Source organism: Vigna unguiculata, chromosome 1 (genome assembly GCF_004118075.2).
Source record: "Vigna unguiculata cultivar IT97K-499-35 chromosome 1, ASM411807v1, whole genome shotgun sequence".
Taxonomy (NCBI): Eukaryota; Viridiplantae; Streptophyta; class Magnoliopsida; order Fabales; family Fabaceae; genus Vigna; species Vigna unguiculata.
The window spans coordinates 37816100-37923463 of record NC_040279.1 but is presented as its reverse complement, the minus strand read 5'-3'; the positions used below and the strand labels follow the sequence as shown (position 1 = coordinate 37923463).

Here is a 107364-nt window from a genome sequence, read left to right as displayed (position 1 = left end):
CAATTAACGCAGAAGGAAGAACAGCTTCAGAAGCTGCTGATTTTATTGTCGATGCTTTCTCAAATCTCAAGCTTTCTGGCCATCCAGCTGAGAAGCCAGGAATCACTCAGGCGGTGTCAGACGGAGACAAAATAACAAAAAAGTTAGAAATGGAAGCTGTGTGAGTTTGAAAATGAAAATTATGGTTGTTGTGCTTTATTTCTGGTAAAATGACTTTTTTATATATGCATGGATGATAACTATATCCATTTCAGGTGTACAGTTATTGTTAAGGATAAGTCTCCAATGATTTGTATTTTTAAATACAAGTAATTTGTCGCAATTAACTTCATTTTTCTTAACAAATATATGCTTTAAAATTTCACATGCAAGGTAAAGTATTATTGGTATGACCAAAACCTGACATGTAGAGTTTGCTGCTTGGAGTTATGATACCAACGACTTGGAATGCTAGCGTTTCGTGTAAACCACATGTTACACTTTTTGAAGACCAAGCTTGATTTCTCTTCATTGACGCTTGTCAATGAATGGCATGGGTTTGCTCTTCCTACTAGGCTTGATTTCTCTTTAAAATTTGTCTATCATTTTTTCTTTTTGGATGGATAATTATTTATTTGAGTATATTAATTGATGGTAGGAGATGAATTAGTCTACTTTCTTGTTCTCAGCCAATCTCGCTACATGTCAAAACTTGATGCTCATTTATTAGATAGTGATGAATTAATTAATGGAACTAACAGTATGTTTTAAGGCCTCAAATATTAATTAATGGTCAGTTCATTAGTGGTTGGTGTTGTTCTTTTTCAGTGTATAATAATGACAATGAGAATAAAATCTACGTAATCATGCACGGTATCTAATCTCACTCTTAGGCCAATCCATGTGTATTATCCGTTCTAGTGGAGGGGTATTTTAGGATACAAAGCATGCTTGTAACTCATTCCAAATCATCAATGTGTGAGATGTAACAATTTTTAGTTTTGAGTGAAACTAGTTCATTTAGGATTCAAAATTGAAAAACAATCATATTCATGATGGTTCCTACAAATACCGTAACAAAAGTGTTTGCGTTATCATTTATCTATTGATCTTCTACCAACAGTAAGATTATGCTTATCGTTACCTCACTTTTCAATGACAATACAAACATAAGTTGTGTATTTATTTATTTTTTATTCAGTCAAACAACCATTTAGTGATAATAATTTTTAAGGGACCTGAGATTAGAATTTTTGTTTGTTCCAAATTTGATATATTTTTATTCTTAGATTTTAAAAATGAATAGTTATAGTCATTTTAAATTAATGACGTTATTTTTTTTAATGGATAAACAATATTTTAAACTGATATTTGAGCTAAAATTTGTCAAAAGATTTAAACAACTCAAACATCATTGTGAGACTTATTTGACATGTCAAAAAATTTAAAACACTTAGATTAGAAAGACTGTAATTTATTCCTTTTTAAAGTTTGAGGACCAAACTTTATCAAAATTTAAGACAATAACAAATTTCAATTTTATGTCCAAATTTTAACCCTAATTTTTATTTAGAGAGTCAAATTCTAAAATCACAATCCTATATGAAAGTTTTCTTAACTTGTTAGAAAATTACCCTATCCTTTAAAAATAAATGAAATTAACATCAAAATTACCCCATCTTTAATATTTGCTCTTAGACAAAGACACACCATTGAATTGACAAACCAAACAAAGTCCTTCACGTATAACTTACTCTATGCATTTATATATTTTGAATATGAGTGTTCTCTACATTTTATGCTCGTCAATGGGAGCAAATTGTAGAAGCAATGCTTTGTATCTAGACAGAAACAAATCAATAATTCTTTGTATCTAAACTAAAATAATTTCGTAATTATCTGTATCTACACCTGTACTTTGTTTTCTAACATATCCCCTAGCTATTGGTTGATGTGAAAAATGAATATCTATATCAAACACACAAGTTTTGATGATTAACTTTTTATTCCTCAAAAACTTAATAAAGAATTTTAGTTTAATGACTCAATAACTTATGAACTCAAGTTTCATAAATCATGCCATGGTTAGCATGCCATAATAAGCCTTATGAATAAGAAAAAACTAGCATGAACATGCTACATAAGTACATATATTATGTAAAATGTTTAATTACTATTTTGGTTTCTTTTTTTTTTAAATGTCAAGTTGATGTTTTAGTTTTTTTTTAGTTTCGATTTGGTATTGACTTTTGAAAAATTGATGCAATTTTGTTCTTTTCGTTAAATTTCTTGAAGTGGATCAAAGATTTTTCATCAAAATTGACACTAAGATTATGTTAATTACACCAATAAAGCAAACCATATTTATGAACAACTTCAATCTTGATCAAAAATCATTGATTTGTTGCAAGAAATTTAACATAAAGGCCAAATTGCATAAATTTTACAAAAATCAGAATCAAATTGAGAATAAAAAAATTGAAATACTAACTTAACAATTTTGGACAAAAGCAGAGATTAAAATAGTAATTAACCAATACTAAAAAATATAAAGTCTTAGTTCAGTTATATCTAACTCTGAACAACGAATAAATTAGTTATTCACTATCATGAGAAACATCAAAACTCAAAACTAAATGAAGAATGTGTTAGGAGAAACTTTTAAAAAATAAAGTTGTGTAATCACATGTTACCATTAGTGCTTTTTCTAAACACGTCTAAAATATTTAAAAATACATAAAGAAATTTGTTGAGGGAAATAAATTAACCCAAGTGTATTGTGAGTTTTTAAGACTCTTTATAAACTTTGAAATACATAATTTTTTCCAACCTCAAATTCTTAGGAATAAATTAAGACAACTTAGAGCACACTACCTTTTAATATTGCTCTTCTTAATTTTTCAAGAAAGTTCTTCAAGTGATTTTGTATCATTTTTTGCCCTTTCATATATGCAAATGTGGTGTTCTCACCCATAAGTTTTATGGCTATTCAACACCACCCCATCTTTCTTTGACCTCTTCAACAAAATATTTAGCAAGTCAATTGTGAGGGTTTCTCAATATAGATGTCAAGAAATTCAATATCAATGAGTCCGGAATAAATTCATATAAAAGTGAAATAGATCATCACTTTTAATCCAAAACATAAAACCTTAAAATAATATATTTATAGACTTTTTTACTTATATACTAATTATTTTACTCATTGCAAGACTTTAACTTGTCTTAAATTCCTAACATCAACATATCTTAGATTCTTTATTCTTTAGAGTTTTATGAAAAAACGTGAATTTCATTAAACTAACAATTCAAAAATTGTGGAAAAACTAATTCTAGTTACCCTAACACAAGACAACTGCATTTTTGAAGATTTTTTGTTTAAAGGAAAATAAAAATTAATGTAACGGAAACATTTGTTAGTTCTCTTCCTTCAGATTTGCATCTCCAATTTCATTGAACCTTCCCTGCTCAAGGGTCATATTCAAAGATAATAAAGATCAACAAAATTATATATCTTTTTTTGATTCTTTATCTCCTTGATTTTTTGCCATTAAATAGGAAATATCAAGAAAAAAATACATACCTTCTGTAACTAAAGCAAAACAAAATTATTTTCGTCACATCTATTTATTATTTTTTTAAACAATTTGATTTTTAAATAATTAACGTGTTAGTTATACTTGATAGTCATAACAAATAACTCTTTATTTAAAAAAGAATAAAAGTAATGAACGACACAGATAATAAAAAAAAAGTTAAAAATTTTACGGAAGAACGAAACGATTTTTTTTCTTAAGAACAAAATGTAAAAATGTATTGGAGAAAAAAAAAATTATAACAAAACATACTACTATCGACAGTTGTTGAATGGAAAATGTCAATATATGCTGAAGATCAGCAAAACATTCATTGAAAACTAAAATGAAAAAAATATATATATATCAAAGAACATATGAACATTTAGATTTAAGTCAGGAACCCTTTGAATCAATTCCATGCAGTATTCATACATAACCTAAACAGCTAATTTATGTTTGTGTTATCTGATGTAGTCTTATAACGAAGTCAGCAATTATTAAACATCGTGCCTTTTAATGTTGATTGTTTGGACATTGTTTCATTCACTCATTTCGCTGTATTTCAAAATTACTTAAAACATAATACTCCAAATTATCAAATTATGAAAAAAAAAAGTTGTCAAAATTTAATAGTCAATATATCATTATACATTTTAAAACTTGAATTTAAATAAAATTTGCTTTAGAAATACCATTTCATACAACACTCGCACAAATATAAAATTTGTTGATATTTCATTCACATAGATCAAATTGATATAAAACATATGTTTATAAAATAATAAATTATGAATTGTGTAGAATTTAATATAAATATGAATTATACACAAGTAAATATTTTATCTCATAGAAAGCACATACTAAAATACTAGTCGAACTAGTTGGAGAAACACTTAAAAAAGGATGTTTGATTTACCATTATAATTAATTTTTAACACGTTTTAACATAAAATTAATTGCTTGAGTTTAAAAGGAAAACATCAATTTTATAAAAATGAATTTTGTCAGAATTTTTTGTTATCACTATCTAAATGATCACACTCTGGATTATTAGTGTATGGATGGATAATTTTCAAAGATACACATAGGAGCAATAGTACGAAGTACAAGGGTGAAAGCAGGCATGGAAGTGTGAAATGTCAGATTGTGCAACTGATATTCTATGATAAGAAAAATGTACGGTGTCTTTTTGAAAACGGTAATCGAAACTGTACACTAGCCTCCGATCAACTTCTCTAATCTAATTTCTTAATTTCATCACTCTCTCTGTACATTTACCTCTACTTTTGTGGAAAAATGAAAGGAGTACTGATGGCGTGGGGATGACAGGACACTGGATTCTGCACTTGATTTGCTGCATTTTCCAGAGGGTCCACGTTGGTGGGGAGTGAGACCTGAAGAGATTTAGGTGCGGTGGTGGCAGCCAAGTGTGGTGGTTGTGTGGGAGAATTTCCGATGATGGGGAAGAAAGGTGCGTGAGGCATTGCCATCGTTGGTATTTGGTTGGGGAAACCATACATGTGATGAAGTCTGGTGTCTGTGATAGCAGAAAGTGGTGGAACCGGAAGCTGCGGTGGCCGGAATCCCATTCCAGCTCCCACCAACTGTGGTAAATGTGTTCCGTTCATGTGAGACGCTGCCGCAGCAGGTAGCATCATAAGTGGCCATAATCCACTTCCCATTGACATTATCTGCATCATTTCACATAGCTTTAGACTTTCCTTCAAATTCTTATATCTGTAAATCAAGTCCAAGTCTCCCATATAACACCATTTCTACAACATACCTGTAACTGAAGCTTTAGAGTCTTCAGATAGTCTATGGCATCGTCAAGCATTGATGCTTTGTCTACCTACAGAGATTTACAAGACAAAAGTTAGAGAAAACAAGGTCCAGAAGTTCTTGCTTATAAAGCTTAGCACACTTTATGAGAAAGTTAAAACCTATATTATTAATTGTTTAGTCTGAGATCACCTTGTCTCTATCATATCCCAGTATAATTATCTGTTATATATGTAGTTAGATTTCTTAATTTATAAAAAATACTTAATGGTAGATCTATACATCATATAGAAATTAATGATTATGAACTATGTACTGTAATTTCTTGATGTAATGCACTCGTACTCACTCAGACAGACGTACCTTATTGCAATTGGGTATGAGCTCTTTCAATGTACGCATCTTCTTGTTGATTTTTTCTCTACGCTTCTGCAAAAATATCCACAGGTGTCAGATACATGGAATTAATTTTTAGATATACAAGCTCTTGATCTGTTATTTTTTTCTGAATATATATATTATTGTATTTCATGGGATCTACTTTACCATGTTCTAAACGTTTTCCTCACCTTTTCAGATAAGTTATGAACCTCAGCGTTTCTGCTTCTCTTGACTCTGTTACCCTCCCTATCTTGCTTTACCATATTTTCAGGCTCTTCGTCATTCTGCATCAAACAAATATTCATCCATGTCCCATGAGATCGATGGTAACTAACACGAAGGGCTAAAGAAGGTAAAAGCATAGCCTAGGGTTCCACTTACATCACTTAAATATGTTGAGTCGTCGGTGTCCTCATTTTTCCTGATACCAACGTTTGGGTCGTTGGAGGCTCCAAGAGAGCACACAGAAGAAGCTAGGAACGGTTCTTTACAGAGAGTGTTACTATTGTTATAAGCTTTTTCCTTGGCTCTAAGTGCTTCTGCGCCTGAGGTTTGGTCATAACGTAGTTGACCTTGGTGTCTGTGAATTTCAAGAGCAATAGCTTCAGAGTGCTCATCAAGGGGTGGGGGTGGTTTTGCACTTCTTTCAACGGTTAAGGATGTTTGCTTTCGAAACCCTTGTGATTCCTTAGTTGATTTCTCAACCTTACGCGCTTCAACCCCCTCCACTCTCGCTGGAGATGAATGATTTTTTGTCTGCTGAGTTGTACTGCTTCCATGACAAGTACTGGGTTTGAGAAACACTGCAGGTATTGAAAAATTGGAGAAGTTCACTTTAGCTGTTCTTTGATCAAACCCCATGTTCCGTGTGTTTGGTGGTGGTGGTGTCTGGGTTGAATCTGTTCTTTGTTTCTTGAGAGGAGATTGTAAGAGACCGTGTCCTGGGGCAACGGTCTTAGAGTCCTTTGCTGGTCTTAATAAGTTTTCAAATTCCTCGTTGAGCTTGCAGGAGTTCTTGTTTTGGGTGGAATGACACGAATCCTGGGCATTGCTTTGATACGAAGAGCTCATGTCAGATTCCTTTAGAGGGGAAAAGTGATCTTCAAGTGAGTATAAAGGGTTCAATCTTGTTCTTTTTATGCTGACATCTTGGTATACTCTTTCCTCGTTAGTCTTTCGTGATCTATTTGATGAACCTCCTCGTACAACAACCTCGCCATTTTCCCACACCAGCTCAAGGAAATCATTGTCATAACTGAAACAAAATCACTCACTTTCATTAAAACTAAACGATCGAGGAAGAGATAGGAGCCATATCAGATTAATTAATTAAGACTTACATGGAGTAGGAGGTTCTTGTCATAGCCGAGCGAGTGGAGTCAGGCATCTCCTGAATCATTCGATTGAATGAAAATAACGAGGCTAAACAATTGAGATTGTGAAGGATTGCAGTGGTTTGTTGTAGGGTGCAAAATGTTGGGGTGTGAGGGAATGAATGAATGAATGAATGTATGGCTCTACTGAGAGGAATTGGTAATAAATAGTACGTACTACTGAATGTGGTATTCATTGGAATGGCATAGAAGTCATTTCCCAATTTAATTCCTAGTACTCAGCGAAATAAAAATAAAAAAATGGGTGGATTCTCTCACAGGTGACCACAGATTTCATGCAGTTCTGTTTTGTCATCTTACGAAACTGGTTAGGTATCAAACAAGCGAAGTGGACCAGCATCATATCCTCCTTTCCTAACTCTCCACATTTTTATTCCACAATTTCGGTAATGATATGCGATATATCAAACAAATTACTTGTTTGTATTTCTCCCTGAAAAAGACACACCATGTTCCCAAATCAAAACCAGATATTTAAATAAACATACATTATTTCTCTCTTCATATTATTTGTTTTGTTTCTTTTTCAAACAAACTGAATCACGCATGCACAGACAAGTTATCTTGAATATATTCTTGACCGATGAAACCAGATGTTCCTTTTTTTTGCTTTTTGCTTCTTGTCTCCTTTTCTTTCTACTGCAGTGATAGATGAGGATATTTGAAGATTTTACTGAAGAGGTTAAAGAATGTTTAAGGTTATAATTATTATATATTAGTTGATAATGAAGCAAAAAGATGAAAGAGTATTAAGGATAAGATGCAGAGGTGTGGATTTGATTCAGTGAAAAAAAAAAGGAGAGAGATTGTAGATGATAATAAGAAGAAAAGGAATCTAAGGTTGTGGTGGGGTGTGTAGGGATGGTTGGAGGAGTCTCCACCATGAGGAAGAAAGTGGAGGGACCAGTGGGTTCACACACACACACAGGCACACCCTCCCTCATGTATCATGTCTCATCTTTCGATCTTAGGTAGAGAAAATCTGCGAGTGGGTCTCCCACTTTCACGTGAAACTCACATTACATTCACGTGCCACCGTGTACTCTTGTCGGTACTTTTCGCCTTCATCAATATTAATACTTGGAATTTTAAGATACACTCACAAAATTTAGCCACCACACCACACAACCCCACAGTTCCCGACACAACACTCTACGGACGTGAGGATAACACAGCACACATGTCCTCGGACATATCATATTTCCACGCCACGCTTCTCCATTTTTTTCTTCAAATTATTGCTCACCTTCAACACAATCAAAATATAAAATCAAATTTTAATGTATTCGATAAATACTGTGTAAACATCACTCTGGTTTCCACTTTTCATTAATTTATAATTTCACTTACCCATGATTGCAACATGGCCTCCCTAATGAACTAAATTCAAGAATTTAATATATAAAATCTCATATAACGACCATTATTTCTATCATTGTCTGCGGCTGTCCAATTTTTGTCAGGGAACTTTATTTAGTTTAAATTAAACTCATTTTTGACAAAAAAAAAAGTTATAAAATATTTGTCACGCTTAATCTTTATTACATCATGTAACTTTTGCTTATGGATATATTATGTCGTGTATATATAGGATATTTCGAAAGATATTCTTCTCTTATATAGTCTCGATGTAAAAAAAAAAAAAAAATCCTGTACTTGTGAATATTTATAGATTTTAACGAGTAAAAAGTGAATATTGTAGATAGATATCCACAGGTAACAAATACGAGTATTTTTTATACTCACATATTAACATAACGGATACAGATATTATAATATTCATATCCGTGAATACTCATACTCGCTATCTAATTTAAATAATAAATAAATGACTAAAACATTAACATATCAATCTTGAATGAGTTATTTTTTGTCAATTGGTTTTAGAAAATCTCAATTTCTTTGCAAATTGTCATTCGACATTATTCAAATGGGTTATTTGCACTTTGTTTGAAATTTATGAATGTTATGCATTGCATTTTGTTTGAATTTATGGTTTAAATATATTGTTAAATTTTAAAATTTTCTTTTATAAATATCTAAAAGTACCCGTGAATATCTGTGAATATTAAAAAAAAATATGCAAGTATCTACAGGGATATGGATATGAGTACAAGACGAATATTTACCCAACTGGTAGGGTACGAGGGAGCTACTTTAAAGAGTTGAATACAATCTTATTCAGAAAAAAGTACAATTGTTTCTGAATTTGAATCTTCCAGAGACAAAAAAAAAATCAAAGAAGAACGTGGAATAAGACAGGGATGGAGGACGCCACAATCTACCAAATTGATAAGTTAAGTGAATATTCATCACAAAAATATTAATCTTTGATAAGAATCTGAGGCCTAAACCAAGAACAAATATAATCATCTTCTTAATGAAATAAAATTCAATATATGACTTATGATTGAGAGTGTCTACATTAGTTTTTAGTACCTCTATATATAGCCACATAAGTTAAAGAAAACCTAAAAACTCTAAAAGAAAGCAAAAAAAATCCAAAAACATAAAAACATAAACTAGTTTCTAGAAGAAAGCTCAAAGCCCAAAAACGTAGAAACATAAATTAATTTTTCTAAAAATTATTTTTCAAATGTGTTCATGATCTTCATGTTCTTTAAGTTTCCCTCTTCATGACACATTAGAAGTTTCAAGAAGATATGTTTTGATCTTCGACTTTGTCAAATATCCTTTGAATTACAAATATTCTTTCTCAAGTGTTCTTATATATGTTTAAAAGATAGTCATCTATCATACCTTTATTCTTGAAGAGAATCTGTCTTCAAATTTGTACCACTTGAAGTTTAGGATTATCAAATACCTCATATAAGAGACATTACCACTCTCAAATGAGGGTATATCTACAAAAAACAATATAATCCTCAAGTCTTATATGTGTATTAGATAATGATAATAATAATAATAATAAATGTTGTAAAGGATATGTAATATTTATTTTGTGAACTGTACTATTTATAATAGTTGTGTAGATTTTTACCTAGTTGGGCTTAGGTTGTTCAAGTGATTACTTGTTTTAAACTTTTTAAAGTTTCTTTAATCTTACTTGCTCTTGCTCTATTATGCTTGATCGTTATTAGTTCTAGCGAAAATGTTAAATCTTTATTAGTCCTGTCCAAGATGGTTTCACGTTATATTTTTTGAAGATATTTTTGGTTATATACAGTGCAATGTAAAGTCAGGATTTGTTTGTAAATGTAAAACTTAGTTAAAGTATACACTCATAACTTTTTTTATACAGTTTAAATTTAATTAATTAAGCATTTTGAAATTTGTTATACTTAATGCTACTATCAAATTTCATATAATTTAAATTTTTATAACCATGCTATTTATTAATGAAAATTAAAATCTTTAAAATATCGTATTATCCGTTGAAATAAGTGATATGATAAACTTCTAAACAATTTCGAAATTGTGTTAAAAATTTGTATGCATTACCTAAATTATAACAGTGTAAATTTTAATAGTTGTGTTGATTAAATTTCTATTTTATAAACATTTATAAAAATATAATTTGATTAAGTTTTACACATACATAACAATATCTAATTAAAAAAAAGTTAGAATCAAATCAAAGAAATGAAAAAAAAAAGGGTAAACATGTAAACAGTGCAAACAGTCTAAATCCCAAGCCTACGTTTAATGTATATAATTAATTAATTGCTTTAGTTTGATATTATTTCTTACATTTTAGCAGTTACATTTAGAACTGATATTTTTATAGAAAACCGAACACATAATGTTATTAAGCGACAAATAGAAAAATAATGGAAATAATGAAGTAGTTGCTAAGGTAAGAATGTACATAGAATAAGAGAAAATATAAATATGTGGAAATTTCAATTATAAATTTCAGTTTATTGGTTGTCCATTTATTATCTCACTTTCCTTTAAGTTAATTCGAACATTAAAATGTCCTTGTTCAGGAAATCTTATCAGACACATTAAAATTTCTTACTCCTACATGATTGGTTTCTTTTTAATTAGCATTAACTAATATATATTTTTATTTTTATTTTTCAAGTAACCTTACTAATAAGTTATAAACAACATTACTGCTAAGTCATTATTGATTTTTGAAATTAAAATCCTGCCCTTCTCAAAACTGCTAATGGCAAAATTAATAGTCGCACTTTTTTTTTTCTTGGGGCAATGGTGGTAACATATTGGAAATTGAAATCGACACCGGCTCATTTTTCATATAAATGTGAGCAACTATTCTACAAATTTTGAAATCACATTTGTTTAGAAATTTTAGGGTTATGGCATTTTGAAAAAAAAGTACTGAATATAATATTGATTGTGGACAATTGTATATCATCTTTTTTCGTTTGTCATAAAATCATTATTAATATTTATGATAAAATAATTCTAATATTTTAGATTAAAATAATAAATTATTTATTTTGTCCATCTCATATTTTAAAATCTTCTATCACTATATAACAACGGTTATTGGATAAACAATAAATACATTAAAAAATTCGTATTCTTTTATCCATAATCAACTTCTACCTACTTCATAGGACTCTTAATTATATCTTAAAAATTTTAAATCATTATTTTGTTATGCACAATTATTAAGGAAGACAAGCATACGATGTAATTACATTTATGCAAATATATTTAACTTGTACAGCTTGGTTGTTTTTATTTAAATTATAAATTATACATAAAATATAAAAAAAATATATACATGTATTTTGATCAAATAAATATATAAAAATAAGATAAAATAATATTAAAAATACGAAGACACAACACAATTGTGTTTACATATGATTTAGCTTTACGATTGAATCGTTAATTTTTCTTAACACTTCTCTCTATTAATACTTTTTCATCAAAAAGATAAATAGAAAATCTGAGGTGCATTATTTAATGTACTTTATGGTAAACAAAATCCAACAGACCTTTTTCTTAGATTTTGGTGACCTACTCTGTTGATATGAGCCTGGAAATATTATCGGTGGGTGTTGATTATCTTTGTGATTATTCTGTAGCATTTATCCAACCCAGTGAGGCTAAACTTCAAATCTGTTTCTGTTGTTTCTAAATTTTTGGGCCCAATGATACCCTTGTCAACTAACATTCAAGCAAGCCCATAATTTCTTTATGTGACCATCAACACCTATTCACATTCTTTATTTATTTCTGTACATCCTCTTATATTTCAATGCAGCTAAAGAAATATATAAATAAAATGACAATTAAGCATAAACTTAATATGGTTCTTGTCATTTTTACCGGTCCACAATCTTTATAGTAGAATGACCTTAATATTTCATAAAACATACGTTTGTTGGATATGGTTATCAAATCACTCTTTGACAACCATCCTCAAACGGATATTTATCATAAAACTAATTTATAAGATAAAGTTTATACTCAATTATATATTTAAAATTATTTTATCTATAATCAATGTGATATTTTTAATACACATTTTTCATATTGGAATATAATGAAATTAGACATTAATAGATTGTTTGATCATAGATAAAACAATAAATCAAACAAACATAAATTTGCTAATATATACTCTAATTCATGATTATAATCTTATATTAAAAAGTAGACGACTTTACACATAATTCAACTCTATAAAATTAACTTGTAAAACAAAATTTATATTTATTTATATATTATAAAATTGTCTATGGTCGTAGACTTCACATGTTTATTTAAATAAAATTACGTGAAATTTAACATAAGATGCCAAAACGTTTAACTCGGTCTGATCAACAAAATCGAACCAAAGAAGCTTCCATCATGAAAATACTATATATAATGATGAAATACCATATTTGAAAGAATATGGTGGTCCAAAGTTGTTCCAAGCAGCTGAGTGGTGAAGATGATAAATGGTTTTGTTCACCACAAGAGATAAAAAATTTGACTCCTTACCCAATTAGTAATAATGTTTAGTTTAGATATAGAAAGAGAGGTAGAGGGAATCAAGTGGGATGGGACAACCTCAATAGAAAGCAAATATTGGTACTAAATCTGTTAATTGGTTAGGTTTCTATAAGTAGAAGTGGAGAATGTAAAAGAGTTAGTTTAAGGTGGAAGAAACTTCTATCATTCTTTTTCTTCTTCACTTTGGGGTCCATTAGTATGGAGTAGGAGGAAGATATTTAATAAAAAAAAATCATCTTTTCTTTGTGTTAGAATCTATATTATTCTAAACCAGTATCTAGGTTTGATGAAGTAGTTATCAAAGTTGAGATAGGATTCCATAATTGGTTGCCCCACCACCAGTTTGATGAGATACATATTGTTCCAATAATCAAACCCAAGAATGTGTTATTTTTCACACATTCTACACTTTTCAACTTTATGGTGTTAAATGTTTCTGGAAGTTTCCCTTCCCATCATATCTCAAATTATACATTCCTCATCTCTCATCAAATGTTCTAAGGGACTTTAAGTATATTAACTTCACAAAAAATGCAGAATGACTTCTACTTTTGATAATATGTTTATTGAGTGAGACTAGTAAGCTATTAATTACTTTGTCAATTTTATTTACTGGATATCTCACATACTTTAGATAAATAATCAATTTATAGTAAATAAATAAAATCATCTTTATCTTATTAGTTACTTTTATATAGAGATATGTTAAATTTAAATTTACTTTCTAATATAGTATCACAGTTTATTTTAACGTTAGACCTATCATGTTATTTATCACTTAGTCATATTAAATCATTTATTAATATAAATTAGATTTAACTAAGCTCACTTCTTAATAGTATTCTCAATTAATCGATTAGAAAATGTTTTTTCATATCAAATGCCTCACTTTACAAATTATTTTCAAGGATGATTTAGTTGTTGAAAATTTATATTTGTAATGAAAAAGAGATTGAAAACTAAAATAATAAATGTAAAGTAAGTGTAAAAATTTATTAGGTGTGAAATGGAATAATTTAACATCACGAAATAATACCATCATCTAAAGTTTGTGTTTCAATCCATAATATATATATATATATATATATATATATATATATATATATATATATGTGTGTGTGTGTGTGTGTTTTTTTTCTTATTCCGGACTAGACAAACGACACAATCCACTTAATGGGTCATCTTTGTTGAAGACATTAAGCCCAAAATATGAAGTCTCGATTCAAACCAACCCCCAAACACTACATGGGTAATATAAAGGTGTTTGGAGGAAAGTTATCCTATCAAACGAAGGTACCACAACTTTCAAGTAGTTTTGAGTTTCATATAAATATATATATGTTACATTTGTTACACATGCCAGGTTTTCATTAATTTATATAATCGGAATGTTATAAGTATTTAAAATAAATTTTTAATATTTAAAATACTATTTTTTTCAATAAAAAAATTGAGATATAAATAAGACTCTACACTAAAATGTAATTTTTTTTCTATTCATCTATATAATAAACTAATAACTAATTCATTGTGACTTATAAAAGTGTTAAATTAGTTTTATTTAATAACACTATAACTTATATTTTAATTCTAACAACTAAAAATTAAGTGGTTACATTTAATAATAATAAAAAAATTAAATAAAAATTCTTCCACTAAAAAACATATCTACTTATATAGAAACCAAATAGTTTTATTTTATTAATCATTTTATAATAAATTAAGGGAATAATTTTTTTCATAAATTAATACATTCCAAAAACTTTGATTATACGAACACTATTACAAAAAAATATTTTTCTTTTACGTCTAATATTTTTTTTCTTTTTACATCGATTAATAATCTAAACGTCTATAATGTATTTACATTAAAAATATTATTTACAAAAAGATATCACACTTTTTTTAACGTTTGATATTTTATAATAAATCATAACATAAATTGACCTATTTTTTATCATTGAAATAAAGAATGAAACATGTGATTAAAAAATAAATTGATGAATTCTTCCAAATTATGCAGTTTAGTGACAAACCTAGTCAACTAATACATTTATATGATTTTAACAAATATAAAAAAATATAAACTTAAATATGATTTTGGTTTCTAAAATGTATTTAACTTTTTTTCATCTAATAAAGTGTTTGTCCGTGAAAGTAGTTTTTGTTTTCTGATTTTTCATCTAATTTTTGACCTTTTAATTGATCCTTATTAAATTGTTTTAAGAATTTTCTTTTATATATTTTCTAAAATAGGGTTTCACATAGTTTTGTGAAGTCAAATAAAAAAGGTTCACAAATTTATTAAGAATAAAAAATAAAAATATTTTAGAAATTAAAGAAAAAGAAAAAAAATCCAATTATATATAATATTTTTCGTTAATTTTCTTCATAGCGTTTTATCTAAGCATGAAACTATTGTGTATCTCCTATAAAATATAAATGATTCGAAAGAAAAAAATCTTTCTCACTCATTTGAAGATTGAAGAAGTAAAATCAGTAATCATACATCAACATCAGAATATGGACAGATATAACGATTTACTATAACTGCATCAATTTCTTTTTCATTTCATAGTACACTTCCTTCAGGATGGAAAGACAGGAAAGGTGGACACATGAATTCTATGCCAAAGTAACAAATATTAAACTTTTTACTACACAAAGAAAATGCAAAATAGCATATAAGTGCCCCGTTACTATTAAATGATTATAAACATAAAAAAACTACAAAATTAAGAGTTCAAAATCATTGAATTTTGGAAACTTTGTCCGACAAATTATTTCAATCAAATTGTTAAGAATTAAAAAAAAAAATGTCAAACATATGACCTGACAAAAAGTAATTAAAATGTCAAAAATATAATCTAAAAATATGCATCGATCCTTATACAGAATTCAATTTGTATAGATTAAAGGGTGATTAAAAAAAAAAAGAGTGGTATAATAGAAGAAGAACTTGACGATGTGGTGGATAGTATAGTAAGACATTTACTAAGGCTATTGAAGAAAAGGGGAATGTAGGTTACACTCTGCTTTTTTGTTTTTCTAAGGTGGAAAGCAAATACAGTGTTGGAGACCAAATAACAAATTGATGGCTAATGAAAGCAACCTTAAGAGTTATGGTTGGGGTGGCGGGGGACATTTTACCTTTTCCTCCTCATTCCTTTTACTTGTGTTAAACCTATTAATGTATTAAAGATTCTGAATAATACATTTTTTCTGTTGTTTGAATATTTATTAGCTAGCATTGGCCGTTTCTTTAGATCCAAGCATACAAGGCGTTGTTCCCTCTTTAACTTTTGGTTCTTAATTGCTGTTCCCTCTTTATGTCTATGAAGAAACATGAAAAACTATGAAGGAACATGTGAGAGGGAAAAGAGAAAACTACGTTGGACACGTGGGGGTGAGGTGTTGAACGGAGAAGAAACGAAGAATAATATGATACAGTAGGTGGTTTGGTTGTTTTGTGTGGAATGGGTTAAACAAAAGAAAAATAAGTTGATTTTGTGTCCCCGAGACCGGAGCGCGCATTATGATTTGAAGGTTTTAAAAAGTGATTAGGAGATTCACACTTGTCACAATGTTCCACAATTCTGATTCTTTTTTGTTAGGGTTTGCTCCCTCCCATTGATAACATCTTTTTTCCCCAATGTCACTGTGCTCCCTCCCCTCTTCATTGCTTCCTTCCTTCATTTTATACTCATGTCTACCATTTCAGAATCCTGCCACAGATACATTGTCTTAAGAACACAATAAATATCAACAAAGAAACAAAAACAAAAGTTTCATTTCTGAATATAAACCTTGCTTAGAACACCAATTTTAAGTGTTTGTAACCATTATTAAATTATTATTTTTTTATTGGCAAAGTTCAAATCGAAAGTGTTTCTTAACAGCTCTGGGTCTAGTTCATTTAGACTGACATAATACTAGAACATAAATTTAAGTATAGAAGCAAATGCTTCTATATTTTGCTTTTGAAAATTTTCAGAGATAAAAGACTACTTTACTATTTTATATATCATGTCTTGTATTAGTTAAGAAAATAAAAAAATAAAACTAATCAAAATAAATCATTAAGGAATGAGATTTGTTAGATTGATACATGTACGTGAGAGAAGAGTATGTTTGTATAAAGATTATTTTTAATTTGGAAGAATGAAATGGAGATGTATGATGTGAAGATGAATGACCTTAATAAATTTGATTAGACATAAAAGTATGAGAGAAGAAAAGCAATTTTATTTATATCTAGCTTGGATGAGTTTCTTTATAAGCTCATTCTGGAAAAATTAAAAAAAAAAAAATCAGATTAGTCTTTTTATAAATTAACATTATTTTTAACATATTTTTAATTGATATTTATGTTTACATTGATTAATAGATACTTTCAAATTCAAAGGTACTTACTATAAATGTATATGTCTATTCTGTATATTTTATAAATTATAACATAAGTTGATTAATTTAGCTAATAACATCAGAATTTATTATTTATTGAAATAATTGCACCAAAAAAAGTTTACCGTTGTAATAAAATGTTGTATTTATCTACTGCAAATTAAAATTTATTAGAAAGAAAATTAAGAATAAAATAAATAATATTTTATTACAAGCTGAAAGCATTATTCAATTTAAATATTTTTTTAAAACTAAAACTATTAGACAGAAAGAGTATTTTGTATTACGTTCAATAGTATGATTAAATTATAAGTACCCATCATATCACTCTTATATAATTATTAAATAATTATGTCAATATATATATTTTTTCAATTTTCATAAAGAATTTACCTCTTTAATTTCATCTTGTACATTGTTTACTGGCTATAAAATATTGTGAATTAAAACAAATATTATAATATAAAATAATTAGTAGAATGGATAATTTAAAGAGTTATGGAAATTTAGAAAAGAGATATACACTATAGAGTGGGGAAGTTAACAGTTAATTATTATAATATTGGTGTAAATAATTGTTATCGCATAAATAATAGGTTTGAAGGAGAGAGAAAGGTTAAATATGTTGAATTATTAGAAAGATGGTACAAGTTTTTTGCATGAAAGAAAATGATAGTATCAGTAAGGTTGTTTGTTGTGTAGTTGAATGGTTGAAAAGGAAAAGAGAGGAAGGTTGTCTGGTAGTAAGTTAGGGGTAATAAATGCGCACAACTTCTCTTCATAAGTATGTTGTGGTGTGGTTGATGATTTTTCTGCTGTTCACAGAACCTTTCAAGGAACCTACATCAATATGTTTCTGAACACACAGCAGTTTATGTAGCATCACCACTTCCAATGCCTTTATATATTTTGTCTCTCCAATCAAGGTCACTCATGCGCAACACGATGATTATATCCATTGAACATTGATTATTGGATATTACATGTATGTACAAGGTTTCAGATATCGATGTTCTCTTGTCCACCCCATCAATTCAATTCTCTGCACCACACCCCATCTTCCTTCATTCCCTCCCTTCCACAACACTAATTTAAATCATTAATTTTATTTTTAACCTTCTCATTAATACTTTTAAATTGTTAAGAACATCAATATCTCTCTGTAAAAGTTTGTATTGTACTACTAATTGAGGTTATGAGGAGGGTTGAAACAAATTATACAGTGAAAAATTGAATGGAATAAACACACGTCAGTGAGTGGAAGATGCCAAGTTGGAGTTTTGTTATTGACACGTGTAGCTGTCGGCTACCACGACAACATTTGAGGTCTAGCAAGCAATTACATAGAAAAAAGAAAAAGTGGGGTGCGAAGTGGCTCTGCTGCAGAGGAAGTCTTGATTCTACGAATAGGACCATCATCTCTTTCTTCGTTTATTTAAGCCCTTAAGGTGGCGGCTTGGTGAGTCATCATCATCACCCTTTTGCTACTTCCTCAATACCACAATGGGAAAGCACTCTAGTTCTTCTTCCTCCTCCATCAGCAGCAGCAGCAACCACCACCACCTTCTCATTTCCACTGCATCATCTCTCACACAAGAGCTTCCCACCGATCTCAGCCTTGGACTCAGCATTTCCGCCGCTCATCGTGGTGGCTCTTCTCTTTCAAGGTTTGTGTTACGCTACTACTTATCACGAAACTTTCATCAGTTGAAGACTGATTATATCATGTGTGTTGTTGATTTGATGATGTAGGGGGCATTGGCGACAACCACAGCACCCTCTGGTGAACATTTCACAAGGTGCTGAAGTGAATGATTGCAACGACCATAGCAGCTTCTTTGTGAAGGTCTACATGGAAGGCATTCCAATAGGAAGGAAACTCAATATACTTGCTCATGGAGGCTATTATGAGTTAGTGAGGACTCTTGAACACATGTTCGACACTACCATTCTTTGTGAGTCTGCTGCCCTTTATCAATTCAATTTCTTTTATTTTTAGTTCATAATCTGTTATGAAAATGTCCCTCTTTAATTCTTAGTTTACAAGAATGTGTTGAAAAGAGTGTATGAAATAACAGTGGAATATTGTTAACAGGGGAACAGAGATGAATGGAGTGCAACCTGAGAGATGCCATGTACTAACATACGAAGATGAAGAAGGGGATTTGGTGATGGTTGGAGATGTTCCTTGGGAGTAAGTTGATTGATTCCTTATTGTCTCTGAGAAATCATTATGTGTTCCATTCTGTGTATTGATGTGCTTGTTGTTTCGATGGTGTAGGATGTTCTTATCCACAGTGAAGAGATTGAAGATAACAAGGGTAGACACATTTGGGTGTTAAATGTGCAGACACCAGCGGAGATTCCAATTTTGTCCTCAAGAGTGAGACTCTACTGTGGTGGCTGATCAGAAAAACTTTAGAAAATCTTACTTTACTTAGCTAAGCATGCACAGATAGATGTATATGCATAGCTCACTCTGCTCTTTCTTGGAAGATAATGGAAAAGAATAGTGTTGTACATTCCAATCCCTTCTGGACTAGTACTTTTGTTTCCTTTCTACAACTCAACTTCTAATTCACCATTACCATTTTCCCTTTACCTACTTCATTTTCCCTCAATTTTCTTTATTTTCTTTCAAGACAGACGCCAAATGAAAGAAAAATAATAAATATTATTAATATGATGGGTAAATGAAACTATGCTCTACGACAGAGTCTTTCTGGTTTTTGCCTGCAAATAGAGTAATGTTACATTGCGGGCAAAGCAGTACAAGTAATTTGAGATTACAAATGCATTGAACACTTACTATTATCAAGGGTAGGAAAAATTTCCTTTATTCCCTTAAATACACTGCATGCGCCTCAATTTTGAAGACCTAACTTTCAAATCACATTTATTTCAAATCACATTTATGTGCGTATTACCTAAGTTCGTATTCCAAACATATAAATAGATAGAAGAATTGATTGAAATAGTAGGATACCAATTCAATGCGTAACATGTCAATTCTTTAGATAGTTGAGCAATAAAAGTCATGTAAGGTATGTCAATTTATTAATCAAAAATTGGAAAAGGGAACACACACAAATTTGGCCTATTCCATATAAATGTTATATTTGATATCCTAACAATTTAAGATTTATGGAGATGCTCTAATGTTGATTCTAGTGTATTTAACCAAGTCAAAAGAGGTTAGCATTGGCTACTTGCTATTTAATATTCCGTCTTTTCCTATATAATAGTCATTTAAGGCTTTTTGTTTACCATTTTTTTTTTACTTATAATATGATTTTAAATAAGTTATCATTATAAAATAAAACCGATAAAAAAAAGAAGATAAAAAAGAAAGAAAGATGAAGAAGAAAACATAAGAAAGAATTAAGACTAATTTCTACGTGTATTATTGCTAATAATAAAATATATTTATAGATATAAAATGAAACTCAAAAAAAGACAAATTAAAAAATTAATAAAAATATTTAAATCTCATTAAGACATGAGAAATAATCAATCAGCAAATCAATAGAAATCAATTTATTCCTACCAGCTACCTATTATATATTTTTCCATTTTTCCCTTCTCATTTGATATTAAAAAGATTTTGAATATATAGTAAAAAGAAAATAAAGGTATAACTAAATACTACCTTATAATTTTTAAAATAAAATTTAAAAGGAACAATTTTTTATTCAAAAAGTGTAAAACCATCAAGCATATAAAACAATGTTATTTAGCAAGCACGTGACTCCTTTTCCTTTTCCCAGACCATGAGACAATCGTCTTCTTTGATTTGAGCGAAAAGCTTTAAAATAAAACTAGATATGGTTAATGAAATTCAATAATAACTTATAAAATGCTTTAATTACAACAATCTTATTGTTTCATTTGTATATTAACTAACCTGATTTAGTTAATCATAATAGAAGAGTAATAAGCTGATAATGGACGATAATAATTGACTTCTAAACATCCTTTCAGAATGGCCAATTCCTCAATGGTGGTGTCTTTATATAAAAGTCAGGAATTCTTCTATTTACTAATTATTTTAGTTAGGAGATAAGTCATGAAAGTCACTTATTAATATTATGAGAATCTATACGGGCACAACCCACTCACTCACCCAGAAATTTTAAAATGAGAAGACTAGATGTACATAAAATTTGTAAATTAAAAACTATAGGATAATAAAAGTAAAATAAAAAAAAAATACACATAAGTTCAAATAATCAATTTAAGACATAAGGTGGCAAAATAAATTAAGAAAATGACATCTTCACTTCCAATTCCTTATTTTATCACAGTTTCTTTGTTTTGTTACTTCATTATTGATATTTATTTTTTGTACTCTCTCTCCCTCTTGTACATATTAAAATTTCCTCCGGCGACGAACATAAAACTTAGTTTGTCAACTTGTGATAGAGCGCATTAGTAAAATCCCATGAAGGAGGTAGTGGTAGATGCTTTCTTTGAACACATTATTAAATTCTTGCAAGAGAAACAAATCAATGGAAAAGAAAAAGATAAAATAATTAAGAGTTATTAGAAGGGTTCCTGATATGCACAATCCAAGTTAGGTCCAGTGTCGACGTTGAAGAGCTTTGTATATCTCTGGAAAAACCCAATCCGATCATTGACTCTTGCATCACCGGGAATCCCACATTCAAGTGCACCGTTGATTATGTTAGTGACCAAACCATAACCACATGTTCGATTCGCCGCTATGTCAGCTTCCGTAGGCACGTATTTCCCAACCATGACGTCGTGGCAAGAGGGTTTTGGCTTTTGCTCTGTCATCCAAAACCAGAGACCAGTTTTGAAGGCTATCACGGAATTGTTCGCCACAATCTCCGGATTCCTCAACCCGTCAAATCCCAACGCCTTCCCTGCTGGTCCATAGTTGTAGTTCCTGCACATAACCCTACTTGTTAACAAACTCTACTTCAAGAAAACATTAATAAATGAAGCAAGAAAGTTGTAAACAAAATGATACCAAGAAAGTTGAATGGGTCCTCTTCCCTTGTAACTTTTTCCAGGGAAGCATGGCCATTGGGTGTTGGTAGAATCACAGTAATTACTCTGAGGACTAATTTCTTCCTTGAAACACAAACCCCAAGCGAAAGGGCCATCGGGTGCAGTGGCCCACCCACCAGTGGTTTCATGGGAAATCTGAGCGAGAAACGCTGCAATCTCACGCTTGCGCGTGGCTAAACAACCGGTGCTACCAAATGCAGGGAAGGATTTTGATGCAAGAATGAAGGAGTCGTAGGTGTAGAAGTCTTTCGCAGGGCATGCAGTGTCATCTTTGTGTAGGAAAAAGGAGTCAAAAAATGTTTTTGTGATGAGAGAAGAGATGGGTATTTTGGGCTTCAACCATGCTTCGGCTCCAAAAGGTGCAGAGAAGAGAAGACCAAAAGAGAAAAATAATATGGGAAAGAATGAAGATGTCATTTGGTCACAGTGTGGTTGTTTAGTGTTGCTCACAGATACACTTTGTTGAAATGTGGCAGCAAGGAGCAAGGCTTTTTATAGATGTGAAGAGGGACTAATTTCCCTGATATAGGTGCTATTTGTCTTAAATTAATTTGGAATATGTTTAGACAAACTTTTCTATGAAACAAAATAAAACTATACGAACTTTTCAAAGTTTTTAAATTTAATTTATATATAAGTAAAGTAATATGATCATTAAAGTAAGAAGGGATGCTTAAGAGAGAGATAACTCTACTGTTATAGTTTATGAAATATTATTCCTTCCTTCTTAAAGCATCAATAAAATCTTATTAAAAGTTACGTACAACAATTTGCTTCTAACATGCAACCATTTTCAAATGTTAATTTAATTTAATTTTTTTAAATTTTGTTCTTGCATAGAAGATGGAAAAGGTCAACTCTACTGGGTGGCCTGAGGTTATTTTAATGGAATTCCTTGTACTCCACTTTTAGTGGTACAGGCCTCCTTAAGTTTTTTTTTTTTCAAGTTCAATGGATTGACTAAGATATCCACGAAGTTTCTGAATTATTTGAAAACTTTCTAAATTTTTTTGTAATTAGGTTTTGTAAATGTCAAAAATCTCTAGCACTCGTGACCGCTTAAAACTGTAAACAAATTATCACTAATGATGATTTTATTAAAAATTCCAGGATCTCATTTTTTACAAAAAATCTTATGATCTAAGAGTCAAGTAAAACAATTAAGTTTAGATAATAATTGAAAAGGTTAAGTATCATTTTGTGACCTATTTTGTTTAATTGGGTATATTATATAGATCCGCCTTATTTAACCTTTTATTTCTATACAATTTACCTTAAATTAGGTCATAAATAAGACAGCTTAATTCACTAAAATACCTAAAAATCATTCTTGTTTATTTGTTAATTAAGTGACCCACCAGTTATGTATTTATTTTAGTGTATTATGATATCATATTAATTGATATTACTATGTTTGGATATATATATATATATATATATATATGCAGTTTACAGAACAAAAAATGCATATTTAGGACTGTTTGTGCTTTAAAAGATTTTATTTTATGGAGGATATAATTTGATGTTATGGAATCGATAGGACAATCCTAAATGCACTTAGTATATGATATTATTTTCAGCAAATAACTATGTTTTGATGCTTTAATTAAAATTATTATTTTTATTCAAAATAAAAAATATAATAAGTATATTGGATTAAAATTTTATATTTAGTTTTTTTCAATTCTATGATTTAATCATTGTTATGTTTTTAAGAAATAAGTTGTATAATTAACGATAATAGGTATATATAGAGAAAAGGTGAAAAATATAGTGAAAAGGTGATTATTTGAAAAGATAGAGAGAGAGTTGAATAATTGTGGGCAGTTAAGGGAGCACTTGTTAAGGTGGAAATGGAGTGTTGACATAATAAGCCATTCAAAACGTGGATTTGGATATTAATATTGGCCTGCAGGCTTTTGGCCACAGTTGCCAAAAAATAAATAAATAAAATGATAAAAAATTCTGTAGTTAATTTATTTTGCATAAAAAAGAGGTGAATAAGACAGAAAGTAGAGACAAGAGAAGAGGATATGCAGGTTTGTTTAAGCAAATAGGTGTGGTTGGTTGGTTCTGTATTTTTGCACCAACTTCATTTTCTATGAAATGATGAAAAGAAGAGTTATGAGAAAGGGTTTTTTGGGTAATGACTCAGTGCCCTTCCCACCAAATGAAGAACGGTTGACTTTCACTCTATCACTCATCACAAATTAGTTTCATAAAAATTAATTAAGGAATTTACTAAATAATTTTAAATAATTAATTCAATCTATTGATATTATATAGGAAGTGGTCACGAATTCTCTTTTTCTTTTTTTTTTTTTATCTAGGATATGAAAAATGAAAACTGATTTCTAAACCTATCTGTTGCATACATCAAATAATATTTGGTGACTTATTTTATCATTTTTATAGGTATCCATACATACAATTATTCAAAATATTCATGATTTCGATCAAATGGGATGGTGTAATTTAGATTGTATTCGCATAATATCAAAAGTAAAAATATCACGAAGCATCATAATTAATATCATAGATTGTATTCACATACCATCATAAAATTCATAAGCCACCATCATCTCTTGCCACAGAAGAAGCACACATTTTATTCACTCAAAGTGTAGAAAGGCCTCTACAAGACCAAAATGATGCCCCTCCAACTTACCCTGAATTAAAATATGGGCCAGTCTTGAAAAAAATGTCATGCTACCCACTCCGTACATTAAGCCCAATTTATTCAACTTTGAAAAAATTGTGGGCTTTGAGGCCCACATTCAGCGTAGAAAGTGTCCCACTAACCGGTCATGTTTTACATTTATCTTACCCGGATTCTGTTGGTTAAACTGAAAATTGAGATCGTAATCGGTCAATTTCTTTTTATAAATATTAATCACAACAAATTGTAAAATATAATTATTGTCATCATTTATCATCACAGACTTAGTTCCAACACATCTCAGAATCTCTGACCATAATCTTCCATCGCATTTAACATTAAAAGAACATATGTTACTTCATTTTAATGTTGTTGGCTCCAAATAATCATATTCATGTGAAACCAATTATCTCCAAGTCCAACGCGTATTAACCTTCTCTCAAATAAAAAAAAAATGAATCCAATTCATATTAAAAAAATAATAAAACATGATGTATTAAAAAGAAAGAATATGTCATTTGATGGAAAAAAAAGAATTGAAAATGGGATACAGTTTCTAGTTTTTCCTTATGGATGAGTGAGATCCGTAATAAGTTGGTCCAACACGAAGCCTGACTTTTTAGGTTAAAAAGTGGCCACCCTAATTGCTATATAGAGCCATACAATATACAAATTATTGCTTTAATTTATTTTTTAAAGCATCTCTTTGTCGGTCTTTTATGACTAACTAACATCCTTGTTTCTACTTTGCGAGAATTCAGATTGCAACCACTCCTATGCACACTCCTTCCTATTTTTGCTAATGTATATATATTTTTTTCTCTAATTAATTAATCTCGTAAAATACATATGAAGATTATATGGAGATATAGATTAATAATTCCAATTTATTTTCAATCTTTTGGCTTGCTGCAACCACTTCATCATCCTAAAACCCTTTGCTTCACCACACATCTTCCTAATTTCAAAAACAAAAGCATGGAGCTGAGGAACAACAGGCGTAAAACAATTTGGCCAATAATATTTAATTAAGTTTGGAGTTTCTTCTTTCGATCTAATTTCTATTGAAAATATTCATTCTATTTAATATATTTTTTTTTAATATTTTTCAATTAAATTTATGTTGTTGATTGGTTCTATTGTTAATTGAATTAAGGAAGCGGTTATCTTGTTTTCGTATAAAAAAGTACATTATGAAATTTTAAGTTTTTCATAAATAATTAAGTCCTTATAAAAAAAGTTATGTTGTATTAAGTTTTTCATAAATATAATTTTTAGTTTAGTATTTAATTTTAAAAAAAATGGAACAATGTCATTTTTTTTATTATTAAGTAGTTTTGTAGAAGTTTATTTTTATTGTTATCTAATAATTGATGATGCTACGGTTAACTACAAAATCTAACAATCATAATTTATTCATCTTCAAAATTAAATAATACGAACTTGATAAGAAAATATACAAATTTTAAATATTCAATAAAATAATTTTTAAATAAAATATTAATTAAGAATATTTGAATTTATGAGATATTTAAAATTTGATAATTTTTTGTTTATTTTCCATACACAAAGAATTACATCATTACAATTTACAATCCAAGGTAAGAATCATATCATCATATTTAAAACAAAATCAAATCCCAAATAAGCAACTGGAAAACAAAAATTTTAAATACTCAATAAAATAAAAATATTTTCTAATAAAAGCTAAACTAAAAGTATCCAATATACTCAAAGCTTAACCATTCCTCCATGAAACAAGTTAAAAAAGATCGTTTTCAATTAGTTGAGTATTTTTCTCTTTATCTCTCCCACACTTTAACTTCTTCAGAGACGCACGTATGTTATGCGTGTGCTGACATAAAGTTTTATAAATGGATCGATCTTTGCCTCAGAAAAGTGACAAATCTCATCAAACTTGTTAATTTTTATTGATTAAAAACATATTTAAAATGCTTCAGTCAATTTACACGTACAGGGATTAAAAACCCCTAAGAAAAATATATACTTACTAATTTAGAAAAGCAAAATCCTGAATGTACAAGGAAAAGAAAAGGCAAGTTAAAGAGAAACGCTGGCTTTAATTATTTGTGGTGCTAGTAGTAAACCTAATGCTTCATAATAAGAGATTAAGAGTCTATTAGTTTATTATAATAGTAATAAATATTAATATTATTATTATAATTGTGGAAGCGTGAATTGAGAAGGAACAAGTAGCAGCTAGCTACTGACATACACGTGAAGTTTGGGTTGGACTTTGATCCTTTTAAGATTGAACGTGCGGCCGAAATCCTACTATTGGGTTGAATAACCGAAATATAGTAATAAATAAAAATATTAAAATAACAATAAACAACACTAAATTCAAAGAAAGAAGGAAATTCGTAAAAATTATTAAAATTGATTAGAAACTTATGATTTAATAAACTGCAAAAAAATAAATAAATAAAAAATTCTGAAACACGTTTATATCAGTGTATTTCTCATGCATTGAAGTGTCGCGTCTGTTTATTTTGACTAGGTCTTCTCATTTGTTCTCGCACTCGCTGTCCCCAACTACAATTTGTAACCCCTTTTTTCTCTTCCAAAAATAAAAAATAAAAATAGGGAAACACCTTTTCTAATATATTTTTTATCGATTAAAATTTATTAGAAGTCACAAAAATATTTAGATATGAGGTCTAATTTAATAAAAGTTTTATGTCATTCTATAATTTTATATAAACTGTAATGAATAAAAGAAATAGTAATTATAATATCCTTTTATTGAAGAAATGAAGAGTTGAGAAAATGCCAAAGTTGCAGAAGAAGGAGTTGAAAATAAAAATACATTCTGAGAAAGTGTGACTAAGTTCGAAGATGAGAGAAAAGAGATTTTGTGGTTCAAAAGTGGCATTTAATGTTTGAGCATCACTTTCAAGATGCAGCTTTTGAAAGCCCTAGTCGTGCAGCAACTGCAACGCTTCACCAAATGCAAGTCTTTCCAATTTGTCTATATCTCCTCAATATTCCTCACTACTCCACCATTTTCCACTTTATCATAATTGCTACTCTCGCTTTATTATTATCACTTAAAAATTAATCTATATGCATCATTCTAAATGTAATTAATCCATTTATCTCCGTATAATAACTAAAGCTGCTTATTTGATGGAACAGGTAAAAAATCAATTTACAGGGTTTAACAGTTTGATTTTAAATTTACTTTAAAGCTGTATATAATTTTAAGAAGAGATTTAAATTATAAACAGGTTTTAGAAATTTGAGTAAAAGAAATGTGAACTAGACTTAGATGAAGATTGAATATCCAAATGAAGAAAAAGAATTCTGATTTGGAATTTAGTGAAGATATATTTTAGTCCAATTGTGTAAAATATACTCTAATTGAAGATGAATGGAATGTGTTCTAATCAAGACTAAAGCCAAAATATGTCTTCACCAATGATATCAAGTCAATATCAATTATCATGTTAATTTTTACTATTATCTTACTCGTATTTTATTAATAAAATTAACTTTTTTTTAACATTTTTAACCTTCAATTTTATCTTATTTTTTAAATAAATACATTTTACGTTATACTAATATAATTCTACTATTAATCATCATTTTTGTATGTGTCTAATTTAATGATAAAAAGCTTTGCTCCGAATCCAGACGAGTTAGCAATCTTCATAAACAAGAAGAACAACCAAAATATGAAATAATGGAGAAACAATAGCATCAAACGCCACAAAAGCGGAGTCCAGTGTCTAACACCACAAAACAAGGTTTTCCATCAAAGCAACTGGTGTTGGACGATACACAAATAGTTAGATGCTACAAAGTCAGAGAGTATCTTCATGTTGCAGGACTCGCCATTGCCAAGCGGCCAAATACAACGGTGGACGTCACTCTCAATGTTCTTAATTTCCATAGTTCATAGTTACTTGTTTATGCACAAATTTACTTTATTATATAAAACCTTAAATTATGAACCTATCTTTAGTCTATATTAATTATTATAATTGCGTGATTATTTAGTGCTGCATGAGTCTCTTGAAAAATCATATTCTGATCCTACCGGTTACTATTTGCAAGATTTGGTACACTGATAAAATGTTAATAATCACTCACTAACAAATATCTCAACTTAGAGGAATCAAAAGATTTTTCAACCAAACTCCAAATAAAAAGATGTTTCTGTTCAGGTTGGCTAAGCATGTCTTAATTAAGTCCAAGATAAAGATCAACTAATAATGAGTTAATATTTTTCCAATCAATATACAATAGTGAAGTGAAGATATCTTAGTTGTGCTGTGGCTAAGTAAGAAAAGTGTCAACTAAAATTGAGTGATGCACCCAGGTTAAATTTATAATGGCTTATTAAGGATGTGCTTAATTATAATGTTTTAATCAAGACCATGTCAATTAAACCTCAATTAAGATCAACTTAATAATGTTTTAATAGAAATTGAGTTTATTATACTTCGACTAAGGTTGAGTCACTTGAAACCAACTATATATTATTGCTGTTAGATACTTAATTCAACACTATGTCTTATATAAAGATAGTTATGAGTTGAAGATATTAAGGACTACAATTTTCAAATAATATTAAATTATTTTTTTATAGTTATAAAGGTTACGAGACTAAAGTGACAACTTATTTTAAATCTATTTTAAAAATTACTTAAATTGAGACGAAGTGACTTAAAGACTCTTAAAGAGATTAATAAAAAAAAATGGAATGACTTGGATAGATAAAAGGTATAAAAGTCATGATTAGGTGCGGAAAAAAAAGAGTAGACTAATAAAACCTGAGAAAAGAAATGCTTCAACTAAAAGTACATCAAATAAATATTAACAAATGATCTAATTGAGTATGAAAGAAAGGTAGATTAATAAAAACGTAGAAAAAAATGCTTTCAACCAAAAGTACATCAAACAAACATTGAATTCATATATCTAGTTTAATAAATTGGAATTATAATCTAAGAAAATGGACTTATAGGAAATCAGTAATTTGAAATGACCTTAAAGTGGTTTAGCTTAAAGTTATTATGAATTGGTTTTAATCATTTGATTTTTTTTTCACAACTCTAATTATGTTTCATACTAATTTTCAGCATATACATAATAAAATGTTAATTATTTATTTTCTTGATAAATTAAAAAAATGTAAACACGTATCTAAAAAAAATTGATATGCACAATGCATTTTCAGGGTTCTGACCCAGCCAATATTTAGCCATACAACGTTTATTCATCTTATAAAAAAGAAAGATTTGAAGAGTCAGAAACAACCCATCATGTAACAGTGGTACTATTTAGCTACATTTCCTTTACTTTTTGGAAAATAATTTTCTCTCCATCCTTGGATGTTGGAATGGATTACTTTTGTTTCTACCCTAATTTTGGTAGACCCAATTAGTACTCTTGTGTTGTATGGCCTAAGTTTTCCATGCTTCTTATTGTAACATCACACTCAATGCCTCATCTCATCATAATAAATTTGGACGAGACAAGAAAAGAGGGTCTACCCAAAATTCCTAGCAAAAAAATAATCAATCTTTTAATTTGAAATCAATATTTATTGTCTTGTCTCTCAAATAATTAAAAAAAAAATCTAAAAGTGATATATTCATTGTGAGAGTGAAGTTATTTTAGAAAATTAATATAAAAAAATAAATTATGAAGTTTGGAATAGAGGGAGTAATCTGTGAGAAGAAACCCTAAAAAGGCCAGTGTTCCAACTTGTAGTTCCATCTGAGAAGAGTAATGAGTAATGAATATGGTGCTAGTTGGTAAGCACGACGTGATGATCAATGAAAATGAGTTGTAGATTTGAAGTTTGGAGAGGCAACTTTGTCAAAGTAATGTACAAAGAAAGAGGAATTTGAAAGAAATTTGTGTAACTTGGCATTGACTTGAAGATATTCCTAAAGCTTGAACACATCTTATTCACATGGAAAGAGAAATATGGCATTAATTTCTCATTGTATGAGGTAATCAGAATATATTATTGCTCATTCTCTGCCATCGTTGAACATACTTGGGTTCTGTATATGATTATTTATATTTACTACTCCACGAGGAGAAGAAAAACTACACGGATATTCATATCAAATCAAACGCCAAATCCAGATTTCAGAACCATTAAGTCATTGACTAATTAATCTCAATTTATTTTTTTATGTGATCTCCTTCTAGTAGCACGCATGCTGGTTATATCAATCCAACAAAACCTTAATTGTCTTATATGGAATCAAATAAATAAGCCTTCACATTTTTCTCATTAGTTACTATTTTAACAAACGCGATAAATGGTTTTACATTAGCTACACAGTTATTGGAAATAGACCGCAATACAATTTTACAGAAAAACAAAAATAAAACTTTTTAGGAATTCAAAGTTGCTTGAAAAACTATATTGTCACACGAAAATGATTTATTTATTGAGTCTTCCTCCCCGTAACTTGGTTCAAACTAAATTCCAACTCATCAAACGCAAAATTGTATGACCCGTTTACGTTTTTTGTTAAATAACTTTAAATTTTGTTAATGAGTAAAATTTAAATAACTTCTTTATAACTTTATTATCAAATTCAAAAAAGAAATAAAGATAAATATAATAAAAATTACACGGTAAATCAGTCGTGGTAAGTGCAAGGTTTTGCCGTTTTCATTTTTAAAGTAAAAAATTTACTACATATATAATTTGTAATTGTACGAAATTATAACTTTTTTATATTTGGTACATAAACTTGTTTTTTAATCATATATGAATTCTTTATTATTTAATATATTTTAATAATTCTATTAATGTTAAAAAAAATATGTATGATTCTTTGATTTGAGTTGTTGATGACAATACTTTATCAAAATTTAAATTGTCTTATTACTCAAAAAGAAAAAGGAAAAATATACTTCCCTCTTGAATATTTATTCCTGTTATCTTAAAATATATCTTTCATTTGTTTAAAAATGGGAATGTATTACACTTTATTTTTTTATTTTGTTAAAATTGAATCTCTTATGAGTAACCAATTTAGGCAAGATAGTAATGTGGGCCGGCTTGACCCGTAAAAATACAGATAGGGTTGGTCCACCCTGCATTTTAAACACGAATTGAAAAGTTTGGTTTGTCCTGCATAAGTGTGGACTCATGGGCCTGTCGGTAACCCGTTTTTTTTTTCTTTTTTAATACTTATAATAAAACTTTCAATGTTCAACCAATTGAGAAACTTCAACAAACTCACAAAATTAAGCAAAAACTTTGAGGAATTGGATGATAAATTGATAATTCAACATTTTCATCATATTCATATTCGTATTTTGACATAGTATTATTCAAATTTTAGTATATTCAAAAATACATAATACTTGTATTTTTCAGTCATATAAGAATTTGGAACATTCATGCAGAAGTGTAAAAAGAAAACCATTGAAATATACAAGTGCAAGTTTTTTTTTTAGCGGGTCAACGGGCCACAGATTATGCGGAACGAGTTTTAGCGGTCCTACAAGTTTAATGTCTCAACCCGCCGAATCAAACCCTTATTGCCACCCCTAAATTTAGGGATAAAAAATAATTAACAAGGGTAACGGCATATACCCTTGTTACCATTTTCAATTTTCTATAAAAGAATCTAATAACATCCTTTGAAGATTAAGTTTTTTTCTTTTTACGTATATCTGTTATTCGTCATTTTTCAATGAAATACGTATTAATAAAAAATATTTTAACAATATATTATTTTTTCATAAATTTTTATAATACATATTACTGAAATTTATTTTTCTCTATTGAATGTCATTTCTAACCTTTCATATATTAGCTAGCGTGACCCTTGTACCGAAAACTTTTATTATGCAAATGAGAAATATAAAATTGTAATCGTAATTAAAAAAAAAGATAAAAATAAAAAGAAGGTATAAATACTGATTTGGTACCCAAATTTTTTCGGAATGTTCATTTTGGTACCCGAACTTTCTGAATGTTCAATTTAGTACCCAAACTTTTTAAAGAGGATTATTTTAGTACCTTCCGTTAAATACACTTTGACGCCGTTTGGGACCTGTTGAGCTGGCAGTGTGCAACAGATACGTGGCAGAAATAAGGGTTCGCATAAAATGACTTGGATTGTATTTATTTGTGATCAAATTAAAGTGCCCCTTTTGTTGTGGAGATTGACCTAATTTTAGTTTTCTCGTCTTCTGGTTTTTCTGAAAGGGTGAAGAGATGTCAAGGGTTCAATCCTCTTCTTCTTGCTCTCACAATTCACGGGTGATGCGAAATCAAAGCTCATGCTGTAGTAGTGGTGGCTGTAGAGGCTTGGGTGAAGCACCCACATGCAATTGTGGAGTGGCAGCTGTGCTGAGAAAGCTAGAACAATCAAGAATGGTGGGAGACAGTTTTGGGGATGCCCTAATTTCAAGGTTAGTCATATGGTGTTATTTTTTTGGGTAAGTTTATGTTTGTGTTTGGAGATAGTTGCATAGTAAAGTAATTCTTTGTTGTGTTGTTTTTTGAAGAACAAGGTGGAAGTGAAGGTTGTTATGGGTGCAATTTCTTTAAATGGTGCATTGAAGATGGTGATGACGAAAAAGATGCAATTATTCTGAGGCAAAGGCGAAAGATTTATATTCTAGAGAAAGAAGTTAAGGGATGGAGAAAGTGGGTGAACTTGTTAATTGGATTGGTGTGTCTATTGGTTGTAGTGAATCTGATTTTAGTATCCATGATGTTGATGTAGATTGATATTGTAGTGAAAGATTAGCTGTTTAAAATTGTGTAGTGAAAGATTAGCTGTTTAAAGTTGTTTGACTTTAGGTGTGTGGAAGGATTTTGTAATATGAAATTTAATGAAATGAATTAAAGTTCGGAGTTATGAAAAATGTGAACCATCTTTTAAAGTTCTGCATTTATTTTTCTGGTATTTGAAATGTTACATAGGCTGAAATAACAAGAAAGGAAATTTAAATTTGAACAAAAGCAGGATAAGTTGCCACAAATTCATTGAATATCAAATATGATATAACAAAAGGACATTGTTCATAGGTATGGATAACAAACATCCGACAAAAGTATTGGTAACACAATACCAATCCAAAATAACATAATACATATGAAATACTTCAAGTGAAGTTGCAGACTTAAAGTTATTACAAAAAGTGCGGCCTGAATTCTTAAAACTAATCCTAAAGTCATGGTTTCCATACAACGCCTCTCCTATGATGGAGTTTTTGCCTTGAAAAAGGTCTACCACGTGTTGGTTGAGGAATGAGATTTTGGTGGACAGGTTGGGATGATTTTGTTCCATGAGTTATCTGTGTTGCTTGTTCATGTGTTGTAGAAGGTGGTGGAGGTCCATTCTGTGTTGCAGACTGTGATGCGGTTGCAAGTGCAGACTGTGTTGCAGATGCAGGTGCAGGTAATTCAGATGCAGATGCAGGGTGTGTTACAAATTCTGGTGTAGTTGCAGGTGCAGAGTCTGGTACAGAAGCTGGTGTAGGTGCAGTAGCAGATTCTGGTGCAGAATCTGGTGTAGGTGCAGTAGCAGATTTTGGTGCAGAATGTGGTGCAGGTTCAGGTCCATATTCTTTAGGCCGTAGGGGGCAAGTTTTTCTGAAGTGGCCAATTTGCATACATATGCCACATTTTTTTCTTACACCTGATCTATTCACAGATATAACATTTTTATCTTTCTTCTTTAACTCCCAAGCTTCTAGACGTCTTTTCTTCTTTGGCTTGCCTGGTAGGATTCTTTTTGGTGGAGGTAAAACATCTGGATATTCTGTGACATCCCACTGGTGTTGTCCATTGATTGGGTATATTATTGGCTAGTAAGTCTCCTCATATGTTGACATCTTGACAGAAACTCACCGCATACTTTACTTTACACTTCACGGAAACTCACACAATTTATCAAATAAATCACTAATTCCAAACACACAAGGACCCCCACAGCACAACCCCCCACAACAGAACCCCCCCCCCCCACAACATTTATGCAATATAATACAAACCCCAAAACGAGTACAGCTTCGAAAATATAAAACAACACCACGCATTCATCAACACACATTCATCAGCACGAAGACAAAAAGCGCAAAAGAAAACTCACCTTCCACGACTGCCAAAGATTCTCCTTCGTCGTCTTCCACTGCCGAACCTTCTTCTTCCCAACTTCGCCCTCTCCAACGAACGGAACCACAATCTCCCTGCTTCTTCGCCGATCGTCGAACCACAATCCCAATTTCCGCTTTCTGCTTTCTGCCTTGATTTTTCCTTCTCCACCCAATTTCATGTGTTGTGCCCTAATTCTCTCTAATGTGTTGTGCCCTAATTCTCTCTCAACGTAATATTTTCCCCAATTCACTCAGTAAACACGAACCAAAAATTTTTACTTACACAATTATTACTTAATTCCTTTTTTTTACATCTTAATCCACGTGCACACCCACTGATTCTGCCACGTATCTGTTCCACTGTGCCAGCTCAACAGGTCCCAAACGACGTTAAATGGTATTTAACGGAAGGTACTAAAATTAACCCGTTTAAAAAGTTTAGGTACTAAATTGAATATTTTGAAAGTTCGAGTACCAAAATGAACATTCCAAAAAAATTTGGATACCAAATCAGTATTTATACCTAAAAAGAAATAGAAGGCTGTCCTAAAAAAATAGGAAGGAAGGAATACAAAGGTTGGGTCTTCAATAAACCTCGATTGAGATGGATGGTTGATCCCAATGACGTCGTGGTTGCCTTCAAAGTCAGTGGGATTAGGTTTTCCAATCCTGTGGGCCCCACTCATTCCAACTACCGTCGACGATACAAAGAGCCGTGCCGTCAACTGGGTTGACCTTATGGGACTACCCCACGTGGATCCACTCCCCCATCCCTAATCGCCGTTATTCTTAACGCCGTTCTCAACTCCCTATAAAATATCTCTCTTATTTTCCATTTTTTATTGCCACACCCTCTGCATCATATCTTACCACCGTTAATTTAGATAACACATACATATATAATTATGAAGTTAATTTTTTAATTAAGGATTGAAATTGGAAGTTGACGACTCTAGAAAGATTGAGCCTTTAAAATATGTAAAACAGAATCAAGTAACATGGTTGAATTCTCTTCTGTCTCATTAACATTTTTTTTTTTACTGTGGTTAGTAACATGAAAAGCCTGGCTTATAAGTAAACCCCCTACCCTAGGAGGCTTAATTATGGTGACGTCAATTGTGGCGAAAAAACGGCTGGTCCCTCGTCTGAGTTGTGAATCCCTTGGAACCTTTTACAACATTACCTTTTTTCCATATTAAATTTATTGTGGGACCCCTACCTCAAGGTCCAAGGACGGAGGGAGGGGGTGCATTGCCACACTTAATTCCATTTCTTTCACTACTCTCACTGCAACGCAAACTTCTCTTTTTTTTCTCTCTCTCTCTCTGCATTTCACTCAACACATGGAGAACCGACACCACCGTGAATTGACCTTCTTAAGCTCCGGCGGCGACTTCCTCAACCCCGCTTTGGATCACGCAACCCACAACGCCGATCCTCCCATCAAAGAAATGGACTTCTTCTCCTCATCACCTTCATCTCCGGCTACTCATAAAACCAACACCACCAATCGTATCAACCATGATCATCACAACCATGTTGGACATCAAGATCACACTCATCGCCAAGGATCACCAACACAACCTGTCAACGTGAGCTTTTTTCCTATATGGATTTCTTCAATTCTGCATCACTGTGTGCTTAATGCAACTCACTTTTCCGTTAACTTCTTTTCATGTTTTTATATTCAGACCGGACTCAATTTAACTTGTGCAAGTACCGGAGTGACAAAAGAAGAAAATGGTGAAAATCATGAGGCTGAGGTTTGTATGATACCCTTAGGGATGGATAGTACTATAAATCAAGCTGTGTGTGATTATTTGTTATGTGTTGGTTTTTGTTTGAAATAATTCATATTTGTTTTGTTCTCAGCTGAGTTCCCTTGAAAGTCAATTGCGGAGACTACAGGAAGAGAATCGCAAGTTGAGGACTGTGCTGGACCAGATTACCAGAAGCTATGCCCAACTACAAGCTCAGTTATTCATCACTCTGCAGAAACAAAAGCTTCCTCAGGTGGATTTATTATACATAGATTTTCCGCATTTAATTTATCTACCTTAGATTCATTCATCTTTTATCTTTCGAAACCAAACATATAGATTGAAAAGGGTATTCTCATCTTCATAAGATCACTTTTTTTACCTCATGATTAAATTTTAAGTTTTTTTTTTCAACCCTAACGAAATGGTTTGTTCGTTGTGTGTGTGTGCTATTTTTTTTTCTGTTTTCTTTAGTCAGTGAAGAAACAGGGTAGCGTGCCTCACTTAAATTTGAAAAGCGTGTTATCTTCATTCACTGTCGTTTTTCAAACTCTTTCTATTAGGCGTACATATAAAAATATCCATTCCTTCAAACACATTATGATATATCATTACTATTTGGGTTTTTCCAGACAGCTACCAAGTATTTATCATATTTAATTAAATATTTTTATTTATTTTAAATATGATAAACATTTGTCTTTTTTTCTTATTAATTTAATTTTTCTGAAATTCTTTATACTTTTTATATCTATTTAATTAATGTCATGAATATAACCCTTAACAAATCTCATTATTTTTTTTGCCCCTTTGAGAGGACCTTCACAGTTCAGAGCTGAGACTATATATGAAATTCCCATTTCAACTAAGCGACAATTAATACCAACAAGTACTTCCAGATAAAATTGACTTGACCCTCGCATACGAAGGAAAAGTCTTATCTAGCTGCAGATAACAAGCACATAATGCACTCCAGCGATAACTCAAGAAATTCACACACACTACACACACACGTGATGACACGTATACTTGCACCTACAGTTAAAATCAAAGTACTAATTCATAACTGTCAAAATTCATACACACACGGATTTGTACAGCATCAGTTAAAATTTATTGTGAAACTCCGTAGTACTGAAACATTAAGTGTTACAGAATACGGAAGCAAAGGAACAAAAAAATGCGGACCCAGCTGGAGTATGCAGGAAGTTAGAGGTGGTGAATGAAGCATCGGTTTGTGATGAAAAGACTGATGGTGAGGTATCGGTTTGTCGCTCAAACAACGTTGAGGTATTGTCAAAGACAGATGACGATGAGGCTCCTCAATTGACTAAACTGAACCTCGGAAAACAGGCTTTCCCGATGCTGCAGAAGATGTTCTTGACCGGTCCTCCTCACAGAGCTGGGGCTCATCCAGGTTAGAAGAACAACCCAAAACTGCAGAACAAGTTGCTGCGGATCAGGTTCCTCTCAGGAAAGCCAGGGTTTCCGTACGAGCCAGATCAGAAGCTCCACTGGTATTTAGTTTAGAAACTCTTTTTCGTACTTAATTTTAGTTAGTCTTTTTAAGAATCATTATGGTTTAAGGTACCATTCCACTTAGATCCCTTATGGCACTAAAATGAGGAATCTTAAAATGAGATATGCACTAAAACTAGCTTAATAAACACTTAACTTTTTTTCTATTACGGAAAAATAATATTTTGACCATCAAAAGAACTACTTCATATAATAATTCATATAACAATACACTAGTATGAATATATAGGGTTATCGACATATTATTCTATTTTTTTTATAGGAGTGGAAGATAATCTGTTATCTTATTTTCAGATCAGCGATGGTTGTCAGTGGAGGAAATATGGACAGAAAATGGCGAAGGGTAACCCTTGCCCTCGTGCTTACTATCGCTGCACTATGGCTGTAGGATGCCCAGTGCGCAAACAGGTATGCATTCATCTTCTTCAAAAATATCATTTTTTTTTCTTAGTTTCATCGATTTTTCCCTCTTTCATATCAAACATGTTATTCTCTAGGGTAGTTGTGTGGTGAGTGTGTACTGATGAAAATATTTATGATATATTGGGCAGGTGCAGAGATGCGTAGAAGACAAGACGGTGTTGATAACAACCTACGAAGGCAATCACAACCACCCTCTGCCACCAGCTGCCACTGCCATGGCAAGTACCACGTCAGCAGCCGCCGCCATGCTCCTCTCAGGTTCAACCGCCAGCAAGGAAGCCCTCACAAACTCTGCAGGATATTACTCTTCACTTCCCTACGCTTCAATGGCAACCCTATCAGCTTCAGCACCATTCCCAACCATTACTCTCGACCTGACCCAAAACACCAGCGCCATGCACCTCCACCGCCTACCACCCCATGCCACCACGTTCCCTCTTCCACTGCATGCTTCCGGTGGTCACCACCTTCTAGGCCACCCCTTGTTCTTCTCACAGAAGCTTCCACCTGTGGCATCACCCCTACTTCATCCACGACAACCTTCATCTATGGTCGAATCGGTTAGTGCAGCCATTGCTTCGGATCCAAACTTCACTGCAGCTTTGGCAGCAGCAATCTCCTCAATCATTGGAGTACCTAGAGGCGGTGATGGTAACAGCAATGGAACTACTGGTGCAATTGGGTCACCGCAGCTTCCTCAGTCATGCACTACTTTCTCCACCAACTAGCTTCCTCGTCTCTGAGTTTTCAAAAACTATATATCTTCTTTATTTAGATGAACTTTCTTTAAGTATTTTTTAGAAGAAAGAAAACAAATTACATAAACCTAATAAAAGTTCTTTGTGATTTGAATAGAATATATGTATATACAGAAAAAAAAAAAAGAGAAGATTCACGTGGTTGTTTTTATTTATTTTATATGAGAAAGAGATTAACAGTCACTTCTGCTTCTGAATGCATGACTCTCTATCAACAAATAGTTTGAACCTTATCACTTGGACTTGCAGGAGCATCCATGTTGATCATTTCGATACCATGCAAGAGTTGAAATCGATGGAAACTTATGAACTGTGAAGAAATAATCAATTTTCCGGATATGATTTTTTGATAAACCTGACATTTTTAGTTTAATTTCTGTGTGATTTTTTAAATCAGTTTTCACATAATAGAAATCCTTTGCTTCTTAACTTTTTAAAGTGAATTTCTTAAAATTAGTTTATTTCTGAACACACTTATTTTAGAATAATATGCATAGACTTAATTAAGTTACAAATAACTCGTTGGTGTGTGTGTTTAATTCAAGGCTATTCATTCAATGTACTTCTTTTAAGACATTTTAATGCCTTCTTCTTTTATGTGTCTTCACTACATATTATTTTATAAGCACTTCATGGTAATTTGATAATGATGATGTATGTGTTTGATATATTTATTCACATTCAATTAAGTTAAATTCAAGGTAATGTTATGTTAGAGGAAGAGAAATTTTCACATTACTTGCAAACACGTGAAGAATGTATTCTAATAGTTGTTCATGGACACTGAACATTAACTTAAGTATATTATTTTGATCCAAAAGTATATATAGTATCACAAAGGAAAGAGAAGTAAGATCCTGAAAATCATTGCTTCCAAGATTAAATATTCTTTCTCATATAAGAATTTAGGTTTGAGATAAAGAATGTCCTACCTTTTATGGAAATGCAATTTTAATTTAAAACCACCATATGAAAATAGGACATATTTGAGTAATTTAACTGAATGAAATTTAATTATTGGAAATTGAGACTTTAAAGTTTTTAAAGCATTATCTGTTCCGGTTAATGGCAGTTGTCCTATTAATAGTATATAGCATTGTTTTGGAAGAAGAAAAGTTTAGTTTATTGTGTAGTGTACCTCTTAAAACATATAGGAAACATGCAGGTTCATTAATTGATGGAAGTGTGAAATTGTTGAAGATCCCGAAAGCATATCCTGCATTCATGCGTGGGTGTGATAATAAAACGAAAGTTTGTGACAATAGTCAACGAGAAATGCAAATGGGAAGAAACAGGTATGAGTAGCATAGCACGTACGAGTATAATAGTATTAAAATTAGGTATTGAAATCAGAGATATTGGATCTGGAGATAGCTACCTTTCCCACACCATACTCGTAAATGCTACTGCCATTACTATCTCATTCTAGCTGTTCTCAGCACAGCTGCCACTTCCCAATTGCATGTGGATGTTTCACTCAAGCCTCTACAGCCACCACTATTATAGGATGAGCTCTGATTTCGTATCATTCGTGAATTGTGAGAGCAAGAAGAAGATGATTGACCCCTTGACATTTCTTCAACGTCTCAGAAAAAGCAGAAGAAGAGAAAACGAAAAATTAGGTCAATCTCCACAAAAAGGGGCACTTTAATTTGATCACAAATAAATAGGGATCCAAGTCATTTTATGTGAACCTTTAATTCTGCCACGTATTTGCTGCACAATGTCAGCTCAACAGAAGCCAAACGGCGTTAAAGAGTATTTAACGGAAGGTACTAAAATAAACCTGTTTAAAAAGTTTGGGTACTAAATTGAACATTCCTAAAGTTCGGGTACCAAATTGAACATTCCGAATAAATTTGGGTACCAAATCAGTATTTATACCTTATTTTATTCATCTTCGGGATGTAAAAAAATTCGTACTCACGGATATTTATGGATATTCATTAATAAAATTCGTAACGAGTAAGAAATGAATATTGTAAATGAATATCCGCAAGTAACGAGTATATGGATATTTTTAATATCCGCATGTTAACGGAGCGGTTACAGTATCATAGTATCCATACCCGTGGATACCCGTACCCGTTATGCTTTAATTTAAATTAAAAAAAACATAATTAAAATATTAATATATTGATTTTGAATGAGTTGTTTTTTTATCAATTAGTTTTAAAAATAATTCATTTTTTGTAGACTATCATTCAACATTATTTAAATGAGTTATTTGGACTTTGTTTAAAATTTTTGAATGTTATGTATTATATTTTATTTGAATTTATGATTAAAATATGTTGTTAAATATTTATTTTTATTTTTTTGTAAATACCCTCGAGTACCTGTGGATATTAAAAAATAATGCGGGTACCGACATAATGGATACCGACAGATATAAGTATGAGTACAAAACAAATATTTATCCAACGGATAAAGTACGGATAAGTTACTACCCGTACCCTACCCGCTCCATTCACATCTCTCATCCTCACTCTTCATAGTCCGATTAAAAAATAAATAAATTGAATCAACTTCCGTGACAATTAATAAAATTTAACTAACGTCACTTAATTTACATTTATTCTCTTAAAGTATCTTTCATTGAAATTCATTGTCAAAAATAAAATGAAAAATATCAAATAATTAAATAATACTTTAGAACGATGTTAAAATTTGTCACGCTCACTTTACGCAAATAGTTAAATTGGTCTTACTTGGAATATTGACCATTGAATTTTTTGTATGACCTACTTCTATCTTGTTGAGATGGAAATTTCCTTATAAAATGTTCGACATGCATGGAAAAAAGAAAAAAAAAGGTATATATATCATCTTTATCTTTAAGCAAATAAGTAAAGTGATGATTAAGCTTTGCAAGGATAACATCATAATGTTAATATTTCATGAAGATATTTGAGATAATTTGTTCTCTTATATTATAGAATAAGGTATTTTAGTTTGATTCGTTATAAATATTTTGTTCTTTTTATTTAATTCACTTTTTTTTTACTTAATTTAGTTGACATATATGTATTAATCATAAAATGTTTTTTGTTGATTTCTTAACCTATCTAAGAAAAATTGAGTCACCTTTTATGCGTCCCATTTTTGACTGCTTACTTTTCGATTGGAGTGGATTGTCACTTCTTATTTACAATCAAAAGTCAAGTCCAAATTTTATCAATGTTTGAATGTTAACCTAAGATTTTTTCAATCTTATCAAACCACTGTCATGTTTAAATAAATTTATCTAAAACCTCACATGTTATAAGAAACATTAATTATTTTACCTTAATATGCGCTGATTAAAAAAAATCCACTTTAATATGCACTTATTTATTTATTTATCTTCTAATATGAGAGTTTTTGTCTTTTCATTAATTTATGTAAAATAAAAGATGGAGCCTTTAAGGGTAGTCTCACCTTTCTTCTCTTGGTGTCGGATCTACTGTTTTTAAAGTTTTTTTCTTTGGAAACAAAATCTGAAAGCGTGTGAATATAGTTGTTTTATATTATTTATTCCTTATAAGAAAATACTTTATAGTCATAAATTTAGATATCAATTTTAAAAATAAAATTTATTTATTACTAAAATAGTTACTATTATAAACAAAAAATATAATTAGTTACTAAATTATTAGTAATTAATTAGAGATCAATTTAGAAACAAATTATTTTGATAGCTAATTTTTAGTGACCAATTTTTTCTAGTAATCAAAATTATTTTAACTAACTTTAAAGACTAATTTAATGATAAATTATAATTGTTTATTCATAATAGTGATTATTTTAGTAACCAATAATTTTTTATTTTGTGAATTGATATCAAAATTGGTCACTATAGTGACTAACAACTTTTGATTATTAAAATTAGTTGATAAATAAACATTTTATTACAGTGATTTATATTATGTATAAGAAAAATAAAAGTTCAGTCACGCTATTTTAGAATGGATAGAAAATTAATTTTAGTAACTTTATATAAAAGTTAATCATTAATATTATATTTAGATTTGAGTAAATTATTTTGATTTCATGTTATCGGTCAAAATTCACTACTGTATACAATGTTTACCCATATTTTTATATAATTAATCACTATAGAAAATTTTAGCTAAACGCTTTTTCATCGTCAAACATTCTTTTATAAATGTCTGTATGAAACAACAATAAAAAAAACGTATATGAAAAAATAAGTTATTTTGAACACAAAAATAAGCAAGTACAAGAACAAAATAATATACTGGTTCGTACAGGTTCCACAAATTACGTGACCCAATTATGACATTTTGCATTTCTTTTCTTTTCTTTTTCAATCTTTGTTGTTCTTCAAGAGATACAGTAAGACCTACGACAAAATTTGGGCCTTAGAGACCAATTAGAGGGAACAAAAGAGGGAAGACTCGTACCATTTTTCTTTTTTCTTTTTTTTCTATAAGGAGGTATTTCAAATCAAATGCTTGAGAAAAATAAGGAGTAAAATTGACGACAAACAAAATACTTTAATTGAATCTTTATGATACCAGAAACATTTCACAAAATTGAGAGAGTAAAATATAAAGGGGTTGGTGTAGTATGCAAGGAGTACACGGATGAAAATGAGGTACGAAGAAAAAATGGGGAGTGTAAATAGTTAAAACTGAAACTAAATAGCTCTAGCCCGAAAGCTTGAAAGGGTCAAGGTCCATTGAGATTATTGTGCTATTTTTTAAAATGAGGAATAAAAAAAAGGATTCGGTCAGAATTAGGCCACTTTTTTAGCTGCCATGTATACCCCACGAGTAACGCGTGAAATAATTAAAGACATATTAAATTACTAAATAATTATTCCAGAGATATCAATTTGATTTTTTGAATTTAATAACTAATATTTTGACAACAAATGAATAATGTACTATATATCTTGTTTTATTAAAAAATGATTTTTTATGAACGATGTCAAGGCAACACATCTTCCTTAATATTGCGGGACATAGGATGAACCCATATATTATTAGATTGGTCTTCTTTTCTTTGTCCTTGTTTTCAGATGTGTGCCAAATGAAAAAAAATAAAAATCAATGCATTAATTTTTATTTAAGTTTGAAGAAAATAACAAGGAAATTAGTTTAAAATAGAAGACATTCATATACTGATATTCATTGCTAAGATGTTAAAAAATAATGTAATTCATTATTTCACGAGAGAACTATATAAATAATGTAAGAGATACCAAATAACTAAAGGAGGCAAATTTAATTTCAAACAATATCTCAATTATAACTTGAGCAATATTAAAATTAATGTACTATTGAAAGTTAATAAATGCAGGATATGTTACTTAAACAAGACAAAAGAATACATACCCACTTATAAAAGTCCACGAATTTTGATATACCCAAACTCTTATTCTCATTATAATGAATAGTAATTCATTACTTCAACAATAAAAAGTACAAACAAGTCAAAATTCTTATTACCCATGTTTTTGCTTTATTTTCCAGAGGAAAAAAAAATTCTCGATTTTGATTGTATATGGAGATGATTATGTAACAGGCTAAAAGAGAAATGAAAATAAACGAGAAAACAGTAACATTGTTGAAGCGAGTGCAGAAGAAGATGAATTTAATTGAGTAAATTTAGCTTGGTAGGAAGTTGATTTATTGGATTCCTTATTGAAACAAAAGAGATGTAAAACTACGAAAGACCTGTCTAGTACAACTGCAAAATCTCCTACGTGGGATCACATTTTTGGCAAAAGGGAAGTATGTCAGAGTAACCATATCTCACCTCTATCAACAGCCAAAAACACTCTTTCCCTTGGAATAAACTGAAACACAAAACTTTGTAATTTTCTTTCCAAAGCCATAGTGGCTAGAGAAAACAAGACATGAACTCATCCAACTTCCTATTTCTGATAAACCACTCAATTATTTGTCACTGCACACAAGCTACAAAAAGCAATCATTTCTCGGTAACTTTCTCAAGATGCAAAATCACAGTTCGGCAACTCTACACAACCTCTTATGTCACCTCAAGTTTCTTTGCCCTGCTGCAAAAATGCACCAATCAAATTTCAGCTATAAAGTGAGCTTTAGTAGCACAATATTGCTGCTATAAACTCCACAATTTACCAAGACATAAACCAAGCACCTCTGTTTTGGCTTTTCGAACTCTGAATTTGATTTGACATATAGTAACAATCTGAACAATGCTCTGGGAATATTCTTTCTTTGAGAGGCTCACAAGCTTCTGGCAGAACCAAGTCGGAATATCCTTTAACATAGGAGCAGTTCCATGGATGGTTTGAGCTCACATTAAGGACAATGTTTGATAGGCAAACGTTCACAAAATTGTCACCTTCTATACCCTCTATAAGACCTGCACTTTTGATATTCTCTCCCACCACATCCTTTATTGTAATCTTTTCTATTACAGGCATAGCATTTGGGTCATAACCATCATCTGGATGTTCCCCATATAAACCAGTGAACCTAATAGCAATATCTACATTAGTCAAGGTCACGTTTGAGACATAGATGTTTCTGACATAACCACCCCTTCCAGGAGAAGTCTTTATTCTGATTGCTGTATGTGAATCGTAGAATTGAACATCTTCTACATGAACTTCAGATACACCACCAGACATCTCACTCCCTATTGCAATCCCTGCACTCGTTTGAGTTTTACCAACAAGCCTGTGGATGATAATGTTTGTGCACGGGCGATCGTATGCAATGCCATACTCATCCCACCCGCTCTTGATCGCAATCAGATCATCACCAGTGCTTATGTAACAGTCCTCAATGCAAACGTTGTCAGAAGAATCTGGACACATTTTTAAGGTATCTGTGTCAGAATCTACTAAATCTTCTAAAGGAAAATAATTGTGAGGAAGTGAGGAAGTGAGTTTTACTTCAAAACATTTTATGACAGAAGCTTGATACCACACCAAGACAACGTCAAACAGTGGATATTTTTGTAAAAATTAAGGTAGAAGATTTGGTAATAGTCAATTACAGAATATTATGGCATTCCAGACTAAAGAGAGAAAGTTTACCCGGATCAATCCCATCAGTATTTGGAGAATCAAGAGGAGCAAAGATCGCCACTTTCTGAACTGTAACATGGCTGTTCATCCAGAAAAACAGTCTCAAATCTGCCTCTAATCATGAAAGCTCCACTATTGCGCAGTTTTAAAAATGCAATGAAAGTACTTGAACTATGGAAAACGAGGAATAAGATACAAACTCAATCCTTCAGTGGAGGACAAACCTGCAATACACAGGATGGACTGTCCAAAATGGAGAATTCAGGAAGGTCAAATTTGAAATGAGGACCCCGGTTGAGTTCATCAATTCTATCAAATGGGGACGTGTATTATCCAGAGTTTTGTTCCTAAACATGCTCCACCAGATACTCCCTTGACCATCGATAGTTCCATTGTTACCTTCATTGATACATTGAAAATATCAATATAATAATTTATGTATTGAGAATATAATAATTGTGTTGAATGTTACTAACCTGTTATGATCACATCAGTCAAATTGCGCCCATAAATGAGACTTTTATGCCTTCTTCCTGGCAACTCTCTTCCTCTTCCATACGACGGTAGAGGATCAACCACTGGCCAATCTTCAGGGTTCTGTAACAAACGGGACATGCATGTGAAAATTGGAACTACAAATCACTTTATGCATGAGTTATAGAGAAGATTATCGGTGAATGTCTGAACACATTACACCATCAAGTTTGTAGAACTTTAACCCAGTGTTTAAAATTCAACTAAAGTAAGCCGAATTTTTTAGAAGTTAAAATACAATCCATGCATTGAATGGCAAATTACTTACAAGAGCACACCACTGCCAAGTAAGAATAAGAAGACTATGCTCAAAGTGTTCTTCTATTTTGAAAAAAAAAAAAAAAAAAAACTGAGACAAGCCAGGTAAGCAGCTATATTAAACTTCCTGTTTTGTCCTGCAGTATTTACAGAGAGTGACTTACCGTTGATCCGAGAATTACTGCATCCTTGTCCAACCACAAAGTGAGATGACTGATGAGATCAAAACTACCGGTTAACCACCGACCAGCCGGGACAAAAAGCTTGGCTCCACCTTTGTCAGCAAAGGAATTCAGGTAGAAGATGGCATTTTGAAATGCTTTTGTGTTGAGAGTGACCCCATCGCCAACTGCTCCAAATTCGGTGATGCTGACGCTGTGAGGTCGAACCTCGTCGTTTGTCTGTTGGCAAAGTGTGTTGCCCCATACTATTCCCGGGCTGCAACTGAGCAATGCAAGTACCAGAACCACTTCCGCGAGCTGCAAGAGAAACATTCACATCAGTGAGAATGCCAGTAACTTTCCCATTTCATCAATTTTATTAAACCATGAAGAACAACAGCAATTCACACGCTTCTTCTCAGCCTCAACTGAGAAGACCAAAAAAAAATTATGAAATTCAGGTAGGATCTAGAAACAGCAACACGCAATTGAACTTGGAGGAGTTGAAAATCTCCTCAGATCACCAGCTGCATTTTCTCCACAGTTAATAACCCAAATAGATGTTTAAATTTAAATTAAAGACAGAAAGAGGAAGCAAAAGTGAAAAACCAATGACCCAGTGGCAGAAAGTATAAAAGAAGATGAACAGTGGGTGGGTGATGAAATGAAAGCAGTGTTACTCTGAAAAAGATTTGAGGTGTGGATCTTACTCCATCCAGTATTAAGTTTGTGAGGGGATGGGGAAGTGTGGAAGGAAGTAATGATAGAGAACTTACTGTTGAAGGTGTGGTCATGTTAGTGAGATCCAGGTTTCCCTTTATGTTCAAACTCTAACTGGGAGTGATGAAAAAGAGCGAGAGAGAAAAGAAAGGGTGAAATGAGCAAATGTGAAGAGGAGGAGGTTTGGTTCATTGATTAAAATCCCCACCCAGCAACAAGCAAGTGTGATATTGATTGGGTGGGTCATTGAAATGAGAGTCACCACCCAAGTAAAAATCATTGACAGAGACTGTTACTGCCCTCCAAACAATAAGCAGTAGGACCCCCCACCCTACGCTTCTTCAAGTCCTCCAAACTCTCTCTCCAGAAGGGTGAAGAAAGAGAAACTCAAATGGTGATGAACTCGTTAATCACAGGAGTGGTATCTTATTTTGCTTTTGTATTGCGAATAACCGGTTCTATTTCTAAAGCGGAGACAGTGACTTCCAATACACACAGACACAGACAACTTCAGACAGCGCCAACTGCTAAGGTAACAGCTTTCCTCATAATTTAGGTTTGCATGTAGTCTTCTAGCTTCACTTTACTGTTCCACTTCCCTCACTGTGTGTAGCTCGTGACAATTCACAATACTTCGTTTCATCCTAACCCCAACCCAATTCAATTTCGTAAACTCCGTCCCTTCCGGTCAACATTTTTAATCATACTTACTATGTTTTATCTTTAACCACTTCATACTTCTAATCATTTGTTCTGTTCTGTGTTTCTTATACCAGTCAACATAATAATAATTATATTAAAACACTAAAAAGTGGTTAACTTAGTTATTCTATCTTTTCCAAGTGTGTGATTTGTGACAAAGAAATGAAGGGTGATGGTAAAATGTGTACCTGAAGGATGAAAGCAGAGGAAAGAAAGAATTGGAGGGGACAGATTTTTAACCATAAAAAGCAAAACCAGTGTGTGTTTGAGCATGGGGAAGTGTTGCTGCTGTCAATGTCACGGAACCACAAACCTTGTAGCATAATCATACATATTAATTTCACCAAAATAAAAATAATAATAATTAGTAATAATGGTAATAATACAAAACAGACCCAATACTGGTTGATTTTGTGAATTGTGTTCGTACAGATGAGGGATTTCGTCTGTTTCATCTTTCTTAGGCATCTCCATTCATGAGTGAGTGCAGTAATTTTAATTTAGGATAACAACCGGTGTCACTTTCTAATCCATTTTTTTTTACTGCCTATATTTATTTATTTATTTATTTTGCATTCATCTTTATGTAATGTTATTTCTTTAGATTGTGCTCTTTTTCTGTTTTTATGTAATTCCACTTCATAATAAAATATACAAATTATTTTTCATTGATGATATGATAAAAAAACCTAAACTGATTGAGAGTAATATCACTGTGAATTTTTCCTTCGGTCATCATCATCATGCAACCTCTGATTAATACTTATACATCAATCCAAAGGTTCTGATTCCTAAGGTAAAAAAATACACAAACACTTCTCGAAGATCATATGTTTTAATATATGATACATGTTTAAAATTGTTATTAGTTGAAAGTATAAAATAAATAATTATTCCAATGAGAGTGTTAATTTTAAAATAAAAGTACTGATGTAAAATTGAACTTTATAACACGATTGGACCGAAATGGAGTTCGTCGTTTGTTGATCAATTTGAGTAAAGAAAACGATATGCAACAATTTTTCAATTTTTCCTTCCGCAACAAACAAATTCACTAGAGCTGTAATCTAGTCATCTATGCATCTCATCTTTTCATTTATTTATTTAGTTTTTGATACAACTTTGAGCTTCACACAAGGTAACAACTAACATTGATCTTCTTTTTCCTCCAAATAAATCATCTTAAAAAGGTAAAAAAAAAATAAAGAAAAATTGACAGTGAACTATTTCTTCAACCAACTATACATATTGATCGATGTATTAAAAATATATATGTCTAGAAAGAAGGAGACAGGGTCCTAGAACAGACAATATCAGAGACACAAAGGCCTATGTTTCACCCTCTGGCATGTGAAAAGTTAAGGTTTCCAAAGTCAGGTATCCTATGCCAAATAAATCAAACCCTATCTAAATTGACATGATTTTATTCCACACAACAAGCAAAGCATTATGCACTAATAATGATAATAAATAACTGATCAAAGAATTCACAAACATACATTCATTCAAACGTAGAACTAAAAATATCTTTCTCACTGATTAGAGCTTAGTCTTGAAAGAAACACCTCTCACTGAATGACAATAAAGGGCTCCTTTAGATCTCATTTTCCATTAATTAACTCTTAACAATTCATTTTCTAGACAGTTGACTAAAATAGTTTTTAATATTAGAAGACCATTATCATAATGCTAACTTGTGCATTAGGTTATTGTTGTTGAAAACTATTCTATAATTGGCCTGATCCCTATTCTTTAATGTATGGTATATGATGATGGTAGTTATGCTTAAAAATACATTTTATATTCCTTTACCTTATAACAATATAATTAATTAAACCTAACATAAATGACGACAGAGTTACCGTCTCATTCTTAAGATAAGATGTTTATATAGTTGAAAAATTAACCAAAAATAATTTCTTTATTGGGAATAATCTTTTAATAAGTAATTGTTTAATATTTAATTCCTTAAATTTAAGTAAATTGTGGATACATTATAATGGGTTTTGGAATAATAGGGGAGTTCATTTATCTTTTATATGCTAAACTCTGACTGTAAAATTGAACAAAGTTTTGCATGGTAGCATAACTAGGTGTATTTAATATTATTTGCATGAACTTACCTTCCCCTATAAAGTTGATTGTGGTTCCATGTATTATGTAAAGAAAAAAAAAATAATAACACTAGTACTCAACATGTTTTGTGCAACATCATTAGTCTTAGTATAGTGTTTGTGCTTTGCGTAATTTGTTAAGATTTGACTGAGATACACATTACATGTGTTGTTACTCTGATTAATGACAAAATTAACCAAAATCCGACATATTCCAATCATGTCTGAAATCCAATGCCTGAGGTTTTGCAACATAGATAATTAGATATATCTTGAAATCATGATAGGATATGAATTGGACTTAGAATTATAATAATTAAGAATTACATTAAACCACCATTAACTTCTGTTCAAATTTGTGCATTTGTGAAAGCAACTGAAACAATTCAATGTCTAAAAAATTGTTTAATATATAAAATTTAAATTTCAGTAGTAAGATCCCAGAAAATAGTTAAATTATTCTAAGAATTCACTTAAACTTAATTTCAATTTTATTAAATGATTTTTTCCTCTTCTTATTAATCTATGGATTTTATCATTTAAATGTTTGTTTGATTCTTTTGTGGTTTTTATCCACCCATGTGTTAAATTTTATTCTTTTAATACTTCTGCAGTATTAAACAAACATTTTGACAAGGTCATTTTATCTGTGTGATACCTTTTGAGTCATACAATGATATAACTATTTATTGTATTATTATCATTGTAAGGTTACATCACGAAGTGGCATATTTTAACCTATTTTAACCTAATTGTTATCGAAGCGGTGTATTGTAACTTAATCGTTGTCGTATTTTTACACTGAACGACAAACGGTTCAGAAGAGAATAATTACTTGTACATTATTGCTTTAAATTTTATAAATAAATAAATATAAGTGAAAATAATTATTTACTCTCATAGACTAAATTAACATAGAAATAAGTAAAAGTAATTGTGTAATGAAAAAAACAATATAACAATTTTATAAATATTTTATACTAAAAATATGATATAAAAAGTTATTAGTTATTCATGAATGTGTTAATTAATTTATTAGTCTTAATTATTTTGATTATACTAATAATTAAGTAAAGAATTTCAATGAGGGTACTTGGATCCAAAGACATTTGTCTTCTCGCATAATATATATTTTCATTAATTCTTCCTCACTTCTGAAAATGTTACAGAATCACAGCTAGCTTTTGATGGACATTACCACACTGCACACTAATGATCTAATAAAGCAAAGGTAAAATCTTGTCGTATCTAAGGGGAAATTTTTGTCGTATCGTGGAGAAAACTTGTCGTATGAAAATAGTATTTTCTTGAGAGAAGAGATCATATCAGGTTACAGAGGTACAGATGATCCATATCCATCAACGATTTATATCTTTCGATGAATTACAAAAATTATGATAGTGTGTTTTTTTTTATCAGCAAAGAATTATATATATATATATATATATATATATATATATATATATATATATATATATGAAAGATTATAAATTTTTTGATTGTGCTTTTTTATTATAAAAATATTTATTTATTGTAAACATCGTACATTTAAACTTAACAAAATTCAGTTAATTCTCTATACAGAGTGACTACAAAGCTACATTAGATCTAAAGTTTGGATTTGTAGTCAAACATCATACTCTAACAAATCCATAATACATTGTTCAGTCCTTAATATCCATTTAATGATACACATTTGTTCTGCATTTGATCTTGGTATTTCCAAGTTGCCTCTAAATATGATAAGGGTTGCATGAGACAAATCTTCCCTGATTTCCTGCACAGACAAAACGAGCACCAGACTAAAAACCTGACATGGTTAGGATGTCTTGAGAAAAGACGAAGCACCTGAATCACATTTCTTGCTTCCTCATAGGCATTATGGTTGTGATTATGTTTCTAAATAACAGAATGGAGACACTGAATTGGACAAAGAATCCAGTCTGAATAAGAGAAATTAACCTTATCAATTTTATACTTTATCCAAGCACAAGTATTTAATTGTGTCATAGTAAATATTTCTTCTACATCTACTTTCCCTTGCCTAAACACAATTTTATTCCTATGATCTCATATGTTCCTTATAATTGAAACCCAAACACCCTTCCATAACTTATTTCCCTTACTATTAAGGGTCAATACATCAAATTGTTGGAAATGAGCTATAAGTTGATTATGAAGTGCCGTACTCACTTCCACCCACCTGTTACACATGTTCCAAATCTTTTTTGTTACATTGTAAGTGAGGAATAAGTGTGTATTAGTCTCTTCTTCTAGCCCACAAAATACACAAGAAACATCAGTTAATTATACACCTCTCCTCCTCAGATTTATCTTTGTAGGCACTTTATTCATGATTACCCTCAAAGCCAAAAATTGTGTGTGATGAATAAAATGATTTTTCTTACATATATACAACTTTTAAAAAATTATATGTAATAATATATAAATAAAATTATAGTTCAATTAAATATTTTCAGATAATTCAGTTTTTAGGTCTCTAATCCTTATATATAGTGTTTTAGTGGAAGGACAAAACATTTTGAGTAAGAAAAATTGATCTAAATGATTAAATTTATTTTGATTTAAAACATGTAAAAGATATTGATTGGATGTAAGGAATTGAAATTTCTGTGTAATGGAATCCTAAATTAGATATCAGATATTGAATTAAGTAAATTTGATTTTTTTTATGTGGTTTATTTGTGAATTATTTATTTAATTTGTTATAAATTTGTTATTGTAGTTAGTTTTGGTATTGAATTTTGTCTCAAAAATGAAAGTTGTAATAAGTTGAATTAAAACACTATTTTTTCATTACACGTTTGAACTAGATGTTGATTTTGAATATGATATGTATACATTACTAAAAGATGAGATCATTACTTAAGCTGAGAATAAATGAATTTTTGTCACGCTTGATCGATTTAATTCAATTGTCTCAATTTTTATTTTTTATTTTTTATCAATGATTAAATAATAAGAATTCTTCTTATATTGTGAAATTAAATAAAAAAAAATTATCAAATAATATTAATTATATTATTTAAGAATAATCCATACTCATTCTAATGTTGATATAAAATCTCAGAAGTAATTCTCTTAGTTTTCTACGCTTTTTATACACTGATATCTATATCTAGATTTATTTTTATATATGAATGAATCTATAGATAAATAATTCAACTCTGGTCAACCACCTAATGATTCACCAATAGTAATTAGTTAGTAAATTATTTATTAACCTTGGATTAATAATATAATCTTCTTCCTCTTTGTCATTCATTAATCTACTGTTGTATAGCATTCATGGGTATTTTACTTTTCATAATTTAAATTTAAAAAACCATGAGCATGGCACATTGGTACTAGATGAAATTGTAGAAATAACTGGGAGAATGAAAACTAGAAAATGGTTGGAATGTTGAGATACAATGATTTTGACAAAAAAATATTTTATTGGACCAAAAATCTATTTTTAATTTCACCACATTTTTTGTCACTTCCACAAGGGGGTGAGAACAGCCTCAACTAAAATTCAGGTATGAAAGTAAATGTTCACACTCTCACACACTGAACACATTAAATATACTCCTGTCATCAAACTCCACACAAAATTTAAGTCACATTAGGGACTGGTCCTCAATGAATTCTTCTTTTCATTCTTATTAGTTCTTTGAACGGTTGATTTTAAAATCATTTTTTCATAACATGCAAAATACATCCCTATAAATCTATTCCTAAAAGTGATGAAGACAAAGTTAAATATTTTAGTTATTAATCACCATTCAAATTTTAACACTGCATATACAAGTACTCGTACGTAATTTTGATAGCATATTGGTTGCACTGCATTTATTTTTGCTGTGTGAGGAGGACCAAGTTAGGAAAACATAAAGCACAGAACATATGCAACTACTGTTGCGATAACAGAAGTAATAAATGTCTTGTTCCGGTGTTTTTATTCAGTCCTGAAGAGACATTAATTATTTATATCCAAAGTTATGTTGGATTTCTGTACTTGCAGCTTCTGACTGTAACCCGAGATGGCTGACAAATAATCTGCTATGTTTAGATGTATAAAGAAATGTCCTTGATGTTTGACACAAATAATAAAGAGCCTTCATCCACATTACAAGAAAACTTCTTCTTGCTGTGTTCAAAATTGCAGACATTGGATTTGACTCTGACTATATTCATTAGTTCGGTTTTCGTGATAAAAGCAGCAAAATACAATGAAGCTTTCACTTGATTCCTTGTGAAATTTGGGTTATGATCTGTGAACTGTGGTTTTTTATTTACATTCTGTGAAGACTGAAACCAATTGGAATGAGCTCGTATGAATATCGGTGTATACAACTTCACTTTTCTTTCGGGTCAAAGTCGTTTGGTTTGGAGTTAATGTATCAACCTATTTTAACCAGCACAACAGTTTAAGAATAAAACTTATTAAATGTTTTTGGCAACATAATTAAGATAGTTGAAACCATTTGATATGTTTGAATATGTGAGTTATTCATTGTTTTTTTATATAATTTTCTAGTTTTTTAGTTTTTTTTTTCAGATGTTTTTAACATTTTCATTTAAACCCGCAGACAACCCTACCAAACCACATGCAATGTATGACGGACACAGAACAACCACCGCATATGTTGGTCTATTTACAGGTATGTTTGCAGAGGTTCTTTTATATTTATTTAGTACAATGTCATTTTATAAATTTTGGTTAGATTTATGTTCAAGCCATTAAAGGGATTTATCATGATGTAAGAAATGAAGTTAAATTTTGATAAAATTTATGTAAAAAAAAAAACTGTATAAATGCATGCAATAATAATAAAATACATGCAAGGAAATGAGTTGCCTGCATTTCATTTTACATTTATTATTTCAGCCTATCACACAATGAATTAAACTGTTACATGGCCAAATTGAAATGGGATGTTTGACGTGCAAAGTAGTTTTTGAGAACATAGCACAATGAGATGTACAAACATAGATATGGAGAAATTTATAGCAAGAAGAAATGTCTATATTTTACAGAAGTGTTTTTCACTCTGTGAGTTTTTAAGTAAGAGTTTTCTTAGCTTAAACTTCAAAGAAATTTCTTTCACGTGTTGAAGTAGGGAAAGACGTGCCCGTAAAGACTCTTAACACTCAGGAACAAAATTATGTATGAGTAATGCATGCCTAGTCAAGGTTATCATGTCATGGGGGTATTTATAGGTTGTGTTATGTAGAAAAAATGTAGGGTGGTTTCTTCATCATAAAACTGTTGCCATCTACATGCATTTTTTATTTACCTTCAAATACATAATATAAATTTCACTTCACATTTTCGTTATATCTTTAAACTGTTATTTTAATCTCAGTAAGGACCGAAGCTTGAAACGATAACTAGCAGACTAGAAATTAACCACATGTAGGGATGTCAATAGTCAATTCCAGCTCACCACATCATACAACCTAATAATTGAACTTTTAGGAGGGTATTACATCAAGATATTAATAATGATCCTACGAGACAATATATCCTCATTTAAATAGTAAATTCCAGCTCACTACATCATATAACTTAATAATTCAATTATTAGTATATTTTTTTAGCATAAAAGTGCTTACAAAACCTCTTTAAACGGTCGAACATCCATTACTTTCTTCCTCGTCATTATACAATCTGTTCAATAAATATTCCGTCCCATTTCATACAAACCTGCCGCAACTGAAGTGTATAATTGAGTATCATTTTATGCCAAAATAATTGAGTCATCCCAACGAAGAGCCCAATATGCCCCAATAATAATTGAACGACAACAAAAGTAACACTCATTCTTTAAACCAAAATAAATATTGTGCCATATAAAAATCAAAGTAAAACTATCTGTTGAAAAGATAACCAAGAAAACAAAACTAATTGTGTGATCCACAAATCAGTACAAGGAACCATTAAATGATAAACTAGCTTCATATAATACCACGAAAGAGCCAGTAGGCTAGTAACTTCTGCCCCAGTATGTCCACTTTGTTGCAGGCTTTCCAGACGCAAAGCACTTGGTGCCTGTAAACCAACCACGATAAATAAGCAACACAAATATTAATCGTGATGATATTACATAACAGACATAAAACATTAGTAGATAGTGAATTCATACAGAATCAGAGTCTGCTTATAGTTTTCAAACACTGTTGCATTAAAAAATAATAACACCTGCATAAGGACAAGATTATACCTTCTGGGAGTTCTGGCTGATCAAAGGGGCTGCAAAGAGTTTTGGCTGCTCCCATCTCACCCTTAGTTCTTGCTTTGACATCCGCCTCCACCTCCTGAAGCATTACAGATAAAAAAAACTATTACACATAATACAACTATGCCATGAAAAATATACAATAAAAAATGGAGCTTATATAACATCAAACCAACACCAGTTCTTCAAGAGGACATAATTTGATAACACGAGCAGTTCAATTCTATTTGGATTTTAAGATGTTATTCTAGCTAGCAAAGAGCAAGCTAGAAATAAATTATAAAGTGTAACTTCTTTAAGGTTGACACCGACAAATGCTTCATATTTCGCTAATCTTACAATGACAAAAGACCTTCTACAGTAGCCAAAAGACTGGAAGTTTTAAAATAGAAAGTATTGGTTTACTAACCCGTAATAACAGTTTCAATAAACTGTGATTGACCTCATTAAAAGAGTGACACTACCCCAAAACTCAAACAACGAAATTCATTGAAAATAAAATCAGATCCAGACACCAGGAACATTATATTTGAGAAAAACACAATTCGTACCTCCTCATCACACCATGGAGCTAAGATCATTTTTCTTTGGTTCAAAGCTTGCACAAATTCATCCCAAGTGTGTATGATTTGAATGCATTCATCTCGTTTTTGTTTTGCAACCTCAAACAAGTTCTGCTGAATATTATCAAGCAACTTTTTTATTTCAACAGCCAAATCAGCACTAGCGATGTCTATCTTTGCTCCATTATCACGTCGAACCGCACGAACCTATGCAAAATCCTGAGACTTATTTGGTGTTCACTGAAAAACCAGCAATGTACAAGGATTGATGTAACAGGAGGAGAAAGTTGAATACCTGCTTATTTGCTAAATCTTTTGGCCCAATTTCAATTCTTAGAGGAACACCTTTCATTTCCCAGTGAGAATACTTCCATCCCGGGGAATAATTATCTCTAAAATCCGACTCAGCACGAATACCAGCTTCAGACAATGTATTCACAGTTTCAGAACAGGCATCAAAGATTCCTTGAGTATTAGCATCTTTGTAAGGCACAGGAATCACAATGACTTGTACTGATGCTACTTTAGGAGGCAGTACCAATCCCTTGTCATCACCATGAACCATCACCATGACCCCAATCTGTAAGAAAATAAAAAATTAAAATACAAAAATGATGTGGAGGAATCCTCCAATGCATGTATATTCCAGAGATCAAAGCTTACAGTTCGAGTACTATAGGCCCATGAGTTCTGCCACACCATTGCTTTCTCTCCCTTTTCATTTTCAAAGTTTATCTCAAACATTTTAGCAAAGTTTTGGCCCAGACAATGAGAAGTTGCACCTTGTATACCACGGCCAGTGTTTGGAATAAATGCCTAGCAAAATAAATCAAAATTTTATAAAAAGCTTACACCACTAAAATAACATCATGCAAAGAATGTCAGATGTGTACCTCAACACTGGTAGTGTAAAGCCCACCAGCAAACTTCTCAAGCTCACTTTTCTTACCCTTTATGACAGGAACTGCCAAATACTCTTCATATATACGCCTATATAATTCCAGAATGTCAAGAACCTGAAAAAGTACTAGTTTAGAATAGTTTGGGAAAAATATCTAAAAGATAGGAAATTTACATGCTTAGGTGGAGGAGAATACAGAATAATGTGCATATAGTGTGCAACAGAAGCAAAAAGAAAATGCATAACTAATTTATCTACTATTAGAACACCAAGAAAGGACATGGTTTATAGATCTTATTTAAAAGGGAACTTATATAGAAAAAGATGAGAGCAGGGCTTAACAACTCTTCAATAAGTATGCAAGGACAGAAGATGACAACTGACGCAGGTTGAACAATGTGACCAAAAAGGAAAATTCCTAAAATAACTGTTTGGTGCCATACCTCTGCATCAGCCTCCTCCTTTGTTGCAAAAGCAGTGTGCCCTTCTTGCCAAAGAAACTCACGACTCCTGCAATCAGAACTCTTATAAGCCCCACGCAATAGACCAGAAAGAAGTTAAAAATTATGAACTAGGTTACATGACAGCACGTATGTGAAACAATATTAACTATCTGATATTTAATAAGGGAGACCTAGTGCATAAGGCTCCCACTTGGTGTATCTGGGAGAAAGCTAACTTGCCTCGGTTTACAGAAGTGAATGTCATTTGACCTAGTCCCTCAGTTTAACAGAGAAACCTAGTGCATAAGGCTCCCTGGACTTCACACATGACCACTTGGTCAGAGACCAAGGCTCACCCTCTATATGTAAATGATAAGATATTTAACATAAAATAGATGCCATTTCTTGCAAATTTAAGATAAAAAACCAAAAGATAAATTAGAAGCATGCCTCCCTAAGACCAATTCACCATAATCACCACTAGGGGAACATCCATTCACAAATAAAACAAGCAAAAATTTAAGGAATAGTGCAAGAGATATACAGCGGCTGAGTATTCCAAAATTTGAAGCCTCTAATTTAAGTTTGAAATTGTTTATTGTATAAATACCAGCCAACAAATCAATATATACCATGGCCCATAAGAAAAAAAGGTGGAGAAAAGAAAAAACTATTCACTACCTGATGAATGGTGTGGGATTGCTGAACTCCCATCTAACAACATTACACCACTGATTAAGTTTCAAAGGTAAGTCACGATGTCCCCTTATCCACTTAGAGTAGTAGGGATACATGACAGTTTCACTAGTTGGACGAATAGCAATAGGAATTTCTAATTCAGATTCCCCAGACTTTGTTACCCAAGCAACCTGATGCATGAGTAAGACAATCAGACAAGTACTTATGTTCTCAGAATAAATAGTCCTTCTGGAAGGAAATGAAGTTATATAGATAATCATACTGCAAGTCGTAATAAATATCCATTTCAACACATGAAACTGACATTAGCTAAACGAAACAAACTTCGCAAAACTACTTTTTTTTTCATGTACATCACAATCCAGTGTATAGCATGCCCCCAGATCAAGAAAGTCCCAGACTACTGAACAAAACTTTGATTTAAGAATGCTAAATACAACTAAATCAATCTTCCCGATATTCACGAACAATATTCCGAAGTTAAAAAAAAAATTAATACAACTCCTTGATTAATCAACATTACATGGCCAACAAATTCACAAACTCTCACCTCAGGGGCAAAACCCTCAACGTGATCCTTCTCCTTTTGCAAAACTCCAGGAGACACAAACAAAGGGAAGTAGCAGTTCTTGATTTTCATTTTCTTTATTTCCGGATCGAAAAATTCCTGCAGATTATTTTAGACATTAGAGCAACTCTGACCTATGGAAAGACTAAAAGAAACAAATCAGCTGTATGCATATTTTGAAATCCAATACTCATTCACTAAGAAATTTCAGACACGACACAAATGTATTCACTCACTCATCATCTAAAACAAAACAAGAATTAAGAAACTCACTTGCATGATCTCCCATATTGCCATTGACCAAGGCCTCAAAATATAGCAACCAGATATATCATAGTATTCAATCATTTCAGCATTAACAACAACCTGTCAGAATAATCCAAAGCCAAAGTCAACCAACACTACACACTGCCGAAATTGTTAATAGTGAAACAAGACTAGATCGGGATTAACGAACAGCTTTGACCGAACACAGATCAGGACAAAACGAGAAAAAGAAGCCATTAAATGGCTCGAAATACCTCAGAATACCACTCTCCGAAGTTCTCCGCCTTCCGATGCGTGAGACCTAAGCCGGTCTCCTTCTTCACCTCCTTCTTCTTCCCACCTGCAAGGCTTCGTTGGCTCACAATTAGAAGAAAGAAGATACAGATACACAAATGCGAATACGCATGAATAATGCGAATTACCGGATTGCTTAGCCGAAGGTTTTTTGGCTTCAGTCCCCGCCATGGTGAAGGAGGAGCACCTGATCCTGTCATGGCCAAAAAGAAAAATGTTAACATAAGGAAGTGAAGCAGAAAGCCATATTGGGATTGAAATCCAAGTTGCTAGTTACCCGTTGCAAAGATGCCGAAGGCGAACGAAACGCGCGAGAGCGATTGTGGCGCTACGGTTGACCCTAGGGTTTTCACTTTCAGATAAAGTGTTCCGCTGTGCGCCCCTACGCACTCTTTAATTTCTTACACTCCTATGTTTTTTTTACTCTTCACTGTGCAGCTTCGATGTCACGTCTGCTTTGTTTGAGTAAATTTTTTCCCTTTTATTATCTGTCTTTACTTTATTTTAGTCGTTATACTATAATATTTATTTATAAAAATTTCAACATCCTTTTTTTAAAATAATTATAAATAGTCACCCTTCTCTTATAATCAGCATGTTTTCATAAGATAGAAGAAATTAAATTAAATTATTTCATAAAAAAAATTGAAGAACAAATTCATCATTTACCAATATAAAAATATAGACATTTAACCATGTTTGACAAAAACGTAAAGGGTTAACAACATTAAAATAAAATGCATATTTGATGTTATATTCTCAATCAGGAAAGTTATTATTAGGTTGTAACTGTCTGAATCCTATAACATGAAAATAAAAAATGTTTAAACATAACATATAACTTTCGTATGAGTATAAGATACCTAAAAGAAATATTACAGGTTTTTACTAAACATGGACTAATTGTAATTTAAAGATAAAGTTATCTCATTTTTTCTACTCATAAATTTTATTCAAACATACTCATAATCATTAAAAAAAAGTACATGATTGGAGAGGGTGCAATGACAAAAAATTAGTTAAAATACTGTTTGCACACAAAAAATAATGCTACATGAAAAACAACAAGAAAGATCAATTACATGGATTTAGTCCTAGGAAAAAAATATCAAGAAAAGCATTAGAAAATACTATTAAGAAAGATGTTACCAGTAATATCTATGAAAATTTTATTTTCATTTGAATCATACTGTCACGTGATCTATAAAACTGATACCATAATGAACTTTATTGTTATTATATCACCTGCCCAGAAAGACACAATAAGCAGTTTTATAAACCAAATTACATTTCTAAACATCCTAAGAGACTGTGTCCTCGTGCTAGTGATCGTCACCAAGATAAATTCTTCACACGCAGAATAACATTTCAAAACAAAATTTGCAAATAAAATTAATCCTAAGACGTATTTCACTCATGTTCCATAGTTAAGATTAAAATCAACTGTACATCATCTAAAACAATCGGGTAAAAGAAAAACATTCCAAAAACAGGTGGTATAAATATAAATAACGAGAAATCCTTTTATTGCTCTATGGTAACATCTTAACCGTAAATTGTGAGAAAAAAAAATCTCTGCCACAGTCATCCCTCACCCCTGCCCCAAACCAACAAAAAAAAAAAAGAAAAAAAAAAAAACTTCTTTGGAGGTTTCTCGGAAGTGAACAAAATGAATGGGAGGAGGCAATGAAGCGAGAGTCTCGGGAGACATCTGCAAGATCATATTGTGTTCCCCAGATCGTGCAAACAAACTTGGCTTCACCAACTTAACAAAGAATAACCAACGAGTTGAAAGATGCAGCGCCAAAGACCCTTTAGATCTCCATCATCAGCTTGGTTGAGGTGGCACCACTTTCAAGCTTCGCATCCATTCACAAAAACTAGGATCATCGAAATGAACAAAACTGGCTTTCAGCTTTGTCCGCTGTTCTGATGTCAACGACCTCAGTTGTGGGAATCTTGCCTCCTGCAAAAAAATTACAATTTGAGATTTGGAGCAATCTTGAAATGTCGTTGACTTTTTTTTTTCAACATATCACTGCCAAAGCCTTTCCCAACAAAATCATTTTTCCAACAATTTATTTGGTCTCAGAATTAAGAATAAAGTGGTAGTACTGTTTACCTGCTCATAAGGAGGATCCTTGTGCGCTGGGATGAGACGAGAGACAAAAAATCGAGCCTGGGAGCTACCCTCCTGTTTCAAATGTAAACTGATTGTTATAGTTTATCTTATAAGAGGAACATGAAACTGGGTGGGGTGACAATAAAGAAAATTAACCTTAAATGCAAGGATGCGAGGAGCTGGAAAACGGCACTCAGTCAGCTCTTCAGCCAATGTCCTACATGCGGCTAGAGCAGCAGCACTTCTTCCTTCATCGGCTGCAAGTTCGGCACCCTAGGATCCATCCATCGATATTTAGAAATAAAAAATATATATATTACGATAATACAAACAGTACAAGAAAATAAAAATTCTAAACAGGGAAAGAAGTTGGAGACAAGGCAAACAAAACTGTCAAATATGAACTGCAAGATAATTCATTAGTAGAAATATTATATTCATGATCACAGATTATAGGATCGATATATTTTGGGTTGATTAATTTTATCAATTTCAGCTTCAATATCCACGGTTTCAACTACAACAGTGTTTCCCCAATTGAAGTTGTACTTGCCCTACAGAGACTTTTGCTGATGAGGCATTGTTCAATGTCATCTCTAATCATCCATGTTACTGAAGTCAACAAAAAGGGTTCCTCAAATCAAATTTGACACCTCATAAGCAAAAGGAGTTTTGTGACGAGTCCCTTGAGTCCAATAATTCCAGGGACAAGAAATATTACTGGTTCAGCAGGTGATTAAGGGGAAAAGGTGGGACATGTGGTTTGGGAGATAGGATTCTTTTATACAGAGAAAGAGAGGAGTGGAGTGGGAGGTAGGTAATCAGTCATTGACGACAATTCAGCCTTAGGCTTGGGAAAGGAAATAGAGGGTTCCACTAGTATTTCCTGTTAATTCCTATTATGTTTTCGATACTTGGGTTTCTCATTTTGTTACAATTGAAATCAGGAAGACCAAAACTAAATTTTGGTAAAACTAAAGACCAAATGTGTAATTTAGACCAAAGTAAAAAACGAATATCTTTAAATGGGCTTTAAATATAGGGTATGTTTCAACAGCAAACCCATTCAGGCATCAAAAAGATGAAAAATTTTAGACCCCAACCCTAAACTACCCTCGTTGCTAAGAGAACTCTCCCCCCTTAACTGTTACAGTACAAATAACTAAATCCTTAATTGTGAGGGAACAAAGACCATGAGGATAAAAAAGCAACACCAGCATATCCATAGTAATTTCCAACACAGCACATTTTTTAATATAATCCAGATCACAAAAAGATTCAAAATAAACAACCAACAATATAATAAAGAGGATTGTAAACAACAAATTCCCAACACTACATACAATTAGTTAAAATTTATTAGAAACTATAGAATCATAAGTGTGAGACTCACTAAATAAGTGGAACCATAAATTTCGTAAGTTTCAATAAATTTCAATAAAAAGTAGAGAAAATGTGTTCAAAATAATGTGTCAGAGGGCGTCTTGCTAGCCTTTCTCATGTGATAATGTGACTTAAAACAAAAAATGCATTTATCATAAAAGAATTCAAAGTCAGAAAAGTTAACATGCAAAGAAGAAATTTTAGTGATGGGAACATCAAGCATTTATCATAAAAAAAATCAAAATCAGAAGAATTAACAAAAAACGAGGAAGAAATTCCAATGATTGTAACCCATTCCATAATTGTCTATCAAATTCAAAAACAGTTATGCACCATCTAGTCAAGAGGTTTAAAATAAAAGAACGCTTCCTTTTCCCAAGTACGGATTACCAGTTGCCACAACCTTGGCTAGCCATCTGGCCACCAGCCTCAAACTGCTGTTGGCAACAGTGGCCCTGTAGCAGAGGAAAATGGAGAAAAACAAGACAGGAAAGGAAGATAAAGAAAAATTATGAAAAACAATGGACAGATAATCTATGTGGCTTGGTGCAATTGCATCACTCGCTATTGCACATCATTAACATGAATCTAATTTAATAACAGCATGAATAATTTAATGACTGAGGTAAGTGCCATAACAACCTACCCCCCCAACCCACCACCCCCAACAAGCACACAAAGGATACAGTTTACAAGTAAATGCTTCACACCTTCAACTAAAAATATATCAGCCTAGAAAAGGGAAATAGGAGGCATACCAACCAAATGAAGACTTCAGTGCCATGGTCAAGTACAACAGCAGCATCAGACTGCATAGCAAGATCATACGCTGGTAACTCCTCAAAAGTTCCCCCCTCCCTGTGCATTAAACATCGGGGAGCTACCATTCTGAGTGATAGATCAAAGGATGCATTCAGAAACAAATTCCTCAGCACAGACCTCTCATCTTCATGGCCAATAATGCTTCCCAAGAGTGGTCCTCTCCTGAGATGGAAAAGGAGTTCTGGTAAGAGAGCAAGCTCCTTCGGGAAGCTGTGAAGTTTTGACTTGGGTAATTGGGAACCAAATTTTAGAGCAATATCCTTGATTCTTTCATCTATTGTTGTTCGCATATCAATTGCATCAGAATGGTTTATGGCTCGTAACAGGGTTCTTTTTGCAATGAGGACAGAGGCCACTTCGTCCTGAACACTCTCAAGATATGCCGAAATACTATCTACTGTTGGCAACCTCACAGTAATGACCCTCGACACATCAGCTTGATACACATTAGAATATTGAATTGCAAATTGGAAAAAGACAAAATCACTTTTAATATCTCCTTCGGTTTCCATGGAGAGAGAGAAACTTTGGGTTTCCTCAACACTTAGCATTTGAATATAAAGGGCAGTATCATTTTTAAATGTCTCATGGGTATCGACATGTGACTCTTCCCCTGGGCCGATGACTTGAGTAATGACAATATTATCTGATGTACGCAATTCTAACAAACCATGAGACCCCGCTGATCTCGCAGATGCCCTTTGCAAATTAACACCAAAAGCTTCCCCAAAATCATCATGGAGAACAAAAACTCCACCTGATGCTTTTGCAAGAGGATGTAAGATAGGAACTCTTACAGGGCAAGTTCCAGCACATAAAACATCAATTATAGTATTGTGCCGATGAGCCTCACGACCAAGATTTTCCATCCACTTAATTGCAGTCTTTTCCATGTAAGGATAATTAGGATGACTAAAAGAATGAGGGACAGATCCAGGCCCATAAGTGTTCGGTCCACCAGCACAGACAATAATTCTACTATTTCCCCCTGACCTTTTGACCACCCCCTGGACAGATCGGCAGATGGGCCCTGAATAATAGCAAGAGCAACCTCAACAGCAGTTCCTAGGCACCGATCACGAGAAGCTTCTGGTATATTTAACTTGTATGCCCTCAATGATGAAAATATGGAATGTGCTACAGCCAGTGAAGCATGCATTGGCGACAAGTATATGCCAGTACCATAAATTAAAGCTTTCAAAGATTCTTGACTAGGTGATTTCTCCCCAGGTAGCACATCAGCAGATGCCATTGACTCTTCTGAAAGGTCATACACCGAAACAGTCCGACCATATAGTATAATTCCTAATCTCGTTGTTGGCGAGAGAGAATCAACAAAAGCATGCAAAGAACTCTGTAGATGGTGTAGGTGAGGTTCATCTAAACATTCGTCTATAACAAGAACAATTGGTGCAGACATTCTAGAATCAGAAACTGGTACAAAACCTGGTCTCTTGTTCTCATTTTGAGCATAATCAAACACGGTTGAAGATAATTCCAGAAATCTGCGTAGATCTTCCTTGCTATGTGCAATATACTCCCCATCACTTCCATTCAATTTCCTACATATAACACACTGCCACTGGCCTGATCCAAGTAATATGTTGCAATATATATTTGCATAAGCACCACAGCTTTGGCAACGATGAGGATCACGCTGTATTACCTGGGGGCCCATTGAAACCTCCCTCCCAGGAGAGACCAATGCCCCAAAACCCAAACTGGGCACATTAGCTTGTTTCTTCTGTTTCAGTACCTACTTAGCAAATAGAACAGAAAAGTTAATATCTGTTAAAAAATTTGAGAACAATAAATGGATGCCTTGTAAAATTTTATACCTTGACTATGAATTAAAATAAACCAGAACATATATATATACCTTACGAGCTGAAAAAAGAACAAATGATGACTCTCCAACGGGAACCTTGTCATCTATACTATCAGAAAGTTGATGCTGCAACTCAAACGATCCATTTGAAAATTGCAGTGGCGATGACGACGTTGGCAAAGAAGAAACTGAAGAAAATGCATGAGGCTGAGGCGATGCAGGCGATGTTCGAAAAGGAACCGCAGCTGGACGGACCGGAGACGTAAAAACAGGCGGTCCAGGAGGGGTGCTCAAGTGAGGAACAGAACTGCCAGCGGCAACCCCATTGGCCGGTGACACAACGTTAGGGGTTTTAACGGAACGGGAAGAAGGTTGATCTTGCTGTGAGGGCAGTTTTGATGGAGGAAAACCAGGTGGTGACGGTACAAAATTAGGAGGGAGCGGAATGGGACTCTTCTCAGGGGTTGCACTCTCTCTCTCAGGGGTGAACCCAACATTAGGTTGTGTTGGGTTAGCCATTGAAAATCAAGGAGGCCACTAACAAGAAACAGTCACAGGTACAATATCAAGAAGCAGACTTCAAAAAATATACTGTGCAAAAGCCAGAATTGAATTGACAAAAATCAATACAATCAAGAAAACAAACAGACCCTAATCAAGATTCTTATTCCACTCGCAGGACAATAATAATTCCCCAACTAAATTCTACCTAACCTGCTCAGATACTCAACCAAAGGGTACCCAGTAACCATCCATCATCAGCTGGTCGTAGATCCCCTCTGCAGAGGAACAACCAGATCCCAAATTCAAGAAATGAGTTAGGGTTTGAATGGAGATCAAGATTTGGTGTAATAGAACTAAAGAAAGTGGGATTTGCGTACCTGAGAGAGAGACGATAAATGTTGGGGGAATGAGAAGAAGAATTAATGATGAAAGGGGCAAGAATCGAAATTGTTGACTTTTGGGCACTCTTCCTGCTAATTCCGAGTCCCGCGAGTGGGATTAAGAAAAACGCTGTTCTTTGTGTTATAAAGTGATGTCCCCTTGTTCGTAATTCGATTTGGATTGGGAGGGTTGGCGTTAGAGATTTTTCACACACGAGAGGAAAAAAAAAAAAAAAAAACAGCAACGCTTACTACGCAGTGAAACCTCGGTTTTTCATCTTACGTATTCCTTTCCTTGTTGGCACATTGCTACTCGCTTACCTGCGACAAAACCTCCACAAGGACTTTCTCACGTTACCTTCAACGCTGGAACACACCTTAAGTATGACATTCCTTTACCCCCAATGAAACACGTGCCGAAAGAATAAAAAATGGTATCACTGATCAAATTAAAAAACTTAATATTTTAAAAATGTAGGCATCATAAAAACATGAAAAAATAAATAATTTGAATGATTTATAATGATTGATTCATATAGATGTAAACATTCTCAAAATATTTGTTTTACACAAAATTGTGTACATTGTTATAGTGAAAATATTACGGTCGGTTTTGTCCAAAAATTAAAATATTTAAATATTTATACAGTTTTATTAATCATCTACTAATAAACAATTTTAAAATAATTACATCGATACAAAAAATATCTTGTTAATTTCATTAAAAATGCTCATATTGATATGAAAAATTAAATAATTATTTTATCATTGCATTCCTTAAATCGCAAGTTGAAAATGAAAAATTATTAATAAGATTTTAAAAGATGAATAATACTGGTATTTAGAAAAATATTTTTGAGGAGTTTTTTTATTTATAGGGTAATTAATTAAATAAATAAAATCACTATTATATAAATTATAAAATAAAATTTTCAAAAGAATTGGATAAAAAACAATTAAAACTCTGTTTTCTAAACATCCTATTGATTGGATTAAATGTTAAAAAAAACTTTAATACAAATTAAAACAGATAATATGTAATGTTTAATTTCCTTAACGACGTACTTGAAAAGACTGTAAAAAAATAGTTAAAGATTTTGGGAAATATGTAATTAAATCAAATTTGAAATTCTCAAGTTAAAAAAAAAATTATTTAAATAAGCAAAGAGCACTCTGTTTAACATTCTTATTAAAAAGGAAAATAATCATTAGACTGAGTGAAAATATGATTTTAGTCTTATGAGTTTGGACAAACTTAATTTTAATCTCTATATTTTAAATCAATTAATTAGTTTTAAGAAAATGAGATCTTGACTCTCTTTTTTCAACTCTGCAATAATAAAAATTGTTATAGTCAATTTTAAGTATTAAAAAATATTAATTTTGCATGTGTTTAAAAGATAAATAATTAATTTATCAAATTGAAAATGTAAATTGAATTTAATCTTTTGAAAAAATACAAGGCTAAAAACATATTCTTTTATTAATTAAATAGTAAAAGTTTTTGTCATGAATAAAATAGAGATCAAGTGTGAGTCTTATTCAATTAATAAGTTATCGATAATAAATTTCATATGAACTCCAAATTTAAACCATTAGAAAAAATAAATATCAAGGATCGTAATACTTTGTCAAGCTATAATAAAGAAACACAGCTTCATCTAAACACATGTTAAATTATGTTCGATACAAGATATCCAAATAAAAATAGAAGATGTGTTAACAAATTCAAAATTTAAATAATAAGGAAGAAATACACATATTTCATATTAAAATAGTGTAATTTTTGTAGATGTGGTTTGGTCGACTCTCTTTATCGATCGGTAAATGCTCGTGTGAGATTATTCCATAAAAGATCTTTATATATGTGATTAGTATATGATCAGTCAACACTCATGTGAGATTACTTTGAAAAAGATTTCAAGATATGTGATCAACATTCGTTCAGCTGCGGTCCATATGAGATTATTTCAAAGAAGATCTCTCGATATGCGAATAGCATACGTTTAGTTGCGTCAAGCGGCATTGTCATAGCAAATTATGTATCAGAACATTTGGTCATGTCTGGCGAACAACACCCAGATGGATCACCTACGCACTTAATTAGAGTAAACAAGTTAGTAATCAGGATTAAAAATGATTGGGTCGTGATTAGGCTGATCATAATCACGGGGACATGGAGAAACTATAAATACAAGTCAAAAGTTTAATTGTTGAAACTGTTGTCTCAAATTAATTACGACATTAATTGCTTTGACCAATTGATCATTCATTGACTATTGAAACACCTTTGACAGGTATTCACTGATCGACCAACAGGAACATCGTACGAACAATAAGAGTGAAGATTCAGAGAGCTTGCAAATTATTTAAGTATACATTGTTAGTGTTTCTACATTTTCAAGTTCAATTATGTTAGCTTTGAATAAGCCTACCCTACTTTTGGAAGTAGTGCGCCTTATGTGCAAAAATTATTTATTTTATGTTTTTTTTTTCATTTCTGATGTAAAACTATAAAGTAGACAAACTTATTTTTTAATAATACAGAAAGCACAATTGACTCATTCTGCATTTCATCTAACATTATGTGGTTTGACTCATGTTTTATTGATGTTGTATCTTCTTGGTGAACCTCCTCCCTCTAAAGACCTAATAATAGTATCAGAGTTTATTGTTAGTCTTAGTGACCACCTCAAAGTGCTGTATATGATCACTGTATCAAAAGTATTTCTGGCAAGGATTTCAAGTAAACATGTCCCATTAAGAAGAATCGTTGTACGAAAATGAGTACTTATTGGAAATACTTACGTTGGAGGGGGAGTGTACCAATGTGGAAGGGACTCACCCTCGAGAGAGATTGTTGGTAATCCAAGTGAATCTAAGTCCCACAAATGGTAGAAATGAGAAAATAAAGCACTATATAAGGATTAAGATTTATACACTCATAATATTAAGGTTTTAAGTTGAGTGTGATATCAATCCCTTATGTGATTGACCTTAAGTCTCGTTGATATTGTATCTCCTTGATAAACTTTTTCCCTCTAAAAACCTAACAAATGTTTGACCCCTGCACACAAAACAATTCCTTTTATATACGACTAAAAAAATACATAAATGACAAAATTAATTATTAAAGATAAACTATTGTTAAGTCATAAACAAAATAATACAAAGAAAGCATCTTAGCAACTAAAACTGAACCGTAACAATGTAGACTAAATATAAGATTATGAGAGTTTAGATTTTATTGATGTTGATATACTTTTTAAGTAGCAAATAAATGAATATCTAATTATAATAAAATCGTTGTTAAAACAATCTTATATATAAATGCACCTCGTTAAGTGTTTGCACAAATTAAAACTACTCACTTCATCATTATTAACATTATTATATATATAAGAAGTGTATTTTTCATTGACAACCATGCCACTAAACCAGATAAATCATGTAAAGACTAATGTCTTATTTAAATGAAATATATGGGCATATATTCTATCATGTACCATTAATTAGTGTTTTGGATTATACCATCGAAAGAAAGATAACGGGATCTTTTTATATTTACCGGGGAGGGGGTGCGGAAAGAGTTTATGGCGGTGGAGAAAGAAATTCACCCTACTTACTCTGTTTTTTCTTTTCGAAATTGAGGTTTGGTTGCAGTTCGCAAATCTTGAAGCCATGGAAGAAACCAAGGATCCTCCTATCAGGATTATGAAATTTGTCTCTGAAGAGCAAGTAAACCACCACTCTAAGTCTCAGGCTCTTCTTCAATCTCGAATACACGATTTGTGCATGATTATTGAAGTTTTCATCAGCAATTATTGATTTCTTGTATCGTTGTTCAATATACTGTGTTGGAACAGTTGGTTGAAGCGAAAAGAACAAGGGGTGAACGAGTTGAGGACGGCACTGCCCAGAGAGATAGACCTCTCTACGATGTTCGTTTTCTCATTTCTTGTTAAGCAAAATTTGCATTGTAATTCTCAGTAAGGAATTGAGTTAGGGTTTTCTGAGAAAATGCGTAGAATTGATTGTGAGGGAATTACTGACTCGTGAAGCTTTGAAGTGCAGATTCTGAAGGAGAACAAGGATAAAAAGGATGCAGAATTCAATGAAAGGTTCAAGCACAGTGAGTATTCAACCATCGTTCTGTGATTTGTAATCATGATATTTGGCCTTCACCTTTGGACCTAGGAGTACCAAGGAACTTTTTACTTTTTATTTTTTTACAGTAAATGAATTTGATATTGTGTTGTGATGCGAACTGCCAAGGCAGCTTGTGAGACGGAACCTGTTAATTCTTCCATGTTTATTTGGTGTTGGTCCTTTTGAGACGAGCATAGTTTGTTTGAGTTATGTTATGTTCAGAGTTTTGTTGGTAGGTATCCTGGTTTGAATTTTACCTGTCTAATTATCACAGGACCACCTAAAGCTTTAGACGAAGATGAAACTGAGTTTCTCGATAATTATGAAGCAGTGAGTTCTGGATCTCTTTCTACAGGTTTTGTTTCATGAATTTTCCATATCATGGGTCCCGGAAGTGTAAACCATAGTATTTTAGATATGTGTGTTCTTTGCCTCAATGGTGGTAAGACATCAGGCAAGACAGCTATTTTATATAGTTTGGAAACAATTTGATGACATTTAACATCATGGAGAACAAAAGAGATGCATGAACAAGTTGTAGCAAAGTTTATTCTAGCGATTGTTCTTGTTTGTAATATAAATTTTCATCCGCCATTCAGACAAGACGAGAATATGAACGGCAAGTGGCAGATGAGGAAGCCCAACAAATCCGAAGCTTTCAGGTTAAGTCATTACAGTTACTGTATGAGAAAGTTGCTTTTAAATTTATTTAAATTGAAAATGCAAGTTCCTTGTACTTTTTATTTGATTTTCTCTTTATTTGATACACTTGCCCTTGCTTAAGTGTAAACATGTGCCTATTATTTGGTCAATGTTTCTAACCATGTTGCTCTTGTATGTTGATTTCAGGCAGCAGTGGCAGCACAGTCCAACATTGTGCATGAAATTAAGGAAAACAACCCTTTACCTGTCGTCCAGGTTAGTTGGTGACTTTCATGTGTTGCTACCATTTTTTGTGAGGGTTTGATAATACTGTTTCATTTCCACGCAATAATGTTGCAACTGATTTCCTGATTCCTACAATAACATATTTACACAATAGACCAATATTGAGCTCTATCATATACTGAAGAAGTTCTTTGAACGATAGACTACTCAGGAGGCGATGACCTCGATAGGTTGAAGAAGAAAAAATACTATTAATAGAGGGACTTATTTGTAAAAAAAAAGAATAATGATGGGTTACACTTGCTCAAGAAATTGTTTGGGGACACACTGTTATAGTAGGATTAAAAGCCCGAGAAATCATAATTTGATTGTTATGAAATCACATTGATAGCCTCTACTCGTTTTTTAGCTCGTCTAAGAGCTAGATTTGCTTCAATTTGTTCTTCAGCTTATCTTTCAATTGCCAATCTTTGAAGAGGTATTTAATTTATTAGTTTTATTGCAACAATTTATTCAGTTTTGAAAAACTAAAATAAAAATCATGCGTGTTGCAGATGTTGCTATTTTCATGCTTTTCACCACCCTGTTTTCTCTCGCAGGAACAAAAATCTGCTGTAAAGAAGAATCCAGTCTCTCGTCCATTAGGCATGATTATAAAAGTCAAACCCCAAGCTAAAAAAGCCAGATTGGATGAAGAAAATACTGAGGAAATTTCAAAAGCAGGAAACACTCCTCCGAATGATAAGAGTAAGTCTTTGGAACCAGTACAGGCATTGAATAGCGAAGCTAACAAGTCGCGTGAAGTTGCCCTAACTGGCCTTGTTTCATACAGTGACGAAAGTGACGACGACCTGTAATTTGATACATATATTCAAAGATTTTTCGTGATTTATCTTTTCGTATGTGGTCTTTATTTTCCTTTTTATAGCCCTCATGCATATTTTTAGTACGACGGAAACCACCACTAGAGTGGCACCTAAAGCCTAGAACGTAATGACCTCGGAATTACTTATCTGCTGCATTCATTTCTTTTTCTGATTATTTTACACTTCAAACAAAAATATCAATAAGTTTAATAATAAAAAAGGAAAAATGGGGGAAATATGATGTTTCCAATACAAGTGATGTTGAATTCAGTTATTCTAATACGAGTGAAATTGAATCCAATTGTTTTAATTGACGCTTTCTCAGTTTATATGACCTAAAGCTACCTTGACTTTATGAATTGAACGACCTGACTATTTATACTACTCCCTCAATTTGAAAATAACTGATATGAGACTTTTTTACACCGAACGATAATAAATAAATTATTAATTGAAATAGTTTAATTAAAATATCTTTACTCTCAATGATTGTATTATTTGTAAGTTTTAAAACTATAGAGGTTAATAGGTGTGGTTGGAAAAAATCGATAGATTTTTCAACTGACAAGTATTGAAACAAGACTAGTTCACCACTGTCAACAGACAAAATTTGATAGCCAGTCGCCAAAATGACAAATTCACTTGTTTATCATGTATTACGTTCTTACTAGTAAAAGTTGTTATATCTCCAACAAGCTGTTATGTTTACGTACAATTTCGTCCTTTTCTACTTCTTGACTGTCAATTCATTCCTGTTCATTTGCACTAACAAAGAAAAGGAGTGGCTTTTTTCTACGGAAAGTGAAGCTAATATATGTTTATTTCCACCACTTTTATTGAACTTCACAAGACTAATGTGGAAAGAAGGAGAACCTTTCCGGAAAAGTGAAAGAAGAAATATCATGGTGTTGTAGAACTTGTATGAAGTTGGACCAAGGAAGCATAAAACCCATCCTTGATGTTAACAAGCGTTTCATGTCTTCCTTTCTCCACTATAATGCCATTTTTTACCACTGCAATCACATCTGCATTTTTTATTGTGGATAAACGATGAGCCACAACCACAGTGGTCCTGCTCACCATCACTTTATCTAAGGCATCTTGAACAACTCTCTCTGACTCAGCGTCTAGTGCACTTGTGGCCTCATCAAGTAGCACAATCTTTGGACTTTTAATCATAGCACGTGCAATGGCCACCCTTTGCTTCTGCCCACCAGACAGTTGGATTCCCCTTTCTCCCACTACTGTATCATAACCCTTTTAACAGGAAAAACACAAAACACACATGTTAAACGCTAACCACATCTGGCTATGTCAACAGTTCACTGAAGACGACAACACTTGAAATGAAACTTTAGTAGCTAAAAGAAAATAATGAGGCTCACAAAAATACATAGTAGTGGTTTTAGGTTTTACCTGTTGTAAGCCACTAATAAAGCCATGTGCATTGGCCAATTTCGCAGCGGTTATGACTTCTGCTTCATTAGCGTTACCTTCCTTTCCATATGCAACATTGGCACGGATGGTGTCATTGAACAAAACTGGCTCTTGGCTTACAAGTCCCATTTGCTGCCTTAACCACCTGAGTTTTAAATTCTGAATTTCTACCCCATCAATTGTAATTTGACCAGAATCAGGATCATAGAATCTCTGTAACAACGCAATCACCGTGGATTTTCCACTCCCACTTTCACCAACAATAGCCAAAGTCTGGAACATCAAACAATAAGATGCAACATGCATTTTCAGATGCTTGGTGAAGCCAAATTGAGTTTAATATAACAACAAACAAATACTATCATTAACCTTTACCTTGCCTGAATGGATGGTCAAGTTTAAGTCTCGAAAAATTTGTATATCTGGCCTTGATGGATACCTAAAACTTACATGACGAATCTGTATTTCTCCTTTTACATTATCCAGTGTGCTACCGACCTCATCACTAGGGTCTATCTTCGATTTCCTGTCAATTATTCCAAATATGGAAGCAGTTGCTATCTTGGCTTTGTTAGAATCAGGAGCAAGGGAGCTTGATTGGGAAATTCCAACCGATGACATAGTTAAAGCAAAGAAAACCTGCAAAACATTTCACGAAGAAAATGTAACATTTCGTCACCTCAATTAATGTTGGACAAATGTTAAAAAGTTGTTAGTACCAGAAAAACATCTGTGAATGATGCCTTGCCAGCTTCCACAAGTCTGGCTCCAGCATAGAAATTGGTTGCATAGACACTGAAGAGCAAGAAAAATGAAAGACCAAAACTTGTTCCACTTATCAAGCCTTGTCGAATCCCTGTTTTCATGGGACCTTCACATTTTTGCCTGTATAGTTCCATAACTTTCTCCTCTGCACAGAAAGAAGCTACTGTTCTTATGCTTCCAACTGCATCATTAGCAACTTGGCTTGCTTCCTCATACATCATCTGCAATACTTACACTCAGTTAAAAAATCTAAATAAAGCAATTATTAAAGTAGCATTGTATAAACATGGAAAATTACTTCACCTTTGCATCTGTGCTGGATCCCTTCATGAATTTCATTTGGATATAGCCATTCATTCCAATAAGGGGAACCAAAACAAGAACAATAAACGCTAATTGCCAGCTCGCAACAAAAGCAATGATCACACCTGTCAATGCTGTGGCTATATTTTGAACCAATAGTCCTAGAGCATCACCAACAAGGGCGCGCACTGATGCAGCATCTGCTGAGAGCCTTGCACCAATTGCACCACTAGAGTGCTCAGGCTCATCAAACCACCCAACTTCCATGTTGATCACCTTCTCAAAACAAATGAGCCTGATTCGTCGGATTAACTTAGTACCAGCCACAGAGAAAAAGTAACTTCTGGCTGGAATTGCTATTAAAGATGCAATTCCAAGGCTCACAAACATGAGTGCCCAAAACTGGGAATCCGTTTTCATCTCAGGAAAAGGCTTAAAAAATGTTTTGATAATTCTGGAGAGCAACACGCCAAATATTGGATATATAACACCATTTGCTACTGCAGCTACACATCCAATCAGAAGCACTGGAATCTCGGACTTATTGAGGGAAGCAAGGCGCCAGAGTGAAATTTCTGGCGATTTTTCTTGAGGCTGTGAGTTTTCAAGGCCTGGATCAGGGATGCTAATTGCTGTAGGCAAACCAAATGAAACTGAAAAGGAGTGGCGGCTACTGTTCCCCACAGATGATCCTGATCTTCGAAATGACAGCCTTTGACTCAACTTTTTAAAGGATTCCGAGGAAAGTTCCCTCTTGTTGTGGCTGTCTCTTGTTTCTTCTGGTGCCTGGTTTCCTTCTTGTAAACGTATAAGTTGAGAGTATGCTCCCTCAGGATCCTTGGTTAATTCTTCGTGTCTTCCTGAATAATAACCACAAATTATAGAGAGATATGCAGAAAAACAAAAGTGTGATAATTTAAAACCCAATTTCTATCTGCAGCTTGGTCATGTTCTAGGATCGGTCTTGATACTAAAGGATTCCTTATATTTCTTCTATAATCATCATCCCTATAGTAGTTACTTTGTTTCATATATATGGTGATGATAACAATGATAAGATATTAAACAGTTTTTCAATGAAAGAAAGCAAGTCTTGGCTAGACTTGTTTCGTACCTTGTTCAACCATTTTCCCTCTATGAATTACTGCAATCATATCAGCATTTCTCACCGTTCTCAGGCGATGTGCGACAATGACAGTAGTTCTGTTGACCATGATTCTGTCTAGAGCTTCTTGCACTATTCTTTCTGACTCCGCGTCAAGTGCACTTGTTGCTTCATCTAAAAGTAAAATTCTTGGATCTTTCAGAATTGCTCTTGCAATTGCAATGCGCTGCTTCTGTCCACCGGATAATTGAGTTCCATTCTCACCAACCATTGTGTCCAATCCCTGAACAAAGAAATTAAAAAACGTAAATGTAACATATCAAATTGCAGGATCACAGATCATAAAATAACTTTGAAATAGTAGAAATGGCTAGAATCTAAAACCCGTGGCAGTTTGTCAATGAATTTAGCAGCATTTGCAAGTTCAGCTGCACCTCTTATCTCTTCAACTGTTGCTCCATCTTTTCCATACGCAATATTATCCTTAATGCTAGATGCAAATAACACTGGCTCCTGACTGACAAGGCCAATTTTTCCTCTGATCCACCTGAGCTCAAATTCTTTCACATTAGTGCCATCGATAAGAACTTCACCAGCCTGTGGATCGTAGAATCTTTCAATTAAACTGATAACTGTAGATTTCCCACTTCCACTTTGTCCTACTAAAGCTGCTGTGGTGCCACTAGCTATATGAAGAGAGAATCCATTGAATATCAACTCCTCAGGTCTCGCGGGATAGCTGAAATAAACATCCCTCAAATGGATTTCACCATGAATATCCTCTAGCCTTTTTCCATTTGTGTCATAAGCATCTATCTCTGGCTTTCTCTCTATTGTCTGAAACATTTTATAAGCTGCTGCTTGACCTTCAGCAAAAGCATTCATAGAAGGAGATGCCTGACCCAGAGACCTGGGACACATATACCAGTATAAAATTTTATGCAAATGAGTTGAGGCATGCATGAAATATATTATATATAAAGGTAGAGATCTACTTACATGGAAGCATTTAACACAGCAACAAACACATTAACCACCGCACCCGCACCATATCCTCTTTCCATTATCATTTTTGCGCCAAACCATACAGACAAGCCATAACCACAGAACATAACGAACAAAACCATGGCAAAACCTATTCCACCTACTAAACCTTCATGAACTCCTGATTTATAAGCATCTGCAAGAAATTTCTTGTAAGTGGACACTGCTTGCTTTTCCCCTGTAAAGGATGCAACCTGAAAGTATACACAGTTAAACAAAATAATGAATATCATAGCACTGCCAGAGATAAGCATCATGAGAAGTTACAGAATTTCGTAGAGAAACTTCAGACTCAACAACATACAGTTCTTATTGAACCTATTGTTTCTTCAACTACTTGTGAAGCTTTCGCATACGCGTTTTGGCCTCTGCTTGCCATCATTCCTATGATAAGGGCCATAGCAGCGGCAGCAGCAGCAACAAGCGGAACAACGGATAACATGACAACAGTTAGAAGCCACCCTTTGATAAATGCAATCACAAAGCCCCCAAAAAAGGTTGCTACTAGCTGCAGAAATCTCCCAACCTATTTAAGCAACAAGGACTTCAGTAAATGACCACCATAAAAAGAGCAGCATCAAATCAACAAAATTTGAGGTAGCTTTCACTCCTACTTTACAATCAACTGCTTTGAGCAATTGTTGCAACATATAGTTGTAGTACTAATACCTTCTCACCCATAGCATCTTGTATGAGAACAGTGTCACCTGACATTCTCCCTATCACCTCTCCAGTGTTAGTTTCCTTATCAAAGAAAGCAATATCCTGTCTTAGTATAGCTTTCAAATACAAGCCCCTTATTCTTGTAGCCTGTCTTTCCCCTGTGACCGTCCAGCAAGTCACCTCTGAAAAACGAAAATTGTTGTTTCAGCTCAGTGTCTATTTTTTTTGTTTTCATGTAAACAGATTATAAGATATTGAGGTAACAAAAACTGCAATGATCTTAACTAACATGATATACTTACGGAGGAAAGCAGCCACGCCGGTACCTATTCCTAAGTACACAAATCTCAAGCAAACCTGCAATTTTGACAAGTGACCAAATATATTGTTAATAAAGTTATTTCATATGTGATATCAGGACTCTCTCACCCATAAATTCATGAAATAAACCCAAGGTAATTTATCTATACCAAGTTCATTTTAGTAGTAAGAATTGTAGTACATCACTAAGTTGAGTTGGTTCAAAGATTTCACCTTGGAAACTTGTTTGACAACGTTGGGGCTAAACTGGTTATTGCCAAAACTATCAATGAGTTCCCCGAAAAGAAATGCCATGAGAGGCATCCCAAGGCCATTTCCAATGGCTCCAATGGTGCCAACAACCATCAAAATGATGTCAGTGGAGTCTGCAAATAAGAACAGCCTGTGATATGGAACCCTTTCAGCCTTTGCCTTTTGTTGTCTCTTTTCTTTCTTTTCCCCGTTTGTGGTGCTCTCTGGTGCCGTTGTCTCATCATGTTTAAGCTCTTCATCATGCAGGACATCATTCCCCTGCCTCATCATATCAGACATCAGTGACTGCTATACACTCCACCTGTGGAACAAAGTTGTGATACAAAATGATTAACAACAACTCAGAAAGTTTAGCCACCCCAAAAGGGTCCTATCACACACCTCCAAGTCAAGGACAAAAAACTCTGAAAGCAGTAATAAAAAGTTGCAGAACCACAGTGAGGTTGGAGCTCAGCTAAAAAGCTCAGTGAAAAGATTTTGTCGACCAAGTTCTCGTGCGGTTGTCCTTTTAAAGCTTCACATTAAGCTCCGGGACCCAGTAAGATATTTTACAACAATTATGAAACTGTAAACACTGAGAAACGTAGAGCACCAAAAAGCATATAGAAAAATTGCAATGCGTGTTTTCCGAAAGTGCGCAAAGCGAAGGTTGATGAAGCGTCCACGTCCATACCATGAACACTTGCAGTGGGCCTATCCCACTGTAATTCATAACACGACATTTTTTTTTAGACAATAACGTCTTGTGTTCATAAATTCGTATCAAAATTCTGCAAAACTACATTCTTCGTTGAAGTTGCTGATTTTCTTAGAACAGTTGAATGGTCCAGGCAGTTAAAAAAACTTCATCTCGTGACCAACCACCACAGAAAGAAAGAAAACAAAGGAAAATGAAGGAAACGACCATTCACCGGATAAAACTTAGATTAAGCTTTGTTTAGTGATGTTCTTTCATCTCATCAGATTAATAAATACACCACTCTCAAAATAACAACAATAATTTAATTAAGACGTGTTTAGATAGTGAAATTGGATTATTCTAATGATCATTTTTTACAATTATATATAAGATAACTAATTAACTATTATTACAATCGAAAATCAGTATTTTTAAGCTGGTTTGTTACAAGTTTGTGTCAAAATAATTAATTTCGTTTGGATATAATAAAAAAAAATCAGTTTTTATGATGAAACTAAAACAAATAAATTAGTAACAAAAATAACTATAGTTAACAATTTTTCAGAAAAACAACTTATTTTTCCGTAAAAGGAGCATAAAAATAACTTCTTCTAAGATGTTCTTATATAGAAGATAATCTTTTAGTCAAATTATATAATAATCATCTAATAACTCACATAATTAATATACTGAACTTTTAAAATGAATACTGTAAAGGCCATACTCAAGAAGTTTTTCAAATAATCGATAATACAAGAACTATTTCGTCAAGGAAAAGAAAATGATATTTTGAAAAGGTCAGACTTGAAAAAAAAAATTATCTTCTTCACAGAATTTGAATACCAGCAACGTTGCATGACATAAAAACTACTCTTAACATGAGCAATATAAAACCTGTGTACCAGAAAAGCAGAAACAATACTAGGGGTTGTCTGATCGTTCATTCAACAAAAGAGAATGCAAAGAAAACGAAAGAAAGATTGTCATTCCTAATTGAGAAAGATTGAAAATGGTACCCTCAACTTCTGAAAGTCTGAAACCAGATCCTGGTATTTCACTGAGTACGAGGATAAATAACTCTGTTATTGTTTCTGTAGATTTCTGTGCTATACCGTGTGTGCTTATCAGCAGCAGGTGCGTAATATAGTGTATGATCACGAGTGGTTATAACAATACAAAAATATGTAAGAAGTATATATAAATAAATACGAGATCAGTGGGCTCATTGTTATGGTTTGTTAAACATTTACTTTCCATGATATTTCAATGCTGCTTATATTCAGGAAGTTTGTTTGTTTTTTTATATATTTTAGTTTGATTTGTAAGGAATATTGCGAAAGTTATTAAAGTGATATTATTGTTTTTTCTATTTAGTTGCGTCCAAACACAAATCTTGTTAAAAAATTGTTGTTTTATATTATAACTATTTAACATATTTTGTTAAAACCAAAGTCCGGAAATTCAACCCGTCTATTTGTAAGTTTATTAATATGGATTTATTTTTCTTGCAAAAAGCAAATTACCTTTTAAGTAAGGTAAATAATTTATTGCATCTAATCAGTTATGTAATTTACTTTGTTGTTAGCTTAGTGAATAGTCATAATTAGTATTAATTGGTGTATAGGTAAGTCTTAATAAAAAACGTGATAATGTTTTAGTCAGGATAGAAAAATTATAATAGATTTTAAATGTTTTAGTCATGATAGAAAATTTATAATAGATTTTAAATGTTTTAATCATGGTATATCAATTGTGATGCTGATCAAACAAAAAAAAAATCAATGGTGATACTATTAAGTTCTATGATTTGCCTGCATTTTATACCTTTTTGAAATTTGATTAAAAAAATATGTTTATAAGTAATATTAATAATTTCTAAGTACAACTTTGATTATTCTGTTTCATTATTCTGATAAAGGACAAATATGTTTATAAGTTTTAAACTTGGACATAGTTGGAATTTATATCTGTGTCAAAATTTGATACATTTTGATCTCAAATTTTAAAAATAAATTGGTATAATTACTTTTAACATAACGTTTTTTTTTTTACGTTGAACTAACATTTGAGCCAGAGCTTGTCCGGACAAAGCTTTTAAAACATCATTTGACAAACTATAAAGATTTAATGCAATTGGATTAGAATAAATATATCGATATTTGTTATGTTTGAGACCAAAATTATCAAAGTTTTACACAACGATAAGTTTTAATTTCGCGACAAAGTTTAAAGTGTGAGAACTTAGAAAAAAAAATTATATATAATTTTTTTATATTAAGAAGTTAAAGGTTAGAAATAGTTTTGAAAACTCCTTCCAATTTCAATTCCCGGGAACTAGATTCTTCCATCCTTCTTCATTCTCCCTAAAAAATTTGACATTCTTCTTGAAGATCCAATGTCATATAGAAGTAGTTAGTATGAAGGGTTCCATATAATTCGATTTCATCCTAAGGAAAGTTCAAGTTATGCAATTTTTGTAGAACCAATATGTTTTCTTATACAAGTAGTTTTCCTGGACTGCATGTAATTTCTCTGTTTTCTTGATGAAATTCTATCTTGCTGTGATTCTAAAATCATGCCTTGATCATCGATTGAGCTTTTTATTGTGTAGCTATAATAATATCTAAGTAGTGGAGCTGTGTAGAGGAAGAATAATAATAAAGTGTATTCTATAAGGTAATGGAGCTAAATTCCTTTAAGATTTTAAAATTATATTGTTAAATTTAAATATTCGGGTATGATATGTAGTTGCATGTTGACCTAAGTATGAGAAAGATAAGAAAATATTCTAAAAAGTATTCTGGTTTGAGATGTGAGGTTGATTAAAACTTTTAATTTTGTGAAATTGTGGTTCTAAATATCAGAGTGATTTAGGAAACTTTTAGTTAAAATATATTATTTGAAAACAGGTTGGTGATGAGTTGTATTGTAAGGGAACATGATTGAATTGTTACCTCTTTGTTTTTTTGTGTTGATAAGAATAGAGAAGGAATAATTAAATATGATGTTAATATAATGAATATGGTATATTGGGTTGCGTAATAAAAGTTGTTGTATGTGTGTGTAAATATTGTAAAATAGGAATGAGATAAATAATAGAAGTGTTGTATTATATGTGTGTGTAAATGTTGTAAGATAGGAATGAGATAAATAGAAGTGTTCACAAATTATATTTATGTGTTAAAAATAATTATAGAAATAACTTTGGTACAAAATTACAAATTTTAATGGTATAAAAAATTATTTTTTGTACGATTATATGATTATATGTATAATGTGTGAATACCAGGAAATAATAAATATTTTATTAATAAAAAGGTAGGTTAAAATAGAGAGTATATATTATATAGTAATATTAAAAATTCAGCTATATCTCTAAAAAGTAGGATTATTAGTATTTTGTATCCCAGAAACAAGAGTCTAAAACTTTCTCGATATATTTAATTATAATTATTTTTATATTTACTTTATTATTGTATTTTGTATCTTTTTATTTTTTTTTTGTTTTTGCGATGATCATATTATTATATACATGCGAAAACAAATGTAGGAGGTGATGGAGATACTAATAATAGAGTTAGACTTATCACTAAAACAGTAGTATAAGGATGAGTTCTTGTATATCAAAAGTTTTAAATAACAAAAAGAAGCACAGTGTCTATTGTCTCGTGGGTGTGTTTATACGAAACCAACACCATTTAAAATGTGTAGATATTCAAATATTTTCAATCACATAATCATGGAGTTTTTTTTTTTTTTTTCAATACTCAATTGCAATGTTCCACCATCAACAGATCCAAAGACTGTATGGACAAAAAAGAAAATCATAATAAAAAAGAATATTTGTTGTTGGTTCTGTGTATTTATTTCCATTTTCATCGAAATAATTGAAGAGGTGAATAGAAAGTCTCTGGTAAACGCATATAAGGTTGCAGTAATCTCTAATTCGATGTTATAGATAAATCATATTACTCTTCGTTAATGAACTGATAAACCTAAATCACGTGAACATATTGTCTCACGATCTAGATATGCTTTAATGCGAGTCTGGTTGAATAATTTATATTACTGTACCAAAAATGATAATTTATATTTATAATGTATTTGTAAATTCACAGAGAATATGATTAAATGGAAATTTACTCCCCGAAAATTTATTGTACTAAAGAACTTGTGAATATTATAGTAGGGTTAAATTTTATTGAGTTGGTTATGCAGTAAATAAGTGTAGTTTCATCCTCCCATTATACTTTTAGTACAGAATGTTCTTGTTTACCATTTTATGTTGTTTGCAATCAACATTGAGATTTCGGTTAATAAAATTCAATTTTTCATATTAAATTTGATCGTCAATTTTATATTTCAATTTTATAAATTATAAGTATTTGTGGATTCAGCTACTTATATTAAATTCAAATCTCATTATTTTGGGATTCAATGAAAATATCTTAGAAGTTATTTTTATTAAATTAAAATTTTAGTTTTTTGGGATTCGTAAATATCTTAAATAATTATATTCTAATAATATTTTAAATAATTATATTTTATTGAACAATTGAATCTAATAATTATATTTAATTTATAATTAAATTTAATAATTTATAATTGAATTCTAAAATAATTTATTAAAATGTTAATTTTAGAAAACATATTAGTATAATATTTATAAAAAAAATTAAATTAATCAAAATTATGATATAATTAAATTTAAAACAAAAATAAGGACTAAATTGAATAAATACAATAAAAATAGAAATTAAAAAATATTTAAATCAAATTTTAAAATAAAATAAAAAATATTTAGGGATGACAGTTTTTTTTTATATAAGTATACAAAAATTTTAAAAGTATCAATTATATTAAAATTTAAAAATTATCCTTTTAACTTTTATATATAAATATTAAAAAAATGTGGGTCACCAAGATCCCTCCCAGACCATTAAGCTGAACCACTCCTAAATAGTCCAAAGTCTACGTAATAATCTCTCTTGATTGAGAAAGACTTCGACTCCTTCCATTAATACTCATATTTACTTCCTTTTACATCATATTTACCTTTTTCACGTGTTTTTTTTTTTTTTACACTTTGAAGTACGTCCCATTCACTCTTAAATTTACCCTTCTTATTCTTCACAACCATGAAATATAGAGTGCACCCCACTAAACCGTTGAATTTTGAGTAACAAACATCCATAGAATATCCATATTAATAAGTAAAAAACAATTCCACATTCAAACAAACTTCACAGAATTTACAATTTATTTCAAATGGCAACATCACAGAAGACTAAGAGAAGCAGAAAGAAAGGTTATAATTTTTGTTGGAACCCTTCATCTTCTTCTATTTACATACTGAGTCCCTCATTCATCACACCATGCATCTCATGAAGGAAAGGAACGCGATGAGGCTCCTCCACGCACCACGTCATCAAACGAATCCCTTTGCTGGGAAGAGGCATGGACCCCACAATGGCCACTGGTATAATGCTAGAGCCTTGGATGGGAACCACGTGGACGGGTGGACCCCACTGATAATCCACGTGGTTGAATCCCAGCCTTCCCCACTCAGACACGAAGAGAGTGGTGTAGGTGAGTGGAGGCGCAAAAGGGTCTTCTCCATTTTTCAAATGCTCTCCCTTCAAGTACCTGTCAAATTCCACGCCTAACTTGGCCTTCGCTTCTTGTATCAGCTTCACCACACCAACCGTTGTTGCATTCCTAAGTGACTCACACGAAGCCGTCATCGTCACCGGGAAGAAACAGTTGCCGTAGAAGCCATTCGGCAGAGCTGGGTCCAACAGTTGACGGCAATTTGCAAAGAACACCAGCTTCAGTTCCGTATTGGGCTCAAATCGAACGGCCCTTGTTCGACTGGCCCAACATGCTGCTGCAACAATCTCGAAGGTGGAGCAATTGAGTCCAGTCACTTGTTGGAATTCTCTCTTCAGTCGGTTGATTTGATCCAGGGGCATGTCTATGTTAGCATGGTGTAGTTTGTATTCTGGCATTTCAGGAGGAGCGAGTGGTGTTGGTGGCAACGCAGTGATTTGAGAAGATGGAAAGAAGTTTCTGTGCCACACTGGTTCAATGCTAGGTTTCTCTAGATTTCTAGCTAGTTCCCCTACTGCATTTAGAAACTGTGCAGCACCAAGACCATCGCATATGCTGTGGCAGAATATGAGGCCTATCACAAAACCCCCGCAAGCAAATTGTGTCACCTGAAGGAAATCAAAGTTCAATACTTCATTCATTGTTAAACTTGAGCTATCAAGAAATATGTAAGGTGAAAATGATATATTACTATATACCTGCATTTGCACGAGGGGTTGGGTCTCGGGAACAGCATCGGGAAGAAGATGATGATAAGGAATAGAGTGAACATCATCAAAGAAATTAAGAGAGTGGAGGGTGCAATCAGAAGATGCCTCAACATACCACACGCCATCACCAGAGCACTCGATCTGAAGGCACCCGAGTTGCGATTCTTTGAGTCTTCCCGCAAGAGGGTAATACGGAACGAGTGCTTTGGAGAGGGCCTCTTTTATGACCCTTGTTGCTTGAGGACCGTGTTTGAACACATGCAAGGTTTGAGCGTTGCATCTTAGAACAGGTAACCTATCGATCACTGACAAATCTAGTGTGGTCAGTGGAGTCTCCTTCCATGGCTTAACTAGGCCTCGTTTTGTTCGTAGCACAGACACTGCCATGATGCTTATGCTCAACAAAATGGATTTTCTAATGTGTGATCATGTACTGTGAATAGGGTTTCTATTTATAGATGAGTAGATTCATATTTTATGTTTTGTGCTCCTTTGCGTTTAAGTCTAAACTTCGTTTGGTGGGTGTATAAGGGAGAAAGTGAACTATTCTGCCAAGCATACGGTGACATATAATTTATTATTTTATATTTTAAAGGGTAATAATATTTATGCATTATAAAATCTTTATATTTTGTCTTCTTGGAAAGATGGGGAGAGAGGGTGCATGTGTTATTTTCAAAATGATGTCATAGTTAATTTTGTTATGCATTAGTTAAGGTTTAAAAATGGGGCAGTTAGAGACTCCTTTTCTACGTTAGGGTTAATTTATAAACGAGTTAGAGACACAAGAAACATAGAGTGATTTCTTGTAAGTCTAAGGTTACTTCAGGACTACATCGATTAAGGAAGTAAAGGCTCTTTCCCTCACGGGTACTAATGTATAATGATATATACATGGTGGTTAAATAGTATCAAATAATCTTTATATATATATATATATATATATATATATATATATATATATATATATATATATATATATATATAATCTGAGATTGGAATGTGGTCCAGACTTCAATCAAATTGAATTATTAATTCAATTTCTATGAAAAAGAAAGGAAAAGCAGAAATTCATAGACCGGGACAATAATATCATTAAAAATATTTAAAAATAAATAAAAATACTGAAAATTTGAAACGAAATATAATTACATATCTATGTATTCTTTTTTACTATATTCAATTAAATTAGAACGAAATCTTTCATAATTTTTCAAATTTTATTTTATCTTAATTGTTTTCATTTTTTTTATATTCGAAAAAGAGTTAAAAGTGAATTAAAAACTAAAAGGAGAATCATATATATATATATATATATATATATTTGCTCAAGTAGCATTTATTTTCTTATACTTATTTTATATAAGATATTTTTTATATATTGTAGAATATACATAATAATATATTTATTTTTGCAACATTCTTTTAAATAGCATAACTACTAAACAAAACATTTCATATGGTTAATCATAAGAATAGAGTACTAAAATGTAATTATCATATTACAGTCATCCAAAAGATAAACTAAAATGTAGGTTTATACATGACAATCCAAAGGTTTAGAGTTTTGCAAAAAAGATATATGTACACAAGAGTCCTAAACGCAAGCTAGAAAGTTGTATCTCCCTCTTCTTTAATTGGTCCATTTGTAACTTCCTCATTTGTTCACACCAATTAGATGATCATTATAAATAAGAATAAAAGACTGAGACAAAACATAGAAGAAAGGGTAAGCTAATGCATGAAAACATTTAATAATTTGAAAGAATACAATTACTTAACTATACATAAAAAATCATAACAATCATAAGCGAATATTATCTCATTCCATACAAAGACTCATATGATTCAATTATTCAGATATATGCATTAATATCGGATCCTGGCAAGTTATGCACTTGTGATGGCCTCTGCTGCTTTGTAACGTCATTGTCAATGGGTTTCACCCTACCACACACAAGGGTAGTCCGTTAATATCTTTGGCTAAGTTAAACCTCCTAGACTAAGACTTTTTGCTCCTCTCACTACATACCCCATCCTTCTCTACTTGATAATTGAATGATTATTAAAGTTCCAGAATAACTGTCAATTGAATTCATATACTAGTGCATACACTACCATAAATCATAATTATCCTTCTTGAATTAATATCAATCATTCTCAAATTAATCTCTTACACCAACTAGTTCATAAGTAATAATTCACATTAGCCACAAGACATCAAGATTAAGCATAGAATAACTACTAAGCTCTAATACACTCACTCAGCGAGACCATCTATTCGTTAGGCGAAAAGTGCACAAATGTTCACTCTCGTCCAAGGACTAAACAGCTCTCCCGACGAGTGAATCACTAAAACTCATAAAGGTAATTTTCTCAAAAATTTGTTCAATGAGAGTGTTATCGACTAGTGACTACAAAGTGAATAAGCTCTCTGACTTTGGATTCGTTCAGCAAATGTATTCTCATTCAGCGATTACCAAATCAGAAACGCTCACACACATAATAACATATGACCAATAGAAAAAGGCAGAAAATCAATTTATTCAATTGAAAAAACTGATCGAACAGAAGTGAAGAATTCGTCACAAGAATTACTTTAACGATCTTCGATTTTCAAATAGATGAACACAAAAATGAGAAACTATAGAAAGAACCGAGGAGACTCTAGAAATTGATTTTTAGAAAAATTATATGTTTTATAAATAGTAAAACTCGTTTATTTTTTTATACTTTAATTTTTTAATATTAAAATAATAGAATATCTTTAAATTTCTTTTAAAATAATATTGCCCTTTAGTACTTTTTAGTTTCTCTATTTCTTTGTTGAAGTTTTTTTTTATGATTATTTTATCCTGAGTGTTAAATGATTATCGAATGTGTGGAATAACTATTTTTTTTTCTATGTTTTACTTATAATAGAAAATATATACCAATTAAAAAATAGGAAAATATAGAATTAAATAGAAAGAGAACCCAAAAAAGAGGACGTGAAGCTCGGTTTAATGATCTTCGGGTTTCTCCCTGCATCCCCAAATATTTTTCAGTACCCCCAAAATTATAATTTTGACTCTAATAAATTTGTTATCTAGCTCGGTGGTTGAAAAAGTTAAAACACAAAAAAACAAAAAAAATGAAACGGATGTCGAGATCCATTTTAGAAAAATATGAAACGGATTTCGACATCCGTTTCACAAAAAACAAAAAAAAATAATGAAACAGATGTTAAGATCTGTTTCAAAAAAATGTGAAACGGATCTCGACATCCGTTTCACAAAAAAATAAAATAATGAAACGGATTTCGAGATCCGTTTTACACCGTTTAAGAAAAATGTGAAACGGATCTCGACATCCGTTTCACAAAAAAACAAAAAAAAAATGGATGTTGAGATTCGTTTAAGAAAAATATGAAACAAATCTCGACATCTGTTTTACAAAAAAAACAAAAAAAAAAATCTGTGAAACGGATATTGAGATCCGTTTCAGAAAAATGTGAAACGAATATCGACATCTGTTTTAAAAAAACCTAAAAAAAATTATAAAACGAATGTTGAAATCTGTTTCATTTTTTTTTTTAATCTTTAGGGTCAAAATTGTAATTTTTAGAGGTACATAAGAATGTTTGGGGTGCAGGGAGAAACCTGATGATCTTTATTCACGGGCTTTGTTGTAATACTGATTCGGCCATCCTTTTTTGTGTCTTGGGTTGGGTTTTTTGTAGCTCTCCGATCTTTGTGTCAGATAATTAAGGGAATCTTCCGTTTATAATTAAGGAATCACACCCTCGTGAGCAGCAAAATTTGATTCTTAGATATCCAAAATATCACTTATCATCCAAATCCACCTCATAGGTCAAATGAAAAAAAAAAACAATAAAAATATAATTATCCTTAAATTACACACATAATTTTATAACAAATAAATCTCCAATTAAATTAATAAAGGCTTAAAATGTGATTATATATTAAAATTAAAAATTAAAATTTCATTTTGTTTTCATTGCAAGATATTAAAGTATGTTAAAGAATTTTATAGGAGTAATTTTGAAAAATGAAAAATCTGAAAACCAATTGGACAAAACGAAATTAGGGTACCAATAAAGTGTGATGTTAAATTTAAAAAGAAAGCATTGGAATTAAAATAGTATAATCAATAATCTAATATTATAATTAAAATAATATACTCTAATATATATATATATATATATATATATATATATATATATATAACAAATTCTAAATACTTAGTGTTATATTTAATGATATTATTTAAAAAATATTTTTATGCTTACATCTGATCTCTTTTAAATAATTATTACTAAGGTATTGAAACAAAGAAAACTATATCGCAAAGACCAAAATGGAAAAGAAAAGAAATAAAATGACAAAGTTAATATATTAAAAGGATAATCAGGATATTTAAACTATAATTTTTGAAATAATAAATTATTTAAAAATAAACAAGATTTACTTATTAATATAATAATTTATTAAAATAATAATTTTAGAAAAAATACGCATAAAACTCACTTATTATTAATGTAGTGTTTGCTTATAAAGATTTGGTTTAATTATGCCTTTGGTCTCCATTTTGGAGTCAAAATCTCAAAATGGTACCCAAATGTTTAAAAGTCTCAAAATAGTCCCCTTTTTTGTTGAAACGTCTCACGTTTGTCCTTGCCGTTAAGTCAACGTTGACGCCGTTAAAGGGAGTGCCACGTGTCAGTTCCTCGATTTTTTGAATTTTTTTATTAATTTTTTTTTGAATTTTTTTTTTAATTTTTTTTTTGAATTTTTTAAAAAAAATTAAAAAAAATTGTCACGTGTCAAGCTGTCATCGTGCCACGTGGCAGTGACAGTGACACGTGTCAATATTACGCCACGTGTCATTTTGTTAGTCTCAATTTGGTCCCTTTATTTTAATTTGTCTCAATTTAGTCCCAATTTTTTGTAAAAAGTAGCAATTTTGTCCCCTTCAAATTGAAACAAAATTTAATTTTATATAAATGTTATACCAATATCTTTATTAAATTTGATATTTTTATTCAAATTGATATTTTTATTATATATTTTTAACATAGCTAAGTTTAGTTAAAATTATGTTTCACATTCAACTTTACTTAAAATTGTTTTCAAATTTTAAATTTATATATGTTTTATTGTAACATGAACTAGGTAATTTATGATTTTTTTTTCTATTAACATTATTTTCTATTAACAACTTTTAAACCATTTTAAATAAAGTTCAATGTAAAATATTAATTAAATGAACTTAATTTGGTTAAAAATATTTACTTGAAATATCAATTTTGATGGAAATATTTGTGTACATTTATACAGAAATTAAATTTGATTTCAATTTGGAGAGGGACAAAATTGCTCCATTTTTACAAAAATTGGGACTAAATTGAGACAAATTAAAATAAAGGGACCAAATTGAGACTAAGAAAATGACACGTGGCGTAATACTGACATGTGTCACTGTCATGCCACGTGGCACGATGACAGCTTGACACGTGACAATTTTTTTTAATTTTTTTTAAAAAATTCAAAAAAAAAAAAAAAAAAATTAATAAAAAAATTCAAAAAATCGAGGAACTGACACGTGGCACTCCCTCTAACGGCGTCAACGTTGACTTAACGGCAAGGACAAACGTGAGACGTTTCAACAAAAAAGGGGACTATTTTGAGACTTTTAAACATTTGGGTACCATTTTGAGATTTTGACTCCAAAATGGAGACCAAAGGCATAATTAAACCTAAAGATTTATTATCTAAAGAGACGAAGAAGGATGAATGAAATATATTTACTTTTAGGGATTAGATATGATTTAGGCAAATGAATCTGAAGATGAATGCAATATTCTCAACCTTACATTAAAGAAGAAATGAGAAGGAAAAACAGTTCAACACTTATACATCCTTATTTTTTTAAATTTCAGATTAACAAGTATGTTTTCACTTAATGTCCATTACTTTTATTTTGTTTTAAATTCAAACTCACATTTGTTTATATTTTAATTGTTAATGCAGTGATGATGCATGTATCTCCATTCGCTGATTAAAGAGATTTTCTGCATTTCTGAAATTCACATTTTGCTTTTTGTTTTATAAATGTGAATGCAGTGATGCATGAATTTATATTCTCCAACTAGAGAGATTCCTTGCATCTTTAGAATTTGCATTATAGAGTTTGTGTTATTGTTGAAGGTAGGTGAAGATGTATTCAACATGTCATGTAATCTAATAATTATATTTATTAAAATATTATTTTATATTTATCACATTTATCAAATTATTCATAAATTTATACAAACTTTATTTTTAAATTCCTTCATTTTCATCTTTTTATTCTTTGAAACAAACAATCTCACTTCTCCCTTACCATTTTCTCAAATTCATCCACTCACTCTCTCTTCAATTTACTTATTATTGAAAGCAAACACACTCAAATCTTAACCAAAACAAATAAATGAATATGAACCCTTCCTTCTAACCAATAAATTCGTAGGTTGAACCAAATCATGGATGTAGAAAATACACAGCTAAGCCGATACTCAAACAGTATCTTGAAATAGAAAAAAAAAAAAAAAAGAGGAAGGAAAACAGCAAAATGGAATAAAGAAATATGCATGTTGGGTGGAAAATGAGTGAAGTTGAGAGTCAAATATACATTGGATACGCTAACCCGTTATAGTTAGTGTGGAGTGAGAATATGGTTTGCTTCATGAAAGAAAAGAAAGGTTGGTAGACTCATGGACCAACTTGCTGGATTTTTTATTCTTTATTCTTTTTATATTTTTTAATATATATTAAAAACATTTTTAATTTTGTAAAATTCTCAAAATCTTTAACATTAATTAATATTTTAATTGAATAAATTAACCAAATTACATAAAATAGGCATACAATTTTTGTGTAGAAGTTAGATAGAAGATGAGTTGTTAATGAAGATATCTTTTTTTATTGCTATGAGTAGGAGACACATTTACCCCTCTGTGGTTCTCCTCAACACAATTCCTAATTGCCAAGTTACAATAACTGGACTTTAATTTTTTTTTTTAAATGTCTATTTGAACTTAATTTAAGCATCAAGTTGTGTTTAACTGGATAATATGACATGCTCCCTCACGCAAAGCACAAAGTGCATCTATTTTATTTTATAAAACTAAAACTCTCACCATCACAACATCGACAAAAGTGAAAGCTACCTTATTGAGTTTATCACAAATTTAAATATTTAAATATTTTTTATCAAAAATAAATTATTGTTCTATGTAAATTCTCTAAAGGTTTTAATTTTTTTCATTAAAGTTTTATTCGTTGATTTTTCTGACTAATGGAATAATTGATAATATCATTAATTACCTTTAATGCATTAAAAATAAAGAAATAAAATTATTAAATTTTTAAGTATTTTTAATTAAATTTATATAAAATATATTCCTTCTATAAAAATATTTAAGACCTTTATGGTTTACCATTCAAAATGTAACATCAGATAATTAAAAGTAAATTCAATTAAAAAATAATGTAATAAAAAATTAGAATAAATATTAAATTAAAAATAAATAACTTTATAAATAACATAATGGTTAGTTATGTTATTTTTTTATTTTCTATATTTAAATTTAGAAGAAGTTTAAAATTTGACTATATTATTTTTTACAATAACCACGTAAGGTAGCAATCAAATTACCTTTTTATAACAAAAATTAAATGATAGATACCAAATTAAAAAGTATAAAAACTTGTTGACATTAAAAGAAATACATTTTTTAATATAAACTAAATTAAATTTATAAATTCTTGGAACTTAATTTAGTTTTTTTTTTTTAACATAATCTTTACGTCACAACTTCAATCACCTTTTTAATGATCTTTTTTGTTTCTTAATTATTTCATGTAAAGTTGTTCAAACGGACCATCTAGTCTTGTCCAATCTAGTTCATCACAGATTAGTTACTTAATGAGTTAACTTAACTCAACTCACTTAACAATGATTTCAAAAATTTCAAACCAGACACGACCTACCACATATGGGTAGGTTAAATAAGTTGACTAATAAAAAAAATACAAATTTTGTTTTTCTTAATCTAAAATAATATATAATTTTTTTTCTAAAAATCTTGAATGGAAATCCAGTATACAGTAATTAGCATTGAATTTTGACCGACCAAAATTTACTCATCTCATTCATATGAATATAAAACACCACATAAAAAGGTTTCTAATTGATTATGTACCAAATAATCTTGGATTAAATAAAAAATAAAAGTCCAAACAAAATCCACCGTCTGAATTTAGTATATTTTAAAAGCTCCAAGAAAATGCACCATTTAAAAAGTTCACGCAAAAATTATTTAGGTTTTCTTTTTTTATATAATTTAATACTTAAAATTTATGGATGAATTAGTGAGTCAACTCAACATATCTCAAATTCAATGTAAATAAATAAGATTTTTAGTGGACTAAATTTATTTTTGACTCTTATCAAAATTTATAATTTGATTTTAACCTAATATAACTCAAATTCCTGATAATCAAGTAGGTTCGTAAGTTTTAACCCATATAATTAAATTAATCATGTGCATATATGGATTGATTTGAATATTTCGATTAAAATAATTTGACATAGGTCCACCTTTCTTACGTGCAAGCTAATGCTATTTCTTTTTCTTCTATTTTCATTATATATATATTCACACATAAGTATATTAATATACATGAAATTATATTTATTAATAGTATTAAAATTAGTAACGATCAATTATAATAAGAAAAATGTTTTATTGGATACGGTATAATTTATTAACTAAGTCATATTTTAAATTATCATAAAAATACTAAGATTTACCATCATTATTTTTTTATATAGAATGATAATGGTGACAAAATGGATTAAGGGTTCAACTTTAAAAGATAAAAAGAATAAAGTTAGGTGATTTAACACATCATTAATAAAGTTAGGTGATTTAACACATCATTTTGTCCCTTTTAATTCGTTAAAAAGAAAAATCTTTTCAATTTTTCCTTTAAAAGAAAAAAAAGGACTCATAAGATGTATAATGTAATAGTGAAAAAAATATTTAAAATGTATATTAGAAGAATGTATATGTTTATTAAAGAACTAATAAAGTAATATTTATTAGTTTTATCTTTAATCTTGATAAAAAAACAATATTCTGATATAAAATATGGTAATGTTTAGAAAAGGAGTTTGCTAAGTTTTAGAAAAAAAAATAAATTAGTTGTTGCTTGGTAGTTGTATGATTGACAATGTTAATTATTTTCATCACTCTCTCGAAAGGAAATAAATAAAAAGATAATAATATTTTAATTATTAAATTTTGATAAATTTTTTTATAATATAATATGTCATTTTTAAGAAATTTTAAAATATTAAAAATAAAAATAGAAAATCATTTAAAAAATACCATCTAAAATTATAAAAAAAAATTATCAAAATTTAATAGTAAAAAATTATTTTTAAAAAAAAATATATATAAAAACGCAAGGTAACTTTGTCTCTGGCATGGAATAAGTAGAAGAAGCCCCCGAAGGGTCGTAATCAGCATACGTGGCGTGGGGCCCAGTGGAAGTGATGAGTGTTTGGTGGCTGAGTGATGAGTGAGAAAGTAACAATAATGAAACCAAAAATTCACTTCAACTTCAACCATTTCTCACACACCGTACCATCTAAATCTATCCACGCACACCAATCTCCTCTCAGCTCTCTCTATGTTCTCTTTTCTTCTTTTGCTTTCTGCAATGGAAGACGAGCCTTTTCTCACAACAACGACAATCACTTCCCAACGCGCCGATTTCCTCTTGCAATCTTCCAAGTCCTTCGACGACGTCACAGCCCCACGCGCCGCCCGTAACGCCGAGATTCAGGAGCACCTCTCCCAACCCTCTCCCTTTCACTCCAAGAAGAAAAAGCTCAGCCGTTGCAAGACAGCACCCGCCTTGGTTAGCATGCGGGACCTCAAACCTAAGACGCCCGAAGTCCCCAAGCCTCAGTCCAGTTCCATAATCCGACAGGGCATGTGCTTACTCGCCATGTACCTCTGCGTGGGAGTCGCCATTTACTCTTTCAACAGGGACAATTTCTCCGGCATCGAGACCCACCCCGTGGTCGATGCCCTTTACTTTTGTATAGTTACCATGTGTACCATAGGTTACGGAGACATCGCTCCCTTGACCCCGTTTACAAAGGTCTTCGCTTGCGTCTTTGTGCTGGTGGGGTTCGGCTTTATCGACATACTCCTCAGTGGCCTTGTCAACTTCGTTTTGGATGTGCAAGAGAACATGATCCTCACGGGGCTCCAAATGGGTGCAACTGGGAGGAAGGGTTTTTCTGCCCGGAACTACATCGTTGATGTGGTGAAGGGGAGGATGAGGATCAGGTTGAAGGTTGGTTTGGCGCTTGGGGTTGTTGTTCTGTGTATTGGGATTGGGTGTTTGGTGTTGTACTTTGTGGAGGGCTTGGATTTGGTTGATTCTATCTACTTGTCAGTTATGTCTGTCACAACGGTTGGGTATGGAGACAGGGCGTTTAAGACACTTCCCGGTCGGTTATTTGCTGCTATTTGGTTGCTCTTTTCTACTCTCATGGTGGCACGCGCTTTCCTCTATTTGGCAGAGGCCAGAATCAATAGAAGGCATCGCAGAATGGCCAACAAGGTGTTGCAGAGAGAAATTACTGTTGAGGATTTGCTTGCTGCTGATATCAACCACACTGGTTTCATCAGGTACTGTCGTCATTTTTCCTCCTGTCTTCTCTTGCTTTTCTTACCAATCAAAGTTTTAATCTGTCACAGTTTCATCACCATCTTTACCATACTAAGAAATTTCATGAAAATGCGATTGATGTAACAACAACTGCAGTTGCTAAAAAGGTCTAAAAAATTGATATTGTAACCGAAATTGCAATCATGAAAAAGCCTTGTTGCCAATTATCATGGTTTTAAAAGAACAGCTATAATAACAATTGAGAGACTGTAACATCGAGATCTTTTTGACTTAGTGTGATAGCAGTACAACAATTGTGTCTGCATCAGTTATATTTTGCATAACGTTAGACATTTGATGAAACCGCAAATCACCGATACATGTTAATTTACGCTCTTCCTATTGCTAATTACAAGTAAGCAGAAGTAGAGATTGTTGCGTAAAGTGATCAAATGGGGCATTATTGTAATTATTGGTATCTAGTATTCATAGGAAAATAGCCCCAAAAGCATAGGATACCATGATTAGGATATTCTAATCGAGTACAACGCACCGCAATTAGCTAACACCATACAATATGTTATGATTCGTGAGATCTGGAGGCGCATTAAAATGTTTTGAACAAAAATATGAATGGTAGTCATGTGCGGAGATAACTATAATTTGATTAAACATTATGGTTTTGAGGGAATTTATTTTCTTTACTTGTTTTTCGTGAACTGTCATCTGTTATGGAAAATGTCACTTTCTAAATAAAGATAATACTAACCGTGTTGGATGTTTCATGCATCATGCGGAGTGTACAGGTAGGGGCAGAGAGTGTGATTCATCAATGAATTATTTGATTATTTTATGTGGTTATTATTTGAAAGGATTATTCTGTTAGATGCTGCTCTTACTATAATTCTGTATCTGACATTACTCTTCCCTCTTGGCTCTGTTTTCAGCAAGTCTGAGTATGTAATCTTCAAGCTGAAAGAGATGGGTAAAATACAGGAAAAAGATGTGTTGCAAATTTGTGACCAATTCAGTAAGCTTGATCCCTCTGACTGTGGGAAGATAACACTACCTCATCTCTTAGGGGGCACTTTATGACAGAGTAAGGGCAAAGCACCATTTTTGCACAGGGAAGAATCTGGGAAGACGATCCACGCTGAAAAAGTTCTGCAAATGTTGATAAAGCCATTTTCTTCCTTATGGGTGAAAGCGATTGAATTATTTGGAGCACTAGAAATTACATCGATTATAGTGGATGCAGTGATCAATTCTGTGTCATAAAATCACACATCTCTAACATGAAACTAAAATCAATTGTGAAAGAATTTAATTTTGTCCTAAACAAGTAAATCATAAGAAAACACTTGTAGAAGGAGAAAAAGATGAAAGAAAGGGGTCAAACAACTTGTTCCAGGTATGGAAATGCAGATAGGAAAGGCCATAAATGCATTATCACAAGTGTTACTGGTTTTGTAAGTATAAAAGTATCAATACTGAAGTTCTGCTCTTTTAAATCGATGCAGTTAAACATTTTAACCTATTAATTATTTATCAACCGACTCATGGTTAAAATAAATTAACTCAAAATAACTATTTTAAAACACTACAAGTTTTATGATATAAAACATAATCTATTGAACCTGTCATCTAAGATTGGGTTTAATGAAAGTGACAAATCTCTTACAACGTGATTGGTTTATATCTAAGCTTAATATAGATCTGGCATTGAAGTCACAGATCATGTTTGAAACAAACGTTACAACAACAATTAAATATGAGTTATTACTTACGGCGCATCTGGTCACCGAGAGAAATCACGTGAAAACAACTTATCATTGCTGAAAAACGTGAAAGCTAGAATTATTTGTTCGTAGCTTGACGTGAAAAAACCCGTCAACGCGATGGAACCAAACGCGCCACAAGCCATATTCGAGGGCCACAAAACTTGATTTGATGCTGGCCACACATTTTTTTGTTATTTCTTATGTTAGGTGTATTTTAGTTATACGAAAAGAAAAGTGCAGTCTCTTTTGTCTTAATCTTAAAGTGGGTGACGTTTAACTACCTCTATATAAATAAAGCTCAAACAAATCTCTTTTTTTAGTAGATTTTCCTATTATCACAGTTATATCAATTATTTTTTAACCAAAACGTCAATTATTAAGTCATTAGTTTTCATCCACTGCAGTTGACTCTCTTGTAAAATCTTAGAGCATTTTTTTTTTTTTATAAATTATATCGAAATATGAGAACGTTTTATTTGTTTTAGAATGTACCATTGTGTGTCAATTTTTTTATAAAGAAAAAGAATAGATGTCTCCAATACAAAATTCCTAGTAAGTTTAAATTCAGGTTTAAGTCTTATAAAAAAACTCATTCATTCCTCAATCTTATAAATAAAAAATTGATAATAAAAATCAGAGACTTTTTCAAATTGTAATAAAAAAAAAAATTAAAGATAACCAAACCACTTCTTAAATTTAATTTCTATTGTCTCCTAACACACTACAAAGAAAAACCTATTGACTCTAACGTTTTACACTGTAAACTTTTTGCAAATTCTTGAAAAGAAAAAGAAAAAAGATTGTTTGACAAAAAAAAAATCATTCTCTATCTGATCAACCAACTTGCAAGTATACATGATTTGGTATTTAATCTCAACCTTTAAAAAGAAAAAAAAACTTGCAAATACTCACAAATATTCATGGATATTTAAAAAATAAAATTGGTTTTATTTTTCCTTTTTATCAACTAGAAATAGAATATAAGTCTAAAATATAAATTTAAATACTAATGATTTTATTTAGAGTATGAGTGTATTAACATAAATTTTAATACAATTTAAAAATATCTTATTAATATACATTTATAATTAAAAACTAAACTAATTACATTTATACGAAAATATTAATACTATTTCTATAATTCTAGCCCCTTATGTGGGTGAAACAGAAGTTGGAAATGGATATCTCTTTAAATAATTATTACAAATTTGTTTTTAGGAATATGACAATTTTGCAATTCCTAACTGGTTTGTACTTTTTGCTCTGTCAACCACTGAAGAGAACCTGCATGCACGTGACAAACGAAAATAAGGAAAAGTTAAATGGTTTATTTTTCTTACTTGACATTGTGCAACCTTTTGTGAAGACAAAAAGATTGGTATAACTTTTATAGGGCTTTGAAAAACAGATTTGATTTTTTTTTAAATTAAGTAATTTTAATCTATTATCAATATATTGTAAATTGTTGAATATATATATATATATATATATATTTATTGTTTTTTAATTAATAAGATTATATATTAACATTATATCAAAATTATTAAAAATAAAAAAATCTAAAGATCTAATTTGTAATTAAAATTTTATAAAGGAAAAACTTAAGAACTAAAGTAAATTTAGGTCATTTTAAATATCTATGTGCGGTGAACCTCAAAATCAGTTCAATTTACTTTTTTATCCAAAAATATCCAGGCATCATATGGTTTGATATTGAGACTTGAGTGGGACAATTTGAAACTACCACATGAAATGTTTTTCATTTTTAATGCAAATATTTTTAATTTTGTTAAAATATATGACTAATTAGTAATGTCGATTGTTTTGATTTATAAGAAATTAATAACAAATTTTCTCTAAATAAAAAATTAAATATGAAAGAAATACACTTTGTCTAGAGATCAAACGATGCAATTATGTGTTTATTGTTCTATGCTAATCTCGTGTTTTATTCATCTTATAGTTAATGTGCATGTTAGATGATCAGAAATTTATTCAAATTTACTATAAAGTTTCAAAAGAGAAATCAACTTAAAATGAAATACTTATTCTCTTAAAAGAGAAAAAAAAATCAGATGCATGTTACAGTCATTTCCAGAATAAATTTATTTAATCTTTATGTTTTAGTTCAAAATATAGGAACTATTATTTTTTTTATTTTTATTCTTACATATATTTTTTAGACGACAAAGACTGTATGAACTGCAAAACTGTATGTGTAAAGACAAATATGAGTAAGTTTTAAGATATAGAAATTAAAACTTAAAGATTGTAGAAGTACACAAACTAAATAAGCATTTAAACCTTCCAGAAAAACAAATAAGGTGTGAAGTGTCTTTGAGAATTTGCCACTGAACGGCTAGTGAAAATTACAATAAACTTCATTCAACTTTTTCATTCTTCTCCAATAAAATGGGCATTTAATTCATCAGAAGCCAATGGGGGGAAATAACTGATTGCAAGTTCATCTAGAATGTTCCATCACCAGGGGCTTGAGGGTGATAGAGACTTCAACATCCCTTGGACTTTAATGTACCAAAGGACTTCAATTGAGTATAAAGAGCCACAAATTCATAAATTGCACATTGCTCATAACCATTAACACTCGGCTGAGTTTACAGAACCCAACTACTTGCCTTCTGCTTTCTGATATGTTTCACGTTCATCAAGTCCCTAAGTTCATTTACGCTGCTCCATATTCCTTTCTCACCTTGGATCTTTGAAAGAATTGAGTAAGAAACAGGATGGTTCCTTTCCAGTTTGCGGATCCTCTCTGCAGCATACTCTGCAAGTTCTAAATTTGAATGCAGGCCACAAGCTGCAAGCAGCGCACCCCACAACACCACGTCAGGCTCAAATGGCATATTCTCGATCAATTTTACTGCTTCATCAAATTGCCCTGCTCTTCCGTAGAGGTCCACCATGCAAGTATAGTGTTCCATCTCTGCTTCGATTCCATACTTGGATAGCATAGAAGTGAAGTGCTTTTCACCCTCTTCAACAAGACCGGCATGCACACACGCTGACAACACATTTACAAAAGTAACTTCATCTGGTTTAACACCAACTCTTTTCATCCTATCAAACTTCTCTAGGGCTCGGTTACCAAGCCCGTTACTAGCAAAGCCGCCAATTATTGAATTCCATGACACCAGATTCTTTTTCGGAATGGACTCGAAAACAAGAAATGCTGCATCCGTATCCCCACATTTGGCATACATATCCACAAGCGAGGTCAATGAGATAACATCATCTGGTATGCCAGACTTGATAACACACAGGTGCACCTGCATTCCCATCAAAAGAGAGGAACAACCAGCACATGCATCCAACACACTTGAAAACGTGAAATGATTGGGACGAGTTCCCGACTTAAACATCAGAAGAAAAAGCTTCAATGCATCCATAAATCTCTTATTTTGCACATACCCACTAATCATTACTGTCCAAGACACCACATTCCTCTCACTCATTTTGTTAAAAACAGACCTTGCTTTGTTTATCTTCTTGTTCCTGATATAACCATTCACCAAAGTAGTCCAGGAAATTATGTTCCTTTGGGGCATCACATCAAAGTTTGTTTGTGCATCATCCATGCTTCCCACTTCCATATAACCAGAAACCAAAGCATTCCAAGATGTGACATCTTTCACCAATATATCATCAAACGCACGCTTAAAAGCCTCTTCCTCTCTTAAACTCGCATAAGCTCTGATCAACGAAGAACCAACAAACACACTCAAGTTAAGTGCCAAATGAAGCGCCAGAGCATGAACCTGGGGGACCAAAACATCCAACTTAGTACTTATAACTGTTCTGAGCAATGTGGAGATGGTATAGTCATCTGGGGAAACACCAGATCTTCCCATTTGCAAGAAATGGCGGTACAACCCATCAGAGTCCGTGATTCTACTAAAACCAGAAAGCATGATATTCCAGGAAACCGTGTCTTTAAGGGGCATTTGATCAAACAGCTTGTGGGCGTGTTCAATTTGATAATGTTTGACGTGGCACGTCATCATCATGTTCCAGGAAACAAGGTTGCGGGATGAGGGATTATCGTCAAACAGTTCGCGAGCCTGGTTTATGTTGTTGTCTTGTATGTGAGCGTCGATCATGTAATTCAGCTTTGCGGATGTAACCGTACACATGTTGCGTGGGCAGAAGCATGTTGTCCGCGACAACAATTGGCACATTTCTGCATTTCTTCTCTTATTGAAAATGAATTCGCGTTGCTTTATTGCTCTGAGAAAATACATTTGGAAATTGGATACTACACATTTCTGCACCTGCCACATCATTATCCATGGAACTTAAATTTTATGTTAATCTACGATCAAATTTCACTATCCTTCAACTATTTCAACATGTTGGAATTGTTAGCGGTTTGAGGACTTCAACTATTTGAACACGATGTGAATGAGTTCGACGCTTAATTTTATGATTTTCAATCATTTTTAATTAGTAGTAATAAAAGAGAGAATGTAGTAGAAGGAGTGTCCTGCAAATAAAAAAAGTTCATTTGGAATATCTTTGGATATTATTAGAATTTTTTTATTTTAACAGAAAATTTTCATATTAAGTAAGTATGCATACGGATAAAGATAATATATGTTTGTCATTTATTAAATCAACTATAAATTACAAAATTTTGGAATTTTGTTGTCTCACATGTTCTTGTCATAAAAATTAAACAACCTAGTAGTGTCTTGCTGAGAAAACAAGTCCCTTTATGAATTGGTATAAGTGCTTTTTCTCCAATCTCGAAGATGCAAACTTCAACCTACATCCGAGAAAACTATATTCCTATATTTTATATATTTTAGGGAGGAAACTAGAGGTCATATCTTATATGATCTCGAACCCATGATTTTTTAATACCTAAAAAGTACAAACAAAAGTATTGATAGTACAGATATGTATGACCTCATGCCACCTCACGTTTTAAACTTTAATAACATTTTTTTTATTCACAATTAATGAGACATGAAGTATTTTAAATTGATTATCCATTTCCATTTTATTAGAAATTTAAATATGAATTATATTTGATGCAAAGAAATTGAAAAAGGGAGAAGAACCCACCACGTGCGTCTCACTCACCTTAACGTGAGTAGAAACTGCAAATACAAGGCAAAATAGACCATACTCCTTCCTTCCACCATCCCACGTTTTATCTTAATTGCCATTTATACCACCACCCCCTTTTCTTTAACAATCCACTTTTGTGTTATCACAACAAAGGATCATCTTCATGTTCGGTACTTTTGTTTGGTGACATTGTTTACTAACATTTCGATTCTGCTACTTCTACTTTTACTAAAACAAAGGACCACTTGCTTTCAGCATCACATGAGTAGATCCATTCTCATCATGCCCAATCAATTGTCATTAAATTTTTAACTTCAAAATTGTAAATTATCACGAATAAAAATAAGATTAATTTACTGTATATATAAATAAATGCGTTACAAATTGGTTCTATGAGATTAAATTAAATTTAAAATTGAGAAAAAAAAAGTGGTGATGATACCTTGAATGTGTTGAATAGACCTGAAGTTTCTTTTTCACTTTTGAAATGAAATTTGCATCAGTGTACTACCAATATCATGAAGTAGTACAGAGCAACGTTGGATTGAAAATTGCTAGTACATGCTTGTACTACAAATCATTCATTCCTCTCTGTGGTACACTTTTTATTATTATAATTACCGGTATTATATATAGAGAAGGGTTGTATGAAATGTATGCAAAAGTAATGTGCAAACCCAATTTTGAGAGGGTGATCAATAATGGTGATAAGGTTTAAGGTAAGTTAGTTCTTCCAAAGTTTGAGTGAGTGAAAGAGAAGAGACAGAAGAAACAAAGGCTGGGAAGAGACAGAGCACGAATGGAGCTATCAACAGAAAATGGTGAAGTGAGAATGCGAGGAGAGAGAGATCTGTTGTGGCTACGCTCATGCACTGCCTCTTCCCTGGCTCTGTCTCCTTTCTTTATTTCTTTACTGTAAAAACGATTTTAATCATTGCATCAGCTCTTTTGGATTGAATCTTATTGTTGCTAATGTGTTTGTTCATGCACAGTTATCTGGTTGTGATTGTTTTTTTATGTCTGTTTATTATTTTAAGGTTAATAATTGCTTCCACTGTGCGAAACTCGTTTCACAAGCATCACCATAGTCATATAATGGAACTTTATTATGGACAGGATACTCATAAAAAACATGTGGTAAGAAGATCTTTAGCTTTCTGACGAGTGTGTGAAGAAAGAATTCTCAACCTAGCTGCAGTACTTTTAGAAACATAACATTATATTTATCAAACCTTAAATTTTGAATTCACTACTACTTGAGATGCTACCAGATAAACCAATTAAGGACTGTACTCTGTTCTGACCTTTTTTCTTTATTGTCTCTTGAATTAACGTTGTCTCGGTGACCTTTTCTCACGATTGGTTTTATCCCTGTTTTGGATTATTTACCACTTCCAATCCAAGCAGCAATGTGATTGCAGCTTAAAATGGATCTGATTCTGTAGCAGAACGTGTGTTTTGGCCTAATTCAACCAGCTAGAGACAGAATAGCTAACAGCAAGGGACATGAACTACTTGAATCAGACAATGAAATGGGAAACAAACACCAAGAACAACCTGGTTGCCCCATAGAAACAGTGAAGAACCAAAAACAGCAGCTACAAAACGAAATCTGAGTAGCCACACTATAGAGATTTGAACACAAACAGAAAGTTGAAGAGGTGGTGGGTGTGAAACTTCTACTCAACCAAACAGAAAAAGAAAAATAGAAGCATAAATGAATTACCATGAGGCAAGTTGCTCCACTGATGCCTTCTGTAACCAGACATCATGTTATTTCCAATTGAATGAGCAAACAACTTGATTAACAGAAACACAGAGACCAAGAAATTTGATGACAGATGTTTGTTGCTTCCATTCTAAAAGAATATGGTGTTAAGAAGGGAGTTACTCCTTGCTCTCAACCAAGACAACAGGCATAACTTCCCCAAGTTTATGGTCCAGTTTTCCAGATTCTATGACGAGTAAATCCTGGAGAAGGATAACGTAATGTTGTCGAACATCTCCTGCACTTTTTTCTCCTCCAACCATGGCTGCAACCACTTCCCACCGTTCAGGGTGTTGCTCATCCACCACTGCCAAAGCTAGCTCAAACAACTTGTTCTCCTCCCAACTCCAACCGCAAAAGCTGTTAGCAAAATCTTCCATCGCACTCACTCTGGATCCCTTCAGACCACTTTGAAGAAATTGAGGATTCTCTACTAATTCTTTCACATTAGGTGATTTCATGCTATGTCTTCTTAGACAAAATCTGACACCCCTTATGATCTCTGGGGAGTTAGATGTTTGTAATGACGTGCCAAATAGTTTTCTTTCAAGTATTTAAAGGGCTATTTTTCTTTTCTATTTTTACATAAATTAGAGATTTTTTTACCGCATCCAATAATCTTTCATAGTTTTAAAAAAAAATCATGACAGACACACGTTTTAAAGGATAATCTTTATTTGAATTAAATATAAAACAGAGAAAAAATCTCGCATTAATTGATGCTCACAGTAATCTTAAAGGGATCTTTTTTTAACCCCAAATAAACAAAAAAGTCTTTGCATTATACAAATATTGTCCCTCTTATAAGATAGATCTACGTTTTGGGCAGTTATGATAGAAAGTTGTGAAAATGAAAGTGGATCCTATGGCGCCGAAACAGGAAGCATAATATAAACAATGTATTAAATAAAGCAGCT

General features: G+C 31.8%; 13 protein-coding genes and 1 long non-coding RNA gene across 15 annotated transcripts in view; 6 read left to right on the top strand and 8 right to left on the bottom strand.

Moving 5' to 3' along the window:
• Nucleotides 1-341, top strand: part of LOC114180004 (charged multivesicular body protein 7) — a 4007-nt gene extending 3666 nt beyond the window's left edge. The window contains exon 8 of the mRNA XM_028069638.1: nucleotides 1-341. This exon is cut by the window's left edge and continues 108 nt beyond it. Within this exon, the coding sequence (XP_027925439.1) occupies nucleotides 1-164 (164 nt within the window). The 3' untranslated portion in view covers nucleotides 165-341.
• A 4229-nt stretch (nucleotides 342-4570) lies between these two features.
• LOC114181698 (transcription factor PIF3-like) lies at nucleotides 4571-7575 on the bottom strand. Its single transcript, XM_028068226.1, has 6 exons — nucleotides 7061-7575; nucleotides 6102-6975; nucleotides 5909-6004; nucleotides 5703-5768; nucleotides 5344-5409; nucleotides 4571-5248 (listed from the first exon to the last, which is right to left on the bottom strand). The coding sequence occupies exons 1-6, from the start codon at nucleotides 7288-7290 to the stop codon at nucleotides 4838-4840; spliced, it is 1743 nt and encodes a 580-aa protein (XP_027924027.1). The 5' UTR covers nucleotides 7291-7575; the 3' UTR covers nucleotides 4571-4837.
• An 11220-nt stretch (nucleotides 7576-18795) lies between these two features.
• On the top strand, nucleotides 18796-20083 carry LOC114163272 (auxin-responsive protein IAA20). Its single transcript, XM_028047490.1, has 4 exons — nucleotides 18796-19128; nucleotides 19214-19416; nucleotides 19556-19655; nucleotides 19743-20083. Exons 1-4 carry the CDS (start codon nucleotides 18965-18967, stop codon nucleotides 19801-19803), a joined length of 528 nt encoding a protein of 175 aa, XP_027903291.1. The 5' UTR covers nucleotides 18796-18964; the 3' UTR covers nucleotides 19804-20083.
• Nucleotides 20084-21708: 1625 nt separating this feature from the next.
• On the bottom strand, nucleotides 21709-22971 carry LOC114177560 (chitinase 10-like). Its single transcript, XM_028062955.1, has 2 exons — nucleotides 22455-22971; nucleotides 21709-22370 (listed from the first exon to the last, which is right to left on the bottom strand). The coding sequence occupies exons 1-2, from the start codon at nucleotides 22910-22912 to the stop codon at nucleotides 22004-22006; spliced, it is 825 nt and encodes a 274-aa protein (XP_027918756.1). The 5' UTR covers nucleotides 22913-22971; the 3' UTR covers nucleotides 21709-22003.
• A 13537-nt stretch (nucleotides 22972-36508) lies between these two features.
• Nucleotides 36509-39902, top strand: LOC114164741 (probable WRKY transcription factor 47). The gene is given in 7 exon segments (XM_028049534.1): nucleotides 36509-36859; nucleotides 36959-37030; nucleotides 37140-37280; nucleotides 38183-38386; nucleotides 38389-38544; nucleotides 38861-38974; nucleotides 39118-39902. Coding segments are annotated over 7 exon segments (1536 nt in total). The 5' UTR covers nucleotides 36509-36610; the 3' UTR covers nucleotides 39718-39902.
• A 5445-nt stretch (nucleotides 39903-45347) lies between these two features.
• On the bottom strand, nucleotides 45348-49018 carry LOC114187604 (probable polygalacturonase). Of its 2 annotated transcripts, none has more exons than XM_028076932.1 (7): nucleotides 48504-49018; nucleotides 47731-48045; nucleotides 47251-47371; nucleotides 46999-47173; nucleotides 46784-46854; nucleotides 45877-46551; nucleotides 45348-45772 (listed from the first exon to the last, which is right to left on the bottom strand). In XM_028076932.1, the coding sequence occupies exons 1-7, from the start codon at nucleotides 48519-48521 to the stop codon at nucleotides 45753-45755; spliced, it is 1395 nt and encodes a 464-aa protein (XP_027932733.1). In that variant the 5' UTR covers nucleotides 48522-49018; the 3' UTR covers nucleotides 45348-45752. The 2 variants fall into 2 exon arrangements, with proteins under 2 accessions (XP_027932733.1, XP_027932037.1); XM_028076236.1 differs by having other exon boundaries at nucleotides 45348-45775; nucleotides 48504-49016.
• An 8006-nt stretch (nucleotides 49019-57024) lies between these two features.
• Nucleotides 57025-61697, bottom strand: LOC114192088 (proline--tRNA ligase, cytoplasmic). The gene is made up of 13 exons (XM_028081670.1): nucleotides 61521-61697; nucleotides 61372-61436; nucleotides 61204-61289; nucleotides 60956-61048; nucleotides 60665-60781; nucleotides 60097-60284; nucleotides 59416-59482; nucleotides 58965-59087; nucleotides 58735-58887; nucleotides 58367-58651; nucleotides 58060-58278; nucleotides 57494-57587; nucleotides 57025-57321 (listed from the first exon to the last, which is right to left on the bottom strand). Exons 2-13 carry the CDS (start codon nucleotides 61412-61414, stop codon nucleotides 57257-57259), a joined length of 1533 nt encoding a protein of 510 aa, XP_027937471.1. The 5' UTR covers nucleotides 61415-61436; nucleotides 61521-61697; the 3' UTR covers nucleotides 57025-57256.
• Nucleotides 61698-62711: 1014 nt separating this feature from the next.
• LOC114167666 (protein transport protein SEC23) lies at nucleotides 62712-68605 on the bottom strand. Its single transcript, XM_028052808.1, is given in 8 exon segments — nucleotides 62712-63209; nucleotides 63366-63437; nucleotides 63522-63638; nucleotides 65507-66573; nucleotides 66576-67326; nucleotides 67450-67935; nucleotides 68049-68177; nucleotides 68280-68605. Coding segments are annotated over 6 exon segments (2613 nt in total). The 5' UTR covers nucleotides 67918-67935; nucleotides 68049-68177; nucleotides 68280-68605; the 3' UTR covers nucleotides 62712-63071.
• Nucleotides 68606-71844: 3239 nt separating this feature from the next.
• LOC114176566 (PSME3-interacting protein) lies at nucleotides 71845-74331 on the top strand. Its single transcript, XM_028061647.1, has 7 exons — nucleotides 71845-72020; nucleotides 72149-72223; nucleotides 72357-72414; nucleotides 72706-72761; nucleotides 73031-73093; nucleotides 73281-73349; nucleotides 73919-74331. Exons 1-7 carry the CDS (start codon nucleotides 71964-71966, stop codon nucleotides 74174-74176), a joined length of 636 nt encoding a protein of 211 aa, XP_027917448.1. The 5' UTR covers nucleotides 71845-71963; the 3' UTR covers nucleotides 74177-74331.
• A 484-nt stretch (nucleotides 74332-74815) lies between these two features.
• LOC114164413 (ABC transporter B family member 11) lies at nucleotides 74816-80729 on the bottom strand. The gene is made up of 12 exons (XM_028049087.1): nucleotides 80037-80729; nucleotides 79805-79859; nucleotides 79509-79684; nucleotides 79144-79365; nucleotides 78795-79033; nucleotides 78180-78705; nucleotides 77805-78078; nucleotides 76691-77550; nucleotides 76342-76608; nucleotides 75998-76261; nucleotides 75602-75895; nucleotides 74816-75442 (listed from the first exon to the last, which is right to left on the bottom strand). The coding sequence occupies exons 1-12, from the start codon at nucleotides 80352-80354 to the stop codon at nucleotides 75086-75088; spliced, it is 3852 nt and encodes a 1283-aa protein (XP_027904888.1). The 5' UTR covers nucleotides 80355-80729; the 3' UTR covers nucleotides 74816-75085.
• Nucleotides 80730-85952: 5223 nt separating this feature from the next.
• LOC114173749 (acyl transferase 4) lies at nucleotides 85953-87510 on the bottom strand. Its single transcript, XM_028058333.1, has 2 exons — nucleotides 87063-87510; nucleotides 85953-86972 (listed from the first exon to the last, which is right to left on the bottom strand). The coding sequence occupies exons 1-2, from the start codon at nucleotides 87459-87461 to the stop codon at nucleotides 86100-86102; spliced, it is 1272 nt and encodes a 423-aa protein (XP_027914134.1). The 5' UTR covers nucleotides 87462-87510; the 3' UTR covers nucleotides 85953-86099.
• Nucleotides 87511-96738: 9228 nt separating this feature from the next.
• On the top strand, nucleotides 96739-99318 carry LOC114165054 (two-pore potassium channel 5). The gene is made up of 2 exons (XM_028049705.1): nucleotides 96739-97827; nucleotides 98755-99318. The coding sequence occupies exons 1-2, from the start codon at nucleotides 96815-96817 to the stop codon at nucleotides 98900-98902; spliced, it is 1161 nt and encodes a 386-aa protein (XP_027905506.1). The 5' UTR covers nucleotides 96739-96814; the 3' UTR covers nucleotides 98903-99318.
• Nucleotides 99319-101874: 2556 nt separating this feature from the next.
• Nucleotides 101875-104056, bottom strand: LOC114178699 (pentatricopeptide repeat-containing protein At4g02750-like). Its single transcript, XM_028064756.1, has one exon. The coding sequence runs from the start codon at nucleotides 103887-103889 to the stop codon at nucleotides 102204-102206; it is 1686 nt and encodes a 561-aa protein (XP_027920557.1). The 5' UTR covers nucleotides 103890-104056; the 3' UTR covers nucleotides 101875-102203.
• A 1264-nt stretch (nucleotides 104057-105320) lies between these two features.
• LOC114186882 lies at nucleotides 105321-107031 on the top strand. The gene is made up of 2 exons (XR_003605164.1): nucleotides 105321-105398; nucleotides 105717-107031. It is a non-coding gene; the product is annotated as an uncharacterized LOC114186882 (long non-coding RNA).
• The last annotated feature ends 333 nt before the right edge of the window (nucleotides 107032-107364 follow it).

Excerpts from the sequence above, each read along its gene's own strand:
- LOC114181698 (XM_028068226.1), bottom strand. The coding sequence starts at position 7,290 with ATGAATACCACATTCAGTAGTACGTACTATTTATTACCAATTCCTCTC. Across the intron at positions 6,976-7,060 it reads ACAAGAACCTCCTACTCCAT|TTATGACAATGATTTCCTTG; the intron begins GTAAGTCTTAAT and ends ATTTTGTTTCAG. Across the intron at positions 5,410-5,702 it reads TCATACCCAATTGCAATAAG|GTAGACAAAGCATCAATGCT; the intron begins GTACGTCTGTCT and ends AAATCTCTGTAG.
- LOC114163272 (XM_028047490.1), top strand. The coding sequence starts at position 18,965 with ATGGGAAAGCACTCTAGTTCTTCTTCCTCCTCCATCAGCAGCAGCAGC. Across the intron at positions 19,417-19,555 it reads GTTCGACACTACCATTCTTT|GGGGAACAGAGATGAATGGA; the intron begins GTGAGTCTGCTG and ends ATATTGTTAACA. Across the intron at positions 19,656-19,742 it reads GTTGGAGATGTTCCTTGGGA|GATGTTCTTATCCACAGTGA; the intron begins GTAAGTTGATTG and ends TCGATGGTGTAG.
- LOC114177560 (XM_028062955.1), bottom strand. The coding sequence starts at position 22,912 with ATGACATCTTCATTCTTTCCCATATTATTTTTCTCTTTTGGTCTTCTC. Across the intron at positions 22,371-22,454 it reads GGACCCATTCAACTTTCTTG|GAACTACAACTATGGACCAG; the intron begins GTATCATTTTGT and ends GGTTATGTGCAG.
- LOC114187604 (XM_028076236.1), bottom strand. Across the intron at positions 47,174-47,250 it reads GACTGATGTGATCATAACAG|GTAACAATGGAACTATCGAT; the intron begins GTTAGTAACATT and ends GTATCAATGAAG. Across the intron at positions 45,776-45,876 it reads TTCGAAAAGCCAAAACAGAG|CAGGGCAAAGAAACTTGAGG; the intron begins GTGCTTGGTTTA and ends GCATTTTTGCAG.
- LOC114192088 (XM_028081670.1), bottom strand. The coding sequence starts at position 61,414 with ATGGCGGGGACTGAAGCCAAAAAACCTTCGGCTAAGCAATCCG. Across the intron at positions 59,483-60,096 it reads AATCCCACACCATTCATCAG|GAGTCGTGAGTTTCTTTGGC; the intron begins GTAGTGAATAGT and ends TTCTGATTGCAG. Across the intron at positions 58,279-58,366 it reads AAGATTTAGCAAATAAGCAG|GTTCGTGCGGTTCGACGTGA; the intron begins GTATTCAACTTT and ends GATTTTGCATAG.
- LOC114176566 (XM_028061647.1), top strand. The coding sequence starts at position 71,964 with ATGGAAGAAACCAAGGATCCTCCTATCAGGATTATGAAATTTGTCTCT. Across the intron at positions 73,094-73,280 it reads AACAAATCCGAAGCTTTCAG|GCAGCAGTGGCAGCACAGTC; the intron begins GTTAAGTCATTA and ends TGTTGATTTCAG. Across the intron at positions 73,350-73,918 it reads ACCCTTTACCTGTCGTCCAG|GAACAAAAATCTGCTGTAAA; the intron begins GTTAGTTGGTGA and ends TTTCTCTCGCAG.
- LOC114164413 (XM_028049087.1), bottom strand. The coding sequence starts at position 80,354 with ATGTCTGATATGATGAGGCAGGGGAATGATGTCCTGCATGATGAAGAG. Across the intron at positions 79,685-79,804 it reads CGGCGTGGCTGCTTTCCTCC|AGGTGACTTGCTGGACGGTC; the intron begins GTAAGTATATCA and ends TTCGTTTTTCAG. Across the intron at positions 77,551-77,804 it reads AGGGAAAATGGTTGAACAAG|GAAGACACGAAGAATTAACC; the intron begins GTACGAAACAAG and ends GTTATTATTCAG.
- LOC114173749 (XM_028058333.1), bottom strand. The coding sequence starts at position 87,461 with ATGGCAGTGTCTGTGCTACGAACAAAACGAGGCCTAGTTAAGCCATGG. Across the intron at positions 86,973-87,062 it reads AACCCCTCGTGCAAATGCAG|GTGACACAATTTGCTTGCGG; the intron begins GTATATAGTAAT and ends GATTTCCTTCAG.
- LOC114165054 (XM_028049705.1), top strand. The coding sequence starts at position 96,815 with ATGTTCTCTTTTCTTCTTTTGCTTTCTGCAATGGAAGACGAGCCTTTT. Across the intron at positions 97,828-98,754 it reads AACCACACTGGTTTCATCAG|CAAGTCTGAGTATGTAATCT; the intron begins GTACTGTCGTCA and ends CTCTGTTTTCAG.
- LOC114178699 (XM_028064756.1), bottom strand. The coding sequence starts at position 103,889 with ATGATGTGGCAGGTGCAGAAATGTGTAGTATCCAATTTCCAAATGTAT.